The sequence below is a fragment of the Pelophylax lessonae genome (genome assembly GCF_965119305.1).
Source record: "Pelophylax lessonae genome assembly, chromosome: 4".
NCBI classification, from domain to species: domain Eukaryota; kingdom Metazoa; phylum Chordata; class Amphibia; order Anura; family Ranidae; genus Pelophylax; species Pelophylax lessonae.
Genome location: NC_138771.1, coordinates 583,480,664 through 583,624,842, shown reverse-complemented (window position 1 = coordinate 583,624,842; position 144,179 = coordinate 583,480,664). Strand labels below are relative to the sequence as shown.

The window sequence follows — 144,179 nt, the reverse complement described above, 5'->3', positions numbered from 1 at the left end:
GAGCGTGCTCTTACCCCCCGTGACCCCTTTAATTAGGGCATCCAGGGATTCGCCAAAAAGGCGAGAACCATCAAAAGGCAGATTGGCCAACGTCTTACGTGAAGATTGATCCACAGACCAACACTTCAACCAAACCAGGCGGCGAGATAACACCGCCACACTGTGTACACGTGCAGCCAACGGAACCATATCCAGGTCCGCATCACACAAATACATGACACCCTGGTGGATTTTATCCACCATATCCAAAGTCGCCTGGGGGGCAGAATCAGCCACCAGGACACGCCTAAGCACCTGCGTCCAGCTCGCGACCGCCTGGGCCGCCATAAGTGAAGCAAATAAAGCTTTCAACATAGAACCCACAATAGAACAGGAACGACGGGCAAGGGACTCCATCCTCTTGTCCGTGGCATCCCGGAAAACACCGGGGTGTCTTCAGCAGGAATCGCAGTGGACTTGTTCAAAACTGCTAACGCATGGTCCACCGGACGGGGGACACACCAACGCCCATCAGTAGCGGGCGTAAAAGGATAGTGCAGCTTAAACCTACTTGGTACAGCAAAAGGTTTGCGTATATTACGCCATCGTTCTTTCACAGCGCACTGAAAATCATCAGTGCATGGAAACATCTGCGATGATTTGCGCCTTTTCTGCGTCCCATAAGCCGCCAAGGCAGCTGGAGGACATGCGTCCTCCTCCAAACGCAGAGTTTGCTTGATAGAAGCAACCAATTTGAATGCAAGCTCTTCAGACGAGCCAGGGGGAGAATTATCAACCCCCTCTACCTCAGCCTCCATTTCTGACCCTATAAGGTCCAGGGAGGAACGAGACCCCGATAAGGAGATCTCTGCCACAGCAGCCCCAGTACCATCACCCTCTGAATCAGAGGAAATTGAAACTCTGGGCCTTTTAGAGGATTGAGCAGCCACCAGCATTTGCACCTGAGTCGCAAGGCTAGCCACAATCGCAGCCAAATCCCCCCCGGGGGGGAAACCGCAGTCCCCTGGCTTCCCACTAAATTGGCAGGAAACTAGCATTCCTGAGAATCCATGCCCCTGTAGTAGCAAAAATAAATGGGTGACCGCCCCTTTAAGAGAGCATAGCCCACTCACACTAAGCACCCCACACAAGGGACCCCCACAGGGACAAGTATACCAAGGCAGGATACAGGGAATAGAGAGAAATGAACCTGTAGAGATCGGTGCTGCTGCTGCTGCCTGCGGTGCTCCTGAAGGAAAGGAAGTACTGGCATACAGGGCGCTCTATTAAAGCCTATGGAGGCTACAAGAAAATGGCCGCCATGCATGTAAAACATGCGGCCGGAGCGATCGCAGCCAAAATGGCGCCGTTTTGGCGCCGAAACCGCCGCTCCCACACCCCATGAGGGTGAAGTAAAACACACCATCTGCCCAAAAAAGGAACATGGTAAACCGCCGCAGCGGCGCTGTAATGTGCCCCAAGCATGAGAAACTCAAGCCCCACAGCACACAGCCGTTCACACAGACAGAAAACTGACACAGAGTGCAGCCAGCCCCCCCCTCCTGCAGCCCACAGCATGCAACGTGAGAGATAGGGAAAACGTAATAGTGTGAACACAGGGCAAGGTACACAGTCCCAGACTGACACCCCCCAGACAGACAGGTCCCCACATAAATGCACTTACCTCTTACATGGCGTGGGGGACCCGCACAGGCGAACAAACCGCTGCACATGAGGCAGGGAGAGTCGCATCCAGGACGCATCAGAAGGTGGGTTGAGAAACCGCACAGCGTCCGGTGAGGTAGCCACCTCACCTAGCATCCCTGCACGGAACAGGGATGGGTCGTTCAGATAACTCAGGAGCGATACCTGACTGAACGCTCGATGGCGGGCTGAGAAGCCACTGACCCACAGCCTGCTACCAGGGGGGTCAGCCCGAGACGCAGCCCGCATGATCCTCTTCTTCCGAAGAACTAACTAACGCTGGTAAAATAACAGCTAACAAGAAAGAGAGAAAAAACTCAAATAAAATCCAAAGAAAGGAAAGAGAGCTGAGACAAGGTGCCCCAGCACAGAAACTTCCAGCTACTCCTGACAGCTAGACAAATGAAACTGAGTTGGATACAGGAAGTGGAGGGTTATGTACTGAGGGGACCACCCCCTGGGGGTGGGATATGTTAAAAGTTTTTGTACTAACATATTCTATTGCCTAGCTACTCCTACGGAATAAAGGACATAACCCCATTGGTGATGAATATGAAGTGGGCGGCGACTGTCAGAGGACGTAAGAAAAATCTAATTTCTTCATCAGTTTAGGCCAATATGTATGCTGCTACAAATTTTTGGTAAGAAAAAATCCCATTACGTGTATATTGATTGGTTTGCGCAAAAGTTATAGCGGCTTATTTTTTATTTTTGTTTTATTACTAGTAATGCCGATGATCAGCAACCTACAGCGGGATATTGGGGCAGCCAATTTGGACACCCAACTGACACTTTTGACACTTTTTGGGGACCAGTGACATTAATACAGTGATCAGTGCTAAAAAATCTGCACAGTTACTGTACTAAGGCTCCATTCACACCTGAGCGTATTGTTTTCAGGCCTTTTTTTTTTTTTTTTTTGGCGTTTTTCAGGCATTTTTTCTGCCGTTTTTTAGGCATTTTCTCTGGCGTTTTTTTGCAGGCGTTTGGAGGCAGGCATTGACATCTAACAAGAAATGCCTGTAATCTGCCAAAAAAGAAGCTCATGTACTTTTTTGAGCTTCAGGCGTTTTGCTGCAGGTGACAAAATGCTCATATATGAACAGGGGCCATTGAAATGAATAGGATTTTGCTTGTTGGGTGTTTTGAAACTTCAGAGATGAGCGTTTTACAAGCTGAAAAACGCTCGGTGTGAACAGGGCCCAATGACACTGGCAGGGAAGGAGTTAACATCAGGGGTTTACGGGGTTAACTGTGTTCCCTGGGAGTGATTACTAACTGTGGGGGAGGTGCTTTGACTGGGGGAATGTAAGGCTCCATTCACATATAGCCGTTTCGGATCGTGGGCAGAATGACCACAATTCTGAACCATTGCAAGTCGCGGGACGCCCGATTGATTCCCGTGACTTGCAATGGCACCCCAAGCGCGATTTTGCCACGATTCTCGCCTGACAAATTGCGGTAAAATCGCACAAACAGAAACGCAGGACACCTGACGCCCCAAAAGAAGTTCTTGTACTTCTTTTGGGCATCAGGCGTCCTGCGATTCTGTTTGTGTGATTTTACCGCGATCTGCCGGGCGACAATCACGCCACGTTCGGGGTGCCATTACAAGTCACGGGAATCGCTCAGGCGTCCCGCGACTCGCAATGGTTCGGAATCGCAGGCAGAATCACGGTAATTCTGCCCTTGATCCGAAACGCCTATGTGTGAATGGAGTCTTAAGATCTGTGTTCCTGCTTAGCAGGGACACAGGATCAGCACTTCCCCCTCTCACAGAACGGCGGTCTGCCTTGTTTACATAGGCAGACTGCCATTCTGCCTTTCTCCTGAACGATTGGTGTGGCGGCATCTGCCACCCCCGCTGATTGGCTCCCGCTGTGTCCAATCCCAGTAGGATCCGGTCGCCGGCGGCCCGCGTGCCCAGACCCGAAAGCGTCAGATCACATACTAAGCATATGATCTGGCATAGAGCAGCCACCCTGCCGCAGTATACCTGCTTGGGGCGGACGCTAAGCCAGGGGCGTAACTACAGGGGTTGCAGGGGTTGCAATTGCTACCGGGCCCCATGCTCCAGGGGGCCCGGTAGCAAACCAGTGGGTGAACTTCCAGGATCTCAAAAGGTCACACTTGCGACCGGGCCCTGGCATTGCACCAATGTGGGGAGGCCCCAAGATTGCAGGAAGGGGGCCCACTGCAGAACTTGTGAAAGGATCCTGCTGCGGGACCATAATAAAAGGCCATGCAACGAGAGTAAAGAGCCCCAGGATCAGTGGGAAGAGCCCCGGGCTTGAAGGGAAGGGCCCCGGCCAGGGGTCTGGGGGGCCCTTCATGGTTTCTTGCATCGGGGCCCTGAAGGTTCTAGTTACGCCTCTGCCCCCATCACTACCACCACTGCTGCCACTCATTTCAACCCCATGCTCCAGGGGGCCCATGCCTCCCCCTGTACAACTGGATAGGAGGGGTGGCATATAGAAGAACCAATCCCCTCTCCACCGCAGGAAGAGAATGGAGGGGATCAGTTCCTCTATATGCCGCCCCTTCTATCCAGGTGTACAGGGGTGATGAATGGGGCTGGGTCACCCCAGGGGTCAGGGGGGCCCTTCATGGTTTTTTGCACCGGGGCCCTGAAGGTTCTAGTTACGCCTCTGCGCTAAGCGGATAACTTTAGTGTACTTGTTACTGAAATTCTGTGTTTCCTAAATCGTTCAAATAATATTGTGTAACATAAAAAATTGGAACTACCACTATTTTATTCTGTAGGGTGTTTGCTTTTCGATAATATATCACGTTTCAGAGGGTTTTATGTAATCCTCAGGCCTAAAAACGGAAAATTGATATCAAATACTTACCGTAATTTTCCTTTCCTGATGGACTCCATGGCAGCATACGTTCGGGTAGGCTCCGCCTCCTCTCCTACCTCATAGGACCCCACTCCCATAAATCTTTGCTCCCTTTCAGCATCAGTGTTCTGTAACTAGCCTACTCAGGAATTGGGAGGGGACTCCTGCTGCCATGGAGTCCATCAGGAAAGGAAAATTACGGTAAGTATTTGATATCAATTTTCCGTTTTCCTGACAGACTCCATGGCAGCATACGTTCGGGAAATAACTCGCTATACACTCCCGGGTGGGAAGATGCTGAACAAAGAAAAAACTTTAATTGGCACTGTCAATTGACAAAACTTGAACGCCAAAGTTAACTGAAGATAAAGCAGCAGGTTCTACACAGTAATGTGTAAGAAAGGTATTCACAGACGACCAGGCGGCTGCTCTGCAGATTACGTCAGGCGCGACATGTTTAGAAACAGCCCAGGACGTAGCGATGCTTCTGGTAGAATGAGCTGTAATCGCCTCTGGAGGAGCCAAGCCTTTTGCTCTATATGCCCATTGTACAGCCTGAACAATCCATGCAGCCACTGCTCTTGAAGAAGCACGCCTTCCTCTCTTGTTTCCATGGAGAAGAACGAACAGGAAATCTGATTGACGGAAGGATGATGTGGCTTCTAAGTATCGACTCAGAGTGTCGCCCACGTCCAGAGGATGGACTAAGGACTGCTCATCTGTTCTGAAGGTGGGAAGAACTATCTCAGAATTCTCATGGAAGACAGATGTTACTTTAGGGTTTGACCCCAGCATAGGGATTAGGACCACTCTATCTTGAAAGAAGGTCAGAAAAGGCTCTTTGCAGCCCAGATTGTGTATCTCTGAAACCCTCTTAGCAGAGGTGATAGCCACCAGAAATACCGTCTTCAGTGTAAGCTCCTTGATGGACATGGAAGCGACATCTTTTGAAGTAAAGAAGTCCAAAACCAACGGAAGATCCCATTTCGGGAATCTTGGCTTTCTCTGCGGCCTTAGCCTGACTGCACCCTTAAAAAACTGTTGGATCAGTTGATGTCTTGCCCACTGAATCCCGGTGAAAGCAGAGATGGCAGAAACTTGTACCCGGAGAGAACTAACCGAGAGGGATAGATCCAACCCGGACTGTAGGAAACTTAAGATTTGCTGAATAGTAGGGGTGCCTGCTGAACCCAGGCTCCGAGCTTGATAACTCATAAACCTTGCCCAGATCCTCTCATAAACTCTGTTGGTACTGGCTCTTCTAGAACTCATAAGAGTGGGAATCACCTCCTCTGGACATCCGAGAGCCTCCAACCTCCCCCTCTCAAGAACCAGGCCTTGAGGTGTAGCCGCGCAGGGCATGGATGAAGAGTAGGACCCTGCGATAGAAGGTCTGGCCTGAGAGGAAGAGGGATCGGATCCCTGAAGCTGAGAAGGGACAGCAGAGGAAACCAAGGCCTGTTGGGCCAGAAGGGAATTATTGCTATGACCTCCACCTCCTCCATCTTCAGTCTCCGCAGGAATTGGAGTACTATTGGCACCGGAGGAAAGGCATAGGCAGACTGGAAGTTCCATCTGTCCGTGAGGGCATCCACTCCGAAGGCTCGGGGATCCCTGAACCTCGTATAATACTTCTGGAGTTTCTTGTTGCGTGGACTCGCAAAGAGATCCACCTCCGGTGAGATTCCCAGAGACAGAACCCAGTTGAACACCTTCTGATGAAGGGACCATTCGTTGTTGTCCAACTGAAATCTGGACAGGAAGTCTGCTTCCGAATTCAACACTCCTGGTACAAAGACCGCCGAGAGATTGGCCAGATGTTGCTGGGCCCAGGACATAATTGGTTCTGTTTCGTGGAGTAGAGACATGCTGCGAGTTCCACCTTGCCTCTTGACGTATGCCACTGCCGTGGTGTTGTCCATCCTGAGTAACACTGAGGCTCCCTGCGTCAGATGGTGAAAAGCCTGAAGGGCTTTGAAGGCGGCTCGTAACTCTAGGATGTTGGATACCACTCCGTGACTGGAGAAATTCCACCTGCCCTGTGCCACTTCCGCCAGGCAATGGGCTCCCCAACCGGTACTGCTGGCATCGGAGGTTATCGTCACCCAGAAAATTGGAGCAATTGAGTGGCAGTTGGTTAGATTCGCACGGCGTAACCACCATGGAAGGCACCCCTTCATGAATGGTGTTAGGTAAATGACTTGAGATAAGTTCTCTGTCGTCCATTGATGTAGAAACCCTTTCTGGAAAGGTCTCAACTTCCACAGAGCCCACTTCACCATGGGCGAGGTAGCTACTAGAGTCCCTACCACCTTTAGACACTGACGGGCAGTGAGATGGGAGGCAGCAAGAGCGAAAGCCACCCTGCTCTGGACTACTGGGATTTTCTCCTCTGGTAGAGATATGGTGCAATTCAACGTGTTGAACAGTGCCCCGAGAAATACCAGGGACTGCGTGGGTACCAGATGGCTCTTCTCCAAATTGAGAATCCAACCGAACTCTCGAAGAGTGAGGATCACCTGCTCCAGATGTATCAGTAGCTGGGACCTCTCCTGGGACAGAAGAAGAAGATCGTCCAGGTAGTGATGTAACCTGATACCTCTGGTTCTGATGAGGGCCACAATTGCCAATAGCGTCTTGGAGAAGGTGCGAGGCGAAGTCGAGAGCCCGAAGGGAAGACATGTAAATTGCATGTGGACATGATTGACAGCAAACCTGAGGAACTGATGGTATTCTCTTGCCACAGGAACGTGGAAATACGCATCCTTTAGGTCTATTGATGCCAACCAATCCCCTGGAAGGACCGAGTGTTGTATTGTGACCAGAGATTCCATTTTGAATCTCTCTCGATGGATAGATCTGTTGAGATATGTAAGATCTATTACCGGGCGCCATGTGCCATTCTTTTTCTGGACGAGGAAGAGAGGTGAATAGACTCCCTGACCTCTTTCCGCTTCGGGAACTGGTACGACAGCTCGCTGATCCAGTAGGGTATCCACATAACTGAGAAGAACCTTCTTCTTTTCTGCTGTAGGAGGGAGGGAAGTTGCAACGAACCTGGGTTTGGGGACGTTGTCGAACGTCCAAGAGTGCCCTTGGGACACAATATTTAAAACCCAGGGATCCTGGATCGAGGCCGCCCAGACGTCCCGAAATTGGAGCAACCTGGCCCCTACCGGAACAGACTGGACGGGCCCAACCTCAAAAGGATTTAGTGGCCTCCCGGTCACCGGACGAAGAGCCTTTGGAATTTTTCTGAAAGGAGGTTTGTCTAGACTTCCAGCTTCTACCATAAGATTTTCCTGGTCTGTAGCTGCGCGCTTCCCTCGAACGATTAGTATTCTGTCTTCTTGGAAAGGAACGCTTCTGAGCGCCTGGGCGTTTATCCTGAGGGAGGAACCCAGATTTTCCACCCGTGGCCCGAGTTATGGCTGCATCCAACTTATTCCCAAAGAGGGAAGAACCCTCAAAGGGAATTCGGCACCAAGCCTGTTTGGAGGCAGCATCGGCTACCCAAGGACGAAGCCAAAGGGCACGTTTTGCCGTAACAGAGGACAGCATAACTCGGGCCAAGAGGCGAATGGTGTCCAGAGACGCCTCCCCCAAGAAACCCGCAGCCATCTTCAGCTCCTGAATCGGGGAGCTCCGAAGAGCTTCTTCCGAAACTCCTCCAAGAGTATCTTCAAGGGCGTTGATCCAAACTTCCATTGCTTTGGAAATTGTAGCCGAGGCCAAAGCTGGCTTACAGGCCATACCGGCTGAAAGATATGCCCGTTTAAGGTCAGCATCAATCCTTCTATCCAAAGGATCCCTAAAAGATGCTGTATCTTCCATTGGAAGGGTGACATGCTTCGCAAGACGCATCACTGCGGCATCCACACTGGGGGAAGACTCCAGATACTTCACCTCTTCCTGTTTAAAAGGATACATCTTTGTCATTTTTGTGGTCATGGAATTTTTCCTCTCCACCTTGTTCCACTCCTCAGAGATTATGTCTCCCAGCTCTCCTAAAAATGGAAAGTTTAACCTCTCCTTACACAGCTGCTTGAAATATTTCTTCTGCTTAGGCGAAGAAACAGCAGGATCTTCCCAGTCAAGGGCCTCTCTAACCGCCTTCACTAACGGGGAAACGAGGCTGAACTCAAATCCAGAACCGGAGTCATCTGAATCGGATTCGGAATCTGACGGGAGAATAGAAGGATGGCTGGGCTGGGAAGATTCAAACAGATCATGAAGCAAAAGATCTCTATCAGGGGAGTGGGACGGCCCTGCAGGAGCATTTGTCTTGTGAAAATCAGCGAGAGAGTCCTTGAGAACCCTACGCACCACCTCCTCAATATGTTGGTCTGATTTTTCTCTTTCGCCCGTAGCTTGGGCATAACAGGTTTTACATAGGGAGGAACCGTCCGGTATCACAGTGCGACATCCCCAGCATTTTTTCCCCTGCTGACGTTCCACTTGGCCATAATGTGTAGAAGAGTGGCCATCGCGTCCCCTACTATGGGGGGAGCTGCGTTTAGATTTGGATGAGGAGCGCCGGTGCTGCGATTTTGTATGTCTGTCTTCGCTGCGTGCACGTGGCTGTTGATCAGGCCTAAAAGAGCTGGAGACAGACACATATAGCAGAGTATAAGAGACACTAAAAAGACACTCAGATCAGACTAGCTACAGGATCCAGCACATACCTTGAAAGAGCTGGCTGGCCACTAGGGGGCGGCGATGAGGTATCCATAGTATAAGCAGACTTTGTATTGAAGCTAGCTGGAGGGAGGACAGAAGACTATCAGTCCCAGTGTAATACAAAAAAGACCCCAGAAAAGGAAGAATCTTACCTCGCTAAGTATACCAGAGACTGGGGGAGGCTATCGATCTGCCGACCTTCCCACCAGCCCTGGTCAATAACCCAGTTTAAATATGCCGCCCCGAGGTGATTCCGAGGTACTGCGCATGCGCGCGCGACGTCAGACATCGCGTCTGCGCATGCGCGACGAAAAGACCTATCCGGAGCACACTGCGCATGCGCAGAGGCGCCGGACAACCCGGAAGCGGCGGACATGATCGCGGCCATGGCCGTGAGAAGCGGAACCGAAAGAAGAAGAAACCGGTATGTTAACAGGTGACTAACTAGACCCTATAATAATGGCACTACTGAATACTACATGAAGGAAACATAGACATGAATTTTGGCAGTACAACAGACACAATAAATAAAAAAGGATAAGAAACTTGGTCCCATATCAGGGCTTACCACCCTGCCGACGGCATAATCGAGTCCAGGAGACGCAGCACCAGCTCAAATCTTCGGGCAAAAAAAGGGCCACCCGCAGCAGCAAGGCTCTCTCGGCCAGACCACAGAGCTCCTGCTAAGGGTCTCTTCCATTGCCCCCTCCATACCCCGCTAAGAGCCAGGGCTTATCGGAGACTCCATGACTCAATCTGCCACCGTTTTTCATATAGGACCGAAGAAAGTAGGAACATAAAACTATATGTATGAGGAGGACGAAAAAAGAACACTGATGCTGAAAGGGAGCAAAGATTTATGGGAGTGGGGTCCTATGAGGTAGGAGAGGAGGCGGAGCCTACCCGAACGTATGCTGCCATGGAGTCTGTCAGGAAATTATTTTTTTAAAACGTAAACAAAAAAAAAAAAAGCATAAAACTGCTCTTGCAGCAAAAGGATTATACCTCATACACAGGATCAGATAATCGGACGACTTATCCTTTGCATTTTGTTACATGATACTAACATGGAATTCAACAAAGCGTACTAAACGTCTGATTATTTCCGTACGATTCTGGAAAAGCTTCCTGGTTGCGTAGCGACGTATCGGATAGTGCAAAACAAAAACAATGGCAGCCAGGCTTTTTCCGGGTTATTTTGTGTTTCTGATCATGCGCGGCCTTTGTCTATCGATTCTACTAATTAAACGATTGTCGTTCGCGAGGCTATCGTGCGACAAACGTTTTCGCGTTTGTCCCTTCGGATTTTGTTGGATAAAATGTCGTGATCGGCTGTCGAAATCTGTGTACTAACGATCAGATTATCTGCGATCAATTCGAAAGCGACTTTTTTCATATGATTATCTGATGGTGTGTACGAGGCATTACTCTAAGCACAATGCACAATAGGATCCACTTACAAAAATATTTGTTTTTCTGACCTGGATGTTTAGTGAAGGAGACATCCCTGCAACAAGTGGGGTCACCTCAGGAAACAAGAGGAACCCCACAAACTCCATCGAGCTTTAAATGAGAACTAGAAGCAAAACTTTTTTTTCATTTTGGATTGAGTAAGGGAGGGTTATAACCCCTCTCAGATTTTTTTTTCCCACCATCTGTGTCCCATTGGGGAGATCTTTATTCACTTCCTGTCCCATAGCCAAACAGGAAGTGAGAGGAAATCCTTGCAAATTTACCGCTTGTCGACTGTAAATTGTATATATACGGCAGCAAGGCACCTCTCCTGCACTGGATCACGTACCTAGTATGTGATCCAGCACTTCCGGGGTGTGCATGCGTGCCGCCGCCCCACTGCCAATAGACACCGAGTCCACTGGAACACACTGATCATTCGGAACACAAGCAGAAAGGCGGTTTGCCAATGTAAACAAGGCAGACTTCCATTCTGTTAGTAGGGAAGGTCGAGATCCTGTGTTTCTGCAAAGCGGCGACACGGATCTTTGCCTTCCCCTAGTACAAGCACCTCCCCCACAGTAACCAAGCACATTAAGTGCCGGTTCACACTTATGCGATCACAGACATCGCATTCACACTAGTGCGATCTGATTCATGTGCAAACTGTCAGATCGCACTGCGATATGCGATCTGATCTGGGGGTGTCGTTAACTTTGAATTGACACCCCCAGCATATCGCATATGGCAGTGTGAACTGCCTGTACTGCGGATGCTTTGCGGGAATACGCAGTCGATTCGCAGTGTTCCCGCATCGCACTAATGTGAACCGGGACTTAAGGCACACAGGTAACCCTTTGATCGCCCCTGATGTTAACCCCTTCCCTGCCAGTGTCATTAGTACAGTGACAGTGCATATTTTTAGCACTGATCTCCGTATTAGTGTCACTGGTCCCCAGAAAGGTGTCCGCCGCAATGTCACAGTCCTGCTATAAGTTGCTGATTGCCACCATTTGCCAAAAAATAAATAAAAATTCCATAAAAATATCCCATAGTTTGTAGAAACTTTTGCACAAACCAATCAATATAGGCTTAATGGGATTTTTCTTTTACCAAAACTATGTAGCCGAGTACATATTGGCCTAAATATATGAAGAAATTAGATTTTTTTTTTTTTTTATTGTCTATTTTATTGCAAAAAGTAAACAATATTGTTTTTTTTTTCACAATTTTTTTGTTTATAGCACAAAAAAATAAAAAACGCAGAGGTGATAAAATACCACCAAAAGAAAGTTCTATTTGTGGGGAAAAAAGGATATCAATATTATTTAGGAACATCGTCGCACAGTTCAGCAATTGTCAGTTAAAATAACGCAGTGCTGTGTTGCAAAAAAATGTCCCAGTCAGGAAAGGGGGGGGGGGGTAAACCTTCCGGGGTTGAAGTGGTTAAGAGGATTTTTTGGGGCCCCCAGGTCACCATCATAGCTAGTGTCCCCATTGGTAGATTTCCCCTCTATAACTTTTGTGGGGACTTCTACTTTCACCTTCAATGGTATTCAGGAGAAATAGAGAGGGTGAATCTCCCTAAGTCCCGGTTCACACTTGTGCGATGCGGGAAGGCTGCGAATATGCAGCGTGATCCCGCATCGCATCCACACTTCTGGCAGTTCACACTGCCATATGCGATATGCAGGGGGTGTCAATTAAAAGTTAACGACACCCCAGGTTGCGATCGCATATCGCAGTGTGATCTGCAAGTTCGCACAGAATCGGATCGCACTAGTGTGAACCACTATACGATCCGATTCTGTTGCGAATAAAAAAATGCCTCGTGTGCGTGTTTGGTGCGGATGCAGTAGTGCGAATTCAACCATACAAAGTGTATGACTGAAATTCGCACCGCACGTGAGATCGCATGTAATTTAGGAGCAGTGCGCTTCCGAATTACATGCAATCTCCGCATCCGCACAAATGTGAACCGGCTCTAACACCGGTTTGAATTGGATTTTAAACCCACATTTCAGTGCCAGTTTGGGGGCAATTTAACCACTTGCTGACCGCCGCACGACTATATACTGCGGCAGTCAGCCCCTCCTGGGCAAAGTGACATACCAGTACGTCACTCGCCCACGAGCCTCTAGGGGGCGAGCGTGCGCCGCCAGAGCCGCGCTTCCGCCCCCGCTCGTTCCGACATCCCCGCGCGAGTGACCGGTGGCTCCGATGTCCGCCGGCCACTCACGATCTCCCGCTGGAGAAGGAGAAAGGCAGACGGCTGATGTAAACAAAGCCGTCTGTCATTCTCCCTGATGTAACTGCAGAGACTATACGATTCTGCTATGTAGGATCGTATGTCTCTGTGGTTACATCACAAGCCACGCCCCCCCACAGTTAGAATCACGCCCCTAGGGACACATTTAACCCACTGATCACCAATAAAGTTAACCCCTTCCCTGCCAGTGTCATTCTTACAGTAACAGTGCATATGTATAGCACTGATTACTGTAATAATGTCACTGGTACCCCCAAAAGTGTCAAAAATGTCAGTCAAGGGTCCAAAATGTCCACCGCAATGTTGCAGTCCCGCAAAAAAAAATAAAAAAATCGCAGATCGCCGCCATTACTAGTTAAAAATAAAAACAATAAAAATGACATAAATCTTTCCCGTAGATAGTAAACGCAATAAATTTTGCACAAACCAATCCAAAAACGCTTTTTGCGGTTTTTTTTTACCACAATTTAACCCAAATTGGCCTAAAATGTTAAAAAATTTTGATTTTTAATTTTTTTGGGGAATTTCATATAAAAAAATGTGAAAAATAGTGTTATTTTTTCAAAATTGTCGCTATTTTTGTTTATAGCGCAAAAAGTAAAAATCACACAGATGATCAAATACCACCAAAAGAAAGCTCTATTTGTGGGAAAAAAAGGACATCAATTTAATTTGGGTACAGCATCGCACGACCGCGCAATTGTCCGTCAACATCATGCAGTGCCGAATCGCAAAATAGGCCCTGGTCTTTGAGCAGCCAAATCCTCCGGGGCTTACGTGGTTAAATGACATCTATGCGGGTTCATGCACAGATGTCTATTGAAATTGCCCCCTGAATTTGCCAAAAGTAGTGCAGGAACTACTTTTGGAAATCAGTGCGGCGTCGCACCGATTTGGACAGTGCCGCTGCCGGAAACAGGCTGCAAGTTAACATGTCAAATTGTGCCGATGGGAACAGGAGCTAAAGGAGGCACAGATAGCAATGAAAACCTGACAGGTGTTCTAATCACTCTACACCAGACATCCCAAGTCTCCTGCGACTTGCGGGGAGTCTCCAGCCTTTGGTCAGCGGCTCACCGACACCCGCAAGTGCCGTGCGATCTCTCGGCTGCCGCGGGAGACTTAGGATGTCTGCAGAGTCAGTGACAGAGCCACTGCTTCCTGTATAGTTCCGGCTCTGTCTCAGGGGGAGTGATATGAAATGCACTCCACCTGTGACAGGAGCCATACAGGAAGCAGCGGCTCTGATCTCTACTGCAACCGCTGCTTCCTCCAGCAGTACCCACATGACCAGCGTGTTTAAGAGACGTTCAATGCGAGGTTTTCATTGTGTACATCCCCACAGGTCACTTATTTGGCTAAGCAGACTGGGGCAATGGGTGCTAAGTGTTCTTATAGAAGTGTCCAATTCCAGCCCTGAGCTCACCTATTAAAGTGTGTATTTATGGAGACTGATATGCTTGGGGTGGGGCTAAGCATGTCCTCAAAAATAAACAATATATAAATTAGGGATCTATCAATTATCGGCAAAGCCAATATATCAAGGGCCGATATGCACTTTCCCCGATATATCAGAATCGGCCCCGGAGGTTACTGATATTTCGGGAAAGTGGTTGTACCAGAGTGATGCTTGCAGCTAGAGGCATCACCCCGTTAGCGGCATCCATAGCCGACGGTCGGCTGTCTTGTAATGACAACCGATGAGGCTGAGAAGCCGCTCGGCTGTCATTATAAGGAGCGGGAGACGGGGACGTCTCCCCCCTCCCGCCGCCTTCCGTGGCTCGCCCGGGTCTCCCGTCCTACCGGAAGAACCGGGCAACTAGCCTGCACGGCCGCCGAGGACTCCGATCAAAGCCGCATTCAGCTCTGATTGGGTCTCCATGCAAAAACCCGGAAGTGATGTCATGACATCACTTCCGGATACTCGGCGCCAGATTAAAAAAATGACAGCATTCAAAAGAGCCAAACTTGGCGTTTTGAATGCTTTTAAGTGCAGAGGAGGGGTTTGGTGTCTTTTAGATCCCCAGATCCCTCCACAACAGTACCCGTCAAATAAAAAAATAAGAAAAATTTTAAATGTACGAAAATATCGGCCAATACGGATATGCATTGACCAAAATATCGGTATCAGCAACGAAAAACCGATATCAGTCGATCACTAATATAAATGCTCACGCTCAACCAACGCCACTAATGTGAACCACTGCAACTTAGATATACTGAATATTGGACAAATATTACCCACCAGCATTACCTGCCAGCAGCAACCGCCAGCATTACCCACCAACACTACCTGCCAGCAGTACCCACCAGCAGCAACTGCCAGCATTACTCACCAACACTTTATAAAACTCTGGTCCGACCGCATCTGGAGTATGGGATGGTAGGAAGGAGAAATGCTCATCTTAAACCCAGATCATATAACCTTATACACCATACCTTATAAATATGTATAAAACATTTTTTTTTTTTTTTTTTGAGAAAAAGGCACTCGGACTCCAGATTGGATAAAACGGCCGCGGCTTCTTTATTAACTGGTATCAATATAACATAACCATCTTTATAAATATCAATATAAAATAACAGACCAACCCAGTCATAAACAACTCGGGTTGTCATTCACAGTAGATCAAAACAATTGATCAACATCCACAATACATCACTAACATAAATCATCACATATAATAAAAGTACACGTCCCCCTCAAAAACAGAGGTGACCCAAACCAGTTAATTTGTTAGAAGCCGCGACAAAACCAGGGGAGGGAGGGAGGGGAAATCCAGATGAGAGGTATGAAGAGATTGAGCCCCTGAGGGGCGGGAGGCACCTTAAATATGCTTCTCCCTGAGGTAACCTCCACCTCATAGGCTGAGGTGAGCGGGTGGAGAAAGGGGCTCATTAGCTAATTCCCTTGAGAGAAACCCTAAACTGCCTGACAACTACCTATTCGCCTAAGAGACCCCACTAACCTGCCTGGTAACCCATCCTGGCGGGAAACCTAACTGAGGAGAGATATGGCCTCATCCACTAAACACTAACCCGTGCTATATTAGGTTATCCCTTCCACCATCCCATATGAAAGAGGGGCTAATTTAGCCCCCTTTCTAATATTCTGTCCAGTTCTAGTTGCCAGTCCTCAGGAGGGATGTGTTGGAGCTGGAGAGAGTCCAGAGAAGGGCAACTAAACTAATTAGGGGATTGGAGGACCTTAATTATGAAGAGCATCTGCAATCGCTTGATTTATTCTCCCTGGAGAAGAGACGTCTGAGGGGGGACATGATAGCAATTTATAAATATCTCAATGGGGATCTCAGCTTGGAAAAAAAGCTGTTCGGTCGAAGGGATTGCATGAGGACTCGAGGGCATACAATGCGATTAGAGGAGAAGCGTTTTAACCTCAGGCAACGTGGGGGGTTCTTTACCGTTAGGGCTACAAGATTGTGGAATTCTCTACCACAAGAGGTGGTTTCTGCGGGAAGTATGGTGACTTTTAAAAGACTCTTAGACGCACATCTCAAGGATCAGAACATTCAGGGGTATGTGAGATGATTACAGCCACACACACCTACACAGGTTGAACTGGATGGACTATTGTCTTTATTCAACCTCACCTACTATGTAACTATGTAACACTACCTGCCAACAGTACCCACTAGCATTACCCACCAGCAGTAACCGCACCAGCAGTACCCACCAGCATTACCTGCCAGCAGTCTGCAAAATAAGTAGAAAAGGTTTGTGCATTAGCGTGTGAAAATTGTTGCAATATGTTTTTAACCACTTACAACGATACAGGGCACTTTCACCCCCTTCCTGCCCAGGCCAATTTTCAGCTTTTAGCGCTGTTGCATTTTTAATGACAATTGCGCGGTCATGCAACACTGTTTCTAAAACAAATTTATGTCATTTTCCCCCCACAAATAGAGCTTTTTTTTTGGTGGTATTTGATCAGCGCAAGGTTTTTTCTTTCTTACTAAACAAATAAAAAAAAGACAGAAAAGTTTGAAAAAAAGAATTTTTTTTGTTTATGTTATACAATTTTGTAAATAGATACCTTTTTTCCTGCTCTGATGAGGCCGCACTGACAGGCACTGATAGGCAGCACTGATATGTGGCACTGATATGCAGCATTGGTGGGCACTGATAGGCGGCACTGGTGGGCACTGGTGGGCAGCACTGATGGGGAGGGCACTGGTGGGCTCCCTGAGCCCTGATTGCCACCCCTGGTGTCATGGGTAGGCATCCCTGGGGTCATGGGTGGGCATCCCTGGAGGCTCTAATGGCACCTCCCCACCCGAGGGTCTGCACTGGTAATCAATGTTCTGATTACAGTGCAGACCCCTCGCCCCCCCCTGCAGTCAGCACTGACTCCCTGCCCTTGGTGATTGCAGGACAGTGGTTTCCTCCACTCCCTGCTGCTTATATGCATTGCACAGGGTGCAAACGATACCCAGGCTTCCGTACATGTGCTCTCCAATGCAAATCACTGGCACGCTGCCCTCATCCAATATGGACGACAGGCGTTCCAAAATACACACCTACCCGCTTTCTAAGCTTCATTGGCCTAGGCTTTGACAGTTCTCTCGAACTAGCCAATAAACCACCGGTGGAGGCGTGTCATACACGTTCTGAAACACACACGCTGGGTCAGGGAGCGCTGTGAGCTGATTGGCCTCATCTAGTGCTTGTTTTCGGTTGGTCTACGCCTGCAAACCGAGGGCTTCGATTGGCCGGGAGGCACAGCCAGCTCACACAGCTTCTGGAGTGCGGAAGAAAGATCTGGAAGGTTCTGGAGGTGGAGCTGAGTGTATAGAAGAGACGGGCTGGGGTTGGGCTGGAGTATAGAGGTGACTACGATCGGTGAACGCAGGTAAGAGCTGACAGGGGTGTACGGGGGGAGGGGAGGCGACATAACTGAGCCCAACACAGACCCTTATTATTATTATTTATTGGGGGAGGGGGGCAGATAGATGGACTGTGTATAGAAATGTGGGGCCTACAGGAGGGATCCCTTCACCAATATACAAGTAGCTGTGTGTGTGTATATAAATACATTTATATATGTATATGTGAATGTATTTATATATTGTTATGTATTTTAATGTGTGTGTATATAAAACATACAACGATCAGCCATACCTTGATGACCACCCCATTAATATTGAGTAGATCCCCCCCCTTGCTGCCAGAACAGGCCTTACCCGGCATGGAATGGATGCCACTACCCCTGTGAGGGTACACTGTGGCATCTGACACCAGGCTGTCGGTAGCAGATCCTTTAAATCCTGCAAGCTGTGAGTTGCAGCCTTCATGGGTTATTTTTTCCAGCGTATCCCACAGATGTTTAATTGGATTGAGATCTGGAGAATATGGAGGCCAAGTCAACACCTCAAACTCTTTGTGTTCCTCAAACCATTTTTGCAGGGTGCATTATCCTGCTAAAAGAGGCCATTGCCATTAGGGAATACCATTTCCATGAAGGGGTGTACTTGGTCAGCAACAATGTTTAGGTAGGTGGTACGTGCCAATGAAACATCCATATGAATGGCCGGACAGAAGGGTTCCCAGCAGACCATTGCCCAGCTCCTTCTTCCCATACTGCATCCTGGTGCCATCTCTTCCCCGGGTAAGTGAGGCACACCCCCCCCCCCCCCCGGCCATCCACATGATGTAAAAGATCAGCCCAGGCCACCTTCCTCCATTGCTCCGTGGTCCAGTTCTGATGGTCTTGCTGGAGGCTGCCATTTTGCTGAAGCCCAGAGCCCCTGAGCAGCAGTTAATCTTTAGGCTGTGAGCAGATCAGCCTCTACATTTTTGGAACAGTGCCTAAAAATAGAGAACTGAGCACATGCAGAGCAGGGTGAGACCGTGTATTACTGGATTTTACACAGTATAGGCACTTATTTTTAATGTTTAATACAGGGTGGGATCATTGGAGACCACAGCTTGAACACAGCAGGGTCCTTGTCTATAACATGGCGGCCAGCAGGGAAAAGCTTATCTACTCAGGATGCATCTGCTTTCTAAGAAGACCACCTGGAAGACTGGGCACACCTTTAGGCTTCATGTACACTGCTACTTGTAAACGACCGTTTTTGAGCAGTTGGGCGTTTTTTTTCAGAAGCCCCTGAACCCTCCTCTATGTTATCTTATCTGTCCATGTACACTGAGCCGTTTACAGTCATTTAGAGGCAGTTGAGTTCAGGGACGTTTTTTGGAAAGCAATTATTTGCGTTCAGGATGTTCAGAACGTGTGTTTACCGGCGTTTCAATCGCGACCGAACGCGATCACCCGCGTTTAGCGCTTGCGTTTTTCCATTTTAAAGGGGAATGATCTCTAAAAACGGATCTGAACGCAAACGCCCGCTAAACGCGGCTGCAAACGCGACACAACGGACGTTTTAAACGTCCTTCAAATTCCAGCATTCAAATAACTTTTTACAACGTCCCGTGTACATGTAGCCTTTAAAGCAGAGTTCCAGTCCACAAATAAGACTCTACTCTAACTTGGTCCACTTTATAATCCTTAGATCGTGTTATAAATGTAGTCATTTTTATTTATGTTTAAATTGAATAAAAGTACCTGGATATCAGAAGCTGGCAGGGTCCATCTCCACTGTGGGCATCTGAAGCCCTCCTGTATCTCTTTCCGGGATTAGGTGCAGCTGGCTACCCAGAATGCACCTCCTGATCACGCGCCTACACGGTAATAGCACCACACGGCACTACTTCCTCCTGACATGTTGCCATAGTAACTCCTCCCGTTCGCATCATTTCCGGTCAGGGAATAGCATGAGATTTCAGTATTAGGTGACTCCTGGGATACATGACGCCAATATTCCAGGTGTCCATGGGAAGCGGCTAATGATGTAATCGCCTAGGCGGCCGGAGCAGAAAGTGCTCCACAAAATCAGGAATTACAGGTATTTAGAAAAAAAAATGAAATAAAAAAATAGTTTCCATTTAAATAAAATAGTTTCCATTTAAAATCAACTGGAGGATGGGGATTGTATTAAGAGCAAGGGAAGAAAATGAGTGGAACTCCGCATTAATTTTGATTTATTTAGTTGCTTTTAACTGAAAGTCCAGTTTGGTGTAAATTTCCTTTTAAAGAGGAAGTAAACCCTCCTCTGACACTTGTACCTATAGGTAAGCCTATGATAAGGCTTACCTATAGGTACTGTAAATATCTCCTAAACATGTACCGTTTAGGAGATATTTACCTTACATGCAGCCAGTGACGTCACTGGCGCATGCGCTCTGAAGGAACGGCCGCTGGTGCCGTTTCTTCAGAGCCCCGTGCCGTGACCGTCAGCTCCCGCGTGCGTGACGTCACCGCGGCTCCGGCCAATCAGATGGCCGGATGCCGCGATCCCGGAAGACGGGCGACATGTCGTCATACACGTAAGCGGGCGGCACGGCGGGGGCTCGTTCTTCGGTAAGTATTTCATAATGAGCTAGTATGCGATGCATACTAGCTCATTATGGGTTTCTCTTTCAGGTTGCAGCAAAAAAAAAAAAAAAGTTTAATGGGTTTACAACCTCTTTAACTATTCGGATGTGCCCCCCTGGGGTTTGGGTACTGTGGGTTGATGAATGATACAATGGCACCCTCCAGAGCTCACAGTTTATTTATCATTCTGCTTTAATATTCAGATTACATGCATATATAAAATGGATTTCAAATTCTGCTGGATATGTTGATTTATTTACGTTTTGTTTATTCACAGTTGTCCGTGCATTGTATACATTTACCTGTAAACCCCTCCCACCAGCATGGGTAAGGATTACTACAAGATCCTTGGACTGTCAAAGGGGGCTTCAGAGGAGGATATAAAGAAGGCGTACAGAAAACAAGCTCTGAAGTTTCACCCCGATAAGAATAAAGACCCCGGAGCCGAGGAGCGATTCAAGGAGATCGCAGAGGCTTATGACGTACTCAGTGATCCGAAAAAGAGGGAGGTATTTGACAAATATGGGGAGGAAGGTAAGTGAGGTCACCCTTGTGTATAATGTGTACAGAAAGATTATACTTGTAGGAGGTGAGAGGAGGAGGAGGTACAGTTTGCAGATGACATTTGGAACCGTTACCAAGAGCCTAATCCGTCTGACAACATGGAGCTGCAGGCTGGATCAGGTCCCAGTATTTGTATGGAACCAGAAATGGAAAGCCGAGTTCAGTCATTGCTGGGACTTCACTCTACCAATCACGTCCGCTGCTTTAGCCCTGGTTCACACTGGTGAAATTTGTCACGTGATTTGACAGTTCAAAATCTCATGACAAGTTGCCCCCTATTGTCACTGCTCAAATCGCTGTGACTCAGAAAAAGGTTCCTGCACTACTTTTTTGTGATTTCATTGAGACTTGAATTGACTTCTGTTAAATGAAGTTGCAAGCCACAATGATATCGAAGGTCCAAATCGCACTAATCTGCGCCTTCGAAATCATGCTGAAGTTGCGCAATTTCAAAGCCGCACTGGCGTGAACCAGGGCTTGGTGTCCAACTAAAATTATGTTAGGCCCTGTTCACAACTGAGTATTTTTCAGCTCGTAAAACGCTCATCTCTGAAGTCTCAAAACGCCCAACAAGCAAAATGCCATTCATTTCAATGGCCCCTGTTCACATATGAGCATTTTGTCTTTTAAAGCGAAACACCTGAAGCTCAAAAAAGTACATGAGCTTCTTTTTTGGCAGATTACAAGCATTTTTGTTAGATGTCTATGCCTGCCTCCAAACACCTGCAAATAACGCCTGAATACGATCCGCTCAGATGTGAATGGAGCCTTAATGAAGTAAGAGGGAGATTACCCCATTCCTTTCTTCAGCTTTCTGGTACCAATCACATGTTCCATCTCAAGTGGGAGGAGCAACATTCAGATAGTCAACAACTGACCAGGCCTGTCTGCACTGCAATGTAGCCTAGAGGTGCATTTTACTGCAGTGCACAGGTAGTCACCACATTTCATTGCCCAGCAGCACAATGCCCTGTACTGATGTGTAGAGATATGAAGAGGTTGATTTACTAAAACTGGAGTGCAAAATCTGGGGCTGCTGTGCATGGTAGCCAATCAGCTTCTAACTTCAGCTTGGTCAATTAAAGTGATTGTCAAGTCTCGTCTTTTTTTCCTATAACAAACAAGTAATTACCTGCTCTGTGCAGCAGATTTGCACAGAGAAGCCCAGATCCTCCTCTTTTTGGGTCCCTCTTCTGTGCTCCTGGCCCCTCCCTCCTGTTCAGTGCCCCCACAGCAAGTAGCTTGCTATGGGGACACCCAAGCCGAGCCACCGCCTCCTGTGTCTATTCAGACACGGAGCCCCTCCCTCTGGACAGAGAAGGCATGGGGGGGGGGGGTGCTGCACACACAAGGTTTTGCATGTTAATGCAAAAAAAACTTCTGACATTACAACTGCATTAAACTTTGACGAAAAACCCTGCAAGCTGGTTGTTTCGATGCAGAGCTGCACCAGATTCTCTCGTTCTCGTTTTTCTCTCTTCCGTCTCGCGTTTTTTCTCGCTCTCTTGTTTTAGTAAATCAACCCCAAAGTGTCAATTTGTGCATTGTAAAGCGGAGTTCCACCCAAAAGTGGAATACTCCTGACCCCCTGACATGCCACATTTGGCAGTCATTTTTTTTGGGGGTTACCTAGTTTTGACAGGTACCCGCTCCTACTTCCACTTCCGCTCTGGCCGCCTAGGTGACTCAAGTGTAAGTTCTCCTCTCCCTCTCCCTGCAATCTTCTGGGTCGCGTCACAGGTCCCAGAAGATTGCCCGGCCATTCACGGCGCACAGCGCATCTCGCACCTGGCTGTGAAGCCGCAGGCTGTCTCAGATGGGCGTCCATACTAGAGATGCCGGTGCCACCAAGAGGAGAGGGAGAGGAGCGAGGCTTCGGGCGGCCGCATCGCTGGATCGTGGGACAGGTGAGTGTGTGTTTAAGAGTCAGCAGCTACACTTTTTTTTTTATTGTTTTTTTTTTTTTTCGGGATTGTGGCGGACAGATCGGACCCTTGACTGACATTTTTGACACTTTTGGGGTTACCAGTGACATTACTACAGTAATCAGTGCTATAAATATGCACTGTTACTGTAAAAATGACACTGGCAGGGAAGGGGTTAACTTTATTGAGGAAGGAGGGGTTAAGTGTGTCCCTAGGGGCGTGTTTCTAACTGTAATGGGATGTGGCTTTACATGTAACAGCACAGATCAACGGTCCTACATAGCAGGACCTTATGATCTGTGCTTTTACACAGGGAAGAATGACAGGCGGCTTTGTTTACATTAGCTGCCTGCCTTTCTCCCTTCACAGTGGACGATCGCGAGTGACTGGCGGACATCGGGTCCAACGGTCACACGCACGGAGGTGTCTGTGAACGAGCCGAGGCGGGAGCGCCCTTGCCCCCTATTGGCTTACAGGCTAGTGACGTACCGGTACGTCACTTTGCCTGGCTGGGGCTGACCGCCGCAGTATATGTACTTGCGGCGGTCGGCAACCGGTTAATAAACAAAAAAAGCGTGTGGCACTCCACTTTATCGTTTAAAAGAAAGGAAACACTGATGCACTGAAACCTGCATTCTACCACTTTCTTTCTTCAGCTGTAAATTGGCAATGCGTTTAGTATACGGGCAGTGTGATCGGGCCCTAACAGGTGAGGAGAAATGTTTTGATGACAACTGTCAGAGGAGAATTTCCTTCACTTTGAGATTTTATAATCCTATTGTATCTCCAGGAAATAAGGAAAAATCTCCCTAGTGTGACACTGATGACAAACAAATGACCTTAATGGGGTTTTAACTCTTCCCTACTCTAATATATCTTAAATTAAAAAATGTCTTGCCTATACATTGTATGTAAAGGTCTGCCTGTCCGATCTCCTGTCTGCTTTAATGGAAACCTGTTAGAGTTGGGCTGGCTGGTACAATAGTCTCTTCAGTTATACTGTCCCAAGTTATTTATTTACGATCCATGTACTGTGTATTTGTCTTTTACATGGGATTTACTTGCTGTGACTGATGGTTCAACTTGTGCAGTGTGTGAGTTCAGATAGTTGACAGGGCAGTAGTTGTCAGACATTAGGTGACCTCTGACCCCATGACTGCTTCATGTTGTATAGGCAACAGCAGACACAGCCTGCCAACACTTCCTCACTGATGGTAAATGAGTGTGGTTGCCGAAACATCCAATCACCTTCAATGGGCAATTTTTATTGCTCCAGGAAACCTGATTTATAGTCTGACTGTAACAGCCAATAAAAATCCAAATGCTTAATTTTAGTGCAACTTAGAACTGCAATGATAGAAATGGTCTGATAAGTTGTTCTAAGCAGCCATATTAGATACATGTTTGTGTGCATTAAAACATGTCTTCCTGCTGTGTAGGAGTTGACTTTCATTAATGATATACAGGAGGTAGTTGTAGCTCACCTAGCAGAGGTGATTACTGATGGCATCAATGCAGAACGCTGACTACAGTTGTATGAAGGTGTGGTGTCAGCATTCCCATATCTCCAATACTTTTATATGGCATTGTGCCTCCCACTGGACAAGTATAAACCTGTTTTATTGGGTTATAGTAACCATGAATAATAGTCACTGCAGATTTTCTTTGCAGGTTAAATTGAAAAAAAAAAATGTATTTATGTGGAAACTATGATTTATATGGCTTGGTGTTATCTAAAGAGGGAATTATAGTTTTAAGCTGTACATAGACTGTTTGAATATTTGAATCTTGCCAAACTGGCTGAGATTCGAACCATGTTTTAATCAACTTTGGTACAACCAGCCTGTTGGCTTTTACATGCGATTATTGCTAGTGGCTAACAACAAATCACTGTGTTCTCCTGATGGGGACGGCTTCCCCTGCCAGTAGAGCACCATTGTTCCTTGGGAGGGATCAAGTGACTTTCTTTCCTGCAGAAAAGAAAACTGTTCCAGCAATGGCTGGCCTTACTCAAAGAGTGCAGCATTCTGTTTTCTCATTTAGAGAGGTTGTAAAAACAACAAAAAAAACAGACTCATTATGAAATACTTACCTTAGAACGAAGCCCCCGCAGTGTCGCCCACTCACCAGTGACACGGCCGACATGTTCAGCCGTCCTGCTTCCTGGTTTGCGTCCTCCAGCCATCTGATTGGCCGGAGACACGATGACATCACTGAGGCACTGACTGTTCACGGCGCATGCGTTCCTTCAGAACGCATGCGCTGATGACGTCATTGGCTGCATGAAATGTAAATATCTCCTAAAACGGTGCAAGTTTAGGAGATTTTTACAATACCTATAGGTACAAGTCCTAAGAGAGGGTTTACAACCTCTTTAACCGGTTGCCGACTGCGCACAGTATATTTACTGCGGCAGTCAGCCCCGGCCAGGCAGAGTGACGTAGATCTACGTCACTCGCCTGTCACTGGAATCGGAGCCAATAGCTCGGCTCGCTCAGGGAGGAGTGTGGGCGTGTGACCGGCGGACCCGATGTCCGCCGGTCACTCGCCGATCGTCGGTACAGCGGGAGAAAGGCAGAGCGGCTTATGTAAACAAGCCGCCTGTCATTCTCCCCTGTGTAAAAATGAAGATTAGACGGTTCTACTATGTAGAACCGTTGATCTTTGTTTTTACACCAATAGCCATGTCCCACTACTGTTAAAAGCACGCCCCTAGGACACACTTAACTCCTCCCTGTCCAATACAGTTAACCCCTTCCCTGCCAGTGTCATTTTTGCAGTAACAGTGCATATATATAGCACTGATTACTGTAGTAATGTCACTGGTACCCCCAAAAGTGTCAAAAATGTCAGTCAAGGGTCCGATCTGTCCGCCGCAATGTCGCAGTACCGCAAAAAAATCGCAGATCGCCGCCATTACTCGTTAAAAAAAAAACCCACCAAAAATGACAAAAATTTTTCCCTTTGTTTTTTTTTTTTTTTTTTTTTAACCAAACATAGGTAGCATAAAACAATTTGGCCGAAAATTTTAAAAAATTTTGATTTTTACATTTTTTTTGGGGGGGGGGGGGGGGGGGATTTCATATAAAAAAAAAAGTGAAAAATATTGTTATTTTTGCAAAAATTACGCTCTTTTTTTGTTTATAGCACATGATCAAAAAATCGCACAGATGATCAAATACCACCAAAAGAAAGCTCTGTTTGTGGGGAAAAAAAGGACGTGAAATTCGTTTAGGTACAGCGTCGCACGACCGTGCAATTGTCCGTTAAAGTCATGCAGTAAAAAATCGCAAAAAACCCCCTGGTCAGGAAGGGGGTAAAATCTTCCGGGGCTTAAGTGGTTAATAGTTCAGCTGAACTTTTGGTCATTGCTGTCAATTGGGTTACATCTTTCATATGCCACAAGGAAGTCCTTTCTGGTATCGGTAACAGAAAATGTTATGCAGGCGATTCTGTCATCCAGTAATTTTAAAGCGGTTGTATCCTCGCAACATTAAGAGAGAAAAAAAAAACTGCAAGACAAAGGCATAATGAGCTAGTATGCATCGTGTTTCCTCAACGTCTCTACCGGGTTCCGCGGCTCCGGCGCTGTGATCGGCCGGAGCCGCAGTGACATCATTCCCGCACATGTGCTCGGGAGTTTTCTTGCCGCTGGACCTTCAGAGCGCATGTGCCGCTGCTGCGAGCGGCTGCATGCAGGGCGAATATCTCCTAAACCGTGCAGGTTTATGAGATATATTCATTTTACCTACAGGTAAGCCTTATTATAGGCTTACCTGTAGGTAAAAGTTTAATGGCAGAGTATACTTCCGCTTTAAGTGAGCTAAAGATTAGCCTTCATGAAATTGGGTGAAGTAGATGGATTTTTTTGGACATCTTATTTGCTGTTGGTGTTTTACAGTGTCACATAGGACCTATAGATGTATCCATGTCTGGATATAGTACAGAAGGAGCCAACATAGCTCTCTAAGGAGTGTGTCCCCACCAGTATTTTCCACGTGTGGTGAAGAACCTGTTTTGAGATCTCCTTGTACATGTCTCATCCTGTCCTGGATTTTGGTATCCTTGCTTGCAGATCAGAGCATGTTTAACACTTGTGCTGCTTCATTAAGGCTAGATTCACACTATGTCAGTTTCCATGCAACCGTGATTATGCGGGTGCAGCAGCCTGTTTATTTGAATGGGCTGCTGCACCTTTGGGGAACGCAGGGAACAGGTCCTTGACTATTTTCTAACCACAGGCAAACTGCATAGTGCTATGTGTTCCCCAGCACTGGGAGACGTGCTGACGTTTCCAGTGTGTGTGGGGTGTCCTTGTGTCTAACAGCAGCGTGTTTTTGGTACAGGAAAGCCTACAATTTACACAGTCCCCCACCTGCTCAGATGTGAACCTAGCCTAAGAGCCTGTGTTGATGGGCTATGAGAATGCAAAACCCACTTGAGCAAATGCAGATTAGGAGGTCAACTGCATCTGTTGGGGCCCATTCACACCAGAAACTGGACATAACCGATCGTTTATGACTGTATGTTTACATGCATTTAAAGCAACGCTTGAATGCATTCTGCACTGCGTTTGCAGTGCATTTTTCTTTACATTTTGGGCTTGAAATCCTTGGCTTAAAGAGGCGCGGTGCGCTTGAAACACATTCCCGGTACAGAAAAATGCAGCATGCGCTACTTCTTCTTCCCCTTTTTTTTTTTTACTGTGCTGAACTGCATTGCAATGATGTGAACTATGCCAATAGTAGTACCTTGATTTTGGGATGTCTATGTAGTTGGAGTGCAGTTCAAAATGCATCCAGCTTCGTTCGGTAAGAGCCCTTAATGAAATCTAAATTATCTAAGGGCCCTTTCACAATGAATGCAGTTGGATGCATTTTGAACTGCACTCCAACTACATAGACATCCCAAAATCGAGGTAATCCTAGGGGTATAGTTCACATCATTGCAGTGTAGTTCAGCGCAGTTAAAAAAGTAGAGATTTCTGCATTTTTTTCCTGCACCGCAAATGCAGGGAATGCGCTTCAAATACACTGCACCGCGCCCCTTTTAAGCCAAGAAAGCCAAGCTAAAAAAAAAAATGCACAGCAAAATGCATTTAAACGTGCTTCAAATGCATGTAAACATGCAGTCAAAAACACGCTGTTGTGTGCAGATTCTGCTGTGAATGGGTCCTAAGAAGGGCCAAACTGATTCCATCAATACTACCCCAATGCCTGTCAATGGGCATTCTAATTTAATTTGCCTACTTTTACTCCTTGAATCTGTGTACCGATATCTGTGTCTGTTTGTATACAGATTAGGCCCCTTTCACATGAGCCGACTGGTCGGGTCCACCTGTTTCTCAGACGGACCCTTCATTGTAGGGGGGAACGATAGTCGATGTGATATCGACTATCGTTCTGCGGGCGTGGGCGCTATTCGCATTGCCGAAGACCCGATATTTACCATTAGGCAGGGAGAAGTTGGGACTCGGGGGGAGGAGGAGGACTCGCAGTTCTGGCAGTCGTCCCACACGTTCATCGGTGAGCAGCGCGCCGTGAGCAGCTGCACAGCTAACCAATCACGCGTGCCTGCACAACTGATTGCTTCCCTGTGCCGCTACTCACGTGATTGGTTCGCTGTGCCGCGCTCACCGCTCGGTCAAGAGAACTAGCTCCAGGGCGGCAGAGGGAACGTGTGGGATAGATGTCATGTCGGGCTGTGTTCTTCTACCTCCTACCACAACTGTGAGTCCCGACTCTGTCTAATCCGTCTTTTGCATTCCACCCAGAGAAATATCGCGATATATATCGTTGAAAACGAAATATCGCAATGTTCTTTTTTTCCCAATATCGTGCAGCCCTACTTCATTGTCCTCTATGGAGAGACATCCAATCCCCATCTGCTAAAAACAGACAGATGGGAATCCGTTCCCTCATCCGTCTAGCAGATCTGATGGCCATCAGGTGTGGAGACAGATGGTCTGTTTACATCGAACTGCCTATAGAGGAGAGCGGACTGACTCTGCTACGCGCCTGCTTAGCGTGGATCAGCGGACAGATTCCTCGCTGAGCAGTGTGGAGGTGGCCTTAATGTGGACTGCTGTAGATGACCGTTTTACTTGAATGCCAAATATTTCCCAAAATGAGTAACCAAAGACCTTGTATTCGCACTTAAATAGCTACATAGGTTCAGTTTTCCCAAGTCATCCTCTGGGGCAGCCACATCAGAGAGATTGGCTCCTCCTACAGGAAACGCAAACACAGAGTTTTAAAAGTCCATACCATAGGTGGGTCTCAGTTCTTGTCTGTCCTGCAGGCACTTGCACAGCATCCCCATTTTGTTATTTTGAATTTTGTTTTATTCTAGGAAAGTGCCCTGGAATATCTTTCCTTCCTCTCTGACAGACCTTTTTTGAGCCACATTCTCCTAATATTATTTATAATTTTTTTTGGTGGGACTGAGGGTGCTTGATTACCTCTTTTTCTGGCCTGGGTGGCCTTCAGGGGAGGTAGCCAGGAGTCCTTCTGTGCAGTCTTGGGCCCATTATGACCAGTGCGTTTGTAAGGTTTATTGGTCATGGGGCTGAAACATACGATGCTCATGTTTTAATTAGGCATTGACCGATTATCGGCAAAGCTGATATGCACTTTCCCCGATATATTGGAATCGGCCCCTGAGGTTACCGATTTTTGCAGCTATTTCAGAAAGTGCATGTACCGGAGTGATGTCTGCAGCTAGACGCATCATCCCGGTCCCAGTGTCCATAGTTGACAGTTGGCTGTCTTGTAATTACAACCGATGCGGCTGAAAAGCCGCTCGGCTGTCATAAGGAGCGGGAGGGGATGTTCCCACCGGGAGACCCGGGTTTCCCCAGGGACTCAAAGTGGAGCTGGATTGCAGACGGCTAGAGACTGAGGCGGAGTTCCGATCAGAGCCGAGTGCCTGGTTTCGGCACAACACCAGGCAGCCAGCCCTCACGGCCGCTGTCTTCGGCAGGACACCGCCGAAGACCCGATCAAAGCTGCATTCGGCTCTGATCGGGTCTCCATGTAAAAACCCGGAAGTGATGTCATGACATCACTTCCGGATACTCGCGCCAGTTTAAAAAAAATGACAGCATTCAAAACAGGCAAACCTGGCTGTTTTGAATGCTTTTAAGAGCAGAGGAGGGGTCTTCCCCAGATCCCTCCGCAACAGTACCTGTCAAGTGTATAAAAAAAAAAAAAAAAAAATTTTTAATTGTACGAAAATATCTGCCGATACCGATATTCAATGGCCAAAATATTGGTATCTGCAACGAAAATACGATATCGGTAGATCACTAGTTTTAATGTCTATATTAGCTGCTATATAAGCAAGTCCTCAGAGTGTGTGAAAGAGTGCCATTTAAAATATCATCTACTTTAATGTGACATTCCCTTATGTTGCAAAGGTACAAATTATTGCTCTTAGAAATCTAAATCTATAATGTGTGTATATAGTATAACTGTCATAGATCCAGTATCTCAGGAAGACAACGGGACACTTGGGATACTGTGCTAGGATGTTTGTGCATAAATTCCTGAGCTCCAGTTAATTAATGGGTGTGTTTTTATTTTCCCAGGCCTAAAGGGAACACCGGGTGGTGGAGGATGCGGTACCAATGGTCCTTCTTACAGTTACAGCTTCCATGGAGATCCTCATGCCATGTTCACAGAGTTTTTTGGAGGCCGTAACCCATTTGACAACTTCTTTGCACGAAATGATGAAGACATGGAGACAGAGGATCCCTTCTCGGGGTTTGGCATGGGAGGTATGGGAGGTTTTGGTCACCTAGGTGGCTTCCCGAGAGCTGCTCCAGGCCGGGGTCCGCCGATGAACAGAAAACAAGACCCGCCAGTAATCAGGGAGCTCCCAGTTTCTCTTGAGGAAATTTTCACCGGCTGCACAAAGAAAATGAAGATTTCCCACAAGCGTCTGGGCCCCGATGGGAGAAGCGTACACAATGAGGATAAAATCCTCACCATTCAAGTGAAGAAAGGCTGGAAGGAAGGAACGAAGATCACATTCCCCAAGGAGGGTGATGAAACCCATACCAACATCCCAGCAGATATTGTGTTTGTGCTGAAAGACAAACCACATTCAGTGTTCAAGAGAGATTCTTCCAATGTGGTGTACACAGCCAAGATTAGCCTGAGAGAGGTGAGTAGTCTTCCAACACTAATGCTTTCTGGACCCTAAAAGGAAGGGGGCATTGTAAGCATTTTCCTTCTAGTACAGGGGTATTGAATTACAATTCACCAAGGTCCGGTCAGTAAAACTTTCTTCTAGCAGAGGTCCGAATATCATGTCGGTACCGTTGCGCATTTTTACGTGCGCCAAACGGCATGTTGCTTCAGCACCATGCGGTTTGGTGTAGTGCAATTTTTTTTAAAATTATGTAAAGGACTTTTCTGTGTTTCTTGCAGGTAGTGCAGCCGATGACATGTGCACCTAATGCACATGCACAGATCTTAGCCCATTCTTACATCAGCGTCCTCAGTCCCTACTGCACATCACAGTCCCCTCCCCCTTCACATCAAGATCCCCTCTTGATGAGCGTCCTCAGCTCCCCCTTTACATCATCCCCCTCCACTCCTTTCACAGTAGTGTTCTCACAGTTCCTTGACATCAACCCCCATTAACAATAATGTCCTTTGCCCCTATTTACACCATTCCCCACATTACTGTCCTCAGTCCCCTCCACATTCCAGTCCTCCGCTTCCTCACATTCCAGTCCTTGGCTCCCCCACATTACAGTCCTCAGCCCCCCCCCCCCACACACACACACACACACACACACACACACACACACACACACACACACACACACACACACACATTCCAGTCCTCAGCTCCCGCCACCTCCCCCCCCCCACTTTCAGTCATTAACGTCATCCCCCTCACTGTCCTACCTTACACAGAAAGATCGGAGGGAGACATGCTGCGCTGTCTGGATGGAGGTGGGCATTGAAAGATACTGATTGGCTGCTAGGACTGTCCTTCATCCTAGCAGCAAATCACCTGCTTCTTAACCTAGGGCAGCTCCGCCCTCCATCAGAACTGTCCCGCCTCCCGCTGTTAGCTCTGTGAGGATTACAGAGTGACGACAGGGGGAAGTAAAGGCTTCTAAATGACGGGACCGTGGCAGTCTGAAAGGGAGAGTGATGCGGTCCGCATTTGGCCCGCAGTCTACCATTTAGTGATGCCTGTTCTAGTCCTTTAAAAGAGACTCTGTCACTTTTCCCATTCATGGCCTCCCTCGCCCACTGATGTTCCCTGTCCAGAGATTGCCCCACTTTAAATCAAACCTGTCAGACATTTTTAAATTAAAAAGTCCTGTCCAAGAGAATTAAAACCATGCTGCCCTTCTGACTTCAACTTTTTCTAGCTCTTCCACCTGCCTTTTCAAAGTAGCGCAGGCCATACTGGTGCGCTGGTTTGCTGTGAAAAACAGTAAAGCAAGCCCTACTTCAGTCAGCACAATGCACAGTAATGCTTGTCAGTGCAACATGCATCAATGCCCAGGGAAAACAGGCCAGCACAAGTTTGGCTTCTCTGCTATGCCGTAGAGCCTTTGCTTGTTCCAGGAGGTGAGGAGAAAAGTGCATGTTAAAATGAACCGCAACGCAGCATGTCAGCACACATGTATTACCTGCGCTCAATGCACACATTGCGGTGTAAATGGAACCTAAATCAGAGAGGCACACATATAAGGTTTTCTTGCCTTTTGAATCTCTTGCCACAGACAGTACGCAAATATGCAGCCTCTTGGCGTGTGGGTCTTGATGCCGAGAGGCCATGTATTTGCGTACCATAAAGTAAACGAACCTGTGCTGAGAATGGGCTCCCAGCGCAGTTACTGGGGCCTAATAGAAAGCTCCGATCATGTAACAGCCAATCACGGCGGTCACATAATCATAACCCCCGCCTGTAAAGCAGATCGCGGGTGCAATCTCGGTCTCCTGCAGGCTGTCAGTGTAGCATTCTGTCCGTACCTCGTACGAGCAGGCAGTTACACAATGACGGTAAGAATCCATGAACTACTAGAGAGCGCTCAACAGCGCCCTGGTAGTTCATTGAGAAGTGCAAGCTGCCAGCTGCAAAGGTTGTCGGTACTTGTAGTTCATTCATTCACGGAACTCTGTGAATGAATGATGCGGGTGTGGAATGCGTTATTCACGGAGTCTGTCCTAGCCCCCGTTCACACCACATCCCCCCTTTACAGCACCATTCCCCCTTTAAAGCAGTCCACCAGTGTCCTCAGTGCCCCTTTACATTACAGTGCTGTCTCCTTTACATTAATGTAACTGCTTTGTAAAAGATGACTGCACTGTAATGGTTACAGTGCAGTCCCCTTTATATTACAGTGCCCCTAGCAATCACAGCCGCCTCCCCTGCACAGGACTCCTACCTTTTGGCAGGGCAGAGGTTGCTATCAGTCTGTGTGCCCTCTCCAGGGGGCAGGAGGAGCTCCCTGTTCTGATCTGCAGCTCCTCCCACCCCCTGCTGATAGGATGACCTAGCGGGAGGTGACCTGTGAGCTGTGATAGCCATGTACGGACTGCAATTGCCGCTCACCTCCTGCTGTGTGGCTGGTCCTCCGCAGGCCACGGACCGGCAACGGTGCTTGCCCCAAGGGTTGGGGACCCCTGATGTCTCCATGAACAGGACCTGCTCCACCAAGCAGCCTGCTTTTTACTGACCATTCCTAAATCACAGGCCACGGTGTGAAGTCTGCCCTGCGTCAGTTTTCTATACTTATTTCCGTACAGAGAACTCTGCGTGCCTTGGAGATTCAAACCAAGCAGTTTTCAATGCACATTTATAAACCTCTCTGCTGTACTTTGAAATGCTTTTCTTTATTAACTGAAATTGAAAGTGCATTTCCTAAAACTCTTAATGCTCTAAACTGCAATAATGAATGAGCCAATCGTCAAGAAGATAGATCTGTCATTCTCAATCTATTTAATTTTATTTGTATTGCTGAGGTACTGCTCTCCTATATGCAGCCAATGACTGTTAAACATTTATTACCAATAGGGATAATTCAATTAAACCGACACTATTGTCCCTTTTTTATTTATTTTTTTACGGGCACTCCCTATAAAGAATGCTTAATACTAATCAGTGATGCTGCCCGCACCACTGAACTCCGCCATATTGTGGAGGTAATTCTGCTGAGGAATTTTTTCATGAAAAATGCTGGCACAGGGTAAATGCTCAATGCCCTTCCCATTGGAAGAGCTGCCACTGCAGCCTCAGTACACATACTGATCCCCTTCATTACAAAGTTCATGCCTGTGTATAACACAATCTTTATATACACTAAAGCACTAAAATGTAATATGTTGAAGCTTATTAGTCTTTATAGGTGTTGACTGCGTTCTTTTTCTTGGTTATCCTTTTTTTACTTTTGTCAGCTGATGATCCTTCGAGTAACCCATTTCCTGTCCTAGCGTGACAAAACTCACTCTGTCTTGTAGCTATGGAGGAGCAGCGTTTTCACCTTAAGGCTCCTTTCACACTTGTGCAACTTGTCATGCAACTTTGGACATCAGAGTTGCACAACATGTCATTCGCCATGTTTTCCAATGATACCCATTCATATATGCGCAACTTAAAGTTGCAGCAACTTCAAAGTAGTTCCTGCACTACTTTGGCCCGATATTAATGCGTTTTGAAGTCCAAAGACATGGGCATTGCTTCAAGCCCAGTCAAAATCGCGGCTAGTGTGAAAGGGGCCTAAGTTGTTTTCAGAATCGGACTACAGAACACACCCCTACCCTGCTTCTTCATAACTTAGGTGGGAGGTGTTCTGTAGTCCTTGGAAGAGAATTGGGAAGGTTTCATATTTAAGTTCAGTGTACAGAAAGCCAAATGGACACTGGATTTCTGGCAGGAATGTTGCTGTACATAAGACCATTAATTTGTAAAGCACTATAGAGAAGAAAAGGATCATAGGAGCAAGTGACCAATAACTGATAAATTTAGTTTTATTCCTGTAAATTTCTCTTTCGTTCATTGACGGACACAACTCCTGATTCTTCTTAACCATTGGGTTATGCTGCCCCCCTACAGGAGTAGAACACTAGGCAGGAAAAAGCTTGACTGTCCCAGGGGGTATACACCCACTCTCGGCTATAAGCACTGTTTTTTTTTCTGCCTAGATCCTTGCTGAGATCTCTGTTCCTGGCGATTTTTGTAATTTATTATTATTATTTTTTTTTTTTAATGGAATTTTCTTTCGTTCACTGACGGACACCGCTTCAAATCTTCAGTCCATTGGGCTTCCCCCCCCTCGCTCCCTCTCCCTTTCCAGTCTGGCCTGCGAGCGCGACCCAACTATTAGCTCCGCGCTAGGTTGGGCGTGACATAGCCCCACTGCACGGGGGGCTGGCCGGCGAGTGAAACGCCGCCCTGCTCGCGATCAGAATCGCAGCGTACCTCAGGCCGCAGCACCCCAATTCCAAGATGGTGCGGTGGACTGCTGGGAGTAGATCCCGTCTGGTGACCGTGGTATGGTGAGTAGTGTCCCCCCTCCTTTCCTACGGAATGGTTGGGGTGGTTGCTGGCCCTCCCCGGAGATTTTAGGCCCCTCCTGTCTCCTTCCTTCCTCATACTGTTCCCCCTTCTCCTTAGCAGGGTTTCCCCTGTGTAGGTGCCTTCATCTGACCCATCCCCTCCCCTGGCCCCCTCGGGGGGGCATGGGTGTTTTTTTGGCTGAGAGGGCTTGTAAGGTGCTTGGCCGGAGAAGTAGTGGGTGTCACCGATACGGGCCCCCTGGTGGAGGTGTCATTTACCTGGAGTGCTGCAGGGGGGGTCCCCTCCTAGAGTCTCTGTGCTTCCGTGGGGTCCAGGGTCCCGTGCAGCCCCGCATGGTGCCCCCATTTTGCTGTGGATTCTGTATTCCCGGCTTTGGTGGCCATGTTTGTGTAGACCAGCGGCCATGTTTTTGGTTTCCCCGCAGAGTTTAATGGCGGACATTTTCCTGTAGTTTGATGCTGAGGCTGCGGGGGCCTCTAGTGTCAGGTCAGCATTTCCTTTTTCCAGCAGTGTGGCAGACCGTTTTGGCCCTCTCCAGCTCGGGTGGCGAGTCTCTGGGGGTATTCTATCCTTTCTCTATTGTATACAGCACTGCGGGTGCGCTGATTCTTGTGGTGCCCAAGCGGTGCACAGGGAAGAGGGGCCTCCCGTTTTTTTTTTTTTCCCCCAAAAAAATAAAACAATTGAGCAGCCCGGTTCTGTTTAACCCTTTGTGATCATGGAGCCTATGGAGCGTGTTTCACCACCCGATCCACTCCTGGAAGCTGCGGGTCCCTCTGGGTCTTAGTCTGCTCTTGCAGTCATGATGGCAGCCCTGCAGTCGCTAGTAGCCAAAGTTGATATGGCCCTGCAAGAAGCGCCCCCCCCCCCCCCCCCACCTTCATCTGTATCCTCTGCTTCCTCAGACTCTGAGGTGAATCACCAAGGGGGCACAAGAAGTGTCCTGGTGGCTCAGTAAGTAGCCGGAATTCTAAAGTGGGCTGCTGATTCGTTCCAGTCCTCTCCCAACTCCTGCCATGACTCCTGTGCAGGATCGAGGCAGACAGGATTCCGGTCATTCTAGTGGCTCCAGACTGGCCTTGCCGGTCTTGGTAGGCCGATCAGGTACGGCTGGTCCCCGATGCTTCTTGGGGACTTCCTCTCAGGGAGGATCTGCTGTCCCAAGGGCCAATCTTCCATCCTGCTTTACAGTCGCTGGCTTTGACGGCTTGGCTGTTGAACGCCAGGTGCTGAAGGATAGAGTTTTGTCTGAGTCGGCGAAATCTACTTCTAGGAAGATCTACCGTTGTACCTGGAAGATGTACATTGCGTGGTGTGAGTCTCTTGGGATGCCTCTTTGCTCCTTCTTGGTGGATCGGATCTTAACCTTCCTTCAACGGGGGGTTGAACAGCAATTAGCCTTGAGTACTATCAAGGGCAGGTATGGGCTCTGGCGTTTTTTTTTTTTTTGTTTTTTTGTTTGTTTTTCCCAACGACCTTTTGGCCACACACTCCCTGGTGCGTACCTTTCTTCAGGGTGTTTGACATTATTTGGTTCCTTTAGTGCGGGCTCTGTTGCCGCCCTGGGATCTTAATTTGGTGCTTTAAGCTCTACTGAAGCCTCCCTCTGAAAGTTTACGGGAGCTTTTCCTGCTTTCGCTGTCCCAGAAGGTGGCCTTTTTTTTTTTTTTCTTTTTTTTTTTTTTTTTTTTTTGTGGCTTTCACCTCTGTGCGCAGAGTGTCGGAACCGGCAGCGTTATCCTGTCACCTTATGGTGATTCACAAGGTTAAGGTGGTGCTTTGCTCCTGTATGTCATTCCTTCCCAAGGTGGTCTCTGACTTTCATTTTACTGATGACATTGTGTTGCCTTCCCTGTGTCCCAGGCCTAAACATCCGAAGGAAATTGCCTTGCATGCCTTGGATGTGGTCTGGGCAATTAGGGTGTACTTGGCAGCTACGAAGCCTTTTAGGAAGTCAGACTCTCTATTGTGCTCACGGACGTACCTCGCAAACGGTTGTCCGCTTCCTCTGCGACCATTTCCATCTGGTTGTCCATGCACACTTTTTTACAACGTTTTTATAAAGTGGATGTGTTGGCATCAGCGGATGCTTCTTTTTGCTGCAAGGTTTTGCAGGCTGCTGTTTAGAAGACCTGGTCCTCTTAGAAGGTGTATTGCTTTTCAGGTGAGCTCCAGTTGTTTATGGTAGAGCTCTGTTACCCGATTGGCTATGGTTAGCCTTGGGAATTTTGAGGTTTTTCCCACCCTGCATGTTTAACACTGCTTTGGGACATCCCAATGGTTAAGAAGAATCGGGAGTTGTGTCCGTCAATGAACGAAAGAGAAAATGGGATTTTTGACTTACCGTAGAATCCATTTCTCTGATGTTCATTGACGGACACAGCACTCGCCCCTCTGTGGAGTTGGCTTTCTTCTGACACTGCTTGTAACAAAACTGAATGCCAATAGCTGAGAGTGGGTGTATACCCCTTGGAACTGCCCATAAGTGTAGTCAAGCTTTTTCCTGCTAAGCTCCCCAAGCATGCTCCAAAGAGGCTGCAAGCAGGATTTTTTTTTCACGGTAACGAAAGCGCACTGCTCCCTTGTGAAAGCATTTGTTGATGTTAAAGAGTGGCATTTTTCTTGAGCTTTTCATGCATGCTTTTTTATATATACGCAAAAGCGCTTGAAAAACTCATTAGTGTGAAAGGGGCCTAAGTGCAGCAATTTGTACATCAATTTTAATTTAAGTAATAAAACTCACAAGGTAAGAAGAATAAAAAATCATGTAGATATATAAGCCCCACAGCAGTGATCCAGTCCAGGTGGATGGCCATGTCGTGTGCTCTCATCTACTCCCGGGCGCCGGTGGGTTCAAGGGATCCCATGTTTCTGTATGTGTGGTAAATGTACTTGGCCTAAAAAAAGTAAATGTGGCCAACACATCTAAGGACTGATGTGGTACAAACTATTACATTTTTCTTTCGTTCATTGACTGACACAGCTCCAGGTATTCAAAAACATTGGGTTATACTGCCTCCTACAGGAGTAGGACACTAGGCAGAAAAGAATTCTGGCTACACCCATGGGCAGTCCCAGGGGGTATACTCCCTCTCTCTGCTATAGCCACTCTTTTTTCTGGAGTAAGGACCTAGTTCCTTGCTGGGATCTTTGGTCCTGGCAAAATGTTTTCTTTTTTCCTGTGAGATCTACAATCAGCTGCCGGACTGGGTGACGGGCTTGATAATCTAGATCCAGATCACCACCCCAGTCTGGTCAGCAAGCGTGCGCAGACCTCAGCTCCGTGCTAGGTTAGCCACGACCTAGCCCCACTGGATGGGGGCTGGCCTGCGAGTTAAACCCTTTGCGAGGTCGCATACGACCGGGTATTGGCCCGAATCACATCGTTCCTCCTGGCCAAAAGCCCCCCATTTCAATGCAGAGGGGGTTCTGTCTGGACCAGTTCCCCACCCCCCCCCCGGAAGGTTTTGGGGTGGACGTGGGCCCCTCCTTGGGACAGTCGGACCCCGGGGTTCCCCTCCATCCCGCAGGCATCCTCACCTGCCCCCCAACCTACCTCCACATACGCTGGTGCTGTTTGGGTGGTCTGACCACTGTTCCTGGGGTGGGGGCAGGGCGCTTTCTAGCAATGGGGCGGGGGGGGGGGTGAGCCGCCGCTCATCAGATGATCGTCTGTGCAGGAGGAGGGGGCTGTAAACTGTCGGAGTTGGTGATTCCTACGCTGTTAAAAGCTAGGAAATCTACTTCCAGGAACGTTTATCATAGAGTGTGTAAAGCCCCGTACACACGTACCGATCGTCGTCATACAAACGTCGGCGGACGAAAGATCTGCCGATTGTACGCGTGTTAGTATGGTGCCTCCGACAGCTGTCTGCGCACATTCTGCGGACAAGAGTCTTTCTTGCAAACATGAAAATTTTTGTCTGCGGACACCAGAACGGACGATTGTTCGCCTGTCAGTACAGAAATCAGCCGACAGACCGCAGATTTGCAAGACTGGGCATGCTCAGAAAATAAAAAACACAGGGAAAGTTAACCATTACATGACATCACTTCTGCAGTCAGCTGAAGTCTGCGGACAAAATTCTTGTGCTGTCCTTGTGCTGTCTTTGCACTTTTCAACAGACACCGACATCCCGGGGAGAAAAGACGAACGTTTGTATGACGACGATCCGTACGTGTGTACGGGGCTTTAGGCATACATTATTTGGTGTGAGTCTCGAGGGGTTTCTCCCTGTTCCTTTTCCGTGTCTCGCCTGTTGGAGTTTCTACAACTAGGTATAGATCAACGTTTGGCTCTGGGCACCATCAAGCGCCAGATTTCTGCTTTGCCCATATTTTTCCAAGGCCATTGGTGGCAAATCCTTGGTTCACACTTTTTGGGCACGGAGTTCGCCATCTGGCTCCTCCGGTGGGATCTCAATTTTGTACTGACGTTACTTCAAAAGCCTCCTTTTGAAAACATTTGTGAACTTCATTTGCTCACTTTCGCAGAAGGTGGCCTTTTTGGTTGCTATTATTTCTGCGTGTAGGGTTCCGGAGTTGGCTGTGTTTTTTCTGTTGGTCACCTTACCTGGTGTTATGACCCTGTCAGGCGTTCCTTCTTAAGGTTGTCTCGGGGTTTCATTTGAATGAAAATATTGTGTTGCCGTCCTTCTTCTGTCCTAAGCCAAAACATCCTAAAGAAATTGCTCTACATTCCTTGGTTGTAGTCAGGGCAATTTGGGTGTACCTGGCGGTGACTGAGTTGATTCTGAAATCCGATTCTTTGTTCTTACGGATTGACTTCGTAAGGGGCAGGCCGCATCTGCTGTGACCATTTCCAGATGGATCAGACAGACAGTGGTGCATGCCTATTCAATTAAGGGTCAATGTTCCTCCTTTCCCTGTCAAGGCGCATTCTACGAGGGCACTTAGTGCCTCCTGTGCCTTCCGTCATCAGGCATCAGTGATTCAGGTGTGCAAGGCGGCTGCGTGATCGTCTATACACATTCACAACATTTTATAAGGTGGATGTACTTGCATCTTCGGATGCTGCTTTTGGCCACAAGTTTTGCAGGCTGCAGTTGCATAGGCTTTTGCATCTTGAGGGCAGTGTTCCCTTTAGCCTGCGCGCATGCGCGGGCGCGCAGTGTGAATGAAGGTCCCGCGCAAGCACCTATTCAAACCGCGCAGCCGCAGACGTGGCGGCCGTGTAGCAGAGCGTGCGCCGCGAGAGCACGCCCATTGTGTGACAATAGCGAATGAAAATTCGCTATTGTCACACGGATCCTCCTCCTGGCCAATCAGGGAGCGGGTCCTCCCGCTTCCTGATTGGCCGAAAGGCCAACTTCATGCCATTGGCCGAGGAAGAGGCGCCGGGACTCGGGGAGTCAGGAGGACTGAGGAGAGGCAGGAAGCCGGGGAATGAACTGAAGAGAAGCTGCCGCCCGTGACCATGAGGTAAGTGCACGGGGGGGGGGGAACACTGGCATCTCTACATTGATTTGGGGACAATGCTGTGGGCACTCTGCATTAATTAAAAACTGAAAAAATGGCAGAACCATTACTAGACTCGGGACTGAAGAGTCTCTACATTGAAAGGGGGCACACTGGCATCTCTACATTGAAAGGGGGCACACTGGCATCTCTACATTGAAAGGTGGCACACTGGCATCTCTACATTGAAAGGGGGCACACTGGCATCTCTACATTGAAAGGGGGCACACTGGCATCTCTACATTGAAAGGGGGCACGCTGGCATCTCTACATTGAAAGGTGGCACGCTGGCATCTCTACATTGAAAGGTGGCACGCTGGCATCTCTACATTGAAAGGGGGCACACTGGCATCTCTACATTGAAAGGTGGCACACTGGCATCTCTACATTGAAAGGTGGCACACTGGCATCTCTACATTGAAAGGGGGCACACTGGCACCTCTACATTGAAAAGGGGCACGCTGGCATCTCTACATTGATTGGGGGCAATGCTGTAGTACTCTGCATTGATTGGGGGCAATGCTATGGCACTCTGCATTGATTGGGGGCAATGCTGTGGGCACTCTGCATTGATTGGGGGCAATGCTGTGGGCACTCTGCATTGATTGGGGGCCACAGAAAAATGATCAAACGTTGACCGGTCCGCGGCGATAAAAAGGTTGGGGAGCACTGCGCTCAGAAATTTTTTTATTTGCTCAGCCCAGTAAAAAATTAGAGGGAACATTGCTTGAGGGTGTATTTTTTTTTTTTTTTTTTTCCTGGTGGTGAGCTCCAGTTGTTCCTGGTTGGCTATGTTTAGCCTTGTTGGGAATTATATGTAATGCTGTGTCCCCCCCCATGTTGATACTGCTTTGGGACATCCCAGGGGTCTAGAAGACCTGGAGCTGTGTCCGTCAATAAGGGAAAGCGAAAACTGGATTCTTTTCTCTGAGGTTCACTGACGCACACAGCACCCGCCCCTCTGTTGGGGTGAGTTATGTATTCTTCTGACACTGTGTGTTACAAACTGAAGTCCTATAGCAGGAAGTTATGGTAAACCCTCTGGGACTGGCGATCTAGTCCTACTCCTGAAGCGAGAGCAGCATAAGCCCAAGGGTCTAGAAGACATGGAGCTGTGTCCATCAGTGAACCTTAGAGAAAAGGATTTTACGAAAATCCAATTTATCCCATCTGAGTTGGATAAATTACTTTTTATTTATTTATTTTTTTTTTTAATAAACCTCTGATGGAAGCACTACTTGGTATACCAAGGGATTAGCATACTGTCATTCATCATTGATTTTGTATTTAAGCCTTTATATTTGTTGTTGTCCCATCTTTTTATATCTTATGAAAATTCTCTGTGTTCTCTTCAGGCTCTCTGCGGCTGCTCCGTTAATGCCCCCACATTGGACGGACGCACTATTCCTCTTGTCATCAGGGACATTCTCACCCCGGGGACCAAACGCAGAATTCACGGAGAAGGACTTCCACTGCCAAAAGCACCAGATCAGCGAGGCGATCTGATCGTAGAGTTTGACATCCGCTTTCCTGATCGCCTTTCCACTGCTGCTCGCGAGACACTAGAGAGGGTTCTACCCGCGTAATGTCCGCAAAACTCTCCAACGTACCATAGACCAAAGCGGTACTGAAGAGTGCAACAAACGCCTTCATTACCAATTCAGCTGGAAAAAGAAGGGGGCAGCTCTCATTTCAAGGACTTGCAGTGAACCGTATTATACACTATGATGTACATTTTTTTTTTTTCCTCCTAATCTCTTGCTCTCCCTTCCCCACACTTAATGAAATGGAGGAATGAATCTGCACTAGAAGTCCTAAGGGTTTTTCTGAGCATTTTTATTACAGGTCCCCCTCTTCTGTTCTCCCAACAGCCTTAGGCTGGCCATACGTTGTACAATTGTCCTTTTCAATTTTCTTTACCTTCAACTATGTAGTGCAAGGGCCTGCCTGATTGCATACACAAAGATGAGTTTAGATTTGACCTCCTATTATTATATGGTTTTGGTAAATCTAAAGGAAAAATGTATAATGTATGGCCGGCCTTAGAAATAGACAATGTTGTACAGATTTAAAATTTAGACCTGGTTTCTCATTTTTGTACTTTTTTTTTTTTTTTTTTTTGTTTGTTTTAGGCCTAATCCAAACTTAAAGCTGAACTCTGGGCTGAGAAACAAATGATAGTTGACCTTGTGTGCCACCCCAGATGTTACCTTGTAAATGTATTGGGGACACTATCACGGTGGTGTCATATAGCCAATGCAAAGGAGGGGGGGGGGGGGGTGGTATATAGACCAGTCACCCTAAACAAGCAGAGAAAGCACCAACGACTGCTCTTTATTACAGGAAACTTCTGCACAGAGGCAAAGTTTCACCCTAGATAAATAATTGCACAGATCTGGAAGGAATACTCAGATTACACAGGCCCCTTGTATTCAGACAAGGATTGCTTACCCCAGAGCTCAACTTTAATGTTTACTTTGCATTGGACCTGAGAAAACTTTGTGTACATCTTTCCAAAAAGGAACGTTCTCTAAGAACAGGAGATATATATATATATATATATATATATATATATATATATATATATATATATATATATATATATATATATATATATATATATATATATATATATATATATATATATTACAGTATAACGGTCACAATGTATGATTGTGATTGCATTTAGTCTTACTTTACTTCACTCATTCCTGTTTGTTAGTCTGCGATATATGTTACAGTGAATGGCATTCCTGCAGCAGACCTTCTTTGTTTTATGTCTGGAGGGGTTCATTTTGAATTCCAAAACCAGTCAGTAAATTCTGGGAGCCAGAGCCAGGAAGTCTTGGTTTCCACTGGAAAAGGATATAAGACTCCCAACGTTGGGCACCAGATTTTATTTATTTTTTGCTGACAACCTGGCACCTAGTATTGGTCCAGCTCAGTTTTTATGTTGGGATAGAAGTGGAAATACAGGTATCAATATACCCTGTCTGCCTGTGATTACAATGGCTGAGGGACTTGTGCACATTGCTGGAGAAAGATCCGGCTCGGGTAAGTATTAGGGGTGCTGGGGGGGGGGGGGCTGCTACACACAGAAGGCTTTTATCTTTGAATGAATGACTCTTTAAAGTAACCCTGTTGCCATTGTTGGATTCAAAGTAACATTGCCACCTAAAAAGAAGATTGTAAATACTTGGGGTAAGTTCACACCACATGCAGTCCAGTTTGTTTCTTTTTTTCGGCATCAAAAATGCATGGAAAGTAGGTTGTATGGTTTCCATTGGCATAGTTCACATCAGTGCATTCCATTTCCAGAAAAAAAGTAGAACATGCATTTTCTGCACTGGAATTTACTGGAATATAGTAAAATGCATCAAAAAAAAAAAGACCCAGACCCCACTGGGGGGGGGGGGGGTACAGGAAAAAAGCATCTGGAATGCACCCGAAAACACATCATAAACACACATGCAGAAATGAATCAGGAACGGATCTGGAGTGCGTTATTGTATGAACCAGCCCTTGAAGTGGTTGTAAACCTCAGACATGAAATGCGAGCAAAGCACATCCTTCCATACTATGCACTTCTCTCTGGCCAAAGCACTGAGTGGTTTCTTTCTGCTGCCTTGTTCCTTTTTGTGATCTGCATGAGTGTCTTCTAAACGCTTTTCAATTATCTAAGAGATAATTGTTGAGGTGTAGGAGACCTCCAGCACACAGCTTGTGGTTGACAGCCACAGCTATGCATGTTCCCATGTACTAAGAGGGGGGGGGGGGGTTGTCCCTTTCCTTTCTTTTGTCAGGAGAGCCAAAGAAATGCTGCTCTAGGTGAGTGACCGACTCTCCACATGTTGTTAACAGGAACCCAGGGTGCTGCACGGCTCATCTGTGAGATTCAGAGACATGCAACAATCCGGAATATTGCTGCACTCCTTGATAACTTTATTGAAGTATTAAAATACCATCGCAGGTATGACAGGAACATAAAAGGTAACTCGTTTCGTGCTAAAGTCAGCGCTTACTCCAACCTTCCTTTGAGTAAGCGCTGACTTTAGATCGAAACGCGTTACCTTTATGTACCTGTCATACCTGGGATGTGATTTAATACTTAGTTACCAAGGAGTGCAGCAATATTCTGGATATTTGCATGTTTCCCTCTTGTCAGGGCTCAGAGTTCTCCTCACTGATCTCTGAGTTGTGAGACTTCAAATCCCCATCCTCAGAGCTCAGAAATCCTGTGTAAAATTGTATGTTTTGAAAGGCTGTGGAAAAGAAATGCGGTAGATAAACAGGTACAACTTATGTAGGAGGATTTTTCATCTCTATCATCTAAGGCTAGTCCACTCACTGGGTATATGTGAGGGTTTACAACCACTTTTAACATTCCTATCGGCCCACACTGCCACAAAGGGGTGGCGTCTGGTAATTATTTACACGTCCTCTGCTGAGGTAACCGTTTTTTTATTTTAATTTGATATTGGTGAAGGGGTCACTTTTAGGACACTAAGACACGCTAAGGTGGCCTCTGAACCGGTGTTGTTGTATGCACTTTAGCATGCCTTAGGCATTGTTTAGCACTCCTTAAGTGACAACTCTGCAGCTTGATGAATCAAGTTCATTTTGTCTTAACACAAATAGGCCATCCACAACCAGAGTTTAGCAGCTTTTGTTACTGCAGTGCCCACTACTGCTCAAAACGTGGTGGCGCAATGCGAAAGTAATGCAGGGCAAAGCAACAGGTTCACTTTAACTTTCTTCTTTCTGCCATTCAGCTCCCCACTTTGAATGGAGTGGCACAAATATTTGCTGCTAGGGAGGGCTTCATTACAGCAGATCTCCAGGAATTGGCCACAATATACCCTTGCAGTGCGCCCCCTATTGCAAAACAGCGGATCTCCAGGAATTGGCCATAATATACCCTAGCAGTGCGCCCCCTATTGCAAAACAGCGGATCTCCAGGAATTGGCCATAATATACTCTTGCAGTGCGCCCCCTATTGCAAACCTGGGCTAATTCCCCAAGTTGAGTATTAAAGTGAACTGGTTTATTTCCCCTGACCTAGGTAAAGCACAGGTTGGCTTTAAAATGCTACAGGGCCAAGGGTGGATGAACAGTGGTTGATGGCAATCTGTCATATTGACTTTACCGTCTGAGCACATATATTACAAATATTATCCAGCATATAACCCTTTTGTGTTTTCAAATAGAATGTGTGTTTTATACATGTGCAGTGTGTTTTATATTCTGGGATTCTGTTTAAAATACTGTATAGATCTACTGTTGGTAATTCTCATCTCGCTTTGAATTCTCATCTCGCATTAAGAAAACATAACTAATTTTTAACTGGAGTACTCATTGCTTTTGAATACAATCTCGCACTAAATGGGAGACACACCCAGAAAGTCTGTTTGCTTTCCTGTGATCAACAATTGTCGTGACTGGACACAGCCACTAGTGGGCACTAGAGTTTTCATATGTCTCCACAGTGGACGTTTTATCAATGTAAATGCATTTTATAGTAGGAAGGGAGTTCCTTGTTAGAAAAGTGGAAAGTACTGGCGCAGTCCAGTGTCCCCTGAATAAATACATTTGTATTTGTGGTGTAAATATTATATATATTTTATTTTAATCACTTATTTCTGTGCTTAAGTTTCATGCTGTAAATAATCGATGTGTGGACTAATAAGAGGTGTGATAGGGAAGGGGTGCTGAATAATCTGTTGTGTGTGGAGTCTGGATGGAGGAGTTTTTCTGATGTTTGTACCAGAGAAAGCTATTTCTTAGTACGGATACAATGCAGGCCTAAAGATGTATATGGCAGTGTTACAGAGATTCTGGGCCACATGTAAACATCTCCAAGAGGGGGGAAGTGTCTCCCCGAAATAAACTATTTTCAGTAAACGGCTTTGTCTCCTTTCCTTGCTCTTTTTTTGTCAGTTACCTGTAATGCCTCGTACACACGCACCGATTGTTGGCCGACCGATCGGCCGTCTTTTGTCCAGTGTTGGTTGAAATGTGCTCTAGACTGCACACAAATTTTGTCGGCCAACAACAACCAACTGCAGAAGTGATGTCATGTGCTGGTTAACTTTTCGTGTGTTTTTTCTTCTGAGCATGCCCAGTCTTGCTCATCTGACTTTTGTCGGCCGAAATCTGTACTGACTGACGAACAATCGGCCGTTCTGGTGACGGCCAACAAAAATTTTATAGCATGCACACCAGATTTTGTTCGGCCGAAAAGTCGCAGTCGGTTGTCGGAAGCATTATACTAACAATCGGCCGATCGGACGTTGGCTGAAAATTTACGGCCAACAATCGGTGCGTGTGTACGGGGCTTGAGACTAAAGAAAATCTGTAGGGAAAATTCGTCCGACAACTGATCTGTCGATTTTCGGATTGTTAGTATGGTGCTTTCGACAGCCAACTCCGACTTTTCGGCTGACAAAATCCTGATGTGCAGGCTATAAAATTTTTGTCCTCCGTAATACAACGTCCGATTTTTCGTCTCATTAGTACAGATTTCGACAGAAAAAAATCTTAAGAGCAAGGCTAGGCATGCTCAGAGACGAAAGAACACATACAAAGCAATCCAACACATGACATCACTTCTGAAGTAGAATTCTGTCGTACGGGAAAATTCGTATGAAAATAACCTCTTCACTTTCCACATCAGACTAGCATGCCAAAAAAACAGACGACAGATCTTTCGATAATCTGATCGTGTGTACGGGGCTTTAGACCCCTTACGCTGTACGACCTGAAAAGCCGCACGACTCTGATGCAACTTGAAGCAATGCCTGTGTAATCTTGAGGTCTATGGACCTGAAGTCAGACCAAAGTAATGCAGGGACTACTTTGAAGTTGCACAGAAATGAATGGTACTCATTGGAAAGTCGCACAAGTGTGAAAGGCGCCTAAATTATTGTGTATTCCCCATTTCTAAAACTAAAGTTCAGGCAATCTGCTAAATACTCAAACTTCCAAAAAAATTCAAAAAATACGTAAATAAATAAATATATATATGTGTGTGTGTGTGTGTGTGTGTGTGTGTGTGTGTGTGTGTGTGTGTATTCTCTCACACACACACACACACACACTGCCTGCCAAAGGATTTGTAATTCCCAATTTGTACAGGACACAACCTTTAAACCATCACAACAGGTCATATGCAGCTACATTCAGCTGATTGGATACAGCCAAAAAAAGAAGGCTGGAGGTACACCCCTCGCACTCCCAGCTAGCTAGTTTTTGTTTTTTTTGCTAGTGTCCTCTCTGAAGACCTCTGCGGAGTAAGTTCATCATGGAGCGAGAAGCCAGAAAGTGGTTAATTTCACGTTTATTTTTTTCTGCTGATGAGGTGAGTACAGAGTGGAAGCCCTTGAAATGTTCATCCCAGGGTGCCCTGTTTTGAGTTGAGGTAAAACCGTGTGTGCAGTGGAGGGTTCCAGGATGGCCGACTTAATAGTGGTTTGGCACAAATTTAGTTGTCTTGCTGGAGGGCAGCTCATATGGCAGCGCTGTGCGCTCCCCCTGAGTTTGTTAATGGCCATGGCAGACCATAAACGCAGAATGAAATGCTTGGACCCATTGTCAGACCCTATGCTGGTGAAGTGAGTCCTGGGTTCCTCCTGGTGCAGAATGCCCAGCCTCATGTGGTGAGAGTATGCAGCTGGTTCCTGGAGGATGAAGGAATTGATACCAGTAAATGGCCCCCATGCTTGCCTGACCGAAATCCAATAGAAGACCTCTGGGACATTATGTTTCAGTCCATCCGACGCCGCCAGGTTGCACCTTAGTCTGTTCAGGAGCTCAGTGATGCCCTGGTCCATATCTGGGAGGAAATACCCCAAGACACCATCCGTTGTCTCATTGGGAGCATGCCTCAATGTCGTCAGGCCTACATGCAAGCACGTGGGGGCCATACAAACTACTGTGTATCATTTTGAGTTGCTGCAATGAAATTTCAGCAAAATAGACTAGCCTGCTGCATAATTTCTTCACTTTGATTTTTGGGGTTTCTTTGAATTCAGCTCTCTACAGGTTAATCATTTTAATTTCCAATAAACAATGTGGCATCCCTTTCGTTTCTAATACATTACCCAGTCCATATCAGCATAGATATCTAGCATCATGTTTTTCCCCATTGAGCTCTGATGTGTTTTTCAAAGTTCCTTTAATTTTTTTGAGCAGTATATTAAAAAATATATCAATGTACAGTCAAACAGTGAATTGAATAGTCCATAAAGTTTAATATGGAAATAGGTCCATCTGCCAATGACAATGAAAGCATATAGTGGAATGAAGGTGTATCTAATTCTCCTCAAGATAATGATATATCCCATGGAATGGCAAACCACGTGAATTGTTAGGAAGTTCACCATACACACGTGCCCTCCACCGTAATCAAGCCTCTTACCAGAGGGTTGTGATCCCCAATTACAGAGATCAAACAAACATCCGATTTAGACAGCCGCCATAGAGGAAAAGGAACATTGGCCGCACATGGTATGAATACGGCTAGTACACGTTTATTGGTAAAAACACCATAAGGTACTCACATGATCCAGGACCATAAAAGCATTCAAACAGCATTGAGCCTTGCCGATAGCCAGCATCGGCAGGCGTGTCACACGTTCGTGGCACCATCCAACATGTTTCACATCACAGTGCGTCCGCAGGGGAACTGGAGCATAAATGTGGTGCCAGAAAACAAACCAATTTATAGACTGCTCCAGTCACATGATCAGACATTCCTTGGGAGACAATCTACAAGAAAATGGCATCCACCATGAGTAGAGCACAAATGAAGACTGGAGACCAATCTGTGCTCAGGATGATCTGATGTTGGCAATCTTAAGGATTACATTGTTGCTCAGTGTCCTGTGGTTCTGGGAGCACCACTCAACATTAGGTTGGACCATTGAGCCTATGGAATGTTTGATACTTTATTACTATAAACAATCACTGTAAAATCTTATTACTGCAGTGAGCATGAAATATCAAATGAAACAAAATTTGTGAATCAAGTTGATATAACATAATTGTCAACAAAATGAAGCAGTGAGTTAATGTGAATTAAAATTGGTATAACATTATTATTAACAAAATTAAGCAGCTGGTTTGAAAGTCATGATAGGCCAAATTAAGTTAAAAGTATATATTGCTATATAATAAACCGTGCTCTCAAACACTATTTAATATGTGCTATAGGCATATGCCTACTTGATTTTACGGAACTGTAATAGTGTAAAAAAAACACTAAACCCCCTTAAGTGGTTGTAACCCTTTTTTTTTTTTAAATAATGAGATCCTGTTTCTTTATAGCAGGTAAAACAACTAAGAGCTTGTGCTGTCTAACCTATCCCTCTGTAAGCTGTAAAAAACCTGGTTGATCCTGTGTCCCCCTTGGTGTGCTGCCCACAGTAATTAGAGCCCGGATTACAGTGTACCGTGGTCAGTTTATGTGCCTCCATCATCCGCGTATCTCCTCTCTCCCCAATACCAACGCCACAACTTTGGATCCGACTCAGACAGCTGCCATAGAGGAAAAGGAACATAGGCCACATATCGTGTGAATACTGCTAGTACATGTTTATTGTTAAAAACACCATAAGGTACTCGCATGATCCAGGATCATAAAAGCTGTCCTGTGTCCCCATTGGTGTGCTGCCCGCAGTAATCAGAGCCCTGATTACCATGGTCAGTTTAAGCCCCGTACACACGTACCGATGGTCGGCATACAAATGTTCGTCTTTTCTCCCCGGGATGTCGGTGTCTGTTGAAAAGTGCAAAGACAGCACAAGGACAGCACAAGAATTTTGTCTGCAGACTTCAGCTGACTGCAGAAGTGATGTCATGTAATGGTTAACTTTCCCTGTGTTTTTAATTTTCTGAGCATGCCCAGTCTTGCAAATCTGCAGTCTGTCGGCCGAATTCTGTACTGACAGGCGAACAATCGTCCGTTCTGGTGTCCGCAGACAAAAATTTTCATGTTTGCAAGAAAGACTTTTGTCCGCGGATTGTGCGCAGACAGCTGTCGGAGGCACCATACTAACACGCGTACAATCGGCAGATCTTTCGTCCGCCGACGTTTGTATGCCGACGATCGGTACGTGTGTACGGGCCTTTACTTGCTTCCGTCATCTGCTGATCTCCTCTCTCTCCCTCACTCCCTGCCTATCAGCTCCTGTGTGTGTGTGCCATTTCCACCCCCCTCCCCCCCCTCCTGCCACTATTAGTAGCATAAAAAAACTTTAAAAATTTCACTGCCAGACCCTCTTTTATCCAGCCATAACACACTGTGTACATGCTTGTTGAAAAAGATGCCTCTAACTACCTTTTTTCATATCTCTTCTGGCCAGTCATGTACCTCCTCACCCATCTAAGGGCTACAGCGGGAGGGGATGGGCGGCCAGCACAGTGGTGACATGACCTCCCTAACTGACGTCACAGGGAGATCTCGGGATCTCCTGCTGTAGCCCATAGATGGATAGAGTAGGAGAGCGTCCAGAAGTCACTTGACTGGCCAGAAGAGATCTGAAAAAATGTATTTAGAGGCATAGTTTTCAACAAACATGTACATTGTGTAGGGTGGCTGGATAAAAGAGAGGGGCTGGCAGTGAATTTATTTTTAAGGTTACAAACACTTTAATATAATCCCTTTTTTCTGTGTATTTTTTGGTTACCTTCAAAATCCCAGTAGAGGATACAATTGTATTTGTAACACACAGGGATGGTGGCAAACGCACACCCGAGGCAGATGTGGCTTTATATTGATCAGATCAGGATGATATGCTTGCCATAGACATTTACCCTAAGGTCACCTATAGTCCTTTTCTGTGCTTATTTAAGCTTTATGCTCTTTTTTTATTGTGAAAGCTGTCTGCGTCTGCAAAACCAAAGGGTCCTTATGTGGAGTGTCTAAAATCCCCTAAACCAGCTAAAACCTTCTCTGTCCACATGCTGGCCTCACCCAGAAAAGATTTTTATTTTTTTTCTCCTCCAAAGAGACTGGCCTCACCCAGAAAAGATTTTTATTTTTTTTTCTCCTCCAAAATTAACAATATTCTATTTATGAAAGTTTCGGAAGTTGAAAGTTCCTGTGCTAGATATGGCTATTTCTTATCTTAATAAGACCCTCACTATCCCCATTAAGGATAATCACATGTTCCTGTGTTCAAAGATCTGGCAGATAAGAGGTTAGAGGCCCTCCTGAAGGTTCTTTGCCTTATCAGGCTGCCATGCAACCAGCGGTTATATCTTTGGCAATCTATTACACCACTCCCATCTTGACGAAGTGTATGGCCTGGAATTCCAGCTCTTTCTTTAAGGATGCCTCTGTCCATAGTCTTTTTTTTTGTTCCAATCATTTAATTTCATTCCAGCAGGTTGAGTGAAAAATAAACTGATAGATCCTTGCATCAACACAAGTGATATTGATGCCGAAATGTTTCCTGCTGAGTAATTGTATTCTGACAGGGGGACTGCCCTCCCTCCAGAATACGCTCATCAGCGCTTGCAGCCATTGGCTGCAAGTGCTGATCGTATGTCGGTTTTCCGGCATAACCGTTTAACAGAAAATAGTCATTATGCCCTCCTTTTTGTTTTTTTTTAATTATAATTTATTTAGTATGAGGGTTTTTAGGATTTCATAGTGGCTACCTTTCTTCTAGTCTGGTTTCACACCAGACTGTTGCAATTCGACATTCTGGCTAAGTGGGACAAACAGATTTGGTCAATAGACTGCCCTATGAATCTGAACTCCAAGGCTATACTCTCCTAATGTGGTTGTTTTCCTACCCAGAACTTGAGTTAGAGAAGACTAATTGGGAAACATCCTTGAACACCCTATGGTTGCAGAGGACTTGGTCATCTAGGGAAGCTCGAATTCCACTCAAAATGCTGGAGCTTAAGGAGATTCGGTTGTCCTTTCAACGCTGGACTCCAGTCATTGGCATCTGGATCTGGGAGAATGGGCTCTATCTGGAGATCTTTCAAGCCCTTTGCAGCAGTTGGAGAATACCAGGATCTCCTTGTGTCCAGATTCAACAACTGGATTGTTTTTTGTTTGCCAGGTCCAAGGACCCTCACACCTTAACAGTAGACCCTAATCCCATGGGATAAGTTCAAGTTGATCTGAGCCTGTCTGCCCCTCCAGTTTCTCCATCCCCTACCCAGCAATGTGAGTATTCTGGTATTGACCATTGCAACGCATTGGCCCAGAAGGTCGTAGTACTCATTCATATTCCAGCTCCTGGAAGAAACTCTATGCGCACTTCTCAAGGGCCAGTGTTCCATTCTGGTTCTCAGTTGCAGGCTTTAACAGCATGGCTGATGAAGCCACAGTCCTGAAGGACAGGAGCCTTTCCAACTCTGGTCTGGGACATCAGTTAGCCTTAAATATTTTGGCCCTGCTTCAGAGACCTCTTTTTAATTAAGGCCTTTGTGCAGGGAGTAGCTTACATCTTTTCCCTTGTTAGTTCTTCTGTATCCCTTTTAGCATCTGTCTAGTTCTCTTCTCTCTTTAGAAGCCACCCTTTGAACCCATCAAGGATATTCGCCTGTCTGATCTTTCCTGTAAAGTGTCCTTTCTAGTGGCTATCACCTCCTCTAAAGTCTCAGAGTTAGTGGTCTTGTAACGAGCCTTTTTTTAGTGCTGAAGAAGTGTTTAAGAAGGAAATGGTTGTCCTGAGGCCTAAGGCCTCCTTGCTTTCAAAAGTGATCTCTGTCTTTCACTTAATTAGGATATTGTCCTTCCAGAGAGTTTACCTCTCAGCTACTGCCGCTTTTACAAAATTGAATTCCTTCATTGTACTCTTAAAGGTTCCTACAAGGGTCCTTCTGCCACTTGCTCCACCATTGTTAGGTGGATCAGATAAGTTGTTATTAGAGCCTATAGTCTGAAATATAGGGCTCCTCCCTTCCCTGTTAGAGCACACTCTACCAAATCTGTTAGTATGTCATGGGATTTTTCAGCATCGGGGATCTGTTTCTCAGATCTGCAAGGCAGCCACTTGGGCTTCGGGGCACACATTTGTTAAGTTCTATCTAGTTGATCATGCCTTTGATGTTGGGCGTAAGGTGCTACAGTGCGTCAAGTCCTTTTTGACCTGTTTGTTATGTGGGCCTGTTGTTGGCACTATTTTCTGTATTGCCCACTCCTCAGTTGGACTACTTTTTCATATCCCTGGGTTCTGTACTGTACGGTAAGGCAAAAAGGATTTTTTAAAATTACCAGTAAAATCCTTTTTTTTTTTGGAGTACAGTACAGGATACAGAACCCAACCAACCAACCCCCGGCCCTATTCTTTTGATCTCTCTATTGCTTGCTACAAAACTGAGCCGAACTAGAAGTAGGAGGGGGTTATATGGTAGGGTTGTCGATGTAGCCTTTTTTTTTTTTCTCGTCTCCCCCCCCCCCCCCCTTGCCCAGTCACTTTAGATATCTGCATATAACCCAGTTGTAATCATTTAAAGAAGCCTGGGTCTTGTAATGTACTCCAGGAAAAGAGTTTTAATGGTAAGTTGATATACACATTCTTCATAAACAAAAGAGTAAGACTGGGGTAAGCAATAAAGTCGGTCACCTCCCCAGTTTGTGTTTGGACAAATAAATATACATATACTCCACAAGCAGCCAACTTGTATGGTTGCGTCACTTCTGGTATGCCTCTGCTCTGCTCTCTTCCTACGCGTTGTGTCATGCACAAGAGATTTCATCAGGGGACACGTGACTTCATCAGGGGATCGAGCTCGCTGCTCATGAAGTATATGCACAATACTTATTGTGAAAAGTGAGTAAAATAACTGTTTTTAATACATTAAACTTTAATAAACAATATTACACAATGAAAAAGAGGAACCCCCACCTTTTCTCCACTTGGAGAACAAGGCAGGAGAGAAAAAGTGGGATTTTAAGGTGCCTTACATTAGTAATAATTCTATAATCCACAAATATAAAAACAAGAATAATTTATTGGTACAACAAATATTAAAACCATAAGAAAAGTGGCAATAACACAATTCTCCACACATATAATGCATCCGACTCAGCAGGATCAAATTAATATGATGTGGGTAATTCAGGAAGGATTCAATATTAAACCGTGGAGAGACTCTTTTACATTTTCAACTAAAATGGAAAATATCGAGAGGGCGCACCAGGAGGACCACAGAGGAGATACCATTCACCACAGAGACCCACCAACTTGATAGACCATAGGAGGAGGGGCAGACAAAGCAACAATAAAAGATACCTACATATGCTGTTACCTTACAGCAGTGAGAGGCTAAGGAGCACATAGGTGTCACATCACTTTAAGGAAGAGATATTAGACAACATATCTTAATAGTGAATGGATGCACTGTTAAGAAGCACATCACACTAAATATATGCATTTCTATAATGGACTGTTTTTTATTATCACTTGTATGATATGTCACATAGGGTTTGGACATTGTCCACCATATTGATAAAATCATGTAATAGTGGCACTGTTCACATGTTGTTGGCACTGATTAAACTATTTGTTTTATTGTGATCATTCGTCTTTTATTGCAATTTCATGTATATGAATCTATTTTATGCATCTACACTATTTTATATGTTTCAAGTATTGAACACATTGATTTTATTTTAAATTACCAGCGCAACACCAACACTGGTTTTCATTGTATTTATATATACTTTAAATTACAGGTGTTTTTTTTTTTCTATTAAAGTCTATCCTACCCCTCGCCATTAAAGTATGCCCCTCAAAGATCTGTAATACAGAGTGGACCCACTACCAACTGCTTGGTATGCACAGCCAGGGCTGCTGTTAGAAACCACAGGGCCCCATACAAACAACCTGACATGGGGCCCCATACAGCCAATAGTTCAGTCATGAATGAACTGATCAGTACCGATCACTCATTGTGTTCATTGAGGAGAAGAAGGGGCTAGAGAATATGACATATTTACTGTACACATTGCCCCACTCTCAATCTTGAAGGATCCTGTTGTCTGCTTGCAGCTGCTGGTGGTAGTGAGAAGATGTGCAAGATGTGTTGCACAGGGAGGGTAATCAGCATGGTGGAGCAATTACTGCAACCGATCCTTTGAATGGCCCTCTCTGCAGTAGCTAAAAGCCAATGGGAGGGCGAGAAGAAGCCAGCTTTCGGCTGCTGCAGAGAGTGCCATACAAGGTAATTGGTTCCAGTAATTTCCCCCCCCCCCCCACTGCACTGATCACCCTCCCTGTCCACATCCAATTCACCCTACTGCCTGGGCCCCCCTGCTGGCCCGGGCCCCGTACAACAGGACTGGTGTCACCCCTCTATCTATGGCCCTGTGTGCAGCTACATGGCAGCTATTGAGAAGAATAGGGGGAAACAAGACAAGATAAATAGGACATATCAATAAAATTGTTGATATTCGTCACATAAAACAAAAAAAAAAAATTAATCACTAAAATTCCCCTTTAAAGAGAACTGTTGTCTGTATGGAATCCCCCTTTGCACACAATGCTTTTCAATGTCCTTGTTTTGAGAAGAAGGGAGCATACAAATCCTTGGCACTCTGACAGAGTACACAACACGTTCATTGCAAGTCCAGGGGGGCTATTACATAAAGTGACTGATCTTCTTTAGCTCATCACACCCCAGGATGGAAATGTGCTGGGATAATAGATAAAAATAAAATTTACAACATTTATTCAAACTATGTAGAGTACTTCATTTAACCCTCCCCAGTCAGCTATAGTGCTGAACATCCTAAAGTGAATGTAAACTCTAACAATAAGTTTCTCTTTTTTGCCTCCTTTTGGTCTGTTAAATATAGTATTGAAAGTGTTTTGTCTCTTCAATAACAAAAAAAACCCTGTTCCTGCCAGGAATCCCGGGAGCATTTAGGTTGCCCTGCAATGTTGGTTTTAACCCAACTCAGTTCACCTTGATGGACTACAGAACACCGACCACCTATGTTATAAGGGAATGTAGTTCTTACACTAGGGTAACAAGGTTGCTCCTCTATAGCTAGGGTAAAGTGAGAAGGCGTTGTTACCCTAGTGTGTTACTGGGTGAATCACCAGGTGAAAATAAAGGAAAGAAATGCCTTTCGTGTTTTTGCTCTGTACCCTCCATTACTCTCTGCGAGCCCATGACTTTGCTGCCTTCAATTTTAGGCTCCTTGGGATTCTTTTCCTTGTTGCGGACTCCTAACCCACAACTGTTTTGCTGTGGGAGTCTACACACCGGGTTTATCTTTTATTGCACAACCTACTCTTTATGCTTTGTGCAGTTCTGGGGACTTTTGAAGGTCATTTATATTGAGGGCACTCAACCTACTATATGCTTCTTGATGTACCATTGTTGTATTAACTGTGAGTAATTTTAACCCTCTGAGGAAGACACATGCTACTCGCAAGTTGAAGAGCGTAGGGGGTTTCATGTGTACATCTGGCACTCCTCCTGGTGTACCGAAGACATGATTTAAGGGATGGTTTACACTTACGTGTTTTTAATTCTATACATGTATATATCTATTGGGGTTTATGCAGCCCAAAGGGCGATTTTTTTTTAATATTGATTTTCATTTCAATGGTTTTTATTGAAAATTTTAAAGCATCAACATCAGAAACAATGACAGAAAGTATCATTCAGTAGTAAAGCCATCACTGCAACAAGCTGTAATAATCCCCAGGGCAAACAAAGAAAAAACAGTAATTCCCCAAATAACAATTTGAACAGAAGCGTATGAAAAAAGACAAAACATGCGTAGTCTCCTGAGTTAATAAAAGCATAGGTGTGTGCAGCAACGTGCCACCATGAAGTAGACCCAATAAAAAGAAAGACTTACACGAGATGACAAGGATGAAAGGTAGAAAGGAAAGGAAACGTGAAAAAAGAAAGGAAAAGAAAGCGATAGAAAGAGGAAAGAATGGACCCAACTCCGCGCCCCGCACCCCGCCCCCGCCCCATGGACCGCCTTCAAGCTGGCCCTGTTAGATAGGTGAGCCATGGTTCCCACACTCTATCGAATTTGTGCATTTTGTCGTCTAGTTGTACCGACAGCCTTTCATGCACCATGATCCAGGACAATTTATGCCTCAGCTGCTCAAACCGTAGGATAGGAGACCTCCAAGACCTGGCAATGGTAATTTTTGCTGCAGTAAAAATGAAAGTTAAATGCCGCCTCTGTGCCCTCGTCGCCGCATCCACCTTCTGGCCCAAAAGGGCCTGCTGTGGAGATTTGATCAGGTTAACCTGTGTTAAGGTGTAAACAAAGTTATACACCCTAATCCAAAAACGTTGCACCTTGGGGCATTGCCACCAAACGTGGAACATAGTACCCTCCTGGCCACAACCCCGAAAACACAGAGGAGACGCTTCTGGAACAAAAGATGCAACCCTAGCCAGCACCATGTACCAGCGTATCAGTACCTTATAATTAGCTTCTATGATTGAGGTGTTGATCAATGATTTGGAGGCCTCCTGAGCCATGACATGCCAGTCCACCAAGTCAAAAGTATCCTGGATATCAGTTTCCCAGCGATCCATATAAGGAAGTTTGACAGGCGAGTCAGATAACACATTATAAATCATGGAGATATAACCCTGCATCTTATCATATTTGCGGCACAATTATTCCATAGACGTCATTGTGGACAGATCCGAGAGACGAGACAGTGAACGTAAATAGTGGTCAATTTGAGCGTACCTGTAACATTCAGACTGAGGCAAGGCGTATTTGTCGACCAGCTGCTGTTGTTGAAGGTTACTCCAATGATCACAGAAGTCCGCTATGCGGATCAGACCCTTGTTCGTCCACCTTTGAAAGGATCTGGGGGAGAGACCCGGGGGAACCCGGTATTATCAAGAATGGGGGCCATGGGAGTGTGTGGAGACCGAATGGCATGTATTCTGGACAGCCGATCCCAGATGGCTAGAGAGTGGGACAAGGCTGGGCAGAAAATAGGAGGGCGATCTTTGGGTGGCAACCACATAATATGGGAGACCTCCCGATCTGGTACTGAACTGGCTTCCAATCTCATCCAAGCCGTAGGGGACTGATGAGAATGATATTGTACCAATTGGGCCATTTGCGCCGCATAATAATATTACATCAGGTCCGGCACCCCCAGCCCACCCCTGGATTTAGGAGTATAGAGCATTCTCTTATTCACCCTAGGTCTCTTGTTCCCCCAGATAAATGAAAGAACATGCATGGCCTTGAAACTTTATCACATCAGTCCTTCGCAAAGCAACTGGCAGCGTTCTAAATAAATACAGCACCCTCGGGAGGACGTTCATTTTGACAGAATGCAATCTACCAAACCATGAGGGGGGATGCAGCGACCACCTTCCCATGTCCTCCTTCAACCGGGCAAACAAGGGCGGATAGTTTTTGGCGTACAAAGTGTGCAGGGTAGGTGTTAAATTAATACCCAAATAAGGTAGTGAGTCTAACTGCCATGTAAATTTAAATGAGTGTTGTAGCGTTACCACCGTCCCAGCTTCCAGAGAGAGATTCAATGCCTGCGACTTAGCCTGGTTTACGTGCAACCCCGAGACTTGTGAGAAAGAGTCTAGCAGGGCAAACAAATTGGTCAAAGTTGTAAGAGGAGAGGAAACCACGGCCAAAAGATCGTCCGCAAAGAGGACGCACTTATGTTCGGAGCCCCCACAAACCAACCCCCTGATGTCTGGCGAGGCACGAATTTTGAGCGCAAGCGGTTCCAGCGCCAAAACAAAAAGGAGAGGGGACAGGGGGCAACCCTGCCGGGTACCCCTCCTTATTGGGATAGGTCCCGAGGAGTATCCCTTCAGCCTAAGTGTCGCCTTGGGTGTACTATACAGAGCCCGTAGCAAAGTAAGAAAGGGGGAACCGAAGCCGAAGGGAGCCAGTACATCGAAAAGGTAATCCCACGAGAGGGAATCAAAAGCTTTGTGTATATCTAACGAGAGAAGCATACCCCTACGAGAACCACCCCCGTCCCAGTCCAACTGAATAGCTGAGATAATGTCCAGGACCCGCCTAGTCTGATCCGAGGTCTGGCGACCCGGGGACAAAACCAGCCTGATCAGGGTGTACATAGGTGGCCAGGAAAGAGCCAAGTCTGGTGGCCATAACCTTAGCCAAAATTTTCAGGTCAGAGTTGATTAAGGAAATCGGGCGATAATTTTCACAAATGCTATGATCCTTACCCGGCTTAGGAAAGACATGTATGTATGCTATATTTTCCTGAGGTGGAAGGGGTTCGCCTGACCGAAGTGCATTAAAAAAGGCACAAGGGTGAGGGGACAGAGTTTCCTGGAATTTGTGAAAATACACACCCGAAAAACCGTCAGGCCCAGGGGCCTTGGAGGGATGCAAGCCCTTAATCGCCTGCGTCACCTCCGCTTCCGTGATTGCCCCGTCCATCAGTGCAATATGAGATTGTGACAACGATGGCAAATCAAGCTCCGCAAAAAAGGCGCCCGCCAGACCCCGATCATAAGCAGCAGGCTCTCGATAGAGCTTAGTGTAAAACCTTGTGAATTCAGACGTGAGTAGGTCAGGATTACGAGAAAGCACCCCAGTCCGTAATCGCAACCTGGGCAGGGCAGACGTAAATGGACGGGGGGCCAACTTCCGTGCCAAATGTGTGGTCAGTTTGTCTCCCATGGTGTAATATCTATGGCGGGACCAGCAAAGACATTTCTCAGCTTGGGTCGTGAGGCTCAGATTCAGTGCCAGTCTAGCAGCGTCTATCTTATCTCTGATGTCCACCTGGGGGTGCGCCTTCTGTTCCTGGAGTAAAGCGGTCAGGGTTTGTTCTTGCATTTTTATGGTGCTCTCACGGTTGCGCTTCAGTCTCGCTGTAATTTGGATTAGTTTACCACGAATCGTGGCCTTATGAGCCGCCCAGGTTATGGTCGGAGAGGTATCCCCCAAACCATTTTCCTGAAAAAACAATTTAATTTCCCGCCCCACCTCCTCCAGGACCCCAGGATCGTTCAGTAGAGTCGCGTTGAGCCGCCACGGGGAAGGACCCGGCCGAGACCACAGGGCCGTGAACTGCACCAGCACCGGCGAGTGGTCTGACCAAGGGGTCGCCAGAATCCTCGCTGCGCACACATACGGGGCAAGAGCAGAGCTGGCAAACACATGGTCTATTCTGGAATAGGTGCCATGCACATGGGAAAAATGCGTATAGTCTCTCTGGGACGGGTTGTGTTCCCTCCAGAGATCCAGCAGATCCCAGTCGTGGAGGAGGCGAGCCAGTTTATGCCCGTACTTGGGCAAATGTCTATATCTGGGCTTGCCTGGGACGGACTTATCTAGGGTGTGCTCCAGGGGAAGGTTGCTGTCCCCCCCCCCCCCCAAAATCACCCTGCCCTGAGCCTTAGGAAGCAGAGTGCGCAACATGTCATGGAGAAATGCCAGCTGACCTGAGTTAGGCATATAGTAGGAAATAAAGGAGACTAGTTGGTCATTAATCAACCCCACTACCATAAGGTATCTACCCTCCTTATCCCGGAGCCACTGTAACCGGAGTGAAAAAGACCCTACGAGAGAAACATATGGCCACCCCCCTTTTTTTATCCTGACTAGAGGACAGATAAAACTGCGGGAAGTGGGACGAGAGGTAACGCGGGGCCGAAGTTTTGGAAAAGTGCGTTTCCTGCAACAGTAGTATGTCAGCTTTTTGACGTTTGTATTGCAGGAAAGCCTTGGTGCGCTTCACTGGAGAATTAAAACCCTGCACGTTATGAGAAATAAGGGAAAATTTAGAGGAGCCCAGAGGTGACATGGTGATTTGGTAGACTGCACTCACCTGATCGCAGCCCAGTAGGTCTCAGCAGGTCAACGATCGTAATCCAATCTCCCATGAGGCCCGGGAGCTTCGCAGAGGGGCCGGCATGCAGAGTCAGGGTCCAAGAACAGAAAAGAGAAAAGAAAAAGTTAGAAAGAGCACAAGAGACGGCAGGAGGAGTTACCCCCCATGCCACCTAGGCAAACAATGTAAACATAAGAAACTGTACATGGGATTTGTATTCCCCCAGTTCCCATACCTGGGGTAATTGACGTGAGGTTGCCCCCATCCAAAGATAAGGGCAAATTCACCAAAGTCGCATACGGTAACACCCCGGGCCACAACCCGAGAAACATAATAAAGGAGCGGAGGAGCAGAGAGATTTCGCTCCCCGGAGTCGCCCCAGTCCCTGAGAGTTACAAGGCGCTGAGAGACCCAGCCGACCCCGCACCCACACCTAGGGCCTCAGGGTCAAAGCCAGGCCCCCCGGCGACCAGACTCCAAACTACCCCTGTATATATCACATACATAAGGCAACTGCAGCAAGCGAACAAAGGAAATATAAAGAAAAAAACAAGTTTATATATAACCGAAACTGTCTGTGACCGCAAAGTTCAGTCCAGCAGGACAAAGTAAAAGAAAAAAAATGCACAAACTGGAGGCGGCCGGGAAAACTACCTTCCCCTCCCTTACCCAGCCTCCGCCGCAAACTCGACGTAGGCCAGGGTTGACAGGGCTGGGAAGCACATTAGGAAACACAGAAGATGAACAATAAAAAAAATAAAATAGAAATAGGTGGAACAAGTTCCCGATCACTCTTCAGGTCTTGCGGTTGCTCTTCCTAGAGGACGGAGTGTCCCGACGAGACCAGACCGGGGACAGAGGACGATCAGGCATGGCAGCTTGAGGTGAAGAGCGAGGCTCCCTGGACAGAAAGCCCAGCTCCAACAGCAGGTCTTCTCCGTCATGAAAGTTAGTGAACGAATAGTTCTTGCCTTCATAGGAGAATGAGAGTCTGAAAGGAAAGGACCATCGATATTTGATTTGGTGGTTCATCAATTGTTGCAGTAAAGGCTTGAGGGTCCGACGCTTCTGTACCGTGGAAGGGGCAAGGTCTGTGAAGAGCTGTATTGGAGAGCCAAACAAGGAGAGATCCTGGCGATTCCTGGCTGCAGACATCATTTTCTCTTTAATTTTGTAGTAGTGCGGTTTCAAAATGATGTCGCGAGGGAGACCATCCTGCCGAGGCGCAGTCAGGGCCCTATGAACCCGATCCACCTCAAGCTGATGAGGGGAAATGTCAGGTATCAAGTCCTTCATGAGGTCTTGGACCGCAGCTTCCAGATCCTGATGCTTTTCAGGGAGCCTAATGCGCACATTGTACCGGCGCGATCTGTTTTCAAGATCTTCAATCTTGGAATAGGCCTCTTCCAGCCTGTCATGCAACTGAGTCACTAGCTTGGTATTCTGATTAACCCTTTGTAGGGAGCCGTCCACCTTGTGTTCAATAGCATCCAGCCGTACCCCAAAACTTTGCAGGTCCCGCTTGATGTCAGTAGTGATTATGGAGCAAGCCTTAGATAGTTCCTGCTGCAGCATCGTGGAAAAGCGTGCCAACAAACCTGCATCCCCCGAATAGGGGGCCGGGGGGGGGGGGCACGCCAGATCCACGCCCGGGGGCTAGGTTGGCTGAAAAGGGAGTCTGCCATCTCGGCCATGTTCCGATCCATAGAGGAGCCCGGAGAACAGGATGGTGCAGGTTCGCTGAAGGAGGCGGCGGGGGATGGGATTCGGTACCCCGCCGCATTGCCTGGACTCTCCCCGATCCTCCGGAGAGCTGAGAGGAGAAGGGATTCCCCAGATCTTCCCTGGAGGGAGATGTGGCTGTCAGATGGGGAGATGCAGGGTCCGGAGGTCCCACTAGGGCTGCATCCCGGCCGCTCCGCGCGGTCTGCTTGCCCGGCGCCATTTTAGGTGATGGTGTCTTGCCGGCTGTGGTAGGCCTAGAAGCGTCCCGCTTATTGCCCTGTTTGCCTTTTCCTGGGCAAGCCCGTACTCCCCCGCTTCATGGCAGACTCACCGCCTCCCCGGATGTCCGTTGGGGCGAACTCACCGTCTCCCGCTGCTGTAAATAGCTGGGTTGTGGCCGGTGGTGTGCGGAGCGCAGCTAGGACATGTCCTCTCCCGTGCCCGCGGGCATGCGCACTTTTTAATATTGCTTTTAATAAAATATTATACCTTTTTTATATTGGTGCTTGAAAGTCCTGGTATTTTCACTGTTTTTTACTGGCTGCTACTAAGTTGGAATGTGGCTCCAAATAAAGTTATTTGGTCTGGTGTAGGAACATGTATTTAGGAAAGAAATGTTAGAAAAGAAAAATAATGCCACCATTGTATCTAACTGTAGGAGAGGACTGGGCCAGGGGGCAGGGGCGCAATTGCCCCCTGGGCCGCTCTGATGCCCTGTGAAAAGGCTGCACCGCTTCTGCCACAGACATGCCTAAAGGATTCCTGGTGAAGAGAAACAAAATGTCCCTGCCGCTGACCTACTGAGTGCGGGTTGAAGACAAGGACAAAGCGCAGCCCACCCCCCCCAGCAAGGATGGTATAAACTGTGTCTGAGCAGAAGCCAGTTCCATGCCACACTGGGGACTCTTCTGCCCTGGCCAGCCCCAACTGAGCTGTCCCAGCTCCCCTCAACCTCCCCCTGCTTGCCAGGTCGGGAACCCAGATTCAGCCGGTAAGTAGAGAGTATCTGGAGCAGGGCTTCAGCTTGGAATGGGGGTCAGGAGAAGGATTGGGAGAGTGGGTGAGGGAAAATTGGAGTGGACTGAGTCGCTGAATCATGGGCCTCTGGTTTGTACTTGCCCCCTGGGCCGAAAGTTGCCAGTCTGCCCCTGTCTAACTGGTAAGCTGCAATTTATTATATTTTTGTGTAGAAGGACTTTGAAGTGTATCTTTCCGGCAAAGCTTTTTGTTTTAGACTGAGGAAGAGCTGGACATTTGTCAAGTCTTTATTGCGTCCACATTGGGAAGATTTACCCCTCTATTTTGTACTGGTGTCAGTGTATGGGGGAAATCTTCCATACACTGACTTGCCCAGCGCCATTTTAGGTGATGGTGTCTTGCCGGCTGTGGTAGGCCTAGAAGCGTCCCGCTTATTGCCCTGTTTGTATTGCCTTTTCCTGGGCAAGCCCGTACTCCCCCGCTTCATGGCAGACTCACCGCCTCCCCGGATGTCCGTTGGGGCGAACTCACCGTCTCCCGCTGCTGTAAATAGCTGGGTTGTGGCCGGTGGTGTGCGGAGCGCAGCTAGGACATGTCCTCTCCCGTGCCCGCGGGCATGCGCACTTTTTAATATTGCTTTTAATAAAATATTATACCTTTTTTATATTGGTGCTTGAAAGTCCTGGTATTTTCACTGTTTTTTACTGGCTGCTACTAAGTTGGAATGTGGCTCCAAATAAAGTTATTTGGTCTGGTGTAGGAACATGTATTTAGGAAAGAAATGTTAGAAAAGAAAAATAATGCCACCATTGTATCTAACTGTAGGAGAGGACTGGGCCAGGGGCAGGGGCGCAATTGCCCCCTGGGCCGCTCTGATGCCCTGTGAAAAGGCTGCACCGCTTCTGCCACAGACATGCCTAAAGGATTCCTGGTGAAGAGAAACAAAATGTCCCTGCCGCTGACCTACTGAGTGCGGGTTGAAGACAAGGACAAAGCGCAGCCCACCCCCCCCAGCAAGGATGGTATAAACTGTGTCTGAGCAGAAGCCAGTTCCATGCCACACTGGGGACTCTTCTGCCCTGGCCAGCCCCAACCGAGCTGTCCCAGCTCCCCTCAACCTCCCCTGCTTGCCAGGTCGGGAACCCAGATTCAGCCGGTAAGTAGAGAGTATCTGGAGCAGGGCTTCAGCTTGGAATGGGGGTCAGGAGAAGGATTGGGAGAGTGGGTGAGGGAAAGTTGGAGTGGACTGAGTCGCTGAATCATGGGCCTCTGGTTTGTACTTGCCCCCTGGGCCGAAAGTTGCCAGTCTGCCCCTGTCTAACTGGTAAGCTGCAATTTATTATATTTTTGTGTAGAAGGACTTTGAAGTGTATCTTTCCGGCAAAGCTTTTTGTTTTAGACTGAGGAAGAGCTGGACATTTGTCAAGTCTTTATTGCGTCCACATTGGGAAGATTTACCCCTCTATTTTGTACTGGTGTCAGTGTATGGGGGAAATCTTCCAATGGAGACACCTGTTTTGGGGACACCACTCTTAGGTGGGGAATTCCCCTCACTTTTGAAGATTTCTCTGTGACAGGAATTGAAGGGAAATATCCCTAATAGCACACAGACAATAAAAAGAAAAAAAAAACCTGACACTGGTATTAACTCTTCCCTTCTTTATTCAAACCAAACAAAGCATTTTGCTTATACAGTAGATACACTTAACTTTTAAAAATAAAAGACCTAAGGGCAGAGACCACATGATGCCTGCTATTGCAAAGTTTGGACAGAAAAACGTTGTCTGTGCACTGCTATAAAACTGATTTTTGTTATTGGGGGCCTGACTTTAGACTAAGCCTTACCAAATGTTTCAGTAGCCAGTAAATACCAAATCAGTGCTTCTTAGACTGTGTGTATTTATTTAATCATAAAAATCTAAGCTTACAAGCCTTGTAGTTTTGGAGTTTTATGAGGTAATAAATACACTTGGTCATTTAATTATTGGTTTGGGGCTCCCTTCCTTCTATCCTTCTTGGACTACACTTGTGGCCTCGTTGTGTTTAAGTAAGGTCATTGTACTTAATATATTTTATTACTACTCAGGAACTTTTACAGTGTTTATTCAGAAGAACAATTTAATTCTTGTTCTAATAAAGATCTATGTGGTCACTGTTTCCTCAATTTATATCCATTGCTAAGCCCTGATAAAGGGGGGGGGGGGGGGTAGTGGTTTGCAGTGTTGCCAACCGCCCGTAGATTTACGGACAGCCCGTAAAAAAAGGGCACTTTTCTCCTGCCCGTAAATGCCCGTAGCAGGAGAAAAGTGCCCGTAAATCTACTGCGGTGGCGGCACTGTCAGAACTGCGCATGCGCGGCGCGCAGTTCCGGAGATGCCCGAGTTCTTCTCTCGACTCTCGCACTCGCAGCGAGCGATGCAGACTGCCAGACTCGCACTGTTCGTTGGACGAGTGTCACTGCACTGCCCGCCTGCGCCCGCCCCTAAGTCCGCCCCCGCCCCTGCCATAATTTAAGTTTTCCCGCCGCCGCACCGGCCATGCAGAGTCACTCTATCTGGAGTGGACTAGGAGATGCTGCCGCTAAATGGATGCCTGGTGGAGTGGACAGAGCAGTCACAGACTGACAGCCGAGGCAGAGGACTGGTAAGTGCTGGGGCTCCGAGCCTCCGACAGCTAGCAGGAGCAGACTGGAGTAGAGAGATGAGTCAGGGGGCAGAGGACATCAGTGTCCTGCTCCTGTGCCCCCTTCACCTCTCCACAGGCAGAGTCACAGCTTCACTCTGCACTAGTAATGTCACTGATGTTTGTGGCTGTGGAGAGGTGAAGGGGACTTAGGAGGAGGACACTCATGTGGAGAGCTCTGACCATCTCCTGTACCATGTACACAGTCCCTGACCACCCCTCTGTACCATGTCCGCAGTCCCTGACCCCCCCTCTGTACCATGTCCGCAGTCCCTGACCCCCCCTCTGTACCATGTCCGCAGTCCCTGACCCCCCCTCTGTACCATGTCCGCAGTCCCTGACCCCCCCTCTGTACCATGTCCGCAGTCCCTGACCCCCCCTCTGTACCATGTCCGCAGTCCCTGACCCCCCCTCTGTACCATGTCCGCAGTCCCTGACCCCCCCTCTGTACCATGTCCGCAGTCCCTGACCCCCCCTCTGTACCATGTCCGCAGTCCCTGACCCCCCCTCTGTACCATGTCCGCAGTCCCTGACCACCCACTGTACCATGTCCGCAGTCCCTGACCACCCACTGTACCATGTCCGCAGTCCCTGACCACCCACTGTACCATGTCCGCTGTCCCTGACCACCCACTGTACCATGTCCGCAGTCCCTGACCACCCTCTGTACCATGTCCGCAGTCCCTGACCACCCACTGTACCATGTCCGCAGTCCCTGACCCCCCTCTGTACCATGTCCGCAGTCCCTGACCACCCACTGTACCATGTCCGCTGTCCCTGACCACCCACTGTACCATGTCCGCTGTCCCTGACCACCCACTGTACCATGTCCGCAGTCCCTGACCACCCTCTGTACCATGTCCGCAGTCCCTGACCACCCACTGTACCATGTCCGCAGTCCCTGACCCCCCTCTGTACCATGTCCGCAGTCCCTGACCACCCACTGTACCATGTCCGCTGTCCCTGACCCCCCCTCTGTACCATGTCCGCAGTCCCTGACCCCCCCTCTGTACCATGTCCGCAGTCCCTGACCACCCCTCTGTACCATGTCCGCAGTCCCTGACCACCCCTCTGTACCATGTCCGCAGTCCCTGACCACCCCCTTTACCATGTCCTCAGTCTCTGACCACCTCCTGTACCATGTCCGCAGTCTCTGACCACCTCCTGTACCATGTCCGCAGTCTCTGACCACCTCCTGTACCATGTCCGCAGTCTCTGACCACCTCCTGTACCATGTCCGCAGTCTCTGACCACCTCCTGTACCATGTCCGCAGTCTCTGACCACCTCCTGTACCATGTCCGCAGTCTTTGACCATCTCTTGTCTTTTATCATGTCTGCAGGGGAGTCTGGACTCTGGAGAGGAGTCAAGAGTGAGAGCGCTGCCAGGATGGGGGGTCACAGGAGAAGTCAGATGTGCGGGGCCTGAGTGGAGACAGGGGCCATCTGACTGAGCCCTGCACAGTGCACCTGAGAGGAGGTCAGTGACAGAGCCGCCAGACCAGTCTGATGGGGGGGGGGGGGTCACTGATGTAAGGGGGCACTGATATAAAGATCCCTCTATATTAGTAACCCCCCCATATCTTAATGTATTCACTCCACTGTGTAAGGTGGTCTCTGGTCACAAGATTGCCCCCCACATCAGAGTTCCTGGCGTTCCCCTTTACATCAGAGTCTGCAGGATTCTCCCCTTACAGTGCGAAGAGGGAACTCTGCGGACCCTGATTTAAAAGGGAACTCTGATGTAAAGGAGAATGCAGTGGACTCTGATATATGGGGGAACGCTGTGCTGGCTGGGTTATATTAACCTGATCTTCATGTTAATGGAGAAATATGGTTTTTGACTTTTGTTTAACCTAAACACGTTGCTAATAGCTCTATCTACATGTTTATAGTTTAAGTATTGATATTTGCACGGTTTAGCACTGAAAACAGCCTGTTTATGTACATTTTTGCACTGCCAGTAAAAAATTGGTGCCGTCCGTAAATTTTGGACGTTCTGCCAGTAAATTTCCCTCTCGGGGGTTGGCAACACTGGTGGTTTGGCACCTGAAACACAATGGCTGTATTTTTTTTACCTATTTACCAATAATAAGGTTAACTTAGACTTTCATCTGTTCTTTGGTTTGGTGCTCTTTTCTGTATTTATATGGTTTGATCTACTGTTGGGTAATCATTAGGGGAAGCTTTGCTATATGAGAGCTGCCTCGCTAGAGCTATCAAGCTTCTTTGAACTTTTCCATCAACTGACAGCACGTATGAGTTTGAGAATTCCCAATGCCTCTTTAAATATGTTTTTCTGTACTTGACTGTACAGGCTAAAACCTGCACCGTGATCTAACGAACCCCTCCACCACCTCTGTTTGCCCATTTAAAAGTCCCACAAGTTACCCCACCAAATGAACAATTTTAGTTCCCCAATAAAGAGAAACTTTACCCCTGGGTTAATTTTCTTGGCTCCCTCTTATTACCAGGACTTTCAAGCAATGGGTTAGGCTGAAAAAGCATACTAACCCATCCTGCATCCGCTGAAAGCCACCAGGTCCCACACATTCTTTCCTGGATGTCATCAGGGGGGTGGCTGTCTTTTCCAGGTCATAGCAGCTGGCCCCCTGAAGACACTCCCACATAACCCCAAAGCCTACTAGGATGCATGATATATCCCATGAGGCTTCAGGGAAAGGCAGACACATGGCCTGTGACCCACAAAAAAGGGTATCCCTCAAAAAGAACAATTTTTTTGGGTTGGATTTTGTTAAATGGTAGTTGAACTACAATGCATGGCTGTAGTAAAAGAGAGTTAAGGTCCACTATAAAGTACCAGTAACAGCAAATAATAGTGCCTCCTTTCCTCCAAGCTGTACAGATACCAGAAGAGCAGCATAGGATCCTGTTTACACATTTTGTTCTCAGGTTTATTGGAATCCAAGAAGCAGCTTGAAGCAGGTTGATGCAGCTTACAAGGTGGTCTACTGCATCTGTCCCTAACTGATCTCAAATGCAAGCTGGGTGCACCTATAAAGCACATTTAAACATTAACACACATTGTATGGATACGATTAGCCACCACTCACACTTGAGCAAAGCTTTCCAAACAGTTTTGTGCTTTATTTGTGTGCAAACTCACATTTTTTTAAGCATTTTGTATGCGCTGGTTCTGTGTTTTGAAGCTTCAGCCATTTTTTGCTTTGACCCGCTTGCCATGGTTTTTGTAATGGGCATTACTGGGATCTAAAGGTTCTTCTGGGTCCTCACTAAGTAGATGAAAGTCTCCACATACTGTACAGCTTGGACACAGCTGAATCCTCCATTCTGTTCACAGGCCTGCGGTTGCTGGGGGGAGACAGAACCTGAAAAAAAAGCTCCACACTTTTTCAGACACTAGCATTGAATTTAATGGGGCCAAAAAACTTGAGTATTTTTTTGCGAGTCAAGCAGTAGCATGATGCTTAGGTATGAATAGACGCTTTTTAAAGTGTATGTTTGGTCAAAATGTAAAATCATATATTAATTTCCACACTGTATTGCAATTATCTGTAGCCTACTCCTATTACTCTAAATTATCTTGAAGTTTGTAAACTTACTTTATGAAGAGCCCCACACATTGCCCCCCTTGGCACTACTTCTGACTAATAGGTCTCCTGGGTCCTGTTCTTGCCACCATCTGTAGTGTAATGGGGTGCACAGGGCAGTGATCAATTAACTTTCTGGCACCCATGTGGCAATTAGTAATCCTTTTAGTATGGGGCCCCCAGGGTTATCATGGTATACAGAGTGGAATACCAACACAACACTCTATAAGTGACCCAGGGAGTAGCCCAGCCTGGCATAGCCAGAGTACAGTTTACACTTTCAAACCCTTTCTGCTTCTCCTATTGTGTTTGCCCTGCTAATATTCCCCGCATATATCCATGCCCAGTGGTTGTCCACGACTGGTTAAGATCAGAGATCATCCACACCAAGATTCTCTTTGGCACTTTTGCAGTACTTAGCTTAAACAAGTTGCATACAGTCCAATCATGACAGAGGAGCAGTTTGGAGAGTTAGACCTGATAACCTAGGCGGGGTGTTACGTCCCGGTATTCCTCCAAGGAAGGAATGCAATCAGTCTTAGTTCCCAGTTGCAAGACCCAAAGTATCCCCCTTAGGGGTAACTGGACTGGCGTTGGCTTTCTGACTACATGGTCTTCCATGTACTGGCCTCAGGTGAGAAGAAGATGGTGCTATCCTGCGGACTGATAGCTGTGTACTGCCTGACAGCCTCCGTCCTCTTATACAGTATATGCTTTCCAAAGGTGCCCTCTAACTGAAAGGGGCAGGGTTCCTAACATCAAAACTCCTTCTTTAACATTGGCAGCATCTTGTGTTCAAATGGGGGATTACACTCGTGCATTACCCTACAACACACAAACAATAATTAGGATGTATGAACATCCCATGGAAAATATATATAATGTTAAGTTAGGTTCACACTACTGCCTGTTGGGATACGCACAGAAATGAATTGTTAATGACACCATGTGATTCGGTGGGGTGTGTTTTTGCACAAAAAAGTGTTAGGGACTTTTTCCCAATTTTATCGCATGTTGGGCAACCCTTTGATATGAATGGATTGCCCTACATGTGACGCGAGGGAACACGTGACGAGATTGCACCTGTAGTGAACTTAGTCTTAGGCCCATTTTAAGATATAGTAAACATGTTGTTGTGGCTTTAAGATGCAGCAGTCATCTGCAGTTTGCTGAATAAGTACTTTATTCAAACACTGTAAATATTCTTTACTCTGAAAACTTAGGGGAAATCATTTTACTTGTTTCCCATCATTTAGAAAAAATACTCTTAGTGTTCTGCTTTACTAATTATTAATTGCAGCTCTCTTTTTCTGTGTGCTCGGCATAACTGTACATCCTCCCTGGAGTATTGAAATATGCTGCAAATATACCCCAGTTTTTTTTAGAGTGGGGGTCATGTTAGACCTTGTCTTGTCTTTAAGCTACACAGGAAATTTTAATCTCTTGCTAGTATGAGGGTTGACCAATTGCTGTAATCACCTTTTTTACAACATGTTGATTTCAGTGTGCTGCAAATGGGTTGATCTATCACAGTGTTTTTCCACCTTGTTGTAGTCAAGGCACCCTTTAGAATTTTGTACAACCCCGGGGCACACCAGTCTTCGTTCACACAAGGAGGTGCGTCCGAGCCCACTCTATGCTCATGAAACATGCAAAAAAGGTGATGGCATGATTTTTAAATCGAGCCCTATCAAAATGAATTGTACTGTGGTACCATGCTTTTAAGTGGGCGCAAACAAACATGCAATTGGTGGATGCATGGGGGTGCCATTAAGCAGCCACTGCAAAAGGCAATGCATTTTTGTGTGGTGCGGGGAAAACGCACTGCACCTGGTGTGAAAAAGGCCTAAAATGTAGTTTGTAAGGCAGAGTTAGGCAGTTATTCTGTTGTAAATCCCCCCCTCCAAAAAAAAAAAAAAAAATCCCCTGTCTAGAACAAATCCTCCCCTCCTGACACAAACCCTTCCTCCTGAAACAAACCCCCCCCCCCCGCTAGCTACAACCCCCTCTTCCTAAATCCCCACTTCTAGCACAACCTTCCCCCCAATACCTCCTCTTTTCCCTTGCAGCAGCAAAATAACAGAAAGCCCTGTACAATCCGACCATGAAAGGGTTACTGTGTTAAGTTCTGTGCACAGAGAGGAGGGAGAGCACGTCATATTCCTCCTCTGAGCTCTTTCCTCCTTCTGTGCTGTTATCTGTATTTTTCTGGCAAAAGTGAAAGCTGTGCGGGACGCCCGACCTTCCCTTAGTAACCAATGACCTCATTGGTTGGTAGGATGCGGGCGGGCAGCTACATTTGCACTCAAATTGAAAAATTTAGTTTGAAGCCCCCTTTTAAATATATCCAAAATCAAGTGGTCTGCAGTTTTCTCCACATACTGTAGAAATTGCAAAAGAGGGCTAACTAGTAAGACCTGGGTGGGCAAAACTTTTGCAGCCACACTACCCTGGACATGGCCTAACAGTTCAAGCAGGAGCAGCCTGCCCATTAGGGGCGCAGGGGCGCCCCCCCCCCATCCATGCGTCCGGCCCCCTAATCTACATGCAGGGGCGCCAGATGCATGGAGTTCAATGGGGATTTTTTTTTTTTCTGAAGCACGTGATTAGAGCCAGAGGCTCTAATAGGCTTCAGAAAAGGGTAGGCTCAGAGCAGTTCAACCCCCGAGCCCACCCAGTTGTGTGACAATAGCGAATTAATATTTGCTATTATCACACTGACTCGCCTCCCAGCCAATCAGGAAGCGGGTCGTGAGACCCCTTTTTTGATTGGTTAAAAAGAGACGTGATTTACTGGCCATTGGCCAGTAAGTGATGTCAGCTGGAGGAGATGGTGGAGGTGGTTGGCCTGATCCTAAAGGCTGCTGTTCCTTCATCACTAAAGCCGCTGTGAGGAGGCACTGTGTGGATCTCTGAAGCTGAAAGAGGGATTGATGGTGAAAGATGGCCAATGATCAGCAGCCTTGTTTTTTCATTTCTCTCTGAAGCTGTTGTGAGATGGTGCTGTGTCAGTGGCAGGTGCAGACCGGAGGATCAATAAAGGCGCTGCCAGGGAAACTTGTGTGCACTGCAGAGACAGCTTTCAACTCGCTAAGGCAGTCGTGAAATGCATTTCGCAGGCTAAGAATCGCATCCTTCTTTCCATAGTGAGTACAGACCTTAAAGAAAGATCCTAATGATTGTTGCTGCTTATATCCCTAGCATATCTTTACTAGTGCTCACCAGGCTTGGGTCATTGCTGAAGGTGTCCCAATGCTGTTCATTTTCTGGCCTTTTGTTGGAGAGACTGTTATGAGAATTAGTATATCCCATATCAAGGGATCTTATGAAAAGTAGGAGGGGTCAAAAGGTCTGGCGCCCCACCATCCTAAAACTTCACCAGCCGCCACTGAGTTCAAGCTTTTGCAGAATGTCCATCCTGCTCCTTCCACGTGTCTGGATTTCTTCTTGGCTCCTTATTGGAGAGAGCTTTGACCTTTATTTCAGTGCTGTCTGAGTAATTTCTTTGCAGGCTTGAAACTTCTAGCCTCTCTAAATTACTTTCTTGAGTTTCGAGAACTAAAGGACTGTTGTCACCTTTTCCTTTCTTAAGTTTTCAATCCTTATTTACCTCTGGTTATGCTTTGTATCGCTTCATCCAGCCTTTTCTTCAAAAAGACTTTCCATTAAAAAATGTTGAACACAAGCTCTGCTTGCAACCCGAGTCCACTGCCCAATGCCTGAGCCATAAGGCCTTCTTCTTCACATTTACTGAATCAACCATGAAAGATGCACCATATCAACTGCTATCAACACAATCAAAATCAGGTGCCACTGTTAACACTTGTAAGGCCACTATAAAAGAGGTCCTATTAATGTTCAGCTCTAAGACTGAAGAAGTAGGTGGGGTGCTGCGTGGTGAGGAGACAATAATTCACACAGGCAGGTACAATACAACTTGTATTGAAGAAAAGCAGTAAAAGTTTAGAACACACGTAATGGGGGTGGGGGGGAGGTCACCCAACCAGGCACACTCACAGTTCAGCAGCAGCACAGGAACGGATTCCAGGCAGAATGACAGCTTCTGTTGAGAGGGGACCGAATGCGGCCTGGCCATCAGGTCCTAATTTGGAGAATGTCCAAAAGAGATGCAACACTGGGCTTACCCTCCTAATCAGGAACCTCTCCCTAGCACTGTTACTGACTCTCACAGGTGGGGTATTTGCCCTACTCTGTCCATTCGCCAAAACGCGCCAAGCCCGGGAACCAGGATGGCTGCTTGAGTCACATTGGATGGGAACAGCATTCAGTAGGATAACTCCCAAAGTGACCCAGGAAACCATAGAGGAACCTTGTTCCTCCTGACTTCCTCTCTTGCTGCCGTGCAGCTGGGAAATAGCGCAACCTGCTGGGGAGAAAGTAGACCTGCCTACATTCTTTTGACGTTACTAGTCCAGGCCTCCAAGGCTCTTGCCATTGAAGTGCAATTGTTGCTCAGCAGGCTAAAATATATCTTTTTAAAGCCCTGATCTACCCTTCTGTCCATCAGTTCTTCAAATGAAATAGCAGTAGTATTGAAAGCATCCACTCCTGATGGAAAAATCGTACATTGCAGATTTATCAGATCTGTGAGGGAAGAAAGCTTTAAAATAATCACATTTTGCTGATTTGCAGCCTGAAATAAAAACAGGCAAAGTTTTTGTTTTATCCGGCTGTACTTACTCAGTGCAATTTATAACATCCAAGTCCAAGATATAACACCAACAGGTCAGAAAAAAACAATTAAAAAATAGAATCACTGAGTTGGAAAAAGGATCACCCCTTCCTAAAAAATTACTTGTAAACTCAATCAGGTGTAGCTAATCACCTTCTCAATATCACACAAAGCCATTTGACTTTCAACTGTAATCAGCTGTGGTCATTTTGATTAGCTCAGCATAAAAAGAGCTTTCCTGGAGAATTTCAGTCCCTGGTAGTGCAGTTGAAGCAAACAATCAACTATGGGTGGCAAGGCATTGTCAAAAGATGCCCTGGATAAAGTTGTGAACAGGCACAAGTCAGGAGATGGATACAAAAACATTTCAAAGGCTTTATCAACGCCTAGAAGCGCAGTGAATTATATTATGAAGAGGTGGAAGGTATTTGGTACAACACAGACCCTCCCTGAATCAGGTCGCTCCAAACTGGATGAAAGAGCCAAGAGGAAACTGGTCAAAGAGGCTACCAAGAGGCCTACAGCAACTCTGAAGCATTTGCAGGAATTTATGAAAAAGAGTGGTCATTGTGTGCATATCACAAATTCACAAATGTGGATTGTATGGGAGGGTTGCAAGAAAAAAAACCACTCCTTATGAAAGGCCACACTGAGCTTTGCCAAAACACACCTTGAAGATTCTGAGGCCACATGGAAAAAGGTGCTATGGTCAGATGAGACTAAAATTTAATTATTTGGCCTCAACACCAAACAATATGTCTGGCGAAAATCCAATACAGCTCACCATCCAAATAACACCATTTCTACAGTAAAGAATGGCGGTGGTAATATCCTGTTATGGGAGTGTTTCTGTGCAGCAATGACTGGAGCAGTTGTTGGGATAGAAGGAAAAATGGATGGGGCAAAATGCCATCAAATTCTTGAGGAAAATCTGCTGCCCTCATCCAGAACGTTGTATATGAGAAGAAGGTTTACCTTCCAACAGGACAATGACCCAAAACACACAGCAAAAATGACCACACAGTGGTTGAAGGAGAAAAAAGGTGAATGTCCTTGCATGGCCTAGTCAGAGTTAAGACTTAAACCCCATTGAAAATCTGTGGAATGATTTAAAGACAACAGTCCACAAACGGATACCATCAAACTTAACTGAACTTGAGCAGTTCTGTAAAGAAGAGTGGGCAAATATTGCAGTCTAGATGTGCAAAATTAGTAGAGACCTATCCCATCAGACTAAAGGCTGTAATTAAAGCAAAAGGTGGTTCAACAAAATACTGACATAGGGGGTGATCCTTTTTCCAACTCAGTGATTCTGTTTTTGATTTTTTTTTTTTTTACATATTGGTGTTATAGCTTTCACTTGGATGTTATAAGTTTCACTGAGTAAATTGTGAGGGATTAGCTCGGTAGCGGGTGTGGATAACCCCTTTTGGGGGGGGTTCGTCACACAGGGAGATAGCCGAGGAGTGGTTGAAAACAACAGTTTATGGTTTATTCTTCCAATTTCTTCAAAACAGTGCATGCAGCAAAAACATCAAAATAAAATAAAACACAAAATAAATCCTGGCCACTGTGGGCGTCTACCTTCTCACACACCGGAACCTATCTAAGGAGTCTTCCCAACCTACTCTTTGGGCAGACCCTGCTGGTTCTACAGCAGACACTCAAATGTCCATTTGTGTTTTCTTTACACAGAAAAAATTCAACACCTCACCTTTAGAAGTCTCTCATCTGACTGCTCTCCCCAGCTTACACAGCCTCAGGAGACAGCAATCAATAGACTCCCTTTAGACAAGTTATAGAGATCTTAATTGCCTCATTCTGAACAGCTGAAAGTGTTCTCAACTTCCGTACACCTTCCTGCCTACCTCTGCAGCCGACACCTGATAGCAATTAGTGAATTGTCTAAACCAAGCAGAAATATATCTCCCGTCAGTGACAACACCCATAGATTTTCCTGACTTCCTGTCACATACCCCCCCCTCTTGTTTCAACCCTAGGGTTGGGACACAGGTTGACAGGCACGCATGTGCACGGGACAAACCATCTGCATTCCCCATTTGAACACCGGGGCGATGCGTTACCACAAAACTAAATTCCTGAAGGGCCAGAAACCACCTATTTATTCTCCTATTGGTCTCCTTGTTCTGTGCCATCCACTTCAATGGGGCGTTATCCGTCACCAGTTCAAACTGTCTACCCAGGAGGTAGTATCGGAGAGAATCCAAGGCCCATTTCACCGCCAAACACTCTTTCTCAATGGTGGCATAATTCTCTTCATGGGCCTTCAACTTTCGGCTGAGGTACATAACAGGGTGTTCTTCCCCATTGATAATCTGGGACAGTACAGCTCCTAAACCCACATTTGATGCATCTGTCTGGACCACAAAGTCTCGTGAAAAATCAGGCGACTTTAAAACTGGCTGGCTACATAAGGCCTGTTTTAAAGCCTGAAAAGCTGTTTCTGCCTCGGGAGTCCATTTGATCATGACAGACTCCTTCCCTTTGGTCAGATTGGTCAGGGAAGCAGCCTGTGAGGCAAAATGGGGAATAAAACGGCGATAATAACCTGCAATCCCCAAAAATGCACGAACCTGTTTCTTGCTGGTGGGACGTGGCCAATCCTTAATAGCTTCAACTTTGTTTATTTGGGGCTTGATTAGACCTCTACCAATGGTATACCCCAGATACTTCGCCTCTTCTAGCCCAATGGTACATTTTTTTGGATTGGCTGTAAACCCAGCTTTCCAGATGGAATCCAACACAGCCTGAACTTTTGGTAAGTGTGAGTCCCAATCCTCACTGTGAATGACCACGTCATCGAGGTATGCAGCAGCATAGGCTAGATGAGGCCGAAGGGTCTTATCCATGGTGCGTTGGAATGTGGCAGGAGCATTCTGTAACCCAAAAGGCATCCTCCGATATTGGAAAGATCCGTCTGGAGTTACAAATGCTGTTTTTTCCCTGGCCGACCCCGAGAGAGGAATTTGCCAATAACCCTTGGTAAGGTCTAACGTGGTCATGTACCGGGCAGTGCCTAGGCGATCAATTAGTTCATCTATGCGGGGCATAGGATAGGTGTCAAACTTAGTGATTTTATTCAGGCGGCGAAAATCATTACAAAACCGCCAACTTCCATCTGGTTTGGGCACTAAGACAATGGGACTGGACCAATCACTATTTGACTCTTCTATCACCCCCAACTCAAGCATTTTTTTTACTTCCTGGCGAATGGCATCTCGCCGGGCTTCTGGAATTCTATAAGGCTTTAACTTGACCTTATCCCCTGGGGTGGTGATAATGTCATGTTTAACTCCCGAGACCCAACCTGGCAGGTCTGAAAACTTCTCCCTATTACGGAGCACAAATTCTTTAACCTCCTGTTTCTGAAGTTTGGACAGAGTCTCTGCTATCCCAACTTCAGGGACAGCCAGGTGAACTGGAGCAGAAACTCGGGTAGTCTCAGCGACCAAGGACTCTCTATCCTTCCATGGTTTTAACAAGTTCACGTGATAGAGCTGCTCAGGTTTTCGTCTTCCTGGTTGGCTAATTTTATAATTCACCATCCCTATTTTCTCCAATACTTCATAGGGCCCCTGCCATTTGGCTAGGAATTTACTTTCGACCGTGGGGACCAACACCAACACCCTATCACCAGGTGCAAAAGAACGGACCTGGGCCCCACGATTGTAAATCCTTTGTTGAGCCAACTGGGCTTGGGCTAAATGTGCCTTCACAATCGGCATCACTTGGGCAATTCTATCTTGCATTTGGGCAACATGCTCAATCACACTTCGATGAGGGGAACTCTCACTCTCCCATGTTTCCCTGGCAATGTCAAGTAGGCCCCGGGGGTGCCTCCCATACAGCAACTCAAACGGAGAGAACCCTGTGGATGATTGGGGAACCTCTCTTATGGCAAACATCAGATAAGGGAGCAGATAATCCCAATTCTTTCCGTCTTTATCCACCACCTTCCTCAACATTTGTTTTAACGTTTTATTAAACCTCTCCACTAACCCATCTGTTTGAGGGTGATATACTGAGGTACGTAACTGGGTCACTTTCAGGAGTTTACAAAGTTCTCTTGTCACCCTGGACATAAACGGGGTGCCCTGGTCAGTTAGGATTTCCTTAGGTAGACCCACCCGGGTGACAACTTGAAATAACTCCTTGGCTATGGTTTTAGCAGAGGTATTTCGGAGAGGAATCGCTTCTGGGTAACGGGTGGCATAATCCATTATCACCAAGATGTGCTGGTGCCCTCTTGTGGACTTCAGTAAGGGCCCAACCAAATCCATGGCGATCCTCTCAAAAGGAACCTCGATAATGGGCAGGGGTACCAAAGGACTACGGAAATGGGGCATGGGTGCATTAATCTGACACACTGGACAGGAAGAGCAGTACAATTCCACTTCCTTAGTGATCCCAGGCCAATAAAACCTCTGGGTGATTCTCTCCCGGGTTTTTTCTGCTCCCAAATGTCCCCCAAGAATGTGCCCATGGGCCAGTTCCAAAACCATCTTGCGGTACGGTTTAGGCACTACCAGTTGCTCAACAGTGTCCTCTATCCTCTGTGACACTCGATATAAGAGGTCCCTCTCAATAATGAAGTAAGGGAGGGCAATCCTCTCGTCAGGGTTAACTAGCTCCCCATCTATCTTCACTACATTCTCCCGGGCTCTTAGCAATGTGGGGTCCCTCAATTGCTCAGTGATAAAATTTTCTCGGTGCACTTTAAGGTCATCCAACCCTAACGGCCGCTGTTCCTCTTCTGAGGTAGCAGGCTCCTCCCTAGGGACTGGTGTTTCCCCGGCTAAGACTGAGCACGGAAACTCAGGATAATCCTCACAGTTAGAGGATTCTGGAGTAGAGGGTTCAGGCTCAGAAGAACCACCTACTGGGGAATCTGGGCAATCCCAGAGTTCCCAGAATTTTGGGAAATCCCTTCCCACAATGGCGTCATGTGGCAGTTTGGGAACTAAACCCACTTGGTGACACAAGTTACCGAGGGAGGTTTCAAAGGAAACTGTAGTCACCGGATATTCTCGAGTGTCCCCATGTACACAAACTACCGCCATTTTCCTAGGATGTACGTTTTTTTTCACCACTAGATCACTTCTCACTAAGGTAACCAGGCTACCTGAATCCAACAATACCACAACATCTTTACCATCTAAACACATTCTATATAAAGGTTTCTCATTCCCCTTTACTGCAGTGTATGTGGTTGCAAAAAAAGACTGTCGTCTCTCTGTCAGAAAGTCACAATGCATGGGTTCATCATCCACTGGGCAAACCGCTGGGCAAACTGCTGCTACATGTCCCTCTTCCCGGCAACGGTAACAAATCAACCTTCCAGTCCTCTCCTGTGGGATGGGTCTTCCAGGTCGCTCTCGCCAAACATTAGTAGTAGTCCTACTAACACCTCGAGTTGCTCTTTGGATCCTCTCTCCACCCCCATCCCCTGACGCAGTCTTACTTATAGGTGGGGAGGGTCTGGTCTTGGGGTGAAAAGTCTGTGCATCTCTGGAAAAAGAGGTCAAATTCTCAGTTGTTAGGTACCTTTCGACCAGGTCTACTAATTTGTCTGCGGTTTCCGGACCACCATGGCTTACCCATTTCTGCAGGGTGTTAGGAAGAGACCTAATAAATTTGTCCATGACTACTCGCTCCAAAATTTCTGGTCCGGACAGAATTTCTGGCTGCAGCCATTTCTTAGCCAAATGGATGAGGTCATACATCTGCGACCGGGGTGGTTTCTTCAGCTGATAACTCCAATTGTGGACCCGCTGAGCACGGACATCCAAGGTTACCCCAAAACGTGCCAATATTTCCACTTTTAATCGATCATAGTTTTTTGCATCTGCAAGTTCCAAGTCAAAATATGCCTTTTGGGCTTCTCCAGCTAATAGGGGGGCCACTAGTCCAGCCCACTGTTCTTTAGGCCAACTCTCTTTCTCCGCTGTTCTTTCAAACGTGGTCAGAAACATCTCAGGGTCCTCATCTGTAGTCATCTTTGGCAATAAGTGGTTTACCCGAAAAGTCGGTATGTTACTGGCCTGACTCCCAACCTCGGTCTGCTGTCTCTGAAGCTGTTTCACAATGGCCTCCATTTGCTGCTGGTGTCTCTGTTCCACGCCTTCAATGGCCTCTCGGTGAGCTTGTTGTTGAGCTGCAAAGCTCCGCTGAAAATCCGCATTTGCCTGCTGTTGAGCTGCATTTGCCTGCTGTTGGGCTGCATTCGATATAATCAGTTGTTTCAGTATTTCCTCCATTTTTTTGGGTTTACTTTAACTGCCCGCGGCACTCCACCATATGTGAGGGATTAGCTCGGTAGCGGGTGTGGATAACCCCTTTTGGGGGGGGTTCGTCACACAGGGAGATAGCCGAGGAGTGGTTGAAAACAACAGTTTATGGTTTATTCTTCCAATTTCTTCAAAACAGTGCATGCAGCAAAAACATCAAAATAAAATAAAACACAAAATAAATCCTGGCCACTGTGGGCGTCTACCTTCTCACACACCGGAACCTATCTAAGGAGTCTTCCCAACCTACTCTTTGGGCAGACCCTGCTGGTTCTACAGCAGACACTCAAATGTCCATTTGTGTTTTCTTTACACAGAAAAAATTCAACACCTCACCTTTAGAAGTCTCTCATCTGACTGCTCTCCCCAGCTTACACAGCCTCAGGAGACAGCAATCAATAGACTCCCTTTAGACAAGTTATAGAGATCTTAATTGCCTCATTCTGAACAGCTGAAAGTGTTCTCAACTTCCGTACACCTTCCTGCCTACCTCTGCAGCCGACACCTGATAGCAATTAGTGAATTGTCTAAACCAAGCAGAAATATATCTCCCGTCAGTGACAACACCCATAGATTTTCCTGACTTCCTGTCACAAAATATAACTGGATAAAACGAAAAAAGTTGTCTGTCTTCATTTCAGACTGCAAAGCAACAAAATGTGGTGATTTTAAAGGGGGTGATGCTTTTCCATACCCACTGAAAATGCTTCTAGTAAAGCATCTGGAAAAAGCTAACAGTGTGGACAAATGTTAATTTAAAAGAGAAGTATGGGATTTTTTTCTTGTGATTATAGTTACCTAGGTAGATGCAGCTTCGGAGCAATGCTACATCTGACCCCTCCTCCCCCCGCCCACGGCTCTAAGGCTGAGAACAGAGCGTGCAGACACCACTGATCGCTCGGTTCTCAGTGCTCCCTGAGCAGAGAGCTAGGGAGTCAGTCACCGGTTCTCTGCTCTGTTCCCCCCGCACTCACTGGAGCACTGGACTGTGGAGGGGGCGGGAACGGCCGCTTAGGTTCTCAGAGGCTGAACCAGGTGCCGGTCCAGGCATGTGGGCAGATTCCAACCACAGTGTCGCGATCTTGCCCCAGCCTAGACCGGCACTGTGAGGGGGGTCACAGGAGTGCAGAACGATCTGCACTACTGTGATATACAGGAAAAGTACAGCCAAATGAGCTTTGACTGTACTTCTCCTTTAAGAGTTACTAAGCATCTCAGAGGTGAGCCTATGGCTGGATGCATGTGGGTAACTAAGAATGCGAAATCCCTCCATACCTTGGGGAGTGATACCTTATCTCTTTTACAGGAAGATGGTGGGAGGTGCCCTTGGCTAGCATGACCGTTGCTTGGGGCACATCTGGGGCCCTGCTTACAAGCAGAAGACTCTGCCATCATCCTGGGTGGGGTTGAGTGGAGGAATTGGCTAATATTTACCGAGCATTCACTGAATCCAATAGCCATATCAGGCTTAATGCCAGAAGGCAACAGATTGTGTAATTTAGACTACAAAAAATTGGGTTGTGCCACGTAGGATGCTTCTGAATCTGGAAGATTTACCTGGGACATTGGACATCCCAGGAGAGGCTGGACCTGATTGAAGCACCATAGCAAGGAATAGCTGGAGGAGCTGACACCTAGGACAGTATGATACAGCAGGTCCTATATGATGACCATTTATCCTATCATGGCTTTGTGTTATATACACTGATCAGCCACAACTTTACAGGCATCGTGGTTTGATGTGTATGGGTTGCCTTACTGCAGGCCAATCAGGGTGCCCATGCTGACTCGTGTCCACAGCCAAAATCACCTATAATGGGCACGTGAGTATCAGAACTGGACCACAGAGCAATGGGGGAAGGTGGCCTGCCTGGTATGATCCTGGTATGATCATCATGTGTATGGCCAGGGGTGTGTGCGTTGCTTACCTGGGGAAGAGATGGCACCAGAATGCAGTATGGGAAAAAGGAAGCTGGTGGAGGTAGTGTGATTAGTTGGGCAATGTTCTGCTGGGAACCCTTGTGTTTTACCATTCATATGGAGGTTTCATTGACACGTACCACCTACCTAAACATTGTTGTTGACTAAGTACACCCTTTCATGGAAATGGTATTCACTGATGGCAGTGGGCTCTTTCAGCAGGAAGCTGCAAATTACGGTTTGAGGAACCCGAGTTTGAGGTGTTGGCTTGGCCTTCAAACTCTCCAGATCTCAATCCAATCAAACATCTGTGGGCTTGGTTGCCAACAGTCCCGATTTGGCCTGGGACATTCATGGAATTCAGACCCATGTCACCCGGTGTCATCACGGGCTCGCTTTCTCGTTCTTCTTTCTCTCTCCTTCTCTCTCTCTTTACTTTTTGCTCTCTCTTTCTTTCTCTCCCCTCTTTCTTTCCCACTCTCTCTTTCCTTCTCTCTCTTGTTCTTCTCTCTCTTTCCTTCTCTATCACTCTCTCATCCTCTCTCCTTCTCTTTCCTTCTCTCTCTCTCTCTTTCCTGCTCGCTCTCTTACCTTCTTTCTCTCTTTCTCTTTCCTTCCTTCTCTCTCTCTCCCCTTCTCTCTCTCTCCTGCTCTCTCTCTCTCTCCTTCTCTCTCTCTCTTTCCTTCTCTCTCTTTCCTTCTCTCTCTCTCCTTTTCTCTCTCTCTCTCCTTCTCTCTCTCTCTCCTTCTCTCTCTCTCTTTCCGTCTTTCTCTCCTTTTATCTCTCTCTTTCCCCATCTCTCTCTCTTTCCCTCCCTCTCTTTCCTTCTCTCTCTCTCTCTCCTTTTATCTCTCTCTTTCCCCCTCTCTCTCTCCTTTTATCTCTCTCTCTCTCTTTCCCTCCCTCTCGCTTTCCTTCTCTCTCTCTCATTTTCTCTCTCTCTTTCCTTCTCTCTCTCTCCTTTTCTCTCTCTCTTTCCTTCTCTCTCTCTCCTTTTCTCTCTCTCTTTCCCTCTCTCTCTCCTTCTCTCTCTCTCCTTCTCTCTCTCTCTCTTTCCTTCTCTCTCTCTCTTTCCTTCTCTCTCGTTCCTTCTCTCTCTTTCTCTCTCTTTCCTTCTCTCTCTTTCCTTCTCTCTCTCTCTCTCCTTCTCATTCTCTCTCCTTCTTGCTCTCTCTCTTTCTCTCTCTCTCTCTCGCTCTTTTTCTCTCTCTCTCTCTTTCCTTCTTGCTCTCTCTCTCTTTTTCCCTCTAGACCACTCCCACAAACAAAAGTCCCGCCCCTATTTAAAATAATACTCCTCCTATAGGCAAAAAAAAAGTGTTCCTAGAAATTTTTAGAGAATGTGGGCAAATATGTGTGGAATGTGCTGGAAAAATAAGTCTGATCCATGAAGGCCGCACCTCCCAACTGTTTGTATTTATAGGGGTCTTCTGCTGATACCACAGCGTACCCCCACAGGTGTAGTGGTGTCAATCCCACAATGGGTCAGGGCTGTCATGGCAGCTAAGGGGGGGCCACTCAGTGTTAAGTGGGTTATGGGGGTGGGTTATATACAGTTATAGCTGGTTGGTGTATACATAGACATAGACTGGCCATATCATACTGTAATCTTCATGGCTGAAGCTGCAGATCAGTGATCTCTGCTGGGGACACTCCCTCCCTACTATCCATGCCCACAGCCAGGGACTGTCCCTTCACCTAGACATGACATCTCACTGCTAATAAACATCAAAATGGTGACAAACAAGAGGCCGCCTCCCTCTCAGGAGTCTTTCTTTAATCGGCACTAAGATGGCGACACCAGCTCCGCCCCCATCTCTTCCATAATCACCATGGCAACAGCTTCAGCCCCGTCTTATCTCCAGCCATTGCTGAACGACACCGCCCCGTTCTGCCCATTACCTCCCCGTGGGCGGTGCCAAACACGCCTTCCTTCAACACGAACCGCTTTACTGATTGGCCGGTCGCCAGCAGAGGCTTCCTCTGGGGGGAACGCCCACACTGACTAATGTGAGGAGAGTCACCGAAACCGGAAGCGGTACCGGGAAGCAGCAGAGACGGGCGGAAGCGGTGGGATCTCTCCGGTGTTCCCTGCGGAGGGTGAGGAAGTGGGGGGTGTGTGTGTGACTGGAGTGTGTGTTCTTCTATGTGTACAGTGCAATGATTACTGCACCCTTCATCCCTGTATTCTGTGTGATGGAGAGATCATGTATGACACAGGCTGATCCAATACACTCATAATACTCTGCTGTATACATTTATATATATATACACTCTCATAACTATATACACACACAGTGTATGGGGGGCACTTCACTCATAATACTCTGCTGTATACATTTATATATACATACACTCTCATATATATATAATTTCATCATCAGTGTTGCCCTATTACTACCAACTCATCAGAGCACATCCGTGAAGGAGAAAAAATTACTTATTTTCAAAATCTTTTAACAAAAAAAAAATCCTCTTCCCAGTTTGACAGCTGGGTTTGAGGTTGCAGGCTTGATCGGTCACCCATTCCTTACTGCTGTTGAGTGGACGGGGACTGCCGCGTATCGGTGCCACCTGTCTGTGCCCATCAGGAGTGCCCATCAGGTGCAGCCTATGAGTGCTTATCAGCCTCCTCAGTATTGCCTTTATCAGTGCCGATCATTGGCGCCTTCTCATTGCTGCCCATCAGTACCACCTCATCAATGCCCATCAGTACCACCTCATCAATGCCCATCAGTACCGCCTCATCAATGCCCACCAGTACCGCCTATAAGCGCCCATCAGTACCACCTCATCAATGCCCATCAGTACCACCTCATCAGTGCCCATCCGTACCACCTCATCAATGCCCATCAGTACCACCTCATCAGTGCCCATCCGTACCACCTCATCAATGCCCATCCGTACCACCTCAACAATGCCCATCAGTACCACCTCATCAATGCCCATCAGTACCATCTCATCAATGCCCATCAGTACCACCTCATCAATGCCCATCAGTACCGCCTCATCAATGCCCACCAGTACCGCCTATAAGCGCCCATCAGTACCACCTCATCAATGCCCATCAGTACCACCTCATCAGTGCCCATCCGTACCACCTCATCAGTGCCCATCCGTACCACCTCATCAGTGCCCATCCGTACCACCTCATCAATGCCCATCCGTACCACCTCAACAATGCCCATCAGTACCACCTCATCAATGCCCATCAGTACCATCTCATCAATGCCCATCAGTACCACCTCATCAATGCCCATCAGTACCGCCTCATCAATGCCCACCAGTACCGCCTATAAGCGCCCATCAGTACCACCTCATCAATGCCCATCAGTACCACCTCATCAGTGCCCATCCGTACCACCTCATCAATGCCCATCAGTACCACCTCATCAGTGCCCATCCGTACCACCTCATCAATGCCCATCCGTACCACCTCAACAATGCCCATCAGTACCACCTCATCAATGCCCATCAGTACCATCTCATCAATGCCCATCAGTACCACCTCATCAATGCCCATCAGTACCACCTCATCAATGCCCATCAGTACCACCTCATCAATGCCCATCCGTACCACCTCATCAATGCCCATCCGTACCACCTCATCAATGCCCATCCGTACCACCTCATCAATGCCCATCCGTACCACCTCATCAATGCCCATCCGTACCACCTCATCAATGCCCATCAGTACCACCTCATCAATGCCCATCAGTACCACCTCATCAATGCCCATCAGTACCACCTCATCAATGCCCATCTGTACCACCTCATCAATGCCCGTCCGTACCACCTCATCAATGCCCGTCCGTACCACCTCATCAATGCCCATTCGTACCACCTCATCAATGCCCATCAGTACCACCTCATCAATGCCCATCAGTACCGCCTATCAGTGCCCATCAGTGCACATCAGTGAAAGGAAAAAAAAAAAGACGACTTATTTGAAAAAGCTAATAACAAACAAAAACAAAAGTGTTTTTGTATTTGTTTTTTTAAGTTTCAGTCTTTTTTCGCTTTGCACTAGGCATATTGCCCGATGCCCCAGACATGGACTTCTGGATGCTGGGCAGCTGATTTAAAAAAACTGGATCCTAACAGTTTTAGCTGGCTCCCAGATTCTAAGCAAATTTGTCAAGCCCTGATTTAGATGTTGATTGGCAAACTTCAGATGGCCCTGTAGATGTGCCTTCTTGAGGAGGGGGACCTTGCGGGCACTGCAGGATTTCAATCCATGGCGGTGTATTGTGTTACCAATGGTTTGTTTGGTGACTGTGATCCCAACTGCCTTGAGATCATTCACAAGCTTCTCCTGTGTAGTTCTGGGCTGATCCCTCACTTTTCTCATGATCATCCTAACCCCAGGAGGCGAAACCTTGCATGGAGCTCCAGACTGAGGGCGATTGATGGTTGTTTTGTATTTCTTCCATTTGCAAATAATCGCTCCAACAGTTGTCTCCGTTTCACCAAGCTTCTTGCTGATGGTCTTGTAGCCTATTCCAGCCATGTGCAGGTCTACAATCTTGTCCCCAACATCCTTTGAAGTAAGAAATTCTGTGGATAGATGTCTTTTTTATACACATAACGAGTTGTCGTTCACAGCACTTCCCTAAATTGGCAGGACTAATCTGTGTACCCCATGAGCACATACTATAGCCAGTCTGTGGGAGCCACAATTATTGTTGGTTGGTAAGGGATCAAATACCTATTTTTCTCACTGAACTGCAGCTCCATTTAAAACATTTGTATTAGGCTTGGTTCACACATCTGCGATGCGGGAACCCTGCAAATCCACTGCGGGTTCCCGCATCGCATTCAAATCACAGGCAGTTCACACTGCCATATGCGAATCGCTGGGGGTGTCAATACAAAATTAACGACACCCCCAGATCAGTTTGCATATCACAGTTCGGACATGAATCCGATCGCATAGGTGTGAACCACCATGCGATCCGATTCTGGTGACGACCCAAAAAAGGGTCCTGTGCATGTTGTGTCTGAATCTGATGTGAATTCAGCCATACAATCTGTACAGCTGAATTCGCATCGCACCGACATCGCATGGGATTTTCAGAGCAGTGCGCTATAGTGTGAACCGGGGCTTAGAGCTCCCACGAGTCTGGATAAAATGAGAATTGCATTTTTTTTTTTTTTTTGCTTAAAATAAAGATCTCCATTCTCGGCTTAACATCTTTCACATTATACAAAAAAATTAGGCTAACTTTACTGTTTTTAGTTTTTTTTTTAAATTCATTGAAGTGTATTTTTTCCCCAAAAAATTGCGTTTGAAAGATCACTGCACAAATACAGTGTGACATAAAATATTGCAACGACACCATTTTATTCTCTAGGATCTCTGATAAAAAAATATGTATTATGTTCATCCCTTTGATCTAAAAAAAACAAAATGATACAATGTTTCCCTTTTTATCTCTCAGCGCTGGGCAATGTTGTGATAAACTTTCCTGGCTGTTTTTTTTTTTCTCTTTGACAGCTGTGAACACAGAACTGCTTTGCACTGTTACATGAATTGTGGAAATGACGGATTAAGATCATGAGGGGGGGTTGAATCGACTTTCTCTATCATTTAAAATAATTATTTTCCCATATATACATGTATATATTGTGTGTGTGTGTGTGTGTGTGTGTGTGTATATATATATATATATATATATATATATATATATGTAAGTAAAGGAGTTGAGAATTGTCATCTAATGATAAATGATGTGAATATTCCCTTCGATGATCCAATCATATGAAAATCGAATTGCTATGTACTTATTTCTTCTGCATATAATTGAAGGAAACATTCACACAGTTTGTTGTATGAAGATTTTACTCTCCTTCAGGCCTCTATCAGACGGGTGAATAGACTGTTGTGATTCGATGTGATAAGTCCCGGTTCACATAAATGCAATGCGGGAACTAGCACAATTCCAGTGTGGGTTCCCCCATCGCATGTCACCTGCCAGCAGTTCACACTGACATCTGAAAACCACTGCGGGTGTCAATGCAAAGTTAATGACACCCCCAGACCAGTTCCCAGATCGCAGTGCAAACTGCCAAACGGTGCAGAAATCCCATGTGATCCGATTCCAGTGCGGACCAAAAAAAGGGTCCTGACCCATTTTGGTGCGAATGTGATGTAAATTCATCCATACAATCTGTATCAATCTCATTTTGCACAGACCTCACATGTGATCTGCACAGCAGTGCGGTGCAAATCGCCTGCAATGTCTAACATCCCACCAGTGTAAACCCAGCCCAAAGAGTTGGTTCACCTTTACCAAAAAAAAAGCTGCTTATGCAGGGAAGGGTCATCTGTAGATTTAGGACAAATTGTGCAGCTTTGACTTAAAGCTGAGTTCCACCCAAAAGTGGAACTTCCGCTTTAGGGAGTCCTGACCCCCCGACATGCCACATTTGGCATGTCATTTTTTTGGGGGGGGAGCGGGTATCTAGTTTTGACATGTACCCGCTCCCACTTCCGCTCGGAGCGCCGCGGCGCCCTGAGCGGAAGTTCTCCTCTCCCCCTCCCTCCCTGCAATCTTCTGGGACACGTCAGAGGTCCCAGAAGATTGCCGGCCAATCACGGCGCGCAGCGCAACTCGCGCATGCGCAGTGCGTACCCGGCTGTGAAGCCGCAAACTGTAACAGCCGGGTGCCCACAGCAGTAATGCCGAGGGAGAGGATTGAGGCTTCGGGCGGCCGCATCGCTGGACCGTTGGACAGGTGAGTAAATGGCTGGAACTCCGCTTTAAGTTAAATAATGCCCTTGCTATAAGTGTAGGCCATTTATGTATCTCCGGAACCCTGCTGTAAACCCCCCGGAGATGGCATCATCCTTTCCTGCCTTGTTCCTAGGAGGTTGCTTAGGCATTCTTAGCCGATTCAGCCCCCCACCCCCACCTCACATGCCCATTCTCTCCCCTGTAGTAGAGATCTGCGATGGAGGAGATAGTGGACACATGCAGGGGTTTGGGATCTCACACCTGTGATGGTGGGGGGTGAGCAGTAACACCTGGGATGGTGGGGGGTGAGCAGTAACACCTGGGATGGTGGGGGGTGAGCAGTAACACCTGGGATGGTGGGGGGTGAGCAGTAACACCTGGGATGGTGGGGGGTGAGCAGTAACACCTGGGATGGTGGGGGGTGAGCAGTAACACCTGGGATGGTGGGGGGTGAGCAGTAACACCTGGGATGGTGGGGGGTGAGCAGTAACACCTGGGATGGTGGGGGGTGAGCAGTAACACCTGGGATGGTGGGGGTGAGCAGTAACACCTGTGATGGTGGGGGTGAGCAGTAACACCTGTGATGGTGGGGGGTGAGCAGTAACACCTGTGATGGTGGGGGTGAGCAGTAACACCTGTGATGGTGGGGGGTGAGCAGTAACACCTGGGATGGTGGGGGGTGAGCAGTAACACCTGGGATGGTGGGGGGTGAGCAGTAACACCTGGGATGGTGGGGGGTGAGCAGTAACAGCTGGGAGTCTCTTAGCAACAAGGCAGGATGGGACGATGCCATCATTGGGAGTTTCTTGGCCAGGCTTCAGGTTGTTTGTAAATGGTTTATAGCCATAGCAAGGCCATCATTTAACTTTTTTCAAAGCTGCACGGTTTGTTTTTATCTACAGACACCCCTCATCTGCATAGAATGTTTTTTGGTAAAGGTGAACTCGCCCTTTAATTCCTGGCTCTGGATACAGCAGCATACAAACTGGGCAATTTGCTGCAGCCAGAGCTGCCATCCCTGAATACAAATTGTGAGGGTCCAGGACCAATCAGAGCACCTAATGATATGTAACCACATGAATGAGCGGATGCATATGAACAGCGGCAGCATCGGGTATTGATCTGTACAGGGCGCTGGCCACGTCTGTTAGCACACACTGGGGGCGATTGGTAAAAAATGTCTGAAGCAAGTTCTTGCAACTGTCACCCCCCCCCCCCCCCCACACACACGCACAGCCTAGAAAATTAAAATTTTAAAGCTGATTGGTTGTGCTCCAGCTGAGATAAAAAAATTTCTTAGCCTCTTTTTTTATTAGGGTGCAGCTAGTTTCTGTTCCAGCACAAGTCACAGCTGCCTTTGTAAATGAGCCCAATACATTTATACATCCATACATTACATACCCAGAACTACACTAGCACACTCGTACATACACACACCCACCCACCTATATTAAACACACATACACTAGACTCATTTTCGCTGAAAAGTGTTTACCTATCAGCCTGGTGTGAAAGGAAGGTAACACGCCCTCTGTAAACCTGCATATGATGTCCCAGTTAATAATGTAAAGGGTCAGATTACCCAACAGCAATGTTTTAGAGCTTGTTAACATTAAAGAGGTTGCTGCAGGAGAATGACATACTGTGCTAGTATGCATCACATACTGGCACATTATGAAATACTTACCTTAGAATGAAGCCCCGACATGGTCGCCCGGACACCGCTGAGGCAGCTGACATGTTCCCTCAGCGTCTCTTCCGGGTTTGGCGCCTCCGGCACTGTGAGTGGCCATAGCCGTGAAGACATCACTCCCATGTATGTGCACGGGAGTTCACTTTCTGGCAAGGAGCTCTGAAGGTCCGGCAAGATACGCCGGATCCTTCAGAGCGCATGCGCCACTGGTGTCAGCGGCTGCATGCAGGGTGAATATCTCCTAAACTGTGCAGGTTTAGGATATAATAATTTTACCTACAGGTAAGCCTTGTTATAGGCTTACCTGTAGGTAAAAGTTAAAAAGTGGAGTATACTACCGCTTTAAGTACCACGACTGGTGTTTTCCTGCATCAGATCAATGCCAGTCACCGCTAGTGCAGACATCAGAGTTATTTTTGTGTGCCTTTTTCACACTGCAATAGCAGTGCTGAGGTGCTGAGCAGTGCATTGCGGAAAAATGCATACTGTATGCGTTCATCGGTAATGGGCCTGGAACTGAACTGAAGGTGTTGTGTACTGTCCATTTCTACGTACTGCAGCAGAGCTACATTGCATAGAAATGATTGAAATGTCATTCTGACATTTCACTAAAGTTGAAAGAAAAAAGTTGTGCATTGTGCCTAAAGTAGAACAACTATAGGCAAAACCTTTTATTTTGGATAGAACAAGGGAGGGTTATAACCCCTGATTATTTTTTTTGCGATTTTTTTTTTTTTTTTTTTTTTTTGCGGAGATTTCCTTTCACTTCATGTCTCACAGCCAAACAGGGAGTGATAGGAAATTCCTGTAAATTAGGGAAATCCTTGGGGACCCCCATGTCACTAGATTTATTGTCCCTATTGGAAGATTTCCCTGCTATTACTTCTCTGGGGACAACTAAAAATGAGGGATTTTCTTTTACTTTCAATGATCACAGTAAACAGGAAATATGGAGAGGGTGAATCTCCTAAACCGGGGCACAGCCAGCAATACTGACAAGCATTGTAATCCCTTCAGCTGACCACTATCCACACAGTGAATCCCTGCTTTTTTCTTTTCGGCCTATATGAACGGGCCCTCAGCTCTAGGTAGAGGTGGAAGAGTCCTTGCTTGTGATTCCTTATGTGTTCCTGTCCACCTTGGTGTGTCATTCCTACAGTCAAATGTCATTTGTTGGACAGCTGTGGTTGACATTAATGTCTCTTTAGTTAAGGGATTACATGTGTTGACAGATTGTCTTGTATGCTGATTGGTATACTCACGTGTGTCCATAAAATAATTGTGTCGTCGTGATTCAGGATTTGCATTGAAGTGAAACATAATGCTAAGTGCTAACGTACGTACTGACGTACGTACTGAGAGTCTGGGACGGGTCTCCAAATTCCTTGGAGATGAAGGTAAAAATTCCCTCCAAGGTAAAAAGAACCCTATGATGGTGGAGATCTCCACCTCACCAAGGGGTTGGACTGGGTTATTCAGGTGTAACAGAGGATAACCACAGATGCAAGCTCTTTTGGATGGGATGCCCATCTCCAGAGAAAAATAGCACAGGGAGAATGGTCCCCACTAGAAGCAAAGACATCATCGACTCAAAAAGAGCTCATGGCAGTACAGAAAGCCTTAGAGGTCTTTCAAGCAGAAATCGGGGAATGTCATCTGCAGATTCGGTCCGACAACATTGCAATGGTAGCATACCTCAACAAACGGGGGTACGCGAAGTCGGAGATTGCAATTCACAGCCCAGAAGATTTTTTTCTTGGGCTGAACTGAATCTGGTCCCCATTTCAGCACTTTATCTGAAGGGGACTCGGAAATGCTTAGCAGACCACCTCAGCCGCTACAAGGTGTCGGGACAACTGGTCCCTCAACCCGAAAGATTTTGCAGAAGTTTCGGCCAGGTGGGGCCTACCAGAGGTGGACCTCTTTGCAAACAACAAAACAAATAGATTTTCTTTTCTCTGAACCTAAGGGATCAGTCTCTGGGGATCGACGCCTTTGCAAATCCCTGGTCATTCAACCTTTGCTATGCCTTTCCCCCAGTCAGGCTAATCTCGGAAGTCCTTCGGAAATTTCTCAGAGAAGATACCAATTTAATTCTAATTGCTCCCTTTTGGCCCAAGAGGCCGTGGTTTAAAGGCCTACAGTCTTTAACCTCAAAGCCTCCAATAACTCTTTCCTTGAGACCGGACCTGTTGGCTCAGGGTCCGGTATCTCATCCTCAAATCGCATCCTTAAGGTTGACAGCCTGGTATCTGAAGAGCAGATACTAAGCTCCCAGGGGTTCTCAGACAAGGTAGTGAAGACCTTTAGATAGTTGTCGTAAGCCTGTCACGAGAGCAATATACTCCAAAGTTTGGAAGAAATGTAACTCCTGGCTGGCTGAAAATCACAGACTTTCCCCTGATATACCGTCTATTGTGGAATTTTTTCAAGAGGGTGCCGATAAGGGTCTTTCCCTTAGTACCTTAAAAGTGAAGGCTGCTGCCATTAGCATTTTTCTCCAATACTCGCTTAGGGAAAATTCCGTTATAGCAAGGTTTTTCAGGGCAATCGCCCGATCAAAACCAATAACTGTCAGATCATGTCCAACTTGGAACTTATCTTTAGTCCTTCTAGCCTTAAGTGACTGTTCCTTTCGAGCCTTTTGAAGGATTTAACGGTGAAATTACTCACACTGAAAACTGCGTTCCTGATTGCAGTAACGTCAGCTCGAAGAGTCAATGAATTGCAGGCCCTCTCGATAAGAGAGGCTTTCCTTTTGATTTTTGATGATAGAGTAGTGTTAAAAACCAATCCAGGGTTTTTACCAAAGGTAGCCACTTCCTTTCATAGATCACAGGATATTGTACTACCTACCATTTGTAGTTTTCCAAATAATGAAAAAGAAAATAATTTTAGTTTCTTGGACATCGGAAGAGTTCTTCTGGCTTACCTGGAGGTGACTAAAACCTTTAGGAAATGTGAAACCTTATTTGTACTTTTTTCTGGCACACACATGGGTAATACAGCTTCTAAAGCCACCATTGCTAGGTGGATAAAGCAGGCTATTGCAGAAGCCTATAAAGCCAAAAATGTTGCTCCATCTTTTGTCAACGCACATTCAACAAGGGCCTTGTCCACGTCCTGGGCCGAAAGGGCTGGTGCCTCACCAGATCAGATCTGTAAGGCAGCTACCTGGTCTAACTTTTCGACCTTTGTTAGACATTATCGCCTGGACCTCCTCTCTTCTCAGGAGCGGGCATTTCGTCGAATGGTGCTCCAGGCAGTAGTCCCTCCCTAGACTGGTAAGTTCTGGCTCATCGTCTCATGGGCTGTCCTGGAAGACGACTTGAGAAAAGCTGAGTTAGGCTTACCGGTAACTCATTTTCTGAGAGTCTTCCAGGACAGCCGGATTCCCACCCGGTGATGTCTTGTATTATGTATATTTATATATATATATATGTTTTACAGGAATGTCCTACAGTTCTCGAGAATACTGAAGTGTGAGGACCAGAGGCCCGCCTTTTATCTGATTGGATTTTAATGTGTTTCCTGTCCTGGTAGGAGGAGCCCTAGGTCTCATGGGCTGTCCTGGAAGACTCTCAGAAAAGGAGTTACCGGTAAGTCTAAAGCCCCGTACACACGTACTGATCGTCGGCCGAACGATCGGCCGTCTTTTGTCCAGGGCTGTCGTGTCTGCTGAAAACTGCAAAAGACTGCACACGAATTTTGTCGGCACAAAACAGCCAACTGCAGAAGTGATGTCATGTGATGGTTAACTTTCCTTGTCTTTTTTCTTTTCTGAGCATGCCCAGTCTTGCTAATCTGCTGTCTGTCGGCCGAAATCTGTACTGACTGGCGAACAATCGGCCGTTCTGGTGACGGCCAACAAAAATTTTAAAGTCTGCACGACAGATTCTGTTCGGCCAAAAATGCGCTGTCGGAAGCATCATACTAACAAGCCTACAATCGGCCGAACGGTCGTCGGCCGAATATTTACGGCCGACAATCAGTACGTGTGTACGGGGCTTAACTCAGCTCTTATCATTTGCAGGTTGTTCATACCAAATTGGTTCTGTGGTAGGGAAAGCTACATCTTTCCTGCCATCCTGTTCTTGCCTCTGAGTCGGGGGGTTGCCCGTTTCTCAGCGGTTACAGGAGAATTGTTGGTCGCAGGTGACCTCCTTGCCAAGGCACTCCTCTTGCACCAGACCTACTCTTCCTCTACTGTTGTAGATCATGTTTCTAAACAGATACAACTACTTACCCATGAGGAACAAGTAGTTCCTGATCTAGTGATCCAATGTCTGGGGTGGATATTTCTTCCAAATTCTGGAACCTTCATCTTATCTTCATTGAGTCCCAAAACAGGTGGTTTCTCCTACCTCATGGGATCATTCCCTGGACAGGTCTCCAGATGCAGATATTGTTGGACATTGTTGCGGTGCTGGCATTCTTTTAACCTCGAGAAGGTACTTTGGGTCCTAATGTGGACACAGCCTTGTGCTTCCGTTCTAGCCACTCTGTACTTTTTATTTGCAGCCTTCGGAGGGTCAGTGTTCCCAACTGTCTACTTCTCAATATGGAGGAGCAGTCCATACACCTAGGTGTGTTTCTGATTCTGCATTAATGGAGGAGGTTATTGGAGGGAGATTCCGTGGTACCCTTAACCATCTACATGCTAAAGAAGCTAGTTTCCTGGTACAGAAACTCTCTGGCAGCAGCAGGGAATAGTCCAAGGACGTGCGATCGACAGACCTGGTTCTAGATCCTTCCTCCATGTTTGGTTTGCAGGCTCGGGAGGTTGACCTCTGGTGATCTGATTCAACTAAGGTGAATACACCCAAACACAAGTAAAGTAACCTGGTATTATGCAGTGCAGTGTAGTGAGGACTGTAACCCTGTAGATGGGAGGAAAAGTCAACCTCCCTACAAATGATTAGGGGGGCTAATTCTATAGGTCAACGCTCAGCAGATTTCATACACTAGGAGGGATATTCTTTTGGGGACAATGAGGTGCACATTTTGGACAAATGACAACTGGATCACAAGAGGTGTAAAAGAAGCCGTGTACAGCAAACTGGAATTACTAAAGTTTAACAAGGGTGGGGCTTTCAAGATCTGCCTTCCACAAATAATGGTGTTTAACATCTCTACCCTGCTGTTTTGACAACAATTCACTTTCTGCCATGTAAATCAAAGGATTAACATTTATGAAGCCATCCTGACACTAAGAATGTCATTGTGTAACTGGAGCAGGGTGGTTCCACAACTTTCACACCTCCCGTCCTGTTCTAGGACAATAACATCTGCCTTTCCATGGTAATTGGATGAAAGATTCTGATACCTGTATGGATATAAATGCGGGGGGATTTTCCTAACATGTTTAGAACTAAGGAAGGGGCTTGGAGAAGCTACAAAACATCTTCATCACAGGACAAGTCCAATTTTAATTTGACCATCTGCCAATAGATGGTCTAAACATTAGTACTTCTCACTAAGAGCCGGTTCACACTGGGGCGACTTGTCAGGCGACCTGGTCGCCTGACAAGTCGCCGCGGGTCGCCTGCCATAGATTAGCACAGGACTTGTTCTAATAGGAGCGACACAAGTCGCTCTGACTTAGAAAAAGGGTCCTGAGCTACTTTGGGGCGACCCGGAGCGACCTGCATTGACTTCAATGATATGAAGTCCGTGCATGCCGCTCCGAGGTCGCGGTGCGAGCTGTGCACCGCGACTTCACAGGTCGCCCCGGCAAGTCGGGTCGTGCCTATGTGAACTGGCTCTTAATCAAAAGGAAAAAACAAAAAAAAAACAAACGTTTAATTTGTTTTGGATAGAGTTGGAAAGATTTGGAGCCGCTGTTTTTGTTATGCCTTGATTTGACATATTTCCTATTGCTTCCTTTCTCTAGTTATTTAGAATGGCGACACAGACAAAAAAAAGTGTTCATAGTTATGTGAGGGTTGTTAAATCTTCTGATAATCTTTCTATTGCTGTCTGTCTTCTTGTCCCTTGTGGGGGTGTCGTAGGTAACTCAAAATCGGAAGGCACGCATCCGACATACACTAGATTACCAAAAGTATTGGGACACCTGCCTTTAGACGCACATGAACTTTAACGCACCCCAGTCTTAGTCCGTAGGGTTAAATATTGAGTTGGCCCACCCTTTGCAGCTATAACCGCTTCAACTCTTCTAGGAAGGCTGTCCACAAGGTTTAGGAGTATTTCTATGGAAATGTTTGACCATTCTTCCAGAAGCGCATTTGTGAGGTCAGGCACTGATGTTGGACTAGAAGGCCGGGCTCATAGTCTCCGCTCTAATTCATCTCAAAGGTGTTCTGTCGGGTTGAGGTAAGGACTCTGTGCAGGCCAGTCAAGTTCCTGCACCCCAAACTCGCTCATCCATGTCTTTATGGACCTTGCTTTGTGCACTGGTCCAAATCATTTGGTGGAGGGGGGATTATGGTGTGGGATTGTTTTTCAGGGGTTCGGGTTGGCCCTTTATTTTCAATGAAGGAAGCTATTAAGGTGTCAGCATACCAAGACATTTTGGACTATTTCATTCTCCCAACTTTGGAAAAACAGTTTGGGGATGGCCCTTCCTGTTCAACATGACTGCACACCAGTGAACAAAGCAAGGACCATAAAGACATGGATGAATGAGTTTGGGGTGGAGGAACTTGACTGGCCTGCACAGAGTCCTGACCTCAACCCAATAGAACACCTTTGGGATGAATTAGAGCGGAGACTGTGAGCCAGACCTTCTTCTCCACATCAGTGCCTGACTTCACAAATGCATAGAAACATAGAAACATAGAATGTGTCGGCAGATAAGAACCATTTGGCCCATCTAGTCTGCCCAATATATCTGAATCCTATGAATAGTCCCTGGCCCTATCTTATATGAAGGATAGCCTTATGCCTATCCCATGCATGCTTAAACTCCTTCACTGTATTTCCAGCTACCACTTCTGCAGGAAGGTTATTCCATGCATCCACTACTCTCTCAGTAAAGTAATACTTCCTCATATTACTTTGAAACCTTTGCCCTTCTAATTTAAAACTGTGTCCTCTTGTGGTAGTTTTTCTTCTTTTAAATATGCTCTCCTCCTTTACCGAGTTGATTCCCTTTATGTATTTAAAAGTTTCTATCATATCCCCTCTGTCTCTTCTTTCTTCCAAGCTATACATGTTAAGGTCCTTTAACCTTTCCTGGTAAGTTTTTTCCTGTAATCCATGTACTAGTTTAGTAGCTCTTCTCTGAACTCTCTCTAGAGTATCTATATCCTTCTGGAGATATGGCCTCCAGTACTGCGCACAATACTCCAAGTGAGGTCTCACCAGTGTTCTGTACAGCGGCATAAGCACTTCTCTCTTTCTACTGCTTATACCTCTCCCTATACATCCAAGCATTCTGCTGGCATTTCGTGCTGCTCTATTACATTGTCAAATCTCATGCATTTCCCATACCGGGAGTCGAACCCGGGCCGCCTGGGTGAAAACCAGGAATCCTAACCGCTAGACCATATGGGATAATGCGCTTCTGAAAGAATGGTAAAACATTCCCATAGACACACTCCTAAACTTTAGATAAGTTGCAGCTGTTATAGCTGCAAAGGGTGGGCCAACTCCATATTGAACCCTACGGACTAAGACTGGGATGCCATTAAAGTTAATGTGTGTGTAAAGGCAGGTGTCCCAATACTATTGACAATATAGTGTATGTCCTTGCTCAAACATGGCTTTTGTTAGCACAACCAGTAAAATTACATCAAGAGAAGCTTACATGGTTTTGGGTGTCTTAGACAGAAATGAAAGAAAACATTATCGTAATGGGGTCACAGGCAGGAAGAAAAAACCCAACAGAAATGTAAAGAAACTGGGAAATGGTCTGATACTGTCTATTACATCCACTTCCATCCCTAAATCAAGCAGGAAGGAGAGAAATGGCCCAGATGGGACTTTAATTAAAGTGGATGCATGAGTCGCAATGTTGCGACTCATGCATCCACTTCAATTAAAGTCCCATCTGGGCCATTTCTCTCCTTCCAACAGAAATGTAAATGTCCAAAATAGTTTTTTTTTAGTTTTGGATAGAGTGTAAAACCTGATCAGACTTTTATTGCTATTGGTGCCCTTACTAAGGGGATTCATCATCTTGGTTTGTCTTGCTGATCATTATCACTGAGAAAGTGATAGGAAATCCTAAATTTTTACAGTTATTACCACAATAATTCTGCAATCAGCACAGCTCGTGCCCCCTGCTGACTAAAATGCTCTAGCTCTGACTCAGCAGGGGGCCTGTTAGACCACCTATGCAATGACGTGACCCTGCGCTGCAATGATGACATTCATCAAGGGGGCGTGCCCATTACTGCCTGGGCTCAGAGGAAGTAGATTGACAGACACTCGCATCTAGTGGTGGAAAGGAATACTGCTCCAGATTAAGGGTGAGTATTGCAGCTTTTTTAACATTTCTGCTTTAAACGTTATGTATTACCTGCTATACTGTAGCAGAGTGTTGGTTACAGGTGCCGTAGTCACCCTGGCAATAGATCTGGGTGGAAAGAGGCTAACGGGAATAGATTTTATTGAGCTAAAACTGTAGATGTTTCAGGCTGTGTTTGCTTACAAAAATCTATAGTGCCATATAATAGTGTTTATTTTGCAGGTTAATCCATTTGTCACTTTATAATCTGTCGTCTGAACCAGTTTATAGTGTGTGTATTGTATAAACCGAGACAGCAAGTTGTGGAAGGAGGATCTCCGAGTCTATTTAGAACAGGGTTTCTCAACCAGGGTTTCGTGGAACCTTAGGATTCCTCCTGAGGTTGCTAGGGGTTCCTTAAGCAATGGGCAATTTCTGGCTCTCAGATGAGTTCCCAATGACGCCATTGTTCCTTTTAGCTATCTGGAAGGGGGTAATTCTTCCCAATGATGACAAGAATAAGGAGCATTCTTCCCACTGTCACAATGTGTCATGAGTTGTAGATTTTAAATTTTTTTGCAGGGGTTTCCCGAGACCAGAAATTTATAAGGGTTTCTCTGTTTTGAAAAGGGTAAGAGGCTGATTTAGAGGGTTTTGTGTTTGGCAGAAAGCTAATCTGATAGATCAAGGAAAACGGATAATAATGAAGCCACTGCTTTATGGAAAGACAAAAAAACAAAACAGTGGGGAGTCCCTGCTCTACAAGGGTAATTGCTCATTAAAATGGATCTTCACATTTCCATTGCACGTTCCTCCTCTCCATCCCACCTGCCCTTCGCAACACAGTTATTGGTCCACTTTTTTTTTTTTTTTTTAACTTCTCTTTTTACTATAAAAGATTTCGGCCCACGCTTCATCCTCTGACATTCACCTAGGCCAGGGGTCCCCAAACTTTCCGAACAAAGGGTTGGGTTACTGTCTTTCAGGAGGGCTGAGGACTGTGGCCATTGGGAGTAGAAAAGGTGCCGACAGCAGTGGAGAAAAAAACATCTTTGGTGACAGTGGGAGGAATTGTGTCCCATCATTGGTGTCATTGGGCCCCATTGTTGGTGTCATTGGGAGAAATGATGCCCCATCATTGATGTCATTGGGAAGAATTGTGTCCCGTCATTGGGAGAAATTTTGCCTGTTCATTGGTGTCATTGGGAGGATTTGTGCCAGTTCATTGGTGTCAGTGGTGGGGGAACTATGCCCCATTGTTGGTATCAGTGGATTAAATAGTGCCCCAAGGGCCAGATAAAAGTAAGCAAAAGGCCGCATCTGGCCCCAGGGCCGCAGTTTGGAAACCACTGGCCTAGGCGATTGATGTCCATTCCCCAAGCGCGTCTTGGGATGACTGACATGCATATCACAAGAGGCACCTGGAGCACTGTGTTAGTTTCTTTCTTTCTTTCTTTCTTTCTTTCTTTCTTACTTTTTCTTTCTTTTTCTTTTTTTTTTTTTTTTCTTTCTTTCTTTCTTTCTTACTTTTTCTTTCTTTTTCTTTTTTTTTTTTTTTTTCTTTCTTTTTCTTTCTTTCTTTCTTTCTTTTTCTTTTTTTCTTTCTTTCTTTCTTTCTTTCTTTCTTTCTTTCTTTTTCTTTTTTTCTTTCTTTTTCTTTTTTTCTTTCTTTTTCTTTTTTTCTTTCTTTTTCTTTTTTTCTTTCTTTTTCTTTTTTTCTTTCTTTTTCTTTTTTTCTTTCTTTTTCTTTTTTTCTTTTTCTCTTTTTCTTTTTCTTTTTCTTTTTCTTTTTTTCTTTCTTTCTTTTTCTTTTTCTTTCTTTTTCTTTTTCTTTTTTTCTTTCTTTCTTTTTCTTTTTCTTTTTCTTTCTTTCTTTCTTTTTCAAAACCTAGCTTTTAAGGTATTTGGCACTGTCAGCAAGAAGCAGAGATGCTTTCAGCTTGAAAACAATGTCCAGTGGCAGGGATCCAAGTGATACCAAATGGTTTCAGAGGCAGGCACTGACTTTAGCATTTAATAAGGTTTTATAAAGCCGGTCAGACATGCAACCTCTTGCGCAAACAGTTTGCATTGTCATATTCAATGTTAGAGAAGCTCTAAACCACTATAATCTCATATAAAAGTTACATGTTATGTAATTCCAAACACTACTTGTAATTCTTTTCAAGTTACATTAACCCCTCCTGTACCGCCCGCCGCAGTAATATGCCGCTACTTTTACGTTAAATCCCGGGGTTATGGCAGCAGATAGCTGCCATAACCCCAGTATTTTTGTTACTGGGTGGGCGGTCCTCTTTCTCATAATAGTTCCAGTGGCAGATTCGCCACTGGATCACTTTTATGGGCGGCGGAAGAGGTGCCCCCCCCCCCCCCCCTCCTGCCACTTCCCGGTTGTTTTCCCTGCTTACTGGAGCCGTCGGTATAGGGGAAAACGATACGGTCCTTTCCCCTCCTAGGCAGGAAGTCGAATTAGGCCAAGCTGGCCCCCACTCAACTCTATGGCCTTGGAGGACCTTTCTCCCAATGGCCTTAAAGGGCCCATTTGTTTTTGTTTTTTTATTGTAGAGGTGATATCTTTTTTACCCCAGATCTCACATTAAAGAGGACCAGCTTATTTCTATTACAAATGATGTTTACATTCCTAATGGTAATAAAGGTGATCACTTTTTTTTTTTTTTTAAAGGGCCAGTGTAAAAATAAATGGTAAAATAAAAAGGAAAAAAAAGAAAAAAATTATAGCACCCGTCCCTCCGAGTTTCGCACCCAGAAGCGAACCCACATATGTAAACGGTGTTCAAACCACACATGAGGTATCGCAGCGATCGTTAGAGTAAGAGAAATAATTCTAGCCCTAGAACTACAATGTAACTCTAAACTGGTAACCTGTAGAAAATTTTAAAACGTTGCCTATGGAGATTTTTAAGTACCAATGTTTGTCGCCATTCCATCAGCATGCGCAATTTTGGAGCATGACATGTTGGGTATCTATTTACTCGGTGTAACATTATCATTCATATTATAGAAAAAAAGTGGGCTAACTTTACTGCTTTGTTTTTTTTAAATGCAGTGAAATCTATTTTTTTCCAAAAAAATTGCGTTTGAAAGACCGCTGCGCAAATACCGCGTGGCAAAAAATATTGCAACGACCGCCATTTTATTCTCCAGAGTCTTTGCTAATGCTAAAAAAAGAAATAATATATATATATATATATGTGTGTGTGTGTGTGTTTGGTGGTTCGAAGTCATTTTCTAGCATAAAATACTGATTATTAACTTGTAAACAACAAGTATCAGAAATGGGCCTGATCCTTAAGTGGTTAAATAATATGCTGTACCATGAAGGTCCTTGTTCAGGCACCTTCTGTTATGGGGTGACAACTGTCTCCCAGTTGATCTAGTACTTTGGCACATGGTCTCATAATTAACATGGTAAGAGGCCATGCTGGAACACATTGCTCAGGCATGGTACAGCGTTGCTATTATCGGGGATGTCAGAACAATGATGAGCAGCCGGCACTGGAGCCGGTGCATAGAGACAGGAAGTGGCCAGAGGAAATCAGCAGCACACAGATATAAGGAGGATGAAAAGTTAAAAATTGTATTTAATGAAAGAAATACTACTTGTTGATGCATGGAATTTTAGCAAATTATTTGTTCTTCAGTTAGGGTTTACAGTTTATCTGGAAAGTATTCACAGCCTTATTCCAAAATAGATTAAATTAATAATTTTCCTCAAAATTCTACAAACAATACCCCATAATGACAAAGTGAAAGAGGTTTGTTTGAAGTCTTTGCAAATTTATTAAAAACAAAAGAAATCCCATGTACATATTATTCACAGCCTTTGCTTCAATACTTTGTTGAAGCACCTTTGGCACCAATTACAGCCTCAAGTATTTTTGGGTATGATGTTACAAGCTTGGCACACCTATTTTTGGGCAGTTTCTCCCATTCTTTGCAGAACTTCTCAAGCTCCATCAGGTTGGATGGGGAGCGTCGGTGCACAGCCATTTCAAAACTCTCTAGAAATGTTCAGTCCGGTTCAAGTCTGGCCTCTGGCTGGGCCACTCAAGGACATTCACAGAGTTGTCCCATAGCCACTCCTTTCTTATCTTGGCTGTGTGCTTAGGTTTGTTGTCCTTTTGGAAGATTAACCTTTCGCCCCAGTCTGAGGTTAGAGCCTTTTGGAGCAGGTTTTAACCAAGGATGTCTCTGTACATTGCTGCATTCATCTTTCCCTCAATCCTGACTAGTCTCCCAGTTCCTGCCACTGAAAAACATCCCCACAGCATGATGCTGCCACCACTATGCTTCACTGTAGGGATGATATTGGCCAGGTGATGAGCGGTATCTGGTTTCCTCCAGACATGACGCTTGCCATTCAGGCCAAAGAGTTCAATCTTTGTTTTATGGGACCAGAGAATTTTTGTTTCTCATGGTCTGAAAGTCCTTCAGGTGCCTTTTGGCAAACTCCAGGCAGGCTGTCACGTGGCCTTTTACTGAGAAGTGGCTTCTGTCTGGCCACTCTACCATACAGGCCTAATTGGTGGAGTGCTGCAGACATGGTTGTTCTCCTCTCTCCACAGAGAAACGTTGGAGCTCTGTCAGAGTGACCATTGGGTACTTGATCACCTCCCTGACTAAGGTCCCCCCTCCACCTTTCTTTAGTTGAAGCCATCTAGCAAAATACTTACCTTCAATAAATCCTGTCTCCAGACCCTTGATTTCATCAAAAATCTTTCCATAAGATTATATGTACATTTAGTGTATTTTAGGCATGTTATTTACCTGTAAAAAGCCTCCATTGTGTAGACATCCAAAAGCCTTAAATCTTCTGCTGGACGCTGCCATCTTGGATGTGATATCAGCAGACTCAGAGCTGTCACTCAAGTGTAGTATTCTCCATCAATATTTCCCTAGTGGCTGCATAAAAGCTAATTTGGGGGGGTGTAGGGAGGATCTGGACCAGCACAGATAGTAGTTAGACAATCTGATGAGAGAAGAGGGCTTTGATGTGCAAGGTGTGTGGGGGGGGGGGGGTTGCTAAGGAATTGCTTTTTCCTGGAGCAGTCAATATTTCTAGCAAGTCACAAATAATGTATGCAGTCTGTGTGACCTTAGAAAGATGTATTTTGTTGGAGTGGGTGGTCCTAGAGGGTGCTCACCAGCAACTGTGCAGGCTAACTAGACCCCCAGAGGAGTTAATGGTCGTTTTGAAAGGATGGGAGCAAAGGTGTTTTCCAATTCAGGTACATACATTATCTGATTTTTGGAGTGCTGAGCCCCCGAAACGCGTTGGCTGTTATAAAATAAAATCTTTTAAAAGGTCTTTACAAGCTGATGTGGTGCTTCCATCCTTTCAAAACTTTAAAAATAATTGATTGAAATGAAAAACAGTGTAAGCAATTAACCACTTAAGCCCCGGAGGATTTTCCTGCTAAACGACCAGGGGGTATTTTGCGATTCGGCACTGCGTGACTTTAACGGACAATTGCGCGGTCGTGCGACGCTGTACCTAAACAAATTTGACATCCTTTTTTTCCCACAAACAGAGCTTTCTTTTGGTGGTATTTGATCACCTGTGCGATTTTGTGATCACGCGCTATAAACAAAAAAAGAGCGTCAATTTTGCAAAAATAGCAATATTTTTCACATTTTTTATATGAAATTTCCCCCCAAAAAAAATGTAAAAATCAAAATTTTTTAACATTTTCGGCCAATTTGTTTTATGCTTCCTATGTTTGGTAAAAAAAATTGCAAAAAGCGTATTTTGATTGGTTTGCGCAAAAGTTATCGCGTTTACTAACAAAGGGAAAGATTTTTGTCATTTTTGTTGTTTTTTTTTTTAACGCGTAATGGCGGCGATCTGCGATTTTTTTTTTTTTTTTTTTTTTTTTTTTTTTGCGGTACTGCGACATTGCGGCGGACAGATCGGACCCTTGACTGAAATTTTTGACACTTTTGGGGTTACCAGTGACATTTCTACAGTAATCAGTGCTATATATATGCACTGTTACTGTAAAAATCACTGGTAGTGAAGGGGTTAACTTTATTTGGGAGGGAGGGGCTGTGTGTGTCCCTAGGGGCGTGCTTTCTACTGTGATTGGCTGTGGCTTGAGGTGAAAGGACACTGATCAACGGATCTACATAGTAGATCTGTCTGATCAGTGTTTTAACACCGAGGAGAATGACAGGCAGCTTGTTTACACAAGCTGCCTGACTTTCTCCCTCTCCCCCGATGATCGCCGAGTGAGCGGCGGACATCGGGTCCGCCGGTCACACGCGCGGGGGGGTCCGTGACCGCGCGGGAGCGCGCCTCCGGCGGTGCACGCTCGCTCCCCAGACCCTCCCAGGCTAGTGACGTTAATTAACGTCACTCTGCCTGGCAGGGGCTGACCGCCGCAGTAAATTTACTTGTGGCGGTCGGCAAGCGGTTAAAGTACCTGCTTTTTTTTTACCTGCAATTTGTGTAAGTTGGTGAGAGGGTTCTCACCTAACATCTTTATTGTGCGCCCCTACATAGCACAGCACTGCCTTTACAAGCAAAGGTCCTGGCTGCATTTTTGTGCAAAGGCTGAGCTGGGATGGCCACTCGGCAAGGAACATTGATGCGGAGCTGAAGGTAAGTATTTTGCTGGATGACTGCAGTTCAGAAGGGAACAGTCACTGAAAGGCAAGAAAACCTGTCATAACAGAAACTCGGGGCTGCTATAACAGGGCTTGCCTCCTGAAAATACTATGTATCTGGCTGTGATACTGACCCTCTTGCAGTGTTAATTTAGTCGACGAAAACCGACAAATGTTTTCGTCGACTAAATTAACACAATTTTAGTCGACTAAAATACAACTAAAACTAAAACAATTCAGATGACTAAAATACGACTAAAATTAAAATGGCATTTTAGTCTTAAGACTCAAACATGTTTGAGTTTTTATGTTATATAAGATATCCACCTTTTGGTCTGCACACACTTTGTGGAATGTGTGGGCCTCCAACAATTCTTGATTTTTGGACTTGTATACTCTTTTTTTATAGTGAGTATTTAAAAGCCAGTATAAAAACCCAACAGCTAGGCTTTTCAGAAGGAGGGTAATGGCAGCTTCTGTCTTCTTTCAAGGCAGATTTAGTTTAAATTTAGAGTCCCAACTTTTTATATAGTACAGATTGATCTAGTCACTACAACTACATGTTTAGATTCAGAGTGTGAAGAAAGGGTTAGCTAACCTTTATGAATGATCCTCTTCCCTGCAGCTGTGTTCTGCCCATCCGCCTGCAGTGCTGACTTCCTCTGCCTCACCTCTGCTGGATTGGAGCAGCCATCCTATGAATTTCCTATCAGCCTCAATAGGATATTGGACTTCTCCTAAGAGCAGAGAGATGAAGCGCTGGAAATCGGCGTTAATCAACCTTTAACGTGGTAAGTGCGAGAATCTGAGTATATTAGCATCAGTTAGAGAGCAGGATAGAAATATTGAAGCTACCATTTCTGATCTAATATTACAGGTGCTGGGTCCAGGATGTCTATCCTTTTATTCTTCCTTCACTTTTTAGAAATTCATGATTGAAACAAGTATGCAAGCTGTGAGTCCTAGCTTTACTGGCTGCATACTTGGTTCACGTCAGTTACTCACTAAATGGTAAAGGATATGAAGGACAAACCTGAAGCTTGGAGCATTAGGAAAAGTCTGAAGTGACTGGTTCCCATTAAATTGATATACAAACGTCACATGCAACTCTTCAGTCACTTGCAAAAAAGAAAAACTTGAAGCGAGCGTTGTGCATCAGCTGGCTTCCTTGAGGTGCCCGCTTTCAGGATACATTTCCAACGTTTCCAGTTTCATGTATACCTGTGCCTTATGTGGAGCTGCTGGTAAAATGCTACTTGGTAAAAGGCATCTTATCCTAGCATTACCAGCTCCTATTTTGGAACAGGGACTTGCAGAGAACACTTCCATGGTGGTGCTCAAAAAGAGGAGAATCCCCTTTATGACCTTATCAACTGAACCTTAAAGTTTTCCAAAGTCAGAAGGTTTTTGCATTTTATAATAAGATAAAATTGCTGCACTATAAGCATAAACATAAACCTAAATTAAAGGTTTTAAGCACATAGGTGAAAAGCAGCTGACACAAAAAGACATGAAAGACAAAATCTTCAGGTAACAATGTGAAGGATGGTGTCGCGCTAATCACAGCATAAAAATAAAACTGACAGCATGAGTCCCATGTGCAACAAAAAAGTCCAAATTGATCCAGAGAGGTGCAGAGAGAAGAGGATCCACCACCAAACAGAGTCACTGAATACTCTTACCAGCTACTCAGACCCACCAGGGTCACACAAAGCCCAAAGCACTGATGTAGAGCTCAACAGGTAGGATCCAATAGCCCCAAACACTCCAAACGGATCTTTGCTGTACTGTGTGTGTCCCCGCAGTGTCGTCCGGAGTCCCCGCAGTGTCCTGCTCTCCTCCACCGGTCACAGGCCCTCCTTGCCGCCCTAAGCCAGTATTAGCCCTGCGTGTGAAGAGAACTGCGCATGCGCACTTTCATCTTCATGCATTTTATGCATGAAGATGGAAAAAACCTACTGTCTGCAGCAGCCCCCTGATACTTACCTGAGCCCCATCTCGATCCAGCGATGTTGCATGAGAGTCTGGGCTGTTCAGAACTCTCCCTACTCATTGGCTGAGACAGCAATGGAGCGCCATTGGCTCCCACTGCTGTCAATCAAAGTTAGTGAGCCAATGAAGAGAGTGAGGGAATGGACACACAGAGCAGTGGCTCAGTTTGGGTGCCCCCATAGCAAGCTGCTTGCTGTGGAGGAACTTGGTAGGCAAAAACCTAGACTTTGGTATCACTTTAAGATTAAACTAGAAGTTCTGCACTGCAGCAGGCATGTGAAACGCTGAACCATGTACTCCACCCCAATACTCACACCCATCATACAGCCCCAATAAACACAGCTCATGCACACTTCATATAGCACTTACCTTAGGGATCCCATGTGTGGCTCAGCTGGCTGTAGGGTGATTTTAACCGAAGTAGCCTTCTCACTGGGCTGCTCAATGACTCCGGTCACTAGGATGCAGTGTTGTGTAATGCTTTACCTTCCACATTTAATATGCTCTTCTTTTCTTTTTCTCTTCCAGTTTCCTCTCAGTTTGTACACCCTTAATAGACCGGCTATTCGGGAGTCCTAATGCCTCTGGGCCTTGGACGTAGAAAGAAGGCATCTCCGCTAATGGAGGAAGACGATGTGGGGGAACGCACGGCATTAGGAGTGTCTCAGACTGGCGGTGTGCCAGGTGGGTCTCTCTCACCTCAAGCGCCTGGTCTCCCTCCTCCTGCTCCTGCCCTGCGGCCTCGGCTGGTGTTCCACGCTCAGCTTGCACATGGGAGCCCCACAGGGAGGATTGAGGGATTCAGCAATGTGAAAGAACTGTATGCCAAGATTGCGGAGGCGTTCAATATACCCGTTGGAGATGTGAGTACATGACTGCGCTTGGGCAAAACACTACATATCTATCATTTAATAGGTTTGAAGCTGAACTCCAGGCAGATACAGTGGGTATAGAAAAGAATCACCTCTCTTTAAAATAATTTTGTAGCTCTCGGTTTACCTTTATGATATATCCCCCAGCAAATTCATGATGTTCCACAGGATAGGAAATAAGCCTTACATTCTTGAGAAATATATATGATTATTCCAGACAACAGTTTTTCCCACCAAGGCTGCTTGAGTTATACCTAGGCTGCTTTTGCAAGACACAATTTCATGTTTTATACCCCGGGCAATTCCAGGCTTGTCCAACAATCTTCAGCCTCGTTTCTTCCAGTTGGCGAATACCTGGATCGCCATATACTGTGGTCTTATTTCTTTATTCAAGAAGCTATCTGACCATAATCATTTATAATATGGACTGTAGGTTTTGTTGCCTTGTTGTATACTGTAATGTATTTTCTCTTTAATAAAAAGTTTGAAACAAAAAATTAAATTCTAATTTTGTAGCTTTTTAACCTGAAGACACCCAGTGTTTGTTTTATCCAGTGGTATTTACTAGTGCAACTTATAACATCCAAGTGAAAGATATAACCCCAACATGTCAGAAAAAAGAAATTCAAAAACAGAAACCGAGTTGGAAAAAGGATCACCCCTTTGTGTCAGTATTTTGTTGAGCCACCTTTTGCTTTAATTACAGCCTTTAGTCTGTTGGGATATGTCTCTACTAACTTTACACATCTAGACTTTGCAATATTCGCCCACTTTTCTTTGCAGAGCTGCCCAAGTTCAGTTAAGTTTGATGGGGACCGTGGACTGCAGTCTTCAAGTCATTCCACATTTTCAAGGGGGTTTAAGTCTGGGCTCTGACTGGGACATTCACCTTTTTCCTTCAACCACTGTAGGGTCATTTTTTTGTGTGCTTTAGCTCATTGTCATGTTGTAAGGTAAACCTTCTTCCCATTGACAACTTTCTGGCAGAGAGCAGCAGTTTTTCCTCAAGAATTTGAGGGTATTTTGCCCCATCCATTTTTCTTCTATCCTGACAAGTGCTCCAGTCACTGCTGCAGAGAAACACCCCCATAATGGGATATTACTATCTCCTTGCTTTACTGTAGGAATGTTTTTTTTTTGGATGGTGAGCTGTGTTGGATTTCCGCCAGACATATTGTTTGGTGTTGAGGCCAAATAGTTCAATTTTAGTCTCATCTGACCACCTTAAACACACCTTGAAGATTCTGAGGCTGCATGGAAAAAGGTGTTGTGGTTAGATGAGACTTAAATTGAATTATTTCGCCTCAAGACCAAACGATATGTCTGGTGAAAATCCAATACAGCTCACCATTCAAATAACATCATTCCTACTGTAAAGCATGGAGGTGGTAATATCCTGTTATGGGGGCGGGGGGGGGATGGTAATATACTGTTATGGGGGTGTTTCTCTGCAGCAGGGACTGGAGCACTTGTAAGGAAAGAAGAAAAATGGATGGGGCAAAATACCATCAAATTCTTGAGGAAGAACTGCTGCTTTCTGCCAGAAAAGTTGTTTATGTGAAGAAGGTTTACCTTCCAACATGACAATTAGCCAGAGCACAAAGGAAAAATGACCACACAGTGGTTAAATTAGAAAAAAGGGAATGTCCTTGCATGACCTGGTCAGAGCCCAGACTTAAACCCCATTGAAAATCTTTGCAATGACATGAAGACTGCAGTCCACAGTCACCATCAAATTTAACTGAACTTGAGCAGTTATACAAAGATGAATGTTCAAATATTGCAAAGTCTAGTTGTGCAAAGTTAGTAGAGACATATCCCATCAGGCTAAAGGCTGTAATTAAAACAAAATGTGGTCCAACAAAATACTGACATAATGGGGGTGATCCTTTCTCCAACTCCGTAATTCTGTTTTTGTTTTTTGTTTTTTTTCCTGACATTTTGGTGTTATATCGTGTCACTTGAATATTATAAGTTGCACTAGTAAATATAGCTGGATAAAACTAAAACTGTGTCTGTCTTTATTTCACACTGGAAAGCAACAAAATGTGATTCTTTTCTATACCCACTGTATAAAAATGAAAAATCATTAACTATAACACAGAGCTAGCAATAAAAATCTGTCTACTAAGCCTATGCGTGACCGCACTCAGACTGGGCGATGGAGGGGCTCCAATCTGAGCCAATCAACGCTGTACTGCTACTCTTAACACTGCGAACTTCCTTGCCGAGGTAAGAGTACAGTGATGACCTCATTGGTGTGCTGCCCTTTCATTGTCCAGTCGCAGGATAGGGAGGAACTTCTACCAGGCCATGCTGCTCAACTGCTGTGTGGTCTGGCAGGATCACAAGGCTGGCTATATAGAATTACCAATCAATTGTCAAGTTGGTTCACATTTACATAATTCCTTTTTTTTATTAAACTGTCTGTCCAGTTTAAAGGCCAGCTCCAACCTACTGACAAATCTGATATTTTAATGCTCAGAATGTACATGGCCTGCAGTGTTGGTCTTCATTGTTGCTGTATTTTTTTCCACTTCAGACACTTTCATAAAGAATCCCCCCATAGCTTTGTCTATGGACTAATGTCAAAGGAAAAGATCCATAAGCTGCACACCATGAAGCAGACTGATGAACATGAATTGAGATAAATTGCAGCCTCAGTCCCGACTACAGTTAGGCCACGCCCCCAACACATTTGGCTCCTACCCCTGGAGCCTAATCATGGGGATGAGCTTTACCTCTCTACCTCAGCAGCACCTACATTTTGTCTATGGACTGTTCCCTGCGCTAATGGCAGTACATGGGAAAGGCTGAGTACAGTGTGTGCTCTACAGTTCCTTTGTAATGATACTTTGCATTTCCACTGTTGAAGTTTGCTGCCAGTTTACCTCAAGTTTGCATGCTGGTTCATTAAAGACAATGGGTGCACAACTCTGAAAAACAAACGGATTCAAGAGGGAAAGGCTGTAGGCTGCGATTCATAGAACAGCACCTGTTATACTAATGCATACTAAGACTGGGATACCTAAAGCTGAAGCTTTCCCTTTATTGTATATTTTATTTTGAAGTATCACCTTTAAAATATTTCCTCTTAAAGGGCAACTATGGAGATATAATTATATTCTGGTACAGGGTTCATACCTGTAATGATCACATTTAGTGTAAGAATTCCTTTTTTATTTCACATACCTTTTTTTTGTTTATATTTCTCTTTCGTTCTTTGACGGACACAGCTCCTGATATTCTTAATCATTGGGTTATACTGCCCCCTACAGGTGTAGGACATTAGGCAGAAAAAAAGTCTGGGCAGTCCCAGGGGGTATACTTCCTCTCTCTGCCATAGGTACTCAGTGTTTTTTTCTGCCTAGTTAGGAGCAAGGACCTAGTTCCTTGCTGGAATCTCTGGTCCTGGCAATTTTTTATTTTTAGATTTAGAAATGTTTCTCCTTTTTTTTTCCTGTGAGATCTACAATCAACTGCCGGATAATCTAGATCCAGTGGTCACCCCAGTCTGGCCAGCGAGCACACGCAGACCTCAGCTCCGCGCTACGTTGGCCGTTACATAGCCCCATTGGGCGGGGGCTGGTCTGCGAGTTAAACGCCTCACAAGGTCACATACGACTGGGTCTCAGCCCCAGTTGCAGCGTTCCTTCTGGCCAAAAGCCCCCCATTTCAATGGCGAGCGGTTCTGTCTGTTTAAAGGACCTGGTCCTCTTTGAGGGTGTTTTGTTTTCAGTTGAGCTACAGTTTTCTTTTGGTTGAGCCCTTTTTTCCCAATAAAAGCAAAATAACCTCTGGCTTTAACTGCTTTAAAAGTTGTTATCTTGAATTGGACTTTGATTTGACAAGGGCTTTTGGAGGGCACTATGGGCTAGCCTTCTACCCACTGATTATGGCCCATGGAGGAGAAAGGGGGTTTTGTCTGCTCTCTGTCTTCTTGAAGGGTTTGGAGGGCAGTAGGCACTGTTTGGCAGAATAACCCAAACAGGGTGCCAGGTGGTCCCTTGTCATCCCTTTTTCTAATAATGTACATTGATGGTGCCATTGTTAATTTTCCTCTGAAGATGCTACTTGTCTGGTCAGGACACTAACCAACTGGTTTCAAAAGGTTTGTGTCCTGACCTGTATATCTGGAAAGTCTACTATGCAAGATGTGGCAAACCAACAGAATTACTAATGGTATGATGGACAAATAAAACTGTGGCCCTCAGTAAAACAAAAGCCGTCTTGGTAATCTGTTTTCTGAGCCCATATTCTTACTTTTAAGTGAGACTTACAAAGAAACCATTTTGTATAAAGAGATCATAATAACTTTAAAAGATAAGTTAACCTTTAGGGACATGTTACATGCTATACCTGTGTTTAGTTAGTAACATGTTCCTAAGCACCCGCCTCCTACCCCCAGATGCAATTTTCCCTGATGGAGGGGTTTCCACATTTAAAATCACTCCCCTGCACAGCCATGTCATTCATTCACAACTACAAGTCCTGTCTGCTATGATAGCACTCAAACTTTTAGTTCTTAACACTTGTAGTCCATTGACACTTCCTCCAGCTTTCTAACTAAAAGGCCATACAGAGAGATGGGCAGGAAGCTGGAGGAAGAGTTTTCCTGTGGCAAAAAATAATAAAAAAACACATATATATTTTTTTTTCCCTTAACCACCTCAGCCCCAGGAGGTTTTACCGCCTTATTGACCAGGCCATTTTTTGCGATACGGCACTGTTACTTTACCTGACAATTGCGTGGTCATGCGACGCTGTACCCAAATAAGATTGATGTCCGTTTTTTCTCTCACAAATAGAGCTTTTGGTGGTATTTGATCACCTCTGCGGTTTTTATTTTTTGCGCTATAAACAAAAAAAGAGCGACAATTTAAAAAAAAAAAAAAAAAAATATATATATATATTTTTTTTTTACTTCGATAAAACACAGCCAATAAAATTGAAAAAAAAAATCGGAGGTTATAGTGTTTACAAACTATGGGATAGATTTATGGGCTTTTTATTTTTTTTTTATTAGTAATGGCGGCGATCAGGGATTTTTGGCAGGACTGTGACATTGCGGTGGACAGATCTGACACTGAGTGGCACTTTTTGGGGCCAGTGACACCAATACAGTGATCAGCGTTAAATAGTATGCACTGTTACTGTATAAAAGACACTGGCAGGGAAGGGGCTAACATCAGGGGCAATTAAGGGGTTAAGTGGGCTCCTAGAGAGTGCTTTCTAATTGTGTGGGGCATGGACTGACTGCAGGAAGAGAGAGATCTGTGTTCCTGATTAGTATGAACACAAGTTCTCTCTCTTCCTGTCTGACAGAACAGTGATCTGCCTTGTTTACATAGGCAGAGACCGCCTTTCTGTCATTCTCCTGAATGATCACGGGTGGCCAGCTGCCATCACGGCCGCCGTGCCTGCTGATTGGCTCCTGCTCTTTCTAGTCGCAGTGGCGGCGCGTGTGCACCCTAGAGCCCTAAAAAAAAAAAAAAAAAAAAAAATTGCGTACAGGTACGTGGTTTTGCACTTAACCACTTAAGCCCCAGCCCTATTTCGTACACTTTTTGTTCACAAGTTAAAATCAGTATTTTTTCCTAGAAAACTACTTGAAACCCCCAAACATTATATATATATATATATATTTTAGCAAAGACTCTGGAGAATAAAATGTCGGTCATTGCAATATTTTTTGTCACGTGGTATTTGCGCAGTGGTCTTTAAAACGCCATTTTTTTGGAAAAATTACAAAAAATCACATTTCACTGCATTTAAAAAATACTAAACAGCAAAGTTAGCCCATTTTTTTGTATATTGTGAAAGATGATGTCACGTAAATGGATACCCAACATGTTACGGTTTAAAATTGCGCACACCCGTGGAATGGCGACAAACTACGGTCAATAGAAATCTCAATAGGCGACGCTTTAAATTTTTTTTTTTTTTTTAACGGTTACCAGTTTAGAGTTAGAGTGTAGCTCTTTTTTTTAATCATTGCTCACGCTCTGGCGATCATGGCGATACTTCACATGTGTGGTTTGAACAGCGATTTCATTCGCGGCTCGACTTCCGTATACGTTTTTTTTTTTCGTGCGCAAGCTAACGGTGATGGGGCGGCTAAAATTTATTTATTTTTTTTCCTATTTATTTTATTTTTTTAACTTTATTACAGGTTTTTAAAAAAAAAATAAAAAATCTGATCACTTTTATTGCTGTCACAAGCAATGTAAACATCCCTTGTGACACCAATATGCAGTGACAGGTACTCTCTATGGAGGGATCGAGGGTCTAAAAGACCCTAGACCCCTCCACTACACTTTCATGTATGCAAAACGCCGAAAACTGCATTTTTGCATACAGCCTTTTTTTAAATCTGCCACCTTTTTGCAGCAGAGTAACCCGGAAGTGACGTCATGGATGCCGCCTCCAGGTTACGTCATCGGAGACCCGATCGAATCCAGCCGGCGAACGGTGGGACGGGAGGCCCTTTTTTTAAAAGCGATCACATTCTATCTGTTCTCAGCTGCATAAGAGCTGGGGGAGGAGAAGCAGGACACTGAGCTTACCAGTGAATGGTTGTGCAGCAAGTCTAATCATTGGAGGAGAGTATGCGGAGTTCCCAGCACAGCTAGGGAACTGGCCACGGTGTACTCTCCTGCTTAGTGTGGCCAGTTTTTAATAGGAAAGCAAGAGAAATAGTAGGACCACCAGGGATTTCAAACAAAGGATGCAAAAGAGAACAGGATACTTTCTTATAAAAGTACATGGTACAGCAGGCACATATCAGGAATATGAAGTGTTGGGGTAACAAACGCTTTAGGTGAACTTAGCCTCTAGTTAAAGTGTATTTCTAGCTGAGGTGAAATACTCTTTGAAGCTACTGGAGAGGGTGTCCCCACTGGAAGAAGGCTGTGTGGGAATGACTGATTATCGTACACATGCACTGGGTCACGTCATTCCTCACTGGCCAATTACAAAGCTGAAAACCTGGAACTCAGAATTAGCCTAGGAAGAAGATGATTGCAGCTTGTAGGGATGTAACCATTGCATTTCTGGAAGGTCGAGGTATCTTGTGGAGTTTAGTCCACTCAAAGCAAATCAGGTTGAATACACATTTAAAACACACATGTAGGGACATATTCACCCGGCAGAAGATTTGTCTTGTGATCGATCCACCTGTTTTGATTTTGTATGCTTCAAAGAAACACTACAGACCGTACCACTGCTCCATCATCTGCAAGTCAGTGACTGAATTACACTGAGCCACCTCCTGTCTTTGTGGCCTGTCTCACTAAAACTGGAGGAAAAACAGTTTAACCTTAAAATACGTAAGGGGTTCTTCACTGTCAGAGCAGTAAGGATGTGGAATTCTCTTCCACAAGCAGTGGTATCAGCAGGGAGCATCGATTGTTTCAAAAAACTTTTAGATGGGCACTTTAGAGACCACAACATACAAGGGTATACAATGTACGGTTAACAGCAAACACACACACACATCATAGGTTGAACTGGATGGACTGATGTCTTTTTTCAACCTCACAAACTATGTAACCATGTAACTTGCTTTAAACTTTTTTGTTTTAACATTTATTCAGTTACTTCCTGGTTTCTGATCTAGGCCAAATTATGTCATAAATCCCCAGGAGTCCTCACAAGCATTTTTTTACTTTCATCTGGGGGAGGGGAGAAGGGGCTTTCTCTGAGCCTGAGCTAAGGGCAGATGCATTCCAGGACACAAATACTACACAAATTATCTTCCCTTACTTAAGATGGCCGTGTTTAGAAATACTAGGGGGGTGTTTTTCAAACTTAAAGAGGTTGTAAACCCCTTTTGTTTACATTTACCTATAGGTAAGCCTGCATTAAAGCGGAGTTCCACCCAAAAGTGGAACTTCCGCTTTAAATAGTCCTAACCCCCTGACATGCCACATTTGGCATGTCATTTTGGGGGGGGGGGGGGGAGCGGGTACCTAGTTTTGACAGGTACCTGCTCCCACTTCCGCTCGGAGCGCCGCGGCGCCCTGAGCGGAATTTCTCCTCTCTCCCTCCCTCCCTGCAATCTTCTGGGACATGTCAGAGGTCCCAGAAGATTGCCGGCCAATCACGACGCGTAGCGCAACTCGCGCATGTGCAGTGCGTACCCGGCTGTGAAGCCGTAAACTGTCACAGCCGGGTGCCCACATCAGTGATGCCGGCGCCGCGGAGCAGAGAGGGAGAAGACGGCGTATCGCTGCACCGTGGGACAGGTGAGTGCGGTTAGGCTGGAACTCTGCTTTAAGGCTTACCTATAGGTGCTATAAATATCTCCTAAACTTGCACGGTTTAGGAGATATTTACAGTGCATGCAGCCGATGACGTCATCGGCGCATGCACTCTGAAGGAACGGCCAACCGTGCCGTTCCTTCAGATCCCAGTGCAGTGAACGGCGGCTCCCGTGCGCATGCGCTGGAGTGATGTAATCGCGCCCCCAGCCAATCAGATGGCCGGACGACGAGATCGAGGAAGCAGGGCGGCCGTCCTGTCGGCACTGAGGGGGCTTTGTTTTTAGGTAAGTACTTTATAATGAGCTAGTATGCAATGCATACTAGCTCATTATGCCTTTGTCTTTACAGTTTTTGTTTTTTTTTTTCCCCATTTTTTTTAAACGGGTTTACTTCCTCTTTAATTCTCAACAGGCATATAGACCTGAATGGATGGGTGAGTTTGCTTTGAGTAATAAAAAATTCAATGAAAACCCCCCTTTTTAATTTGTGGTGCTCTGATGCAGTTTAGTTCTGCTTTAATGCAGGTCACCGCACATTGTGTGAATGAGCCCATAATGCTGTTATTGGCGAGTTCTCGTCATTGATGCAATCACTAGTATGAAATGGACCTAAATTCGAAAATGTTTTTTGACTTTTTAAGGAATAGATAAGTGAACGTCGGGGGCTCATGACTGAGCATGTTCTGTACATTCTAATAATGTGGCAAGCCTCCAGAATGATGCTAAAATAGGAACTGATTGATGATGGTATATAGTAAAAGGTGCCAGTTCCTCGAACAGATAATAAGATCCTGTCTGTGTGATTGTAATCGTTCAATCACCTGTGTTTATGGGATGGGAAGTCGGTTATGCTGTGTATAATACCGGTTCTCATGCAGTAAGCAGTTCATGTTGGTCGCAATAACTTTAGTTGTTCCATAGCTGACAGCAGACTCCCGGCATCGTGTCTCCAGCTGAAGATTCATCATTCTGGATTCCCTAGCTGCCGCCTCAAGGGTGACACTGATGCTAATGGTCCAACTGTAAACTCTGGGTGATTAAACCTTTTTGTATCTCTACATATAAATGAAGCCTATGATGGGGAAATACATAGTCCACCATTGCGAACCATCTCTTGAAAAGTGCTAGCTGCCTGGCTGTCTCTGGCCTCAGTACAGTCTAAATCACTGAGCCTCAACAGGTTTTCAGCTTATAAAAAAAAAGAACTCCTGCTCTGCATGCTTGCAAGTGGTCAGTGACCTAGAAAGCATCGAAATTGAGGACCAACATGACAGCCAGGCAACTAGCATGTTCAGAAAGGGGGCTGGAAGTGACAGCCTATGCCAGGGGTCTCCAAACTTTCTAAACAAAGGGCCAGTTTACTGTCCTTCATACTTTAAGTGCCGGTTCACATATATGCAATGACAGACATCGCAGCGCACTGCTCTGCAAAACACATGCAATGTCTGTGCGATGCGAGTTGGCTGAATTTGCATCGCATTCGGACACCACTCTCACAGGACCCTTTTTTGGGTCCGCATCAGAATCGGATCACATGGGTGTTCACACCTATGCGATCCGATTCATGTCCGAACTGACAGTTCACAATGCGATATGCGAACTCATCAGGGGGTGTCGTTAACTTTGTATTGACACCCCCAGCAATTTGCATATGGCAGTGTGAATTACCTGCGAGTTGAATACGATGCGGGAATCCACTTCGCATATGTGTGAACCGGGACTAAGGGGGCAGAAGATGATGTCAGTGGGAGGAGTAATACCCCCATTATTGGTGTCAGTGGGAGGAGTAATGCCTAATCTGTCAGTGGGAGGAATAGTACCCCCATTATTGGTGTCAGTGGGAGGAATAGTACCCCCTTTATTGGTGTCTGTGGAGGAGTAATGCCTAATCTGTCAGTGGGAGGAATAGTACCCCCATTATTGGTGTCAGTGGGAGGAGTAATGTCTAATCTGTCAGTGGGAGGAATAGTACCCCATTATTGGTGTCAGTGGGAGGAATAGTACCCCATTGTTGGTGTCAGTGGGAGGAGTAATGCCTAATCTGTCAGTGGGAGGAATAGTACCCCATTGTTGGTGTCAGTGGGAGGAGTAATGCCTAATCTGTCAGTGGGAGGAATAGTACCCCATTATTGGTGTCAGTGGGAGGAATAGTACCCCCTTTATTGGTGTCTGTGGAGGAGTAATGCCTAATCTGTCAGTGGGAGGAATAGTACCCCCATTATTGGTGTCAGTGGGAGGAGTAATGTCTAATCTGTCAGTGGGAGGAATAGTACCCCATTATTGGTGTCAGTGGGAGGAATAGTACCCCATTGTTGGTGTCAGTGGGAGGAGTAATGCCTAATCTGTCAGTGGGAGGAATAGTACCCCATTGTTGGTGTCAGTGGGAGGAGTAATGCCTAATCTGTCAGTGGGAGGAATAGTACCCCATTGTTGGTGTCAGCAGGAGGAATAATGTCCCATCATTGGTGTCAGTAGGAAGATTAATTGCCCCATCATTGGTATCAATGGGAGGGATTATGCCCCATTGTTGTTGTCTGTGGTTGGAATAGTGTCTTGTATCAGTGGGAGGATTAGTACCCCAAGGGCCAGGTAAAGGCAAGCAAAGGGCCACATCTGGCCCCCAGGCTGCAGTTTGGAGACCACTGGCCTATATCATGCTTTTATAAGAGAATTACATTAAAAATCACCAGACGCAAAAAAAAAAAAAAAAAAAAAATCACCAGACGCATAAATAGGTCATTCTGGAAAGTCACAGTATGACAGTATGTGTGCAGGATGAACCATTGCAATAAGGGACAATTTTTTTTTAGATCGGGGGGGGGGGGGACATTTTTGTCAGTCCATGTTGATTCAGCAGAGATACATTAGTGTCATGCTACGCTGCCTAGACAATACTGTGTACTCCGTAATACATGATTGTCCAATATACACAGAATATTGGCTGTGCATGCCATGTGAATTTCTGACAGTCACTGCGTCTACAGCCACATTAATCCATGGGTAATGGTGATGTATCCAAACCCAAGAACAAAAATGTAAAATAATGAAGCTCACTAGTCCTTAGCAGGGCTTTTTTTCCTCGGAGAATAGGTGCAGGTACTCCCCTCTTCTGAGTCACCCCTTGACTCCACCCCCTACCCACCTCCGAGCCCTGTCCTTTGGTTCCACCCTCTACCTACCTCCCAGTTCCCCCCCCCCCTTTTAGAGAATACAGAACCAAGTATCATGTTGTGGCTCTAGGTAATTTGTATAGAATTTGTTAATGATAACTAAAAAAGCAGTAAAATAGATCCCCTGGAATCAGAAACAATAGACCCCCACCCCAACAATAGATCCCCCAGCAACAATAAATCTTCCCCTGCAACAATAGAAAAAACGGTAAAATAGATCCCCTGCAATCAGCACCAATAGACCCCCCCCCCCCCCCAACAATAGATTCTCCCAGCAACAATAAATCTTCCCCTGCAACAATAGAAAAAACAGTAAAATAGATCCCTTGCAATCAGCAACAATAGCCCCCCTCACCAATAAATCCTCCTCTGCAACAATAGCCCCCCAACAATAGCCCCCCAACAACAATAGTTCCCAAGGCAGCAATAAATCCTCCACTGCAACAATACCCCCCCCCCCCCCACAACAAAATGCCATCCAGCAACAATAGATCCCCCGGCAGCCAGCATCAATAGGCCATTCAGCTCACCCCTTTGCCATTGCATACATTCAGACTGGAGGTGCCGGAACTGCGTTCCCCCGCGCTCCCGCTGAAAAAAAGCCCTGGTCCTTAGACATCATGGCTGCATTTGGGCTCCTTCACATGTGTTGATTATGAAGAATGAAGCAATTCTCAATAACGTGCCTACATCATTTATGGCCTAGTTTTGTTGTGTTTGTGAAGCGTTGAAAAAGCATCAGGAAAGCTTGTTAAATTCCTATAAAAGTATTGTTTTTCTCTAGGAAAGTGCTTAAAGGGGAAGTGATGTAGAGGAAAGGATCTGCTGACATTTTTTTTTTTGTAAAATGTTGTTTAGTAAAAGTTTAACATTACAAAACAGCAGTAAAAAAATAAGAAAGTACACTGTTAAAATAAAAAATGAGATGGCAGTCATTTTTGTGAATTCTCTGCCAGATGGATTCATGTACTTTGATCTCTTTGACACTTGGTTTGGTTCAGCTCTGCTCTTCTGACACGAAGAGCCTTGCTTCTAGTAATAATACCCAATGCTCCTGCTCCTGCCTGGCACTGTCAGTATTGCTGGCTGGCTTGATGCGTTTGCCCGCACACAGAAGCATATGGGTTACCACACGGCTGCTCTGTTCAAAAAGGAAGTGGCTGTAGCTGCTCTGTCCTAGTTCTCTATTTCTGGGATGCAGGAACTTCCACTGCCTCTTCCCCAGCAAAGTGGTAGTAAAGGGTCAAGGTTTTTTACCTTCATGCATTCTATGCATAAAGGTAAAAAAGCCTCCTAGGTGCAGCAGCCAACCCCCCCAATGCTTGGCTGAGCCCCTTCACAATCCAGCAATGTGCACGGCAGCAGCAGTTCTCCGGGGACTCTCCCTGCTCATTGGCTGAAACATTAGTGGGAGCCAATCACAGCCAGTGAGCCAATGAGGAGAGAGCGGGTGGGGCCGAGCCGCAGCTCTGTATGAATGGACACCCAGTGCAGTGGCTCTGGAGCGAGCCTGCTTGAGTGCACCCATAGCAAGCTGCTTGTTTTGGGGGCAGGAGGGAGGGGCCAGGAGCGCCGGCCAGGGACCCGAGAAAAGGAGGATCTGGGTTGATCTGTGCAAAACTATTGTACAGAACAGGTGATTATGGCATGTTTATTATTGTTATTTAACCCCTTAGCGCCAACAGAACGCAAATATGCAGCATGAGACATCACCCCAGTACTGTTGTTCAGAGCTAACGTGGGGACCCCGAGCAACAAGCCGGCTGGCCGAAGACCCGAAGAAGAAAGCTGAATTTGGCTCTGATCGGCTCTTCTATGTGAAAACCAGGAAGTGATGTCATGACATCACTTCCAGGTACTGAAGCCTTAAAGGCGCCAGATTAAAAAAAAATAAAAATGCAGCATTCAGGGCCGGTTCACATTCGTGCAATCACAGAGATCGCATGTAATTCGGAACGCACTGCTCCTAAATTACATGCGATCTCTGTGCGCTGCAAATTTCAGCCATACAGTTTTTATGGCTGAATTCGCACCACAATCGCACTATACACGCACATGACTTTTTTTTTTATCCACAGCAGAATCGGATCGCATGGTGGTTCACACTAGTGCGATCCAATTCTGTGCAACATGCAGATCGCACTGCAATATGCAATCTCAACTGGGGATGTCGTTAACTTTTAATTGACACCCCTGCGTATGGCATATGGCAGTGTGAACTGCCAGGGGTGCGGATGCGATGCGGGAACACGCTGTATAATCGCCAAACATGGCATTTTGAATGCTTTTAAGTGCAAAGAAGGGATTTGTGGTCTTTTAGACCCCCAGATCCCTCCATAAAGAGCACCTGTCACTGCCTTTTACTGTCACAAGGGATGTTGTGACAGCAATAAAAGTGATCAAAAAATGTTTTAAAATGGGGAGTGTAAAAATAAAATAAGAAAAAAAAAATGTAAAGTTCCCGTCCCTCTGTGCTTGCACGTAGAAACGAACACAAATGCAAGTCGCGCCCGCATAAGTAAACAGTGTTCAAACCACACATGAGGTATCGTCGCGATCGTTCGAGCGAGAGCAATAATTCTAGTACAAGACATCCTCTAACTCTAAACTGGTAATTGTTACAACTTTTAAAGCGTCACCTATGGAGATTTTTTAAGTACTGAAATTTGTCGTCGTTCCACGAGTATGCTAAGTTTTAAAGCATGACATGTTAGGTATCTATTTACTCGATGTAACATCATCTTTTATATTATACAAAAAAAATGAGCTAGAAAATTACTTAGAACTCCCAAACATATATATATATATATGTATAATAATTTTTTTGTTTTTTTAACAGAGACCCTACTGAATAAAATGGCGATCGTTTGCAATCTATTATGCCACACTGTGTTTGCGCAGAACTCTATCAAACACAGTTTTTTGGGGAAAAATACACTTTAATGAATCTAAAAAAAAATAAACAGTAAAGTTAGCCCAATTTTTGTATAATGTAAAAGATGATGTTATGGCGAGAATCATGAGAGAATCCTGATCTTTATTCTAAGCAAAAAAATTGTGATGCTTATTTTATCCAGAATCGTGCAGCTCTATCATGACACTATGCATTGTTTTCCTGTGCACTTCAATAAAATGCAGCTTACTGTACCGCACCTCTGGGTTGCATTGTAGTGTGAATTGGACACATAGAAAACATTTGTTTTCTATGTGCCCTAGTGGTGACTGGCGCTCTTTTGATGCAGAAAAAGGTGGGACGCTTTGCTATGTCTGAACAGGCCTTTTGTCCACAGAGATATGTAACTGATCAAGATGCAGCACAGGCATAGGGAGTTATCCGCTCGCAGGATGTTTGGTAGGATCAAAAAGGTTTTAATCGTTTTTATACATGTAACCTCTTTCAGTGATATATTTACACACCAAAAGGGAGAAAATCCAAGGAGTTAGCTGTTAGGGGTTCTATACAATACAAGGTCTAGAAACAAGGGGTCTACTATTAAATATTTGTAACTACAGGCTCATGGTTGTACACTGGACCTTATGACCTGGTAGTGTAAGGACATGGTGTTTTTGCAATTGTCAGACTAGCTATAAGATCCGTTGTAGCTACTATTTTTGTAGACATTAGAAACCTAGAAGTGTATAGATGATCTTCTGTAGATATAGCTGGCATTATGGTTCCCATTGTCTGAAGACCAAATGTTAACCATTCTGGTTTTCTGCTGGGATTTGTTGAAAACCCCAGTATTTGAGCCTTTTTTTAGTGTTACAATATGTAGCACTGCCTCCTTGAGGACTGCTGGGTTTCACACTTACGGGTCCCCCTGGGTTACATTAGCAACCTTAACGTTAATAGTCTCTCACTTTCCAGTCCAGGGGTATGTAGTTGTTTTTGTGTTTTATTGATAAATTAGGGATGGGAGAAGGGAATAGTGGGATACTCTGAATTAACGATGCACAAGATTTGAGGACTTCTATCTCTTGGTACAGCCAGGCTGTTGATCCACCTTGCCACTGAGGTGAATTTAGCTTTTAAGTCTCTTTTCCAGATGACTTGATGAACTTGGTTTTATCTTCAGGACACTCGCCTTAGTATCATTTTTCTTGGCTGCTGACACCTGTCCACTGACTATCCTACTCCTGGGGTGGCCCTCCTCGGGTCGGGCCCCTTGACACGATCCCCCGTACCCACAACACTGTTTTTCCAGGGTCTCCAGTGTCTCCCCCTCAGTCAGCTCTCCTGCACCTCTGGGTTCAGCTCCATTCCTCTGGCCCTCAGGATGACCTCCTGAGGCCATGTGCCACTGCTACAGAGGAGGAGGCAGCCGCCACCCTTCCTCCGGGACTCTGCTCTCCAGCCAAAGACTCCGCAGCAAATGTGCTCCTGGCTTTTATACAGTATCCCAGAATGCACCAAGACAACCTGTCTTTTCCAATCACCAGGACTGTATCAAAGCCTATGCATCCATTGGTCAGGTTTCCTCCCACTGTCCATCATGCCTCCCTATTGGACCAGTGTGAAACACTCTCTAGACAGAATGAATCGCACACTGAGCACAATGAGCAGACCTCACTCACAGAACCTGCTCTCTGGTAGGCAGAAAACAATATAGATTTGCCTGCAGCTCCTCTGATAGGCAGACAGAGCCAAAAACTATACCCTTCACTAGCACCTACCTAGGAGGGTGCTACAAATATAACATTAATCCTAAGCATTCTAAACACAAATTCAAAAGGGCCAATGTTGACAGGCTTTTGTTTGCTTTAGACGTGTATGGGATTGCAAAACCTGCTTGAATCGGTTCAAATGCAGGTGAGAAGGAAGTCAACTGCAGGTCATTTGCGCCCCACAAGGAATTCTGAATAATTTCACAAGTATCCCAAACTGATGCCATCAACAAAGACTGTCAACACTGGTCCTGAATTTCTAAATTCTTTAACTAAACCAATGTACTTTCTTCTACAGGTGATGTTTTGTACCCTGAACACTCACCGCCTGGACATGGATAAACTTCTGGGAGGTCAGATAGGACTTGAGGACTTCATCTTTGCTCACATATGTGGACAAAAAAAGGAGCTTGAGGTGTATAAATCTGAAGACTCGCTGGGTCTCACAATTACTGACAACGGTGCCGGTTACGCCTTCATCAAGGTACTCTTCTTAGTCTGTTGACCTCAACACTTCTAGTTTCCTGATCTTTGCCTAATGAGTATTTATCTTGTCATCCACAGCGTATTAAAGAAGGCAGTATTATACACCGCATGCAGCTTATCAATATTGGGGACATGATTGAATCTATCAATGGGAAGAATTTGATTGGTAGTCGTCATTTCGAAGTAGCCCGGACCCTGAAAGAGTTGCCTCGGGGGAAGACCTTCCTGCTGAAGCTTTGTGAACCCAGGAAGGCATTTGGTAACTATAATAGTTATAATATTGGTGATCAGCTGCACCCATCAAACTTGGAGAAAAAAGTACTCAGATAAGGCTACCAAAGTGGCACATGGGTTGAAATGTAGTACTTAAAGCCTCGGGCAAACAATGGGAATATCGGATGAATGATCATCCGTGTTTTTGTTGAGTCAATAAGTAGCAACTCTATGTAAGTCCTAGACCCACATCCTAAACAATTATATCCAAGAAAAAAAGAGCACTTAGATCCATAACCACATGGTCCAAGAAGCCCCCTGTGTTATGTCTCCTAGTAGGATTTTATAGGGTCTTGGACTCCTAGTAATAAGGTAAGCATATATATATATATACATACATATATATATATATATATATATATATATATATATATATATATATATATATATATATATATATATATATATATATATATATATATATATATATATAAAAAACAACACGTTTTATTGAGAAGTTGTTAAAAACATCACAAAGTATTAAAACAGTAACATTCCATAGTCAAAATTGGGTAGGCTGTGAGGTGCTTTGTAACCTGCCAGTTCGACGCGTTTCACAGACTTGGACAACAAGTTACTGCTTCGTCAGGAACATCATAGGAGGTACATTCACCTTTACAGACATACTTCATATTTTAACATTATTAGTTTCTTGCTGATTCAGCTAGGCATGCCCTGAATGGATGAGGAACCACAACCCTCCAACCATCATGCCAGGGGAGGGGGCCCAGGATAGGCAACCAATCCTGGCGACAGTCCAGTTTTAATACTTTGTGATGTTTTTAACAATTTTTCAATAAAACTTGTTGTTTTATATATATGCTTACCTTATTACTATGAGTCCAAGACCCTATAAAACCTACTAGGAGACATAACACAGGGGGCTTCTGGGATCATGTGGTTATGGATCTAAGTGCTGTTTTCTTTTAAGCAATTACATTGAGATATGTATGTGTTGCATTTCAAAGTAGAACTGTAGGCAAAACTTTTTTTTTTCATATTTCGATAGAGTAAAGTGGGATACACACTATAAGAAAATCCGGGCAATTTATCGTCTAATTTTCCTCGTTGTTTTACAGCAAATCGGAACCGATGATCGAAAATTCGTACAAAAATTATCGTACGACAAAGGCTTTTTTTTGTTGTTTTATTGTTTCTGATCATGCGCAGTCTTTCTTTTCTGGTTTTTCTTGTACAAAAATCATACGAAAACCGTACCCATTGACAGAGGCGTAACTAGAAACTTCAGGGCCCCGGTGCAAGAAACCATGAAGGGACCCCTAACCGGGGGGCCCTTCCCTTCAAAACTGGGGCTCTTCCCACTGATGCTGGGGCCCTTTACTCTTGCTGCGGGGCCCTTTCTGCAAGTCCTACAGTGGGCCCCTTCCTGCCATCTTGGGGCCTCCCCACGCTGGTGGAATGCCAAGGACCGGTCACAAGTGTGACCTTTGCGATCCTGGAAGTTTACCCACTGAGGTAGTTCTTTTTTTTTTTTGGTATTTTAATTGTATTATTTTTTATCATTTTACTATTTTTTTTTTTTTTTTTTTTTACAATGTCACTGACTATGACTGTCCATTCAGAATAGGAAGGAGCTGGTAAATTGCATATTTACCGCCCCCCCCCCTCCTGGTTCTCTATTGTGACACATCTCCTGCAGCAGCCGGCAGGAGAGGGGAGAGGGAACACAGTGGGGGGGGGGGGTGGCGGTGGAGCACACAGGGACCCAGAGACAGCAGAACACAAGTGAACTGATTAGGAGGAGTGGCGGGGGCAGCATACAGAGGAACCAATCTCCTCCATTTTCCTCCTGCAGCTACAGGAGAAAAAAGGACAGTGATTTCTCTACATGCTGCCCCTGCCGCTCCTCCTATCCAGGTGTACAGGGGAAGCCGCACAGCCCCCCTGGAGCATGGGGCCCGGTTGCAATTGCAACCCCTGTAATTACGCCCCTTCGCCTTGAATGAAAATCATTAGTTTTTTTTTCAATACTTACAGTATCTCACAAAAGTGAGTACACCCCTCACATTTTTGTAAATATTTTATTATTTCTTTTCATGTGACAACACTGAAAAAATGATACTTTGCTACAATGTAAAGTAATGAGTGTACAGCTTGTATAACAGTGTAAATTTGCTGTCCTCTCAAAATAACTCTACACACAGCCATTAATGTCTAAACCGCTGGCAACAAAAGAGAGTACACCCCTAAGTAAATAGATCTAAATTGGGCCCAAAGTGTCAATATCTTGTGTGGCCACCATTATTTTCCAGCACTGCCTTAACTCTCTTGGGCATGGAGTTCACCAGAGCTTCACAGGTTGCCACTGGAGTCCTCTTCCTTCATGACGACATCACAGAGCTGGTGGATGTTAGAGACCTTGCGCTCCTCCCCTCTCTTTTGTTGCCAGTGGTTTAGACATTAATGGCTGTGTGTTGAGTTATTTTGAGGGAACAGCAAATTTACACTGTTATACAAGCTGTACACTCACTACTTTACATTGTAGCAAAGAGTAATTGTATTGTCACATGAAAATATATATGGTAATAAAATATTTACAAAAATGTGAGGGGTGTACTCAGTTTTGTGAAATACTGTATATGGCCCCACGTATGAGGACCCACTTCCAAATCATTGAATACAAGTATTTCTAGTGACGTGTACTGATTTTGCTACAGCATACAAAGACATATAAGACAAATAAGACAAAGAGCTTCCAAGCTTGTGACAACAGTTTGGGGAAGGCCCTTTTCTGTTTCAGCGTGACATTTCCTACCTACACAATGCCCGCTCCATAAAGACATGGGTTGAGGAGTTTGATGTGAAGGAACTCAGGTTGTCTGCACAGAGCCCTGATCTCTACCCTACTGAGCTATGATGAGTTAAAACGCCAAATGTTAGCCAGGTCTTCTATGCAGGATCTGTACTGGACCTCACAAATGCTCTTTTGACTGAACAGGTACCAAATTCCTACAGACACAGTCCAAAATTCTTCAAATCACTATTCTCTTCCCTGTAGTTCCTTCATACTTAATGGAAAACCTTTAATGAAAAACTTAATGAAAACCTTTAACCACTTCTGGACCGGAAGATTTTCCTGCTTAATGACCAGGCCCTATTTTTGTGATTCGGCACTGCGTTACTTTAATAGACAATTGCGCGGTCGTGTGACGCTGTACCCAAATACAATTGATGTTCTTTTTTTCCCACAAATAGAGCTTTCTTTTGGTGGTATTTGATCACCTGTGTGATTTTTATTTTTTGCGCCATAAACAAAAAAAAAAAAGCGACAATTTTGAAAAAAAAAAACAATATTTTTCACATTCTGCTATATGACATTCCCCCCAAAAATTTAAAAATCTAAATTTTTTAACATTTTAGGCCAATTTGTTTTCTGCTACATATTTTTGGTAAAAAAAAAAAATCACAATAAGCGTATTTTGATTGGTTTGAGCAAAAGTTATTGCGTCTACTAACTACGGGAAAGATTTATGTAGTTTTTTTTTTTTTTTCACTAGTAATGGCGGCGATCTGCGTTCTTTTTTTTTTTGTGGGACTGCGACATTGCGGCGGACAGATCGGACCCCTAATTTTTGACACTTTTGGGGGTACCAGTGACATTACTACAGTAATCAGTGCTAAAAATATGCACTGTTACTGTAATAATGACACTGGCAGGGAAGAGGTTAACACTATGGGTGATCAAGGGGTTAAATGTGAGCCTAGGGAAGTGATTCTAACTTTGGGGGGGTTGGGCTTCTAAAATGATCAGAGACATGCGATCCAATATAGCAGGATCACCTAGCCTCTGTGATCATTGCAGGGAGAAGGATGGATGGCTGTGTTTACATCAGCCGACAGTTCTTCTCTCTCAGCGGGGAGAGATCGCCGGTGTCAGGCGGCAATCGGAGCCACCTGACATACGCACAGGCTTCCATGCTGATGAGCGGGGGCGGGAGCTCGCTCGCTCGCCCCCTAGCCTCCTGAGAGCGACCAACGTAGAGCTATGTCGCTTTGCCCAGGAGCGGCTGCCTGCCGCAATAAATCCGCGGTTAAAGGCTGTGAGACAACTTTTTTGTTATAGTATACATGTTTTGTGCTATGTTTTTCTCCTTTCTCGTTTTTTTATTTTTTTATTGCTTGCCCAAGAACCCCCCCCCCACATACCTGTCTAGGACTTGTAAATGTGACATTCATTTGCAGTGTTTTTTTATTTACCATACTACATACTGCCCCTATAGTGAACCCTCTGTCCTGGGACACTGGCCTGTTTTTAAATATCCCTGTATTTCCATACGGCAGCAGAGTTGTCTAGAATAGACCGTTTATCAGACAGGCACTGACTGATCTCCTCTATCTGCCACATAAAGGAGATGGTGTATTCCCACTGTTCTCATGGAGTAATGCGTGTAGCACAGTAGTCAATCTGAGTAGATAAACCTGGATGTAAAGTATGCATAGAGAGCCATAAATTATTGGAGCGTAATTAGAGTGCCAATAGAAGGATTAACAGTAGACATTGGTGTATGTGGATCCAACATGTTTTGTGATTTATTGTCCTCTAGATATGATTGGCCAGCGTTCCAGCTCTTCCGCTAAAGATTCCGGAATATCATCGGGTAGGGGAACCTTACGCCTCAGAGCCAAGGGGCCGCCCACTGTGGAGGAACTGGTAAGAGATGGTAGTATAGATTGGAGGGAGTATACTGAAGAATCTAGGTGCAAATAGTGAAATTATTATTCTGAATGTACTACAACCCCTATTTCAAAAAAGGTGGGACGCTGTGTTAGGGCTCTTTCACACGGAGCGGACCGCATTGCGATCCGTCCTGGCAGGTTTTTTTTTCACGGAGCGGATGACACTTGTGTCATCCGCTCCGTATGTCCGCATATCATCCCATCCGTTTGTGGATGATTAATGGACATAATGTATGTCTATGGGGATTGCGGATGTCGGCGGATGACACCGCTGACATCCGATTTTTGCATTCGTTCAGTTTTTTTAAAACGGAACAAAAATAGGGTTCTGTTCTGTTCCAAAAAACGGAACAAAACTGAAAGGAGGAAAATCGGATGTCAGCGGATGGTCATCCACTGACATCCGCAATGCCATTGACATACATTATGTCCGTATATCATCTGCAAAAAAATAGGATGATATACGGACATGCGTAACGCGTGAAATAGCCCTAAAATCTACATAAAAACACAATGAAATGATTGGCAAGTCTCATAAACCTTTGACATTGGTGGCAGCAACACGTCTCAGAAAGGTTGGGGTGGTGCCATGTTTGGCATGGTGCAGCAACCCCTCTTCTTTTACCAACACTCTGTAAACATCTGGGAAGTTAGGAGACCAGTTGCTGGAGTTTTAGGAAAGAGATGTTGTCCCCGCTGATTGTGTTCAGAGACAGCGATTTTGGAAGTATTCCTGAGCCCTTGCAGTGATGTCCATCATAGAATCATCTGGGAAACAACAACAAAAAGAAAAGGGGCGCACCGACCTAGTGCATTACCACTAAAAACCTTTATTAAAACGTATATATTATACTCACAAAACAGATGTGAATGTACACACCTCAACATGATATACATATAATCTACAAGGTAGCCAAGGTACTGTGCGATGCTGGATGGCAAATGTTTTTAGTGGTAAAGCACTAGGTTCTTTTTGTTGTTGTTTCCCAGTTGGTTTCGGATACCCTTGATCCTGAGGGGGCAGCAAGACCACAAGTCTTACCCAGTCAAGTCCGAAGTATCCCTCTTCCCTCCATCACATTTCACTCGAGCGCAGGAGAATTGTTCTACATCATAGAACAATGCCCTGTTTTTAATGCAGTGCTGACTGAGGGCCCAAAGATCTCTGGCATCTGATATTGTGTTTCGGCCTTGTCCTGTGTGCACGGAGATTTCTCCAGATTCTCTGAATCTTTTGATATTATGTCCTGTAGATGATATATCTAAAGTCTTTGCAGTTTTACATGGAGGAACATTATTCTGAAATTGTTCTGCAATTATTAGATGCAGCTTTTTCACAGATTGGTGAAACTCTGCCCATCTTTATTTCTGAGACACTCTGAGTGCCGGTTCACACTAATACGACTTGTCAGGCGACTTGGTCAGCCTAGAAAGTCGTGCACCGTCGTGGTCATTGAGTAGTACAGGACCGGTTCTAATAGGAGCGACACAAGTCGCTCCGACTTAGAAAAAGGGTCCTGTACTACTTCGGGGCGACCAGGAGGCGACTTGCATAGACATTCATTTTATAAAGTCCGTGCAAGTCGCGCTGCACGCGACTTCACAGGTCGCCCCCTAAGTCGGAGCGACCTAGTGTGAACCGGCACTGACTCTCTAAGATGTGTGTTTTTTTTTTTTGTTTTTTTTTAATACCCAATCAAGTTACTGACCTGTTGCCAATTTATCTTTTTAGTTGCAAAATGTTCTTCCAGCTCTTCCTTGTCAGTACTACTTTCCTTGCCAGCTTTTTGTTGTGCTGTCTTTTTGAGACGTGTTGCGGCCATCAGTTTCAAAATAAACTTTTTCCTAAAATGGTACATTCTCTCAGCTTTAACATTTGATATGTTTTCTGTCTTCTGTTGTGAATAAAATATAGGTTTATGAGATGTGCAAATAACTGCATTTTGTTTCCATGTAGATTTTACACCGCGTCCTAACCTAACCTTTTTGGAATTGGATTTGTATTTTGTGAAAGCATTTAGGGGGAGTGCTGGGTTTCAGACTTGGTGGGAGCAATGTACATTACACAAGATGCTGGATTGGAGTACTCTTGCCTATTCATCACCCTCAAAGAACTTCAGTATTTGATGTCTGAGATACTTTGTATGTTTATACCCTCATCTCCCACTTTATTAGGCACACCTTGCTAGTACCAGGGTTGGACTGCCTTTTGCCTTCAGAACAGCCTTAATTCTTTGTGGCATAGAATACACAAGGTGTTGGAAACATTCCTCAGAAATTTTGGTCCATATTGACATGATAGCATCACGCGGTTACTGCAGATTTGTCAGATGCAAATCTCCCATTCACCACATCCCAAAGGTGCTCTATTGGATTGGGATCTGGTGACTGTGGAGGCCATTGGAGTACAGTGACCTCATTGCCATGTTCAAGGAATCCGTTTGAGATGATTTGAGCTTTGTGATATGGTGCATTATCCTTCAGCCATCAGAAGATGGGTACACTGTAGTCCTAAAGAGATGGACATGGTCAGCAGCAATATTCAGGTTGGCTGCAGTTTACGCCAAATTCTGACCCTACCATCTGAATGTCGGAGCTAAAATTGAGACTCCATTAGACCAGGCAACGTTTTTCCAAACTTCTTTGTCCAATTTTGTGAATTGTAGCCTCAGTTTCCTGTTCTTAGCTGACAGGAGTGGCACCCGGTGTGGTCTTTTGCTGCTGTAGCCCATCTGTTTCAAAGTTCGATGTGTTGTGCATTCTGTGATGATATTCTGCATACCTTGGTTGTAACGAGTAATTTGAGTTACTGTTTACTTTCTATTATCTCGAACCAGTCTGCCCATTCTCCTCTGACATCAAAAAGGCATTTTCCTCCACACAACTGCCACTCACTGGATATTTTCTCTTTTTGGGACCATTCTCTGTAAACCCGAGAGATGGTTGTGCATGAAAATCCCAGTAGATCAGCAGATAATTAAATACTCAGACCAGCCCATCTGGCATCAACAACCATGCCACATTCAGAGCCCCTAAATCCCCTTTCTTTCCCATTCTGATGCTCAGTTTGAACTTCATCAAGTTGTCTTCACCACATCTAGTTGCCTAAATGTACTGAGATGCTGCCATGTGATTGGCTAAGTAATAATTTATGTTACCAAGCAATTGAACAGGTGTACCTAATAAAGTGACCAGTGACTGTATATACTGTATTTACTAATTTGAAGCGATGCTTAATTTAAAAAGTGGGGGGGGGGTAGGGAAACATTTAGGGTGGAGTCATTGTGGTGGCTAAAGGAAGAGAGTAGAGTATTATATTGGGGTGGAGTCGCTATCGTGTATACAGGGTAAGAGGTGGGAAGAGTAAAAATTGGGGTGTGTATAAGGAGTAGTGGAGTTATCCTAATGTGAGTATACTGAGTGAAAGACTCAATGTTTCTCTCTATTGACATCTTGTCTGTTCTTCCTTCTTGCTGTCCAGGTGTCTGTCATTGAGGAGAAAGCCATTCAGAAAGTGGACGACCTTCTAGAAAGCTACATGGGAATCCGAGACAGTGAACTTGGTGAGAATGAAGATACTAAGGCTACTGTAGCAAACGTTCCCTGTTTTTGGTCCCAGGGTGCACTTTGTAAGAGCAATTGGCTCTGGACCTGAGCCGTATTTCATTCCTTACAAAGAAATGTTACTCTGCCCATACTTCTGAAAAAACCTAGCGGAATGGGCAAAATCATAGTATGTGTGGGAAGGGAGGAGGAGGAATTTAGACAGCCTTATTTTCATTCATACATACATACCAGAATAATCTGTATGAAAACCTACAATGGAGTATATGAAAAAATGGATTTTAAAAATATTTTTGTCTATAAATAAGACAATCAAGGATATTTACTGAAACTGTCCATAGAATTAAAGCCTTACATATTGTGCATTTCACCACAATACACACACAACGCACCCCTATAATGCACTACAGCTCACCTTCATTATAGAAAATCACACAGATGCATATGAATTGCAGAATAGATTTTTTTATGTCCCTGGGTTTGTTGACAGGCCAATCAAAATTAAAGGGGTGTTTAACACAACACTCCTCCATTCACGAAAATGCGTGTACTGCAGCATACTGTGTATTGCTGTGAAAAGGCCCCTAAATTGCCGGCCCTAGCATCTTCTCCTGTGTGCCGTTCTTTGGCCAATTTCGTTGGCCGGCACAGGCTAATGTCACTCCTGTGCATGTGAATGAGCCACTTGTCCCGGCACACAGGGATCATCCTGGCGCTGTGCATGTGAATGAGCCACTTGTCCCGGCACACAGGGATCATCCTGGCGCTGTGCATGTGAATGAGCCACTTGTCCCAGCACACAGGGATCATCCTGGCGCTGTAAGCATGCACTGCTCAGTTTGCACAGCCAGAAAAGACAGCGATCTGGAAGGTAGGGGCATTTTTTTAAAACCAAATATTGGTTGAACTGTTCCCTAAAGAATTCAATTTACATAAATCTTGCATAAAATGAAATTAAATTAAGTGATATAAATCCCATCAACAAAAAAAAAAAAATATATATAAAAAAAAAATAAGGGAACACTTTGAAAACACATCTGATCTCAATGGAGAAAAATCTCATGCTGGATATCTATACTGATTTGGACTGGGTAAGGTGTTAGGAAGATGTCACATCGTTTGATGGAAATGAAAACGATCAACCTACAGAGGGCTGAATTCAAAGACACTCCAAAAATCAAAATGAAAAAATTATAAAGTAGGCTAGTCCATTTTGCTGAAATTTCATTGCAGCAACTCAAAATGATACTCGGTAATTTGTATGGCCCCCCACGTGCTAGTATGCATGCCTGATGACATCGGGACATGCTCTTAATGAGACAACAGATGGTGTCCTGGGGTATTTCCTCCCAGATCTGGACCAGGGCATCATTGAGCTCCTCAACAGACTGAGGTGCAACCTGGTGGCATCTGATGGACTGAAACATAATGTCCCAGAGGTGTAATGTTGGATTTAGGTCAGACAAGCGTGGGGGCCATTCAATGGTATCAATTCCTTCATCCTCCAGGAACTGGCTGCTTACTCTCACCACATGAGGCCGGGCATTGTGCACCAGGAGGAACCCAGGACCCACTGCACCAGTGTAAGGTCTGACAAGGGGGGCCAAGGATTTCAACCTGATACCTAATGGCAGTCAGAGTGCCATTGTTTAGCCTGTAGAGGTCTGTGCATCCCTCCATTGTAATGTCTCCCCAGACCATCACTGACCCACCACCAAACCAGTCATGCTAAATGATGTTACAGGCAGCATAATGTTCTTCACGGCTTCTCCAGACCCTTTCACGTCCCTCACATGTGCCCAGGGTGAACTTGCTCTCATCTGTGAAAAACACAGGACGCCAGTGGTGGACCTGCCAATTCTGGTGTTCAATGGCAAACGCCAATCAAGCTCCATGGTGCCGGACAGTGGGCACAGGGCCCTCTAGAGGACGTGAGTCACTCAGGCCACCCTCATGAAATCAGTTTCTGATTGTTTGGTCAGAGACATTCACACCAGTGGCCTGCTGGAGGTCATTTTGTAGGGCTCTGGCAGTGCTCATCCTGTTCCTCCTTGCACAAAGGAGCAGATACCGGTCCTGCTGATGGGTTAAGGACCTTCTACGGTCCCCTCCAGCTCTCCTAGAGTAACTGCCTGTCTCCTGGAATCTCCATACTTTTGAGACTGTGCCAAGAGACACAGCAAACCTTCTGGCAATGGCACATATTGATGTGCCATCCTGGAGGAGTTGGACTGCCTGTATAACCTCTATAGGGTCCAGGTATCTCCTCATGCTACCAGTAGTGACACTGACCCTAGCCAAATGCAAAACTTGGGAAAAACAGTCAGAAAAGATGAGTAGGGGAAAAAAGTCAGTGGCCTCCACCTGTAAAACCATTCCTGTTTTGGAGGTTGTCTCATTGTTGCCCATCTAGTGCACCGGTTGTTAATTTAATTAAAGCATAACGCAAAAGCTGCGGAACCTGATTAACAACCCCCTTTGTTACTTAACTGATCAGATCAACAGGTGTTCAATTGACCTGATGGTATACTCTGATTAAAAAGTGTTCCTTTAATTTTTTTGAGCAGTGTATTTACAGTGACTCCATAAAGTATTTACATCGCTTCACTTTTTCCACATTTTGTTATGTTACAGCCCTATTCCAAAATGCATTAAATTCATTATTTTCCTTTAAAATTCCACAAAATACCTCATAATGACAACGTGAAAGAAGTTTGTTTTGAAATGTTTGCAAATTTATTAAAAATAAAAAATGAAAAAAATCTCATGTACAGAAGTATTCACAGCCTTTGCCTGACACTCAAGATTGAGCTCAGGTGCATCCTGTTTTCACTGACCATCCTTGACATGTTTCTACAACTTGATTGGAGTCCACCTGTGGTAAATTCAGTTGATTGGACATTATTTAGAAAAGCACAAACCTGTCTATATAAGGTCCCACAGTTAACAGTGCATGTCAGAGCACAAACCAAGCCATGAAGTCCAAGGAATTGTCTGTAGACCTTCGAGACAGGATTGTATTGAGGCACATATCTGGGGAAGGGTACAGAAACATTTCTGCAGCATTGAAGGTCCCAATGAGCCCAGTGGCCTCCATCATCTGTAAATGTAAGAAGTTTGGAACCACCAGGACTCTTCCTAGAGCGGGCCACCGGCCAAACTGAGCGATTGAGGGGGAAAAGGGTCTTAGTTAGGGAGGTGACCAAAAACCTGATGGTTACTCTGACCGAGTTCCAGCGTTTCTCTGTGGAGAGAGGAGAACCTTCCAGAAGAACAACCATCTCTGCAGCACTCCACCAATCAGGCCTGTATGGTAGAGTGGCCTGATGGAAGCCACTCCTCAGTAAAAGGCACATGACAGCCCACCTGGAGTTTGCCAAAAGGTACCTGAAGGACTCTTAGACCATGAGAAACAAAATTCTCTGGTCTGATGAAACAAAGATTGAATGCTTTGGCCTGAACGGCAAGCCTCATGTCTGGAGGAAATCAGGCAACGCTCATCACCTGGCCAATACCATCCCTACAGTGAAGCATGGTGGTGGAAGCATCATGCTGTGGGGATGTTTTTAAGCAGCAAGAACTGGCAGACTAGTCAGGATTGAGGGAAAGATGAATGCAGCAATGTACAGTGACATATTTGATGAAAACCTGCTCCAGAGCGCTCTGCACCTCAGACTGGGGCGAAGGTTCCAACAGGACAACGACCCTAAGCGCGCAGCCAAGATAACAAAGGAGTGGCTACGGGACAACTCTGTGAATGTCCCTGAGTGGCCCAGCCAGAGCCAAGACTTGAACCCGATTTAACATCTCTGGAGAGATCTGAAAATGGCTGGGCACTGACGCTCCCCATCCAACCTGATGGAGCTTGAGAGGTCCTGCAAAGAAGAATGGAAGAAACTGCCCAAAAATAATTGTGCCATTATACTCAAAAAGACTTGAGGCTGTAGTTACTGCCAAAGGTGCTTCAACAAAGTATTGAGCCAAAGCTGTGAATACTTACTGTATGTACATGGGATTTATTTAATTTTTTATTTTTAATACATTTGCAAATATTTCAAACAAACTTCTTTCATGTTGTCATTATGGGGTATTGTTTGTAGAATTTTAAAGGAAAATAATGAATATATTCCATTTTGGAATAAGGCTGTAACATAACAATGTGGAAAAGGTGAAGCGCTGTGAATACTTTCCAGGTGCACTGTATTTCATAACGTGCAATTCATTAAACATCAGTGCAAAAAAATAGAATACAAATCAGTGCAATAAATACATTGACATCAAATTCCTTAAATAAAGATGCAAAATCCATAAAGTGCAATTGATGAAAAAGCTGTGCAGAAAATAAAGTTTTAAAAAAATAAATAGGTAAAAATCCCCATTCATGAAATCTCCAAAACGTTTAACGCTTGTCTGTGATAAAGTAAATAGAAACAAAAATAGTCCAAATTGATATTAATTCAAATTTATAAAGAAAGATCCCAGAATGTGACCAACTTTCATATGAATTGAACAACATAAAGCTTAGTGCCGCAAGAGAGAAAAGTGCGATCAGATCAATCCACGAACGGGTTAACCAGGCTCCCTACCATGTAGTTAGATCCCCAAAAGATACAGTATTATGAACCGCTTTTCTTTCCCGCAGAACCACTCACTCTGGCCACAACTCTGGTTTTTATTCTCCAAACCTCTAAGTAGGATGCACTCTGCAAAAGGGATTAGAAAGAAGGGGATGCCATAGTGTAGTACACTATATTACCAAAGGTATTGGGACACATGCCTTCTCTCCAACACCGGTGCCTAACCTCACAAATGCGCTTCTGAAAGAATGGTCAAACTTTCCCATAAACACACCTTGGGGACAGCCTTCCCAGAAGAGTTGAAGCTGTTATAGCTGCAAAGGGTGGGCCAACCCAATATTGAACCCGACGGACAAAGACTGAGATGCCATTAAATTTCATGTGGGTGTAAAGGCAGGCGTCCCAATACTTTTGGTAATATAGCGTTTTATATAACAAAATGCTTCTTTAATATATATTAGAAAGCCACTTACAACATGCATGAGCGTGACGGCATATAATAGGAACAAATGCGCCGCCAGATCTCCAGCTGGCATGCACAATGACATCACGTGCTTTGCCCCACCCCAAGCAGTTCTCTGCAACCGGCATCTTCAACAGATGGAGGCAACAGTGGGCATTTTTTGCACAAGAGACTTTCAATGTTTCCTGTGCAATAAAAGCCTGCCTGCTCGCTGTTTTGTTACAGTGGATCTTCAGTTCTGCTGTAAGGAAACTAATACATACCAGCATTGTACAGTTTGGCTGGTCAGTAAAAGGCTTAGTTCTGCTTTAGATCATGTTTCAGATTATACCCATATTAAAAGAGGTTGTAAACCCACCTCACAAACTTGTACCTATAGGTAAGCCTATATTAAGGCCTACCTATAGGTGCTATAAATATCTCCCAAACTTGCATCGTTTAGGAGATATTTAGAGTGCATACTGCCGATGACGTCATCGGCGCATGCGCTCTGAAGGAACGGCCACCCGTGCTGTTCCTTCAGAGCTCAGTGCCGTGAACGCGGGAGTGATGTAATCGCGCATCCGGGCAATCAGATGGCCGGAGGACGCGAACCCGGAAGCAGGACGGCCGGACATGTTGGCCGTCCTGTCGCAGAGCGGGCGGCACGGCGGGGGCTTCGTTTTAAGGTAAGTACTTCATAATGAGCTAGAATGCGATGCATACTAGCTCATTATGCCTTTCTCTTTACAGGTATTTTTTTTTCTCGTTTTTTTTTTTTTTTTAGGGACTTTACTTCCTCTTTAACACCAAACACCACACTCTTACCTCTTTCTCCTCCTCAAGTATTCCTATAAAGGCAGGCAAGGTAGAAAATATTTCAGTCAATATGATAAAACTGGAGCCTACATTTAAAAAAGTGGTGAAACAAAAAACTAAACAGCTGGCCCTTTAAGTGGATAATCCACTTTCAGTGTGCTATTGTACAACCACCAAACAAAAATATCGCACAGTGCAATACATATAAATGTCCATGAAAAATAATTTTCTTTCAAAGAATATATAAATCTTCAGTGTATAAATACAAAAAATACAAATCTGAGATACTGTATTCCAAAAAACACACAAAATCTTATACAGTATTCTCAAAAGTCCTCCAAACACCATGCTAGGAAGTTGATAGTGCTCCAATATTCGCTCGTATGTGCTTCATCACAGTGTGTAACAGATGTACACTCACCAAACTTTAGCAAGCCTTAAGATACTGGGGTTAGAACAGGTAATTCTCACAGATCGCTTCCAGCCACATGGAAACGGCACACAGATACTTTTTCTGATATTCTCCTCCATGGTTTACCAAGTACCCAGAAAAATGGACAAGAGCCGTACTAGTGCAGTACGTTTTTATTTACCCAAAAACAGGAGATAAAAAAAAAAAAAGATAAATCTCACATTTTTCGGTGCTGCCATCAGCACCAACATAAACAGCCTCAAGCAGGGTTCATAAGCGCCGCTCTTCTGAGAGTCAGCGTGCGTTCTAGCACCCAGAAGACCCGACAGGAAGTGACCATGACATCGGTGGCCGCGCAGCCTCAATGCATTTTGCTATGTAAGCGTCTTCAGGAAGCTTCCTGAATGTGATATTTTGTTTGGTGGTTGCACAATAGCGCCTTTTCATATTTTTTTGCACAATGTAGAAAATGTGTATTGGTTGGATGTTGACATTGTCTGTCTGTTTTGTTTTACACAGCTGGCACCATGGTGGAGTTGGGCATCGACAAAGAGAACCCAGATGATTTCTCAAAGGCACTGGACCGCACACTAGGGGACTTTGCCTTTCCAGATGAGTTTGTATTTGATGTTTGGGGAGCCATAGGTGATGCCAAGGCTGGACGATACTAAACTACTTTAACTCCTTAATCTCCCCCAAAGGGGATTAATCTGCTGCTGCCCCATCCATTTCCCACTACCCAGTATCAGGAGATGCTCCTGCAATTACAGCACTGGGGTGGGACGACGTCACAAGGGCTAAAACCACTGTAGACTTTCCTGGAGATCCTGCCCTGCTTGAATTTCGTTCTGCTCGTGCTGCCTTTTAGGTCTTCCACCAGAACTGCTCCTCACACTTCTGAAGTGGAGAAGTCCTTATACTAAGGATGTCTGAAGAAAGAGGAGAAGCCTGGCACTGAATCACCAATGGGTGACTTTCTACTATCCTGGCTGTTATTGGTGATTTGCTAGCAAACATGGGCTTTCAGATCACATTGGCCAGCCTCTCCCCATTGTAGGGCTCATGATTTCTTTTGCTGTACACCGGGGTCAGCTCCTTGTGTGGACAATAAAATTTAATGCACATAACTGCACAACTTCAAGTAATCCTCCACTCCACTACATTCCTTGGATTCCTCTCGCCATGGATGAATGAGTGCCATTGAGGTCAATGGATTCAGAGATTATCTAGTGAAATGGGATTTAACTAAGCTAATGAGAATAAGAAGGAATTCCCTTTCTTAAGAGGACATCTCCTAGGATTCCTGTATGTTGTCTCAGTGAAAAATGTATAGTATAATATAAACCAATATTTCCTTCTTACAAGAGGAAGGTTTTAACACTTAATAAAATGTTACAGACCCTTTCTTTGATGAGATTTTGGTCTTTAGCGCCACCCTGTGGTGGGGCATGATGTTGCAATAATAGTTCAAATGTCTCTGGTTTACTCAGAGGACTGAAAAAGGTCAGTGACCTAGCTAAGTTTTGTTAACTTGATCTGTTTGTTTTTGTGTACCCCATCATTACTGTAATAGAGAACAGTAACTAAGGTTATTAAAAGATTTTATACACAATGCTGTCTGGTGAATTATGTTCTGCTTCCTTAAAGGGAATTACCATGGTTTAAGGAGGGCTTTTTTTGTAGGCCGTGAGTATAATTTTGTTGTTTTTATGGCTTGACTGCCGAAACTGTTAGGCCTGGGTCACACTTCTGCAGCTCTGTGAACCATGTTTTACGTGGCCACGGCAGCCCATTCATTAGAATATGTTGCCCTGCCTCCTGAAAACACAGGGAAAAGGTCCCTGCTCTATTTTAAAAATCGCAGCCCACATGGAAACCTCAAGTACAGTGCAGTTCCCAGTGCGGGAAGTGGCTACTGCAATTTACAGTGTGTACGGGTGCCATTAGGACCCGCATCTCCTGTGTTTCCTGTGCGGGTGGCTTCGGCTGTGGGCATGGGTGCGGATCTGCAGCTGGATCCGCACAAGTGTGAACCAGGCCTTAGGATTTGGAAATGGCTGCAGGTACCTCTTCATGAACACCCTGGAAACCATAGAGGTTAGGTAGGCAAATACCAACTTAACCCCTTTCCGGCGGTTTCCTCCCGGCCCTATAAGGGTTCTAAACTCTGGGCATCGGGCATTCAGCTCATGTAACCACTGTCATTGGCTGGCACCCCAACCTCCCACTATTCTGCCTTGATCTGCCACTATTCCACCACTATACTTCCATAAACTGCCATTATACCACCCCAACCTGTCACTATACCACGACTATACTGCTCTAACCTGCCTTTTTTCCACCACTATACTACCCTAACCTGCTACTATACCACCCTAATTTGCCACTATAGCGCCCGAACCTGCAACCATACAACCCTAATCTGCCACTATGCTGCCCTAACCTGCCACTTTACCACACTAACCTGCCAGTATACAACCACTATACCGCCCTAACCTTCTACTATAGTACCCCAATCTGCCACTATACCACCCTAACCTACCACTATACTGCCTTTACAACACCCTAACCAGCCACTATACCACCACTATACAAACCTAACCTGCCACTATAGCACCACTATAATGCCCCAACCTGCCACTTTACCACCCTAAAATGCCACTATAACGCCCTAACCTGCCATTATACCACCACTATACTGCCCTAACATGATACTATACATTACTGCACCATATACTGTACCCTCCATACCTCCCCTGTACTGGGGTTTCGCTCTTCCTGTTACTGGAATGTTTTGTGGTTAAGCGTCCTTTTACTCATTTTTAGTGCTCAGAGATATGACAAGTGTTTTTTTTGCTTGGATTTAAATAGTTTTTTCTTAATGACAACTTGAAAAATCATTAAC

General features: G+C 45.5%; 2 protein-coding genes across 2 annotated transcripts; both read left to right on the top strand.

Annotated features, from left to right (window-relative positions):
* Positions 1 to 17,655: 17,655 nt before the first annotated feature.
* On the top strand, positions 17,656 to 42,555 carry DNAJB1 (DnaJ heat shock protein family (Hsp40) member B1). Its single transcript, XM_082252798.1, has 4 exons — positions 17,656 to 17,797; positions 20,658 to 20,914; positions 30,458 to 31,035; positions 42,252 to 42,555. The coding sequence occupies exons 2-4, from the start codon at positions 20,704 to 20,706 to the stop codon at positions 42,480 to 42,482; spliced, it is 1,020 nt and encodes a 339-aa protein (XP_082108924.1). The 5' UTR covers positions 17,656 to 17,797; positions 20,658 to 20,703; the 3' UTR covers positions 42,483 to 42,555.
* A 42,987-nt stretch (positions 42,556 to 85,542) lies between these two features.
* Positions 85,543 to 142,865, top strand: GIPC1 (GIPC PDZ domain containing family member 1). The gene is made up of 7 exons (XM_082255604.1): positions 85,543 to 85,674; positions 109,562 to 109,896; positions 126,302 to 126,487; positions 126,568 to 126,748; positions 131,328 to 131,434; positions 134,942 to 135,023; positions 141,794 to 142,865. The coding sequence occupies exons 2-7, from the start codon at positions 109,612 to 109,614 to the stop codon at positions 141,943 to 141,945; spliced, it is 993 nt and encodes a 330-aa protein (XP_082111730.1). The 5' UTR covers positions 85,543 to 85,674; positions 109,562 to 109,611; the 3' UTR covers positions 141,946 to 142,865.
* Positions 142,866 to 144,179: the final 1,314 nt, after the last annotated feature.

What these genes read in the sequence shown, in the direction of transcription:
- DNAJB1 (XM_082252798.1), top strand. Translation starts at nt 20,704, where the DNA reads ATGGGTAAGGATTACTACAAGATCCTTGGACTGTCAAAGGGGGCTTCA. An exon ending in TGACAAATATGGGGAGGAAG is followed by an intron (nt 20,915 to 30,457) that starts GTAAGTGAGGTC and finishes TTATTTTCCCAG; the next exon opens with GCCTAAAGGGAACACCGGGT. An exon ending in CCAAGATTAGCCTGAGAGAG is followed by an intron (nt 31,036 to 42,251) that starts GTGAGTAGTCTT and finishes TGTTCTCTTCAG; the next exon opens with GCTCTCTGCGGCTGCTCCGT.
- GIPC1 (XM_082255604.1), top strand. Translation starts at nt 109,612, where the DNA reads ATGCCTCTGGGCCTTGGACGTAGAAAGAAGGCATCTCCGCTAATGGAG. An exon ending in CGCCCACTGTGGAGGAACTG is followed by an intron (nt 131,435 to 134,941) that starts GTAAGAGATGGT and finishes CTTGCTGTCCAG; the next exon opens with GTGTCTGTCATTGAGGAGAA. An exon ending in AATCCGAGACAGTGAACTTG is followed by an intron (nt 135,024 to 141,793) that starts GTGAGAATGAAG and finishes TGTTTTACACAG; the next exon opens with CTGGCACCATGGTGGAGTTG.